The sequence below is a fragment of the Pipra filicauda genome, unplaced genomic scaffold (genome assembly GCF_003945595.2).
Source record: "Pipra filicauda isolate LSUMZ 115617 unplaced genomic scaffold, ASM394559v2 scaffold129_size2064235_pilon, whole genome shotgun sequence".
Classification (NCBI taxonomy): domain Eukaryota; kingdom Metazoa; phylum Chordata; class Aves; order Passeriformes; family Pipridae; genus Pipra; species Pipra filicauda.
In genome coordinates, this window is record NW_024103762.1 from 16,974 (window position 1) to 133,038 (window position 116,065).

General features: G+C 49.7%; 5 protein-coding genes and 3 long non-coding RNA genes across 16 annotated transcripts; 5 read left to right on the plus strand and 3 right to left on the minus strand.

The window, feature by feature from the left end:
• The first annotated feature begins 6,850 nt into the window (after positions 1–6,850).
• Positions 6,851–9,208, plus strand: LOC113990649. The gene is made up of 3 exons (XR_005567236.1): positions 6,851–6,992; positions 8,526–8,593; positions 8,973–9,208. It is a non-coding gene; the product is annotated as an uncharacterized LOC113990649 (long non-coding RNA).
• Positions 9,209–11,390: 2,182 nt separating this feature from the next.
• On the minus strand, positions 11,391–18,692 carry LOC120325309. The gene is made up of 4 exons (XR_005567240.1): positions 17,607–18,692; positions 16,745–17,002; positions 16,030–16,225; positions 11,391–11,484 (listed from the first exon to the last, which is right to left on the minus strand). It is a non-coding gene; the product is annotated as an uncharacterized LOC120325309 (long non-coding RNA).
• A 4,406-nt stretch (positions 18,693–23,098) lies between these two features.
• On the minus strand, positions 23,099–35,657 carry LOC113990648. Of its 3 annotated transcripts, none has more exons than XR_003541687.2 (3): positions 35,299–35,657; positions 32,101–32,234; positions 23,099–28,249 (listed from the first exon to the last, which is right to left on the minus strand). It is a non-coding gene; the product is annotated as an uncharacterized LOC113990648 (long non-coding RNA). The 3 variants fall into 3 exon arrangements; XR_003541688.2 differs by lacking the exon at positions 35,299–35,657 and adding an exon at positions 34,638–34,842; XR_003541689.2 differs by lacking the exon at positions 35,299–35,657 and adding an exon at positions 33,570–34,176.
• PSMG3 (proteasome assembly chaperone 3) lies at positions 34,682–38,191 on the plus strand. 3 transcript variants are annotated; one of them, XM_027726245.2, is made up of 3 exons: positions 34,682–34,752; positions 35,446–35,663; positions 37,642–38,191. In XM_027726245.2, exons 2-3 carry the CDS (start codon positions 35,448–35,450, stop codon positions 37,792–37,794), a joined length of 369 nt encoding a protein of 122 aa, XP_027582046.1. In that variant the 5' UTR covers positions 34,682–34,752; positions 35,446–35,447; the 3' UTR covers positions 37,795–38,191. The 3 variants fall into 3 exon arrangements, with proteins under 3 accessions (XP_027582046.1, XP_027582047.1, XP_027582045.1); XM_027726246.2 differs by lacking the exon at positions 34,682–34,752 and adding an exon at positions 34,864–34,880; XM_027726244.2 differs by lacking the exon at positions 34,682–34,752 and adding an exon at positions 34,946–35,051.
• Positions 38,192–40,692: 2,501 nt separating this feature from the next.
• On the plus strand, positions 40,693–49,063 carry TMEM184A (transmembrane protein 184A). Its single transcript, XM_027726334.2, has 9 exons — positions 40,693–40,843; positions 43,310–43,534; positions 44,187–44,352; positions 45,166–45,256; positions 45,348–45,423; positions 46,036–46,127; positions 46,506–46,675; positions 46,775–46,972; positions 47,412–49,063. Exons 2-9 carry the CDS (start codon positions 43,310–43,312, stop codon positions 47,660–47,662), a joined length of 1,269 nt encoding a protein of 422 aa, XP_027582135.1. The 5' UTR covers positions 40,693–40,843; the 3' UTR covers positions 47,663–49,063.
• Positions 49,064–52,012: 2,949 nt separating this feature from the next.
• On the minus strand, positions 52,013–66,203 carry MAFK (MAF bZIP transcription factor K). 3 transcript variants are annotated; one of them, XM_027726186.2, is made up of 3 exons: positions 66,058–66,203; positions 58,033–58,112; positions 52,013–56,885 (listed from the first exon to the last, which is right to left on the minus strand). In XM_027726186.2, exons 2-3 carry the CDS (start codon positions 58,066–58,068, stop codon positions 56,451–56,453), a joined length of 471 nt encoding a protein of 156 aa, XP_027581987.1. In that variant the 5' UTR covers positions 58,069–58,112; positions 66,058–66,203; the 3' UTR covers positions 52,013–56,450. The 3 variants fall into 3 exon arrangements, with proteins under 3 accessions (XP_027581987.1, XP_039246927.1, XP_039246924.1); XM_039390993.1 differs by lacking the exon at positions 66,058–66,203 and adding an exon at positions 62,178–62,247; XM_039390990.1 differs by lacking the exon at positions 66,058–66,203 and adding an exon at positions 59,006–59,139.
• Positions 64,350–80,178, plus strand: LOC113990618 (lysosomal alpha-glucosidase-like). 2 transcript variants are annotated; one of them, XM_027726184.2, is made up of 20 exons: positions 64,350–64,431; positions 70,766–71,297; positions 71,483–71,628; positions 72,600–72,765; positions 73,261–73,357; positions 74,334–74,453; positions 74,702–74,820; positions 74,890–75,021; positions 75,788–75,898; positions 76,708–76,821; positions 76,979–77,063; positions 77,408–77,525; positions 77,870–78,003; positions 78,123–78,274; positions 78,421–78,569; positions 78,659–78,800; positions 79,000–79,098; positions 79,208–79,372; positions 79,453–79,599; positions 79,847–80,178. In XM_027726184.2, exons 2-20 carry the CDS (start codon positions 70,776–70,778, stop codon positions 79,907–79,909), a joined length of 2,781 nt encoding a protein of 926 aa, XP_027581985.2. In that variant the 5' UTR covers positions 64,350–64,431; positions 70,766–70,775; the 3' UTR covers positions 79,910–80,178. The 2 variants fall into 2 exon arrangements, with proteins under 2 accessions (XP_027581985.2, XP_027581986.2); XM_027726185.2 differs by lacking the exon at positions 64,350–64,431 and adding an exon at positions 69,554–69,591.
• An 885-nt stretch (positions 80,179–81,063) lies between these two features.
• Positions 81,064–108,139, plus strand: INTS1 (integrator complex subunit 1). Of its 2 annotated transcripts, none has more exons than XM_027726240.2 (47): positions 81,064–81,173; positions 81,256–81,546; positions 82,061–82,257; positions 82,483–82,620; positions 82,934–83,093; positions 83,393–83,498; positions 83,763–83,949; positions 84,079–84,224; positions 84,497–84,638; positions 84,968–85,144; positions 85,376–85,484; positions 86,166–86,286; positions 86,953–87,030; positions 87,548–87,705; positions 88,730–88,826; positions 89,234–89,325; positions 89,650–89,710; positions 90,110–90,307; positions 90,705–90,834; positions 90,981–91,160; positions 91,252–91,401; positions 91,990–92,169; positions 92,355–92,459; positions 93,295–93,462; positions 93,812–93,923; positions 94,251–94,412; positions 95,167–95,313; positions 95,715–95,813; positions 96,173–96,297; positions 96,997–97,251; positions 97,540–97,699; positions 98,320–98,460; positions 98,843–99,023; positions 99,107–99,230; positions 99,774–99,892; positions 100,912–100,999; positions 101,623–101,849; positions 102,844–102,967; positions 103,438–103,571; positions 103,972–104,164; positions 104,430–104,557; positions 105,032–105,144; positions 105,262–105,375; positions 106,266–106,336; positions 106,850–106,941; positions 107,017–107,126; positions 107,524–108,139. In XM_027726240.2, exons 1-47 carry the CDS (start codon positions 81,116–81,118, stop codon positions 107,637–107,639), a joined length of 6,564 nt encoding a protein of 2,187 aa, XP_027582041.1. In that variant the 5' UTR covers positions 81,064–81,115; the 3' UTR covers positions 107,640–108,139. The 2 variants fall into 2 exon arrangements, with proteins under 2 accessions (XP_027582041.1, XP_027582042.1); XM_027726241.2 differs by having other exon boundaries at positions 94,254–94,412.
• The last annotated feature ends 7,926 nt before the right edge of the window (positions 108,140–116,065 follow it).

Below are 116,065 nucleotides of genomic sequence, written 5' to 3' on the forward strand. Positions count from 1 at the left end.
AGTTAGATTAGAAAACACAGTGTGACCTTGGGTGAGTGATGTGTCTTCTTCCTGCTCAGGGAAGGGACTTAGTTGTTCCTGTGTGGTGCCCACAGCAGCAGAGATTGACTCTGGATTCTCCTTCTGTTGCACTGACTGGGATAACCTGGTGTCCTCTGAGAGAGGAAAGCACTCACCAAAATAGGGGAGTTCAGAGGAAAGGTGGCAATGTGACAACCATGTGACTGCCTCTGTGCAGAGCCTGGGGGAGAGTCAGAGGTTTCCACCCTGCCTGCGTGGGACCCCATGTGAGCAAGGAATGGAAGTCTGGTGTCCTTTGCTTAGTTATACTATTCCTCTCCCCTCAAAAGCAATGGCTTCAAGTGTCTTAAAAATCACAAGCACCTGAACCCTTTCAATGAGACCCACAACAGCAACAACCAACCATGCACAGAGGGCGAACATCCTACCAGCCTGGCTCCACCCGGGGCTCCCACCAGGGCTCTGCCTCCAGCTCCCCTCTGTGCCATGGGCATGTGCAAAATGCGCTGTGACAGGGAGCTCTCACCAGCAAAAAGGGAGGATGATCCTTGCGGGAAGGGCATGATCTCCCCCTTCACATCCCTACAAGGCTGGCTAGTGTCCCCTTGCTCGGTGCAGGAGGAGATCTGCCCCACCATGTGTCCCCATCCAGCAGGACGAGGGGATGCTGCTGTGCGGTTCCCAGTGATGCACCAGAATGGCTGTGGGTGACTTGCCATCCAAGGGATAATTTTTTTCAGCCTGAGATGCTTCTTCACTGTTGTTGTCAAATCCAATCTAAAAATCATCAGACTAATTAGAAAACAAAAAATGACATTTTACGGGCTGTTAGTGCTGTAAGTGGACTAAGGCCTTATGGTATTTAAAGAATGTTTGGAAAACAACAGCGATATTTACATCTGGGAAAGTTACCAGGCAGAAGCTTCATTTCAGAACATTTTTGTTTAACATATTCAGCCTTGGTGATGACAAATATTACTGCACATCATTACCCCAATTTTTCAGGGTGTTAATACCTCATCCATTGCAAATTGTATCTGCTGTAGACTTGGCAGCTTGGATGAGTTTTTATAGGTTCCCATTTGTTCTGAGTTTCTTTCTCATTTTTGACTTTGAAACTCTGAAAGTCAGTGAAAGGTGACAGGGGTAGGGACAGGGGACTCCTGCCAGCCCACAGCCCAGGTGCAGGGTGGTTGTGCATCATTAATCGCTCTGCTCACCACCTGGAGCTCGTGGAGACATCCAAGACTGGTTTGATCTTTAGTTCTACCTCTGCTTGCTGGGTCTGGCAGATAAGGGGATGTCCATGAGGGTGGTGGAGTTGTCATGTCATTGTATTGACCACTGAAATCTCAAAATGGGCTTCATTTGGTCCCATTCATCCTTGATGATGCTGATCACTGTCTCCCTACCGTGCTTGCATCCCTGTGGAGCGTAAGGGGTCCTACATGTATGATTTTGAATTCAGTACAGCACAGGCTGGATGTCCTTTCCCAAGGCCCCAGGGGACATATCCCACTGTTGATGGTTTCTTTTGGCCCCTCTGGATACTTTGACATGCTACTGTAGTGCAGATTACATAGCACCTTCCTCTTGGGACCTCCAAGAAAGTAAACAGAGTGAATAATTCACAATGAGCTATTTCTTTAAAGATTTTTGTCTGTCTTTTTTTTCCCCCTCTCGTATGCACATTGTCCATGAAGAAAATTAAATTCTCCAGTGCAGTTTTTTGGTGTTATTCACAAAACTCTTTGAGGAATAACTCTTGGCTCGTGCGTGCTTTCAAACCAAAGAGTCTGCCACCAGATCTTCAAATTGCAATTTGCAAAACACACAGTTCGAACCATGCATGCAGGGCAAAATCCACCCTGCTTGCTTAGCCACGTCCAAACACCAGTGGATGGAGAGGAAAGCCTTGTCTCTGCCCTCCTTGTCACTGCACAGATCCAAGCAGAGACATCACGATCCCCATATTTACAAGTGGTCACTGATGTGGGGGCCTCATTTCAGACACCAAAGCTGTGCCGTGGGTACCTGAGGTTTAGTCTCCTTTGGGGTGGTGACAGAGGCAAATCAGTCTGGATCTAAAGGTCTTCAGAGCAAAACTTTTCCTTTGCTGCTGTGCCTTCAATTCTCCTACACCCCTGATGTCCTAGAGGATATCTTCAGTGACCCTTTGCTTGGTGAGCCTCACCTTGTCACTCATGAGGGACATCATCTGTCCCTCAAAAGGCAGAGCTAGTCCAAGGCTTGTCGGTGGCACTGGCCAAAACAAGTGACGCTATTCCAGGGCTGTCATTAAAATGAAGCTATTGTGCTTTGCCAAAGCCATCCCTGAAGCTGATCCCAGCAAGAAAGGTTGACAGAGAGCACATGCCTGCCTTGGAGACATGTAGATGCAGCACGACTTACTTTTTATTTACAGAGCATCAGATTGCACATTCCCTAAGAGCTCTGATTCATCCCTCTCAAACCCTAGAACAAATATTCTGAAATCAGTCTACGGCATGGGGACAGGCTTTGTTCAGTGCTTTGAAAGAGAGCAGGTAAAGTCATTACCCTCACTTTGCATAGCAAAAAATGATATGCATAAAGCTGCATAGAACAACCCTGCAAAGCTCAAAGGAAACAAATGGGCGACTTGCACCATGAATTTCAATGGGACTTTGTGCCGCCAGGATAATAGCCAGCGAGACAGTGAAATATTGCATGGAGAGACATCGGGCAGTAAAAACATGTTCAACTTGCTAATGTTGTGGAATATCCCACAATATCACACGGGGGAAGATTGCAGAGCAATTGGATGGGGACAGGTGGATCAGCCTGAGAGAGAATGGAGCACACATGGGCACAGGACAGAAATCATTTGGGATGGTGACTGCACGGGTCTTTATAACACAGGGAATTACCCTGTGGCTTCTCCCTGGAGCTGTCCCCCTGGCTTGAAGGACTATTTATCCAGTTGTCTTGGAAGCAGCACCTGGTTTACAGGAAGGTCTCCAGCCAGTTTTTCACATGGGTTAGCTACAGTGCTTGGAGCACCCGACCTGAGATGGAGATCTGTAGCCAAGTTTCTTACTACTATTCCCAGAAATTGCCTTCACACTGATCCCTGGCTGCTGAACACAGCCTACCTCAGGTTCCCACTGTTCTGTGATTCCAAGCAGGAGAGACAAGGCAGTTTTCAGGAAAAGGGGCTGGCACCAGACAGATCCTGGCCAGGGCTTCAGCATCCATGGCGGCATCCCAGCTCTATGGGGATGCCAAAGTGTCTCTGCCTCCTGTGAGCTTCCTTGTAGGATGCCCTATGGGCCATGGGCTCAGCAAAGTCTCTAAATATGGACTGAGAAAAATCACCCTCCTATTTGACACCCAGAGAAAAGGAGGCTTCCACATAGCTGGATAACTCGCCCGAGGATGGAGTGAATTAGCATTCTTTAAATTAAAGAGCTTTAAACAGCGTCTTTCCCCCAAATTGCCACTATATCCATTCCAATAGTTATAGCAAGTAGACCCAGAGGAAGAGGAAGGAGGAGGGAGAAAGCCAAGACAGAGGATGGGCGATGCTCTGACATGGCAGGGAGGGGCCAGGAGATGCCTGTTTGCACCAGGAGCAGCTGCACTGTTACCAAGGCAAAGGAGTTAAAGCAAGCGATTCCCTAAGGCACCCTACACTTTTATGGATTGCTGATGGTGAAAGCAGTAACTGAAAGGACACCTCTGAGTGAGCACTCATGTATTAAGCAGATTTGGACGTTGTCCCCATGCAAAACAGAGTGTGCCTTTCAAGGCTGCGCAACTCCACAGGTGAGGGGTGAGAAATCTGAACAGGGAAAGCTTTATCAGGACCTTCAAGCTGCATTTTCAAGATGTCCACGACAAGGGGAAATGGCAGTAACATGTTCAACTGCCACCATGGAGACTGGCTACTGGTTCCTGTGTGTGGCCACCTGGTTATTTAAGGGTCATTTGTGTTTTGGGCCAAAGAGAGATGGGGAAAAAGGACAAACAGCCAAGATGTGTAGGTGAAGCTACAAGACAGGACTGTGGACATCTTAAGTCTTCAGCTCTGAAAAGAAGTAAAAACTGAAGATGGGTGACAGTGGTGAACAAATCAGAAATTCAGATGGGAATCCAACTATTCAATCCACCAAATTTGGGATTAATGACACCATCTCAGCTTCTTCTCTTATTTTAAGACTGACCAGAGATCCAGAACAAAAATGCATTCGGGAAGAGAATGGAAATGGGTTCAAAACATCTCCTTTTCCCCAGGATCCCGTGAGCAGAGACCTCCAAGTCCTTCATTTTCTTTAGCTGGCTCCAGGCAGGCTGAGTGCATCCTTTAAATAAGAGTGTAGGGAGCAACTCTCCTCCATCCACACCAGCCCAGCGCCAGGACTCCGAAGGCAGCGCTCTGGTAATGTCCCTTTCATTGGCACGACATTCAAAACGGCACAGCACCGGGGCTGCTGACTCGCAGGTCCCCAGGTAAGGAAGGAGCCGCCAGGGAGGCTCCAAAGCTGCAAGCGGATCCTGCGACGAGACCCGGCCGTGCAGCGACTGCAGCCATCCAAAATAATATTTGTCTCCACCGAGACTCACAAGCCCCTTGGGAAGGGAAGGACCAGCTATTCAGCAACGCCGTCAGATCCCAGGGGGAACGTTTTGCTCAGAGAATGGGAGTTCGGAGGATTTCTGCAGCTTCCCCTCCCAGTCTCAATTTACCTCACCGAATTAAAAGCAGTGTGGGCTGGAAACGACGTTAAAAGGAAAAAGATGACAGAAAAATCACACTGAGCGTATTGTTCTGGATAAATAAGACACAGGCGTGTTGCAGAAGGTAGCTAAACCCATCCCACAAACGGTCTTCTCCTGCCAGGAAGATGTGACAAAAATAATTACTTGGTCTATACATAATTATTGTGCTGCTTTGAGCAGCTGCCTGCCCTTGGCACAGTTAAGGGAGCTTTTGCCTGATATTGGTTAATGACATTAACCATTAGCCCCTTAATGTCCTGACCTGCTAAACAGGCTGGAATGTCTCCAATGATGGTGCTGGGCACCCACCTACGTGTCTGTCCATGCTGATGGGGGAGCACCACGTGCCTGTTGCAAGAGAAATGCTCCCAGGTGCCATTCCCAGTTGCACCAGTGCCTGGAGATGGATGGAACCCAGTGCAATCCTGCATCAAGATCTTCACCCAGGAGATACTGGTTGTCACTGGCAGGACCATGTTGGCCACACAGATGCCAGCAGTGGTTTGTGGTACTCATGAGAGGTAGGATCAATGCTGGAAAAGACAGAATTGTTTTGATGATGAAAAAAAGAAAGGGAAGAGGTAATGAAATCACGTTTTTTTTTTTCTCCCCTGGGTGGAGAAAGTTCCAAATCTCTCCAGTTTTGGCCCAGCTGCCAGAAAGTGACCTGTTTCATGGGTCACTTGGGGAATCCTCCATGGAATAAATTAAATGCTCTTCATTTAATTCTCTCAAAGGAGAAATAAGAGTTTTACAACCAGCTGTCAAATGCTCAGCAGCTAAAATATCAACAAAGTATGACAGATGCAAGACCAAAAAAGCCTCTGAGGTTTCCTTTTATTGACTGGAAAGTCTCTGGTTTCTATCTTATTATCTTTCAAACTAAACTGATATGAGCTGAACAATCAGGAAATTGAATAGCATCATTGGCAAAGACAGTCCTCTCCCAAAATAGCTGACAGTGATGAATACCCGAGAAGACCGACCCATTGCTTGGGCATGGTGGGATCTAACAAAACAGCATTTGATCTTATCCCACACAACCCATTTGGCCAGAGCTGATGGAGAGCCAAACATCCTGCTTCTCCTTTATCTGGGAATAATCTAATGTTTGGGTCACGTGGAGCTGGGTTGCAGATTGATAATCGCATACTTGAAGATCACAGGCTATGAAAATTATTGCTGTGCTGGCTGGAATAAATTATGCAAAGCAATGCGTTATCTGGGAGCCTGCAACGCGCAGGCACACGCGCACACGCACACTTCGGTGATCTATCGCTCTCCATGCAGATGTTCTGCTGCAAAGACACTTTAATTAATACATTGAAAATACGTTTCCTGCCTTGTCTGAGCCGGAGATGAGCAGGGAAATGACGCTGAGTGGGGTAAAGCCCCCACTGCAGAAGAAATGAGGAAGGGAAACGCAGTGATTTAAACCCAGTCAGAACTAAGAGGTGTCTGAGCTGGGGCCCGGTCGTGCATTGAGCTGGTGTTGGCAGGAGAGTGAGTGGCAAGAACTGGAGATGCCCTCCTGGAGGCACTATGGGGCTATAGCTGTAGCACAACCCCTCAATCCTTACTATTCCTTCTGCTGAGAACATCCCTTCACCCACTCTTCATCCCTGGCATTCCCACTGCCTTCCTGTGCATCACCAGGAAGGACCTAGGTTAAGGCTCAGTGAGTCACTGTTCAAAGCGGAAACCAAACCTAACGCTTGAAAACTTGGCTCTTCCAGAAGGGCCACTGAAATGGAAAAGCCCAGTCAAGACACCAACCACACCAGCAACATTTGGATATAAATACCTTTCCAGCCAGAGAAATAACCTGAGAAAGCAATTTCCACCCCTCAATGCAAACTGAAAGGGTGGGACATCTGGCTTAATTAGGAAAAGGATTTTTGCCTTTCATGCTTTTCTCCTTTTCTATTTTGTTTTTACTGACTCTCCTGCATCACCTATGAGACTCTTCCTGTTCAGATCAGTGAGGGAATGCAGTGGCAGCAATAAATACAAAGGGGCAATGATGTCACAGCTGTCCTCAGCGCCTGCCCCGGTAGGTGCAGCCCAGTGCTCCCATAAGTTATCCCTCCCCTGTGCCACTGCGGGCATTAGTGGTGGTCTCACCCACCATATCACAAGAGGAATCTTAAATCATCCCACCAGAAGGTGAAGAGACCCACAAAAGGATGGGAGAGGAGACTGGGAGGCAGGTCAGCAGGGCATAAACCAAACAGCAGTGTTAATTCAAGTTTGCATCCTGATGGATCGGGAGAAAATCCCATGGGGAAGAGAGGGCAGAGGGAGGTGGGGCACTGGGGCAGGAGGAAGGATGAGCCAGATAGCAGCCAGACTCCCCAGAGGGGGCACATTTGCGGGGACACTACTCAGCAAGCATGTCCTGCCCAGCTCACAGCTGATTTGGTGACATTGGGATTGTTGCAACCATCCCACACGTTCTTCTTGTAAAGTGATTCTTGGCCATAGCCCAGGATTAATCCTGGGTGGGAGAGTGGGAGACTGGAACTGTTTTCCTGCGAGGAGTAGCTTGTGCCTGGAGGTGAGTGGGGTCTGATGAAAGAAAACAATTTACCACTCCAGGGTCTGTCCTCACCAAGGGGATGCACCAGCAGGTGGGGTGTGGGATGCAGCCCAGCTGGGCACCTCTGTCATGTTCCATCAGGACTCAAGAAGAGTGATAATCAAAACCCCTGCATGAATCTAATCAGCATGGAGGGCTCTGGCCTCAAGCAGGGAGAAACCCAGATATATTCCCTGGAGAAAAAAGATGTGAAATTAGCCTTGCCAGGCTAGGGAGTGCTTTTAAATTGCAGCAGAAGTGTTTGAGAGATAGCTCTGCTCTCCACAGGAGCTTCTCCCCATCCTTGGGATTTAAGCCTGTTAAATAGTGGAGTATGATGATATTATCTGTTTGTATTGCACTTTTTATCATAAACAGTTCCCAAAGTGATTTGTTATCATGTCCTTTGAGAGCTGCTGAAACACAGGCCCCTGGTGGGAAGCAGGAGCAGAGCAGCCACCACCCCACTTACAAGGGAGAGGAAGGGGGAATTTGGACCAAAAAAAATCACATCCTCGGTTCCTCAGACCCTCACAAACCAGCAAGGATGTGGGATTTTTGGTCCTACCCAAAAGATCTGTGTACAAGAGAGGCCACTCTGTCTATCTGATGATAGAGAGGTGGGATGACAGAGAAAATTCTGACCTTGGCCAGGTTGGGACTAGAGGCTTCTGGGAAAAGCGTTATCTCCAGCCTCAAGCCCAACCCATCCCTCACTGCTCTGCACTGGACCCACATTCCCCCCAGAGAACACAGCCTGTGTTCACCCCAACTGCCAGGCTTGAGCCACCATCCCTGGGCCTCGCTCAAGAAAGAACACATGGAAATGCATTTCTCCAACCCTCCTTGTGGAAAGACAGTCACGCAGCACAACCTGGGGTTATTTCTGTAACCTCTGCTCAAAAATTGCCTGACCCACCAATATTAGAGCATGGACAGGGGGAAGGTGGTGTTAGAGGGAAAATGAAATGAAAAGTGGAGGGTCAAAAGAATGGAAGTAGAGAAGGAGTGAAACTAGGAGAGGAAAAGCAAAGGGAAGATTTACCTGGCAACAGCCAGGAAGGGTGGGAGAAGGAGAGATTCGTTGCAGCCATGCAGTCCCTGCTGCTGTGCAGTCCCAGAGGATGCATGCTGTGTCTCTCTCTGAGGATTCCTCTCCCTGCAGAAGTTGCAGATGAGATCCCAGCAGCTGACAGTGGCAGCAGAAGAAAATGAAGCAAAAACCTTTTCCAGGTGAGGAAATAGCTGCGTTTCTCACCCTCCCATTGACTCCAAGAGGTTCAGGGGTTGGCATCTGCTCTCCAGCTCCCAGCCTAGAAAAGGGAGGATCGATGGGGTTACGAACTCCAGTGGAAAGCAGAATCTCACTACTGTGTTTAGACATAAAATTGAGCAGTTTTTTCCCAAAGTAACTGCTGGAAGAGCCCAAACTCTGCAGCCTCCAGGCCAAAACTCAAATAATCTGCTTCACCCGCTGGGGTCTAGAGACCCCAGCTGCAGAATTAACCTGGCTGCCCTGACCTCCCCTCTGGCCCTTGCGTGGGGATGCCAGGAGCCACTGGCCAGCTGCATAATTAGGACAAGTATTTCTGTGTGTTTTCCTTTGATATAGGAAGATGGACAGATACTTTGCAGAATCATTTCCTTCCCCAAAAGCCAAGCGCAGTTGCTGTGCCCAATTCTCCTTCCTATGGCCACCTTTTAATCAGACAAACTGGGCACAGGCACACAGACCTTCAGAAGCATCGTGGAGCCTGCAGCTCTGTGCTGGGAATATCAGTGGAGAGATGCAAAGTGATTTCACTCACAGCCACATTGTTGCTTGACTGACACCCTGTAATAAAGAGATTCGCCACATAATTACTGTGCATTTGGGATGCAGCACCGGAGATTATTTTAACCCAGTGACAGCCTTAAACAGTAGTTAAAGTATATGTTTATATTAATGTTATTAGTTATTTTTGTGTCTTTTACACAAAAGGCTTTTCTTTGAAATGGCAATACAGTAAACAATGGCTCAAGCGTCTTCCAGAGAAATCTCTACCTCTACTTTTGGGTGAACTGTTGAAGGATCTGAGCTGAGATTAAACAAGTAACAGCTTGACTTGAGGGTAACAAGGGGTGCAGGATCAGATGCCACTGTCAGGAGCTTTTTATCTCTCACTGCTACATGGTAAACACAGGAGCCTGAAAAAAATCTCTTCCATACTTTGTGTCCTGCTGTGGCAGCATGTGACATGCTGCTGGTGACTGAGACCTGACCTATGTTAGCACACCTACAGCTGGGCACAGCCAGGATGGGGCACAAGTGCTGTCATATTCAGGTATCTATCCCAACCTTGCCAGAAAAGATGTTAATCTAGACTTATAACAAATGAGAGAAGGAGCTGGGCATTTACTGGTAGAGAATAACAATAATAAATGATGGGTTTTATTAAGAAATATTACCTAGAAAGTTTATTTCTATTCAAGGGCCTCCAACAGCCAGCAATATAATAAAGAGGAAAAAGAAGATGGAAAGGGGAAAATTAGAAAAATGAAGGTGATCAAATAAAAACTCACGCCTGTATATGCCTTAAGTCAATTATACCTAGGTGTTGCGGTTGGGTTTGTGTTTTCTTGCAATGAAGGAAAAGCCTCATTTCATAAACTGATACAAATTATCCTGGAATCAAAATGAAAACGGGTGCAAAAGAGGTGGTGAAATATTATCAGTCAGCAATGGGAACACCGGTCGTTCCATCACTGTCAGAGGGAAGTTGTGGCTCCAGCAGATGCGCAGAGCCTGGTACAGCTCCTGGTGGTGCCCCTACGTGCCACGGGGGTAACACACCACCTGGGAATGCTCCTCTTCTCCTGTATTTGACTTATATCCACTTCTTGCTGTGACACTGAGATGGACACAACAGACCCGTCCTGGGGCTCGGTTGCATCTCTGCAGTGTGGTCACCCACCATTAACTATGTGACTCAGGCATTTTTCCCAAACTGCTGCTCAGTTCCCAGTCGGTAGCAGAAGTTCTCCTCATTTGCCCTTATGTCTGCGACCTTGCACTGCTGGCACTCTTAGATTTAATCACTTCTACTCATGTCGAGATCACCCAGGTCTTCTGGTATGACATTACGTGCCTCTTATTGAGGATATTTCTCAGCATTGCATCTCCAGAGCATTTCATTAGCATAAGACTAATTTTTATACCAAGGTCATTAATTAAAACATTATATGATGAAAACATTGGTATTCCTGAGACCTGCCCTTGAGAAAGTTGCTGAACTGTCAGCCCTTCACTCAGTACTTCCCTACTCCCCATTGCCCTACCTTTTATTCCACTAATTCCCACCTCCTCTGGTTTAATTAACAGGACACGAGACAGGTGAGGCAGCCAGGCTGTGAAACTGCCCAGGAAGCTCCACAGCAGGACCCTCAGCCCGCTCCTGGAGCACCATAAACCTTACATGAAAGGAACAGCCTTACAGCATTGCCACATCCCGGAGGGATGTCACTGTTAGCACTCGCTGCATGTGGATCACCAAAGTTACTGTCTGTGTGTACCACAAAAAGGAGGCTGGCAGGGAGGACACTGAAGTGCAAGGTACAAGAAAGAGAAGGTCCCCAATGGATGGAGGAAGCCACAGTGCCCACGAAGAGCCATTCTGGAGCTCAGACAATGCCCACATCCTCATAGCCCAAAGTCTTTTTAACTCTTCTCTCTGTCTGAGTGGCAGGCAAGAAGTAACCTCAATGATTGCATTTCTTTGTGTGACCCCATCTAAAACTTTCTGCATCAGATAAACAACTCCCAAGGGTCAATTAACATGTCTTGAGATGATTAGAGTCTGACACTGATGAAACCCAGCAGTAATTAGCAAATTAAAAAAAAAAAAAACCCTTTTGATTAGTACTCAGCATAATTCCCTCCAATTATTCAAAGTTCATGACTACAGGGGGTGGAATATCTCCAGGAATATTTATTTATATCCCTATTTTTTTCCAATCAACTTTGTGAATCTAGTTAATCATCAGCACTTGAACTTGTTAACTTGGAGAGTTTCAGAGCTGTCACTCTCTCTGATTGCTGGAGACAGCCCAGGGAAGAGTTTGGGGAGCACAGAGAATCCAAATTCCTGTCTCAGGCAAAGAAAAGAAAAGAAAAATAAACAATAAAAAACAAGAAGAAAGAAAAAAACCAACTCTCTGCAGCAGCAGAGAAAATAAAAATACAGTGCTTTCCCTCTCTTTGTTTAGAGTCACAGCTTGGTGCTGGCATGTTTTGCATCAGGCTGTCAGACAGTGCTTTGCAAAGGCAGGCAATACGTCTCCTTCTGCACATGGACAAAATCCTCCCTGAAAAGGTGCTCATGCCTGCACAGTCCAAATATCTGGGCAGGAGCAGCCCAGGCAGCCAAGCTTCCCTGAAAATGTGCTCCATGGTAATGCAGGCAAAGAATGGCCTTAAGCTATGAAGCTCCTCGTCTGCAGGTGCAGTAAATCAGCTCCCCAGCCAGCCCCCCGCTGCGGCTGGGGCAGGGCTGACCTGCCCACCATTCACAGGAAGCGAGGGCAAGCCACAAAAAAGCTGGAATTGCTCTGGAAGTCGCTGTTGCCTGCAGGGAAGCTTTGCTAAAGCATTTCATGCCTGCCTTCAGATGGTATGAGAACAGTTTTTCTGCCCTAAATCCTCCCACATCCTTTCCAGCAGGAGAGAAGGGACCAGGAATCACAAAACCTCTCCTTCACTATCCCTGTCCAAAGCTGCTCCAGCGGCCACTGCTCCTGGGCTGGCTGAACGCAGAGATGGGGCGGGGACCAGCATCCCCACAGTGCTGTCAGAGGATGGATGTGTGACCACATCCCACAGCCCCATCTGCTCTAGAACTACTGCTGTGTCCTTGCTCTCATAGGTGCCTCCAGATCTAAGGGAAAGGCAGATGAACAGGGAGTTATGACATGCCACCACCTCAGAGGTGGAGCAGCACAGGGCTTTACTGGGAAACTGCTCCAATGGAGTCAGATTAAAGCAAAACTTTGATCTGACAAGCACCCTCTCATCTCCTGACACAGGCTCTCAGCATCCCCATCTCTGCTGGCCCTTGCCTTCCACAAGCCATGTTGCTTGGGCAGAGACACTGTCCACCCTGGACTGCCCTTGCTGACCTACATGAGCAAGTGCCAAGAGCATGGGGATGTGACCACTTGGAGAGTGGGCTTGCCAGGCTCTGAGCTGCAAGTCCTCCATCCTCTGCTTCGTTAAAAACTTCTTCCCTGCCTGAGTGAGCCCTGAGGGAGGGAGAAGTCTAGTCCCAGATAGGAAGACATAACTTAAACCTTTCAAAGCCACTTTTCATTGGACTTTTCTATATTCATCACTGCAGACTAACAGAGATTTTCTGTCTAGTTTAGATGATTTTTTTTTTAATTTAATCCTATCCAGTGAGAGCCCTCTAGGGAGCTCCTAACCCTGCTTTAATAACATGCTCATTAGTGAGGTTATTCAGGGAGTGGTTTCTATTTGACACTCCAGCATCTTTCCAATTAATGTTGCTTTAAAACAAGCAAACCTTAAAAAAGAGAGAATATCAAACAGCTCAGAGTTAGCACTGCGGGAAGCCAGCAATTTCCTCTGGATTTTCATCTCCCTTCTCTCCAAAATTTGGTTCTTAGTACCGCAGCCATTTGCTGAGACAGGAGTAAATTAAAAGAGTACAAGGCCCTGCCATCCTGGTAGCTCAGGGGTGTCAAACCAGAAGCCAGAACACCGAGTGGGACACCAAGGGTTGTTTTGTTGAGCTGGATTAGGTCCCACATGCTGCATGCTCTGGGTCATTCAAATGCAAGGTTGTACCAACGCACACAGGCATTCCCATGAGCCAAGGGACAACAGAGTGACATTTTCTGCCATCTCTGCAACTGGAAATCCCTTCATCAGCTCAATAGCTCCCAGCAGAGGAGGTCTTTCTTTCCCTTGGTCCCTCCCTTGAGCATGTCCCTTGAGCACACACATTTGTGTGCAGCAGTGTGGGCTGCTGCAGCTGCCGGCAGGATCCCAGGTGGAGGGGCTGTGTGAGCGAAGGGATGTTGCCACAGCTGCTGGAGCAGGGACACAAAACTCCTCTGACATCTCTCTAGATGACTTGGCTCACCCATGTATTTACAGACTGACTTTTCCCCTTGGCTTAGTTATTCCATAATGGGATGGTCCAAGGGCTGAAACAGCTCAGCCTGATCTCTGAGCTCATTTCCACGCAGTGACATTGTATTTGCCAGGAGTGTGCCTTGGTTTCCCTTGGATGAAGGTGAGCTCTGGACACATGTCCCATCACCAGGTGACCAAGAAGAGGGAGAGAGCACAACAGGTGCTACAGAAAGTGAGGCATTGCATTATCTGGACATGAGTAACATGAGTTTCAAAACATGCTCACTTTGCCCAAGATAAACAGGACTGAAGTGTTTCCTTTGCTGCCCACCACTTTCCCTACTGCAGTAACAGGACCTATTAATTTTAGGTGTAGAAAATTGAAATCTGGGTCAGAAGTGTGGAAAGCAGAGGCACACACAGTACACAGCCCACTGCAAAGAAATACCACCCTTGGTAAGTCAGCAGCTGCAAAGGGAGCAGGACAGGGACAAATTCTGCACTGTTGGAGGGCCAGCACTGCTCCACCGACCAAAGAGAGCTGCAGCCATTTGTACCCAGCTGAGCTGGGCCCTGGAGGGCTGAGGGCAAGTGCTGCCTGGGCCAGGAAGGAAATCAGTGGTGAAACAGCAAGAGAAAAGAGACTGTGAGTTCCTAGAGCTGGTAACAGTACCGAGAAGTGACTTGTGTAGGGCTTCCCTCTGTGTTGTCCTGAAGTAATTCCCCATGATTTGGACTGAAATAAGTGCATAATCGTGTTGCCTACCACAGCTTGCTGAGCACATGTCACTGCCTGTGACACATGGAATAATGTCGGCGTTACCTGATTTGGGGAACAGCTAAACTCTAAGTCTGCAGGCATCCTCCACTTTCTATTATCCCAAGTCCCCCTTAGGCTCCTCTCTTTGCCTTCCCCAGTCTTACACAGAATTTTGGCTCTTTCCTTGTTAATTAAATGACAGCCGTCTGCAGCCAGAGCTTGAATTACACCTGCCTAAAGCGATCAACAATGATTGGAATTGTCGTATCATTTTGATTGCAAAGATTCCCACGCAAGTCAAAACAAGCAGGGAGTGCAGGCATATGCTGAGAGCTATTACCAGGCTGTGAGACGGCTTCCCTTCTGCCAACATGCACCCAAGGCCTATCCCAAGCTCTTCTCTGCAAGAGTGTAAGAGCGAGGCTAAGCAGAACGATTTTTTTCCCTTGGCCTGTGGCTCCTTGCAGTGGTTTGCAATGGGAGCTGAAGATGCTGCTGCTGGCCAGAGGTGTCTGTGGGACCCGAGGTAGTGCTAGAGATGAGGCACAGCCCACGAACATCCTGATCTGCTGTTTCAGGATTATTTCTTTACACCAGGCTTGCAGCAGTTGGTGTTTTCCTGGCTTATTTTATGGCTGTGTTGGAAGAAGAAAAGCCAATGAAAGGGATATAAGTGAAATAGGGCAAATTAGAAGTAGGCACATAAAGATGAAAGAGTACAGATCAGTGAGGCTACATGGAAGCTCTCCCCAGCAAGCACTGTGCCTGGATTTCCCCGGGGATTATCAATTCCTCTCCGTGCTGCACTGTGGTGCAAACACAGTCCTCCTCTGCAGTTGTTCTCCACTCCCCCTAAAGTCCTGACCATGCAAGCAGCAAATGGGATGCCCAAGACTTCCCAGTATATTGGGAAAAGTCTGTCCCAGAGTTTACGGGCAGCTGTGATGGCACAGTTACGCTGGGAATGCTGGGAGAGGACTTGCAAGCAGCTCAGGGGGAGGAGGGTCAGGCACCAGGTGAACCCCTGATCAGCTCTCAAATCGAACCAGGCACAATGTTTTCAGTAAATATCAAACCACCCAATAAATGGGCAATCCAAGAATCTAAAATCGCTGGTGAAATCAGGCTGAATTTGGGAAAACTGCAATGAAAATCCCTGGGGGAAGGAGGCAGAGGGAGGATGTTGCCCTCTGTAAATGAAACTTCCCACTATGGTTTCAAAGCGCGGTTTGCTTTAAGACCAGATCTCATTTTTAAAGTGAAGCAGGGAGAAGGCAGAAAAAGTGTTTGTCAGGTCAAATAACCTAAAGCAAAATATTTCAGTTCAGGTCTATTGAGACAGATGGGGTCCCCAGCTGAAATATGAAGTGGGGAGAAACTGAATCAATTTTTTTCCTCCTGATTTCTTGGGTCAGCTACCAGCCAAAAGCCTTCTGACTTGCCAGCTCTGCTCTCCAGCCCAGGGCCATGCCAGGGGCACTGCCGGGGTGGGGGAACATCTCCCTCCTGCTCAATCCCACTCAGGAATTGCAGTGCCCCTTTCTGTTGCTACAGAAACAGCCATGATGTCATCCCCACAGATGAGGAGGTAGCGCAGGAGCTCCCGGGAAGGGCAGAAAGGTCACACAGGATTGAGTCCTCCCTGTGCCAAACCCCAGGCACCCTGTCCCCCAGCATGCAAAGGTGTGCTGGGGAAGACAAGAGCTGCAGGACAAGAGGTGAAAGGATTTGCGTCCTCAGGAAGCACATTTTAAGCTTTCTATACTGAAAACTCACATATTTTTGGAGGTCTGGAATAGATTCTTCAGTGTACTGGTTTGGAGCAATAATGACATCCAGTGGCTGGTTAGCTTAGTTCTCAAGGGGAATCATGCACAAGCATCCCCCATCCTGTTGCTGCTGAAGGGTGTTAAAGTGGGACAGGCTGGAGCAGATGGACGTGTTTGCAGGTCACTCCATACTCCTGTCACACCTGGAAAAAACAGCACTAGGATGAGCCCTATGGCTCCTCCACCAGCTCAAGAACCTGCTCCCAGGACATGCTCCTGCTGAATCCTCCCCAGCACGCCCCAAGCCTGCTTCTTTTGAAGTTAAAAGTCTCTTGATTTCAGAGAGGGAGCAGAATGAGAGCCAAGAACTCTACTTCTGGCTGCTCCAGGCATACCCCAGGCATACCCCAGGCTTGCTGGAGAAGCACACATGGTGAACACCAACCTCCAGGAGCCAGTCAGGCAGTGTGGGCACTGTACACTGACACAGTTTGTGGCACAGAGTGACAAAAGCCGAGATACCTGAGCCCAGGCTGAGCTCTTTCTGTGCTCAGGGAAACCAGGGAATCCTGAAACACTGGGACACCATGTCAGGATACATGGGCCACAGGTTGCCAAAACAGAGCAACATCATTGGATGTTGCCATGCGAAGGGTGACACTGACTCCTGTGTCCCACAGCTTTCACAGCAATTGCCCTGAAAGAGGTCCCCAGGCACTTACATTATGGGGAAGGGGCCAAGGCCTGGGGCACATCATAACCTCAGCATAGGAGAGGCACTTTTGTCTGCATGGTGGGCAGGAGCACATCTCTGCGGTGTCAGAGGGATGGTCTGGATTCAGTATCTCCCCCCAGCCATGCTGTCCCTCCTTCAGTCCCAGACAGGCTGTATGTGCGCCATTTGGAGAAGCAGTGGCTGGAGATCCTCTTGGCAGACCTCCTCCTGCAAGGTCAGGCTCCCAAGCAGGCACAAAGCCAACCTAAAAAAAAAACAAGCAGCATCTCTGGGCCTTTGGCAAGAAGCAGAGTTGTGTCCCTTTTGCCCAAGCCAGGGACCAGGACAGCACCACCTGGGGGTCTGAGGCACAGAATATCAGCAGATTTATGTGGGATGAAACAAGACTCAGTATCTGGGCCTCAGCCACCACAGTGGGTTCGTCACATTGACAGCAAAGGCAGGAGAATGATTTATTTGAAGCCAGAGCCCAGCTGTTGGGGTTTTAAGGTCTCTGAATGCATCCCTTGCAAAAAGGCAGGTTGGCAAGGCCTGTCAGGAGCGGTTCCTCTACTCATCCCTGCCAACGATTACTGGGTCAGGCAGAGGCTTCACTCTGGAGCTGATGGCTTTACATGCATGGATGTTCCCAGTTCCCCTCAAGGCTCCAGCAGCAAATGCAGCTCAGCTCACGTGTGCCTGCCCAGACCCCAACCAAGCCACTGAGACGTGAAGGATGCAGTTATGCAAGCGGAGAGAGCACCAGTGCCTCTGCCCCTGCAGCTCACTGAGCTGGCACAGGGGCTGGCACAGCCCGGGCTGTCGGCACTGCTGGACACAGCTGAGCATCACACGGGGGCTGCACTCACCATGCAGGCTCTGGCACTCCACGTCTGGCACCTCACATCACTGCCAGAGTGGACTGGATAACTGGGATCAGTGTGGATCCAGGCCACGGCCATGGCACGGACTCAGGAGTCTCTCACCCCTTGACAGCAGCCATGAAGTTCTCCCTCATATGTGCTGTGCTAGGAGTGTGAGGTTTGCCTCATGTCTGCTTCTCATCTCAGCTGTAGCTGAATCTCAGGAAGAGACACTTTGTCCAGGACGAGCAGATGGAGATTCATCTCAAAGGAACCTGGGAGAATGTTAAAGTCGATTAAGCCAGGGGTACTAATTGCAGAGAGTCAACAGGCATCTCTTGCTGCCCTGGAAGATGTGCAAAGACCCATGAACAGTCAGGGACACAGATGATGAGCTGATTTAAGGAATCACCTCTTTAAAAAGCCACTTTAACAGTAAGGTCATCACCTTGTTGAATGATCCCACGTGACTTACATTTTCCCAGCACTGATCACAGCAGTTTCTATCACAGCCTATAAGCACACATACACCTTCATTTCAGTGAGGCAGCTGCTGTGATGGCCTTGCTCACACTCCTCACTCCTCAGAGAGGATTGCTGTGTGTGCCCAGCACCCAAACACAACTGCAGGGGGAAAGTGCCTCCTGGCATTGCTGTTAGCAGGGCAAGTGTATGGTTTAACAGCTGTAATGGGCCTCAGAACTGCCTGTCTCCAGCTCACAGGGGAAAGGGTTTCTGCCAACACGGTGCTTCTCCATGGGATGTTTCACCCAGGTGATGAACGAACAGGCTTCTTGTTCTTTTCTGCTCTTAAAATTAATAGCAAGTGCTCAGAGTCACATCTGCATGGGAGAGGCACTCTAGAGTCCGCTGTGCCTCTCTCCTGCTGTTCCTGACAGGCCACCAGTACTTCAGCAGTTCCAGGAGAGGAGAAGCCCTGAGGCTCTCCCCTTGAAGTGCCGTGTGCTGCCTTTACAAGGAAGTCTCTGCTGAAGTGAGGGAGAGATCAGCCACAGCTGGTCCAGGTGTAACCCTGGCCAACACATCATCTGGCTGGGACACCTTCATCTTTGCAGAGCCTTGGCAAGACCCTGCCTGATGCCAGGAGCCTGGTGGTCTCAACCAGCTCTTCTTGACCAGCTGCTGGTGCACAGAGCCAAGATCACAGAGAGCAGGAAGCAATTCAGGACCAGTCCTGCTGTGGAGGTTTCTCAAGCAAAAAGCAGAAGAAAGAGACTGTTGCACAAGTGCAGGAAAAGCTCCTCAAACACTTGGTAGGGATTTTTCCTGGGGAGGCATGAGGGACAGCCAGCATTTGAGAGAGCAGGGAGGCAGGATGCAGGTCCGACCCCAGCAGTAAGTGGACGCATAGCCACAGGCAATGCTGCCAGTGGTTTGCAATCTCCTTTCATATAGATGCTGTCTCCCTCACCTTCATTTCATTGCTATTGCTCATTTCTGGTCTGTAGGGAAAGGAAGAAAGGAGAAAGAAAAGGAAAGGAAGGGGGAAAAGGGAGAAAGAAAAAAGAAAGAAAGAGAAGAAAGAAACAGGAAAGGGAAATGGAAAAAGGAAAGAAAAAGAGAAAAGCTATTGCAGACCCAAAGGACCCTTCCAGCCCAACATTTAATAGGTTTTCTCCTGTTATATTAGCACTAGACAATCAAACTGTTCAGCACAAGGTTATTTCCCTCTAGGTTAGAGTGGTGACTTGGCGAATGCTTAAGGAGATCTAACAGACATGTTATTGTGTTCGTGAAGGCTGAGGGATCACCAAAAGCTCGTGCTGGTCTCTAATGGCCTCGTGCTGCTGGGCATGCTGGGTTTGGAATGGGACAAACCAGAGGTCTCAGCTGAGGGACCTCACACCAAGCTCTGCCTTTGTCCTGGGAGGAAGGGACCCCATTCCCCGGCCACCCGCAGACATTTGGCAGTTGTCTCCCAGTTCACCTGTGCAGACATGTGGCTATGCTGGGCTTCCCAATGTGCAGTTGCCAGCTGCCATTGAACAGCTGCCACTTGGCCTCCTGAGAGGGCTGTTTCCTAATGCCAGCATCAAATCCTCCATCACTTCTCAAAATGCTGTGGGAACAAATACATGTTGTACCAACATGTTACTGCTGCAACCCCTCCTGCCCGCACCCGTGCTGTGCACTGAGTAATCTGCTGCCCAGTTCCACTGTGGGTCCCAATCCACAGCCAGTCCCACTGCTAAAAAGTGGGTTTCAGTTATAGAAATGGATTTTTTTTCCCTCTTCCAGCTAGTGCCCACAAGGTACAATTTTGTCAGTCATTAATTAAGCAAAATCATGTATTTCCTTCCTTCAGGCAGGGCTCCTTACACCCTTATATCTTAGCCTCAATATCCTCTACTTTCCTCCACAGACTTAATTTCCTTCATCTTTTGTCCTGTAACTCCTCCCTGCAACTTCCCATGCTCGTGCCTCTCTCCCTCCTTCCCTCCTTTCCTCCCTCCTTCCCTCCCTCCCTTCCTTCTTTCCCTCCTTCCTTCTCCTTTAATTGTTTTCTTCTGTGTTTTTTTTCTCTTTTCTGTTTTTTCTCTTCTCTTCTCTTCTCTTCTCTTCTCTTCTCTTCTCTTCTCTTCTCTTCTCTTCTCTTCTCTTCTCTTCTCTTCTCTTCTCTTCTCTTCTCTTCTCTTCTCTTCTCTTCTCTTCTCTTTCTCTTCTCTTCTCTTCTCTTCTCTTCTCTTCTCTTCTCTTCTCTTCTCTTCTCTTCTCTTCTCTTCTCTTCTCTTCTCTCTTCTTTTCTCTTCCTCCTCCCCCCTCTTCCTCTTCCCTTTCTTCTTCTCTCTTTCTTTCATACTTCATTTTCTTTGAATGCTCTGATTTCAACCCAGAGTCACCATTTGTGTCCTATTCCCCCCCCCCCCCCCCCATTTCATTTTAGGCCTCTAATTTACCAGGATTGAGTTTTATTATAAAGAATAGAAATGTCCATGTAGTTAAAGCTCTGGGGCTGAGATATGGGTTTAACTCCCATCCCTGCCACACTCTGTTTGTACAGTAGGGTGCTTAGATATGACAGCTGTGAGACCCACAGAAAATCCCTCTGAGGCTTATTTATGGAGGATGGTACAGTGCATTTGAACATCTAGTCCCTACAGGTGCAGAGTTGTTCAATCTCACATTTTCCTAGTCCATGTGACTCTTCTGTGGAGTTTAGAAACCTCAATATCTCCCCAGCCTGGCATTGCTCTGTTGCTAGCATAAATCCCAGCTCCCCTGTGCTGCAGCAAGCCTTTTAGAGCTCTTTTAAATGACATTACCTTTTCCTTGTACATTTTTGATCCAAAGCACAGAAGAAAGCTAACAGAGGGAAATCAGCACTTTAGCTTGGTGATGTGGCAGTTCATAAGAAAGTCAGCTTATGTGGGTTTGGATGATACAGAAATTGGCTAGTGGGAAGAATATTTACAGGAGTCTTTTCTCAGCTTTGGAATTAGAGAAAATAATCCTACTAAATTAAACAAAAGTGATAATAATATAAAAGAGTGCTCCTTAAACGTAACAGCTTCCTTCCTTGCCAGCAACATAGAACTCAATGTTTTCAACACATGTATAATGCATTTTTAATGTAAACAGCGTGAGGCAAAATTCCAGCATAGGATGTGAAAGAGAAATTGTTCAGGAAGGGAGCTGGGGAAATTGCTAACGCTGCAACAGAATGGAACTTTCTCTAAATCCCAAGCTCTGTCTGTGGGGCATTACAGCATCAATACCATTATCGCTGCACACCATGGGCCGCTTATTGCCTTTAATTATGTTAGTAAAATAAAGGATCCTTTCTGGCCGGACTGGATGGACAATGTTAAGCCATGCTGGAAAAGCTGGATAAACCTCATTAAGGAGAATTTGGCACAGGGAGAGATAAGGCTGTGTGCTCACCAAGTTCAGGATACTTCAAAGGGAAAAAAGGCTTTTGATAATGGATTTCTCAGAAGTCGGGACATGACTGGGCACCTTACTCATCCTACAGCCAACTGCTCACAGAGGAGGGGAGGTCTTCCTGGAAAGGGCCCTCTGCTCATATTGCCACTTCCACAGACATGTGCTGTAATGGTGCTGCATCATAACTATAATTTTAGGGTTACAAGACTCTGCCCCTTTGTTTCAGTGCTCCTGAAACCACAGAGCATGCAGTGAAAGGGCCGTGGCCCCAGGCACGCACACAATGGGATGGCAGATCCCTGTGGATCTGCTGCATCCAATGGTTCCCAGACTGTATGGGCAGCTGGGCTGCACGTTCTCCTGTGCTCCATCTTGTGTTTGCATTGAAGACACGGTGAGGGAGGAAGGAGCAGGGTTATTATGCATGCAGACAAGAGTGATCAGGGAGGGATGGCAAGGACACTTTGGGGACAAGGTTAGAATTCAAAATGATTTAGACAAGTTGGATGAAATGGCCCCAAATACCGAGGTGAAATGCAAACTGGGGACAACAGCAAGCCCTGCTGGAGGCACAGACTGCTCATATCCAGGGTGTGAATGACTGAAGGCATGCTCTTTATTCCAGAAAGGAGCTGGGATAACAGCAGTCACAGGGCAGGGGTCTGTCCTGCAGCTCTGTTCTGAATGAGGAATGGTCCCTCTCGCTGTGTAGCCTAACAAGTGGCAGAGGAGGATTTTAGTCTCGTCTCTCCCTCAGCTCAACTACTCAGTCCTTAAGGCCTTTAAAAGATAACCTCCATGAGGAAGGGAATGGTCTGTCTTCTGCAGCTGCAGCAGACAGGACAAGATGACACAGGTTTGAATTGCAGTGAGAGCAAATCAGGTTAGACACAGAGGACTGTTTACAGGGTCTGGAGCAGATAACTTTGGCATGCTGGGGAGTCTCCATGCCGACAGCTGTAAACTCTCCTGTTAGTGTACGAGTCTAAAATGCCATCTGTGTGGCAAGAGGAATTTGGGAATTTTACGCATCCTCAAGGAGAGGAGGTGGTCTGGGTTCCCCTGAAGCATTTTCCCTAGCACAGGGGAGGCAAGGCCGGTTCATTGTCCTATGTACTAACACTGCTCTGAATATTGGGAAAAGATAGAAGCGATGCTATTTTTGAAGGCAATATTGAACATAAATAGACATGGCAAGGTGCCAGCTTCAAACCAGAACTGTTTCCAATAGAGCTGGGTGAGGCACTCAAAGAGTCTTTTGAAAAATCCATTAAGGCTCCATCAAAACAAGGAGCTTTTCAGAATGACAGACACATAGGTGCCTTCTTCATCTCATTCATTGAAATAAAAAAATCAGGCACGTTTTCTCCTTATTTCCTTTCACACAGACTCAGCCCCTCCAGAGGAAAAAAAAAATAAATTCAAGTTTCTGTTGTGGAGAAGAAGGCAGCACCATTTCAAGTTTTAACAGATCTTCTATTGATCAGGCTTAAATTGGCTGCGTGCTGCCTGCAGTTGAGCTCCGCTGCACTGCTGCTGACATGGAAAGGACTTAGCAGGCAAGCAGAGAGCTCACCAGCCTGCAACCCTCATCCAGTGCTCAAAGCTTCAATATGCAGAAGCTTTCAAGGCTGAAAAGCCCAGGCTTTTGCCTTTCCACCAGTAGGTCTTTGAACACCTCTGGGTCTTTGTAATAGCAGCATTTGCTTCATCATTTCAGTTTCTGCATGAGTCACAGTTCCCCTCATGTACTACTTTTCCTTTCCCACTCTGCCTCAGAGATAAGAATTCAGTGTCCCAGAGCAGAGATTTGAGAAACCTCAGGCAATGGATTCATGTCCAGAAAAAAAATGAATCTTATCTACGACAAAGAGGGAAAAGGAAGGGGGCGAAATATGTTTGTAGTAAAATTGTTAAGAGACCAAATCGGTGCCTCCTTAGGAAGTTCCTGGGATGTAAAGCACCAATTAACGTGCACATGATGTGAAATATGAATAGGCCAGGGCTTTGACTCATCCCCCAGTACAAACCAAGTGAAGAGTTTGAGTTGGCAACACAAGTAGCAATTTGAAGAGGGAAAAGGAAAGCCTTTCATTCTATCTGGATGTGCCTCCAGCCATAGCAGAGGGACAGAGGAAGTCAAACAAGTTCGGAAATGCCAAGACATGGAGATGTGACCTGAGGGTGCCTGTGGTCTGCCTTGGCCACATGCCAGAGCACGGCCCCAGGTCCATGCAATTATTTCCATTGTGAATTCAATAACCATTGCAAACTTGCACACACGAGCAAGGACCTCAGACTAGAAAGGAACAATACACACTTCAGCTGTGGACCCCCAAGCACTGGGTCATGCTAATCAATCAACCCACTCAGTGCCTCTGGCAGAGAAATGTTTTTAAAATATTTTAGGAGACAGGAAAACGATCAAATTGTTGAGAAAGCCACCAGAACTGGTCATTCGATTCTTTAGAAGATGCTAGTTCTACCTGTTTGTAAGGGAGCTGAACGCTGGGGACATGGAGAGGTAGATGAGTGATAAGTCCTTGGCTGTGACCTCCAACTGACCCAGGTAAGACAGCACCAATGCCCCGTCCTGCCTGGCTGATTGATATTTGGGACCCAGCAGGGTTGGTGTTCAGGCACTGAGGACAAACCAAAGCCATTTTTGGTGCTCTCTCTATTTACAGCTGCAGCACAACCAAATCCATCAAGCAGGAAGAGGAGTTGTCACTGTCACATCCCGGAGGAAGACTGGGCTGACTCAATTAGGAGACGTACACGAGTATTGATTATTGCCAAGTACAAATTCTCTCTCCCTCTCAACTATGTGGTACTGTTAGTTTATTTTCCTCCTCCAGGTTATTCTTAATTTCAAAATAACACAATTGTTGTTGTTCCCAATGTACAATACAAATTGACAATATAATATAGCTTGTATTACCACAGTCCCTACTGGCCTCTGATGAGTTAGTAATTCAACCATCTGATTTCCTCATTTTTTTTTTTTTCCTTTTTGCTTGTGGATTCCAAGCTCTCTGAAAATGTATTTCTTGTTTACATTCAAAGCAAAGCCACCTCACAGCCATAGGATGTCTGAAAGATTTTTCTTGCCCTTCAACTCTACTATAGAGGAGGCTGGATCTGTTCCAAAGATCTTCTCCTGTAATCGCAGCCATCAGTGACTTATCCCCAGGGAAATTTATGCCAACCTCTCTCTGTATGCTGGGACAACTGTTTTGGAGGGGGCAGTAGAGCCTGTGAGCTTCCTGCCTCAGCTTACAGGTTGGCACTAAGCAGGGAATGGATGTAGCAAGCTATGGTGTGCCAGGACCAAATGCATCTCCCTACAGACCTGTTTCTCCAGGTGGGAATCCATCATCCCTGCCTCTGGAAATAAAGCCATTGGAGGATCTTGCTATAAACTTATGAGCCTAAAAAAGGGCCTCCTGGATCTGAAAATGGAGATCTCACGGTCCTGCACTCGGTCAGAGCAAATAGAAAGGTTGAACTTCCTACGCAAGCATCATCACTCTCCTGCCCTTGTAGTGCAATTTGGGAGCCCAACTTCTCCCACACCTGCAGTTTCTTGCATGGAACTGGCAAAATGCACCGACTGCTTTGAATAAGCCTAGGGACTCAGAGGTCCCATGATCTCACCAGAAGATATTAAAATTCTTCATCTTCCTCTCGCCTGATGGAAGAGGTATGAACTGTGCTTGGGCCAGTTAGAAATTAAACCATTTCCAGTGTATAACATCTATTGCTCTCCTTGGGGATGACTCAGGATGTGAGTTACACATTTATGGTGGAATGGTACTGGAGAGGACAGCAGGGCCAGCACTTCAGTTCTGTATTTATGGATATCATCAGAAAAGTTTTATTGGATACATATTTTGCATCCCTCTCTCTGGAGGACTTTCACAGTATTTTTGTTCTCTTGCTTTCAGTAACTGATTTTATACATGTATGTACACAGAGGGGATGTGGGCAAGAATTCCTCAAAGTATGGAGAAACAGTGATTGTTTCCCACTTGACATAGGGAGGGAAAGCACTGAGCATCTCAGGTGCTGGTTAACCTATAAATGAAAAATAAGGAAGACAAGGAAAAGGAATATTAAATTATGTAAATGCTTAGGGGAATCATATCTTGGCTCATATACAAGTCTAAGCTGCTGCAGGAAAGAAATGGGAAGACTGGGCTGGAGGAAATGCGACAATTGGTGTCTTCCCATGGAAAGCAAGGGAAAACCTTCAGCTTCCATAGAATGGAAAACAGCTCCACTTATAAAACAGTTTAGGTCAGATTAACACTACATAAAAACAGTGATGGGTTTTGCCCTCAAAACCAAATAGCAAAGCAAGTCCCATGGTCAAATATAGTTTATCCACACATGCAGCTGACACACAGCCCTGTAAGGGTTGTTCCCATTGCATGAAGCTCCTGCTTTATTGTGAAGAAGGAGCTGTAGTATGGGGAGAGCATCCACAGAGATGGAGCTTGCACACTGGTCTTTCTCCTTCAGACAGGAATCAAGTCTCTTGGGAACACGTATTGGATTTTTGCAGGTACAGCCTCCTTCATAATTTATGGCAGGCTGCCTCAAAACCTCCCTGGATGCTTTCCTTTTCCCCATGCAGACATGTAGGACCCAGGACCAGTGCAAGAAACGTCAAATCCCACAGCAGCTCACTTGTCTGATGGCAAGGATGGGTACTGACACATTTTTCTCTAGTCCTGCTGTCTCCAGCTTCTCTGTGGGAGCTGATGCTGCAGGACTCATCTTGCACTGTTATGTAGATAAGTAGAAACTCCTCTCCAAAGCTCTAACGTGCCTTCCAAGTCAACAGGAAATAAACTTCTGCAAAGAATGCTGAGTTGTAAGGCTGGTCCCAGCTGGTTTTGGGAACACTGTTCTGTTGGAAACCATATTTCACGGTGTTTAACTGTGACAGGATTTTCTGAAGAAGGCCAAGCATGTGGGAACATTTCTCACTCCCTGGAAGCTAATGGTTGGTCCTCAGCACAGATTTACAATTTAATTGAAAAAAATGAGAGAAAGAGAAGAAATTTTGATTAACACTGCTCTTAATCATCAAAGCTTTGGCTGGGCATCCCCTGGTTTTGCCAGCCCAAGTCATAACATGTATTACAGGACTACAGTAGAAACATCCAGAGAGGAGAATAAAGCAAGAATGAGGCAAAGGACAGTCTCACTTACTCAGGAGTAACTCCACGACATAAATAGCTACTTCACATTTATGAAGATGTGGAAACTCAGCTTGTCCCAGTGCCTTCTCGACACTGAACATTTTTCCTTCCTTCTAATCTTTAGGACCTTCCCCAGCAAGCCTCCCTTCAGGCTCCTATTTGTAATATTTGCATGATATATCAGGAAACATCTCTAAAAAGAGACATCAGTCTATGGCATGGAATTCTCTCTGGGAAATTATCTGCTGTGCTGCAGGCTGTGAAGGGGAGATCTGTTACCATTCAAGAGCTGTCCCATTCAAAAACTGCTGAAGCAAAGAGCAAAAATTCTCTGAGTCAACGCTGAACCAAAGTCCCAGCCAACATCAGGGAGCCCTTCCTGTTAGAAGAGCCTCTTTTCAGATAAGACTTTCATCCAAGGTTATCTGAACATTTGCAATCAAATGGCATTTTGTGCTAACATTAATCCTGGTGTCCTGGCCACATTCCAGTTCGAGTAACAACCTTCTGCCAACTTAAATTCCTCCAGAGGTTTCAGTAGGATGCAATTTTTTCCCTCTTTTCTGTATTCTATTTCTGGATAGTTAATTCTGGACAGTGCAAAAGACTGACCACATTCTAACCCAGCACCGGTAGCACTTCACTTGTGAGAAAAGTGGACCTTGAAGTGAGAAGGACCAAAATGCTGCATGAAAGCACATTATTAATAATAAATGGCTTTTACAATGCATTTCTACTTTTCTTTTAAGTTCTGGTATCAATGGAAAATGTAGAGCTGGAATACTATTGAGATCCCTGAGAAAGTTTATTGGCAATCCCAGCAATCGGAACAGAGGAGTGCATTTTAAGTTGTAATCAATACACTTGTGACACAAATGAAAGGGAGATGTTATATAAGGAGTTTTTTCCACTGGAGAGAGCCCTGACAGCCAGTTATTGCACTGAGGAAAGGAAGTGATCCAGATGGACTCTCCGTCACACTAATGAAGCCATCTCATAACTGTAACAGAGACCTCGTGTATCTGCTGTGACACTTAGCAAATCCGGGCATGAATAAATAACCAAAGTCCAATTGAATTAACCTCCAGCTGATCAGCCCTACTAAACAAATTATCCTAAACTCTGAACAAGATTAAAAGGACTGGCACAGGCCAGAATCATGTGGCAGGAGTGTTAATTCAGTTTAACAAGTTTAAACCTAATCCCTCGGTGTTCTCTGATTTCAGGGTTTCAGGGCAAACAGGTTCTAAAATGCTCTTGGAAGGGTTAGAAAGGGAGGCTCGCATGAAGTTGAGAATAAAAACATGATCTCAGCCTGGAGTCACCTAAAGAAACAGAAGAGGAATTGCCAGTGCAGAGCAGAGAAGGACTTAGGCAGAGCATTTCTTACAGAGACAGAAGAGGGTAGGAAAATGACTTTGATTTCCTTATGGAATATTCCAACCTCATTTCCAGGATGAAACTTAAAAGGTTGATAGTACATCTGCTTTTCTTGATTTTCATGTTTCTTGTGCAGAAATAGAAGATAAGCACCTACGAAATAAGAGACAATGCTTCATTTTAATGCCATTTTCTCCAGTATATAATTGTATTTTTCTCCTAAGAGTACATTTATACTGTCCATCAAAAGCACAATTCAATTATCACAAACTTCAGTTCATTACTTAGAATGGCACTAACAAAGAAACAAAGTACTTGTTTTTTTCTATGTTGATTCATAAAAGAATTTATGTGGTCAGTTAAAATTAACTTTAAACTTCAACTTTAATAGACTCAACATTTTGCAGGGTTTTGAAATGTTAAACCTGCTTCCAAGAGAAACTATTTATTTGATTAATTTCTAGACAGAGGAGGAGATGTAGTAAACTCTACAAGTTTTCTGAAACGGAGATAACCACGATTTGAAACTCTTCTAAATACAAGTTCCTGCAGTATATGCACGTGCCTAACAAAATCTTTCCAATCAAAAACTTCCTCATACTTGTATTTCCAATTTTCTGTCTTAGGTAAGTCCTTCAATACAGCTCCCAGCTCCCAGCTTCCTATAATCTCACACTTCTTCAGTGAGTCTGGTTAGTATATGTACAGAAATCTGTCTCTCTACAGCCCACAGAAGAGCACCTGCTTGCATTCTTTTGCCTTGCCATGGAATGTCTTTATGCAGGTCTGGCTTGGATTCTTTATTGTCATCTACAGCATAACTGTAGCTTTATGTGCTAAACTTCAGCACCAGATAGGATGTTCATTTTGACTAGATGGTAAAGAAATTTAATGTACCAGGAAAGAGGAAGCATTCAGACATCAGGTATTTTCACCATCTCCATCTTCAACATCCAGAAAGAACTTAAAAATCAGATAGAGCCAATCTTCATCTAATATTCAAGAGTAATTCATTATACCCAGGAATCATTTTGGTACTGTTTCATTGGCAAGGCACAGAGTTGTCCACTTTGTTGGGAAATGCCTGAATGCTTCCACATATTTAAGTTTTGCAAAATGAATACCTCCTGTAATTCTGAAACTTCTGTTACACAACCCTCGAAATGGAATCATGACCTATCACTGTGTACTTTGCTATTATTTATGCAGTATATAAATGCAAGGTAAATATTTATTCTCATTTTCCACTGTGTGCACTGACTGATATCTCCCAAAGTTAACAGCAGCATTATGAACTGCAAATGATGACACATTGTCAAAGTTGGAACCATTTGGTTAGATGCCTCTTACATTTTCAAATATTCCCAATGCAATTTCATAACTGTCTTGAACATAATGAGGCAATGGATTTTTCCTCTTTCAACAGTGTAACAATGAACAACTATTAGAACCACTTTATTATTTCCTGAGTTTGAAGGATCAGTGGCCACAGAGAAAATATGCCCTTTTCAACCAAGTTTTTAATTGTTTTCTCACTTGAAAGAGGAGCTAATTTATTACTGGCAGCGCAGAAGGCATTTGTCTCATCAAGATATATCGTTCTAACTATGGGTGAATTCTAGACAACAACACTATTTAATTTGCTGTCACAATTAAGTGATTTATAGAACTGACTATACTATTAGTATCATACTAATACTCTCACATTCTCTTGTTGCTTCTGCAAGAGCCACGGTGTTATTTGCCGTGCTTTCGCACTTCTCGGGAACAGAGGGGTACGAGTTTTGTTCTTAGAAGCTATGCCACAATTATTTTTGCAACCCACTCCATTTGCATGTTGTCTTTCATCTGACAGACCCCCGCGAGCACCTAAAAAACTCCTACATAAACTATAGTGAGCTTTATGGTAATTACTGCTGTCTTTACTGATCCATGGAAATAATTCCTTCAGCCACTGCAGCAGTACGAAACTTCTGCTGTTCGCAGGGTAGATCTGCTGATGGATGATACCATCCACAGGCGCTGTCATGGTCGTGATCTATGTAGGGCTGTTACTTGACAAATGAAAATTATGTAAACAGTACTCAAACTCAATCTTGCCTCATGATGACTCTGTCTGTTCCATACCCCCTGCCTATAGTGTCCAGTACAGCCAGCTGTTATCTCATGATAAATACCGGAGATAAAATTATCATCAGACAGCACCAGGTTGGCTGCATGATGTAATCCTGACTCTTTTAGGTAGCTGGAGCTCTTTTAGCTCTCTTAGGTAGTCTGGAGTGATGCTGGAGATGTATTTCACACATTTCCAGAATGTCATTTTAATTTCAGTCGTTCTTGAAAGTAATTTCTGGATAATTTTTGCAAAGAAATGTAGGATGTGCTGGTTTTAAAGGCACTGAATATATGAAAACTACTGCTGTTTGAGATCAAGTACCCAAGAAACTGCTTTCAGCAATGTCCTTCTGCAGGTGTGACTTGCCTCATCTTGCCAGGCTCTGCAATCTCAGCAGTAGCCCCCTCCTGAAACTCTCCCCCAGCACCAAGGTTGCTCCTTCCTCCTTTCTCCTCCCTGCCCCATGGATCTGTAATCCTCCTTTCCCAGCCTGCACAGCAGCTCAGAAAACACCAATGACACAGCATAACAAAGTCCTACAAGGGCTGGAGTACTCCTCTATTTATAGGTCGCTAAATCTGACTAAAAAAAACTTCCAGAGCTCCAGTCACATTGCTACCTAGATGTTTCCAGGCCCAGCCAGAGCGTGCTGGATCACTGCCATGTTTTTAAATCCTACCCCGTACACTGAGCTTTCGCAGGAAAATCTGCTAGTGCTCATATGTGGGCACTTACTATTGACACAAATATTAATGAACATTCCCATATTGTTTCCTTACTAAGTTGTAAGTGCAAGAAACAAAAACAACAGCATGACCTGACAGTCTCAGGCATGTAAAGACATCCAGCATTTCTATTTCAGATGGGCAGCTGAGTGCAGCTCACACAGAAAAGAAACAATTGGATGTGTTATGTGTGGGGTTTTTTATTAAAAGACGGTTGTTTTGCCGGCTGAATTCTACAACTGGGGAAAAAAAAAAGGTTTAATCAAAAACAAAATAGCTTGGAGCTGTTTTGCAATGCCTAATGGATTGGCTGAACCTTCCCCTTACTCACACAATCAATGAAATAAGAGAAGTCCCACACAGTAAGAGCTGTGTAGACAACTTCAAAACAAGCCAAACCCTTAGACTTGTCTCTCGGAATAAGAATTGATACTCTCATTATCCCAGGGAGCACAGAAAAGGGACCAATGCACAAAACAGCCAGAATCCCCTCACCTCCCTTCAAAATATGAGCACAAACAGAGCCTCAGAGCTTTAACCCTGAGAATGCTGTTCAGGTATCACCTAATTCTGGACACGTCTGAACTCCTCAGCTGCTCACACTCCAACTTCAGGCTTCCCTGCACACATGATGTCCCATTTCTACTCATGTGCAGAGGCAGCTGGGCTGTGGTTATGTTTGGCAGGCCCATACCTATGTCAGGCTAAGCTCTAGAAAGCAGGAGATAAACCAGCCAACGTCAGCCACAGCACGTGTGACTCCTGACTGAGGAGAGCCAGGTTCTAAGCCACGTTTCCAGCGACTGCAGAGAGAGCCAGGCGGGGAGACACAGTTGTTGGGGCTAAGGCTGGTCTCTGAGAACAGCCCCGGGTGTGCTCCTCTCCCTGCCTCCCCCAGGGCCTCAATCCAGTAGTATTTTCTGAACAACACTCTGCTAGACTATCAAAATGCAGTGAGGATGGCTTGAAAGGAGAAATCCAGGGTATGGATTTCTGCCATCCCTCCTACTCCTTTGACACAACAGCTCCATGGAAAGAGTTGCTCACACAACCCTGCACCACCCACGCCCCCGACCTTGCTGTGACAGCAATAAGGGGAGCAGGAACATTCTGATATCGTCTGGCCCGAGGAATGTACTCGCAGGCAGCTCTGCTTCACGTACCTGATTTATAACAAGGGTCAGAATAATTCCCAAGCAGCTCCTGCATCAGGGAGCAAACTAATTCCTTTCCTCTCTCCTTGGCTGCGCAGCCCAGGGCCCAGCTGCACCCGAGGTTCCAGCTCACAGTCTATATTCTGCATCATAAAAGATACAAGAGAGAAATCTAAACTAGAGAAGTAATAACCTGTAAACTAATAAACCAACCCAGCACTTTGATAGTGAGGCCCTCCCCAGAGCAGGGATTATTAATGGATGTTCTGAAACACTGTGTGTCTAGTTTTCGAGAGAAGTGGGAAACATTTCTGATGCTCTAAGGATCTTATGCATTTGTTCTTATAAAATCAGTTCAGATAAATGCAAAGACTAATATAAAAGCAGCCTCCTTCCAGTCTACACACACAGAGGCGCTGAGGCAGTTTAAAAAGAAGAGTAATACAAAACTGCTCAAATAAATAATAATAAAGGTATAAAGCGGCAACATTAAGAATAGCTTTTCTTGTCAACGTATGGGGCTGCACAGTCATTGATTTTGTCTCATAATTGAGATAGTGATATGCACAACTTATGTTTCTTCAACAGTGAGTGCATGGGAATGGAAGAAGGGATCCTGAAATTCTGCAGAATCTCCAGCTGAGAATTTGATGGCTCTGACCTGCTGTCTCGATTCTTTATTTTCCCTGAACTGTAAAATGGGGTATATTAATAATGTGTTATGTCAAAAGACAGCTTATGAAGCTAAGTGTAATAATGTTTGCAATGTGATTAGGGATCTTTGGAGGAATAGTGCTGTAGAAACCAGGAGTGTAAGTGTGCATCCAGGTCTCTCTCAGCCACAAAATGCTGGGAAGCAGATGGCAGGCAGACAGACCCCTCAGGAAAGGTCCCATTACCTGCCACAGTGTGTATTCTCAAATCTCAATCCCCTATATGTCACACAGACAATAGGACTCTTCTCTTTAGTTCATTTTTTTTAATGTATTTACTGCCAGTGATGAAGATTCAGTGCTTAGTTACTTCAGTTTACTATATCCCACCTCAGCTACATGCCAAAATGAGACATCCAATTTAAAGAAACTGTTAAAGACAACTTTTTCATCCCAAACTAATGCAAAACAGCGAAGAATGGTGAATCCCTGTAAATCTGAACAACAGCTTTTTGTCCTCCTGACATGTAAAAAATAAAATGGAGTCTGGTGAGGATGGCAGGAAGAACTGGGTCCTTTGTGTTTCCTGAAGTAAAGTTACTCTCTGGAGAAGGCAGAGCAGGAATAAACTTCTTTATGAGTCAGGAGGTTTTACTGACAATAGCTGCTATTATCTCTGTCAAACAGGCAAAGTCTCGAGTGATTGTGGTAAGCAAGAAAGAGGAATGCTGTTTATTCACAGTGCTGGAAAACAGACTATTTGCCAGACTGCAAAGAGTACCGAAAAGGTATCGAGCCTCTGTTTGAATTAACCACAAAAATAACCTGCTGAATTAAAAGCTTTTCCGTGGACCTCTGCTGCTCTCTAACGGTGCCTTCCAGGATTCTCATCACAAAGTCTATGCGCTCTTCCTGTAGTCAAGTTTTGGTAAAACTTTTAATGCAAAACAAAAGGAATATTCATGAGGTTCTTAAGATATGTTGCCTGAACTGATAACCCACAACTCAGGCAGCTATTGCTGCAGCCACAACTGGGATATTTAGTGTGTGGCGGGAATGCCAGTAAAGGAGAGCTAAAACATAGCAATGAAGGCTTCGAGCATACATTAGATGCAGCAATTGCAAGAGTCTGGAAGGTTGCAAACCTCTGAGAAATCCCAATTTTCAGGGCTATGTATAAATTAGAATACAAAACTATTATTCACGAGTACTAGTATTACAAAGAAAAACGTTAGCACCAGATCAATTGTGTGTAATTAACAGAAACTAATGTCTGCACCCGGGACAGTCATGTTTGGTTTTGCTCTCTTCACAAAAGTGTCCTTATTTTATCCCCCACAACAGCTCCACTGGGCAGCTGCCATCACTCACTCAACCACGGGCAAGGCTATGGGAGCCATAGCCCAAAAACAGCCTTATTTTCACAGAATCACAAAACAGTTTGGGTTGGAAGCGACCTTAAAGCTCATCTTGTTCCAACCCCCTGCCATGGCCAGGGACACCTTCCACTATCCCAGGTTGCTCCAAGCCCCGTCCAACCTGGCCTTGGGCACTTCCAGGGGCGGGGAATCCACAGCTTCTCTGGGCAACCTGTGCCAGGACCTCACAACCCTCGTAGTGAAGTTCTTCGCAATATCTAATCCAAATTTCTCTGCATTTAGTTTAAAAACATTCTCCTTCGTCCTATCCCTGTCTTCCCGTGTAAAAAGTCGCTCTCCCTCTATTTTTATCAGCCTGCTTTACAAGCCACTTTTTTTTTATTTAGATGGGAAAGCACGCTCAGGGGATTAAAGTGTGACCCAACAGCGCCCAGTGGGTGGGTGCAACCACATCCCCTGAGGAAAAATCAGAACATGCAAATATTTGCAGCCCCGCTGCGGCCCTCAGGGTCACCTGTCCCCTCACGGGCCTGAGGAGGGGGAAACGCCACCCCCTCACGGCGCTGCGGGGTCCTGCCCCGGGACTGCCCCAGCCGCGCTGGGAAGCGGCATAGAACGAGGAGAAAACGGTGGAGGAGACGGCGTTGGGGGAAAGGGCTCCTCCCCGGATCCGGGGCAGGGCCGTTGAGGGACCACGGCCATGAGCAGACGGGGGGGGGGGCTGGAGATGGCGCCTTCCTGCGCGCGAGCGCGGCGGGTAATGGCGGCGGCGGCGCTGAGGGGAGGGGAGGGGACGGGCCGTTGAGGGCAGCGGCCGCCCTGCGCCATCGCCCCGCGCCGGCTGAGGGAGGGAGGAAGGAAAGGAGGGAAGGGAAAGGCGCCGCTTCCGCCGCGGCGGGGCGGGCCTGGGCGGAGAACGGCGGCACGGGTAGGGGCGGCGGGGCCGCGGCCCGGCGGGAGGGGTGATGGTGGCTGTATCTCTGTTTCCCTCAAGAAGAGTCTGGCCCTGCGGGGCCCGGGGTGGAAAGCGGGGCTCGGGGTCCCCTCCCTGGTGCATTGTTCGGACGGAGCCTGTCAGAGCCAGTTCGGCCATGCCGGGGGAGCGATGCCATCGCTGCGAGGCTGCCAAATATCCCCCCCTAATCAGGGGTGCGCTGTCCCGCACTAACACGCACCTCCGGATGCTCCTGTGCTCTGAAACTAACTCAACCCAGGGTGTTTCAAATGATGGGGAAGGATTTGGGCTTTTTACAGCCCGTAGAGACCACGTTCGTAATCTAACGTTGTGTTACTGTTCTTGCCGCTCCGTTCCCTTCCGGCAGCGATGGAAGCGGGTCCCATCGTGACGTCCAAGCAGCGGGAGGAGGTGGTGCACGGCGTCCCCACCGAGGTGGTGTGCACGGCCTTCTCCAACTCCGTGCTCGTGGTGGTCACCCAGTACGGCAAGATGGGCACCATCGTCTACGTGGACCCCAACACCATCGGCGACAACGTGGGCAGGCCCTCGCTCACCACCAAGGTGCTGCTGGGCAAGGATGAGGTGAGAGCGAGCGGATGTGCAGCAAGGATAAGGGGGAAATGTAGTAGGTGGAGCCGTGCGAGTTGCCAGGGAGTTGATGAATCACAGCAGTTAGAGCAGTGTTTGAACAGTGATAAGATTAATTTTAAAATATCTTCTGAGGCAAGAGGGGTTCATCACAGAAGTATGTGCGCTCGTCTGCTGTTTGACATAAAACTTTAACTAACCGTCAGTGGTTTGGGGATCTGTTGTTTTGTGTCCTGCAGGATATGGATTGCTTCTCTGTGTTTATGCAAGGTTTGATAAAGCTTTGTTGATTTAAGGGTTGCAAGATCAAATGTGCAGCCATTGATAACCTTTTGGGTTTCTGTTCCAGTGAGTTTGTTTTTCTTTTCAGGTCTGTTTTGTCACCCCCATCCCCCCACCCAGTGTATGCCAGCCCCATGATGGACTTTAGTTGCCCTCACTTAAGTGTGCCTGCCAGCACTTTCCCTTGATAAAGTTTAATTTGTTTTGCTTCAGCAAAATGAGTTTTTATCAACCATTTCATAAGGCTGGAGAGAAAGCAGAAGAAAATGTGTTTCGCAAAGCATCAACTGGTCAAGAATTAAAACAGAAAGTTACAGAGCTACCTGCTTATGAGGCTTTCCATCAGGGTTGAAGCTATTAAATATTACTTGCTAGCTTTAACTAGAAAAACTGTAGCAACACAAGTTCCTGATTCTATCCACAGCTTCCCCTTGTGGAGTTCTTTTTCTTCAGTAATAGCCTTCCCTTTCTGAATAGGAGATGTTTTGTTTTTCTTTTGTTGGTATGATATGTGCTAATTCTGACCACCTCCACCCCCAAGCTGCTTCTGTGTTTTATTTGGAAATGAATGGGAAGTGTTATGTTTACTTCATTAAATTCTATTTTTAAATCATTTTAACCAACTAAACCGATCTAAACTTTAAGAAAAGGCTTTCACTAGTTTGCTCCTTTCCTGCTTGTCACTGTTAACATCCCTGTTTGGGATGGTGCACACTTCCAAAAAAGACTGGTATTTAAAATCAATCACACTCATCCTTCTGACAGATACACAACTGTGGGTGTCAATGAAACCTAGACAAGCTGAGTGGTTCAAAGCTGTGCTGGATGAGGTTCGGACTGGACATTAGGAAGTACTTTACTGAGAGGGTGGTCAGACACTGAAACAGGCTTGAGGGGGTCGATGCTCTGAGCCTGTCAGTGTTCAAGAGCCATTTGGACAATGCCCTGAATAATGTTTTAACTTGAGTTGGTCAGGCAGTTGGACTAGATATCCTTGTAGGTCCCTTCCAGCTGAAATAGTCATTGCTGTTCTAGTCTATTCTTGTTAAGGAAACCTTACAAGGATGGTTATATCTCTTCTCTTCTTCAGCCTCACTACTTATTTCTGGTTTTCATTATTCTAGTAAAATAAGCAATATGCCTGTTACACAGGAATTCTCTAGGAATTGCAAAAATAGCAGGGTTTTTTCCAGAGTTTGTCAGCAGAACATCCCCTCTTCAGAACAAGTTTTTAAACAAAAGGTTGTACTTGCAGACCTCTTTAGAAGTCTGGCTCTGATGGAAATAAAGACATTTGGATCCACGGCATTTCATATAATTGGATATTGGTGTCATAGTTTGCGTGGGAGGATTAATGGAAGGAAAAATTCTCCACACTGACTTTCCAGTTTTTCCTGACAGTGCTAAAACTCAATTCCAGTGCAGCAGTTAAGTTGCTTCAGGGTGGTTTGGGTGGCTGTCATTCATGGGTCCAAACTCTTCCCTTTTAAGCTGGTTGAGTTTCTAAAGTTTCCTGTCCTATGGCTTGGCTTTGCTGACCATATTGGAACCACACAGCAAATGCCATGCTCAGTCCAAGTCCAGGATCAACAGGTTATTGACATCATTCCTTGACTCTTCCTCTCCCAGCTTGTGTGGGAGGGCTCTCCCATCTGTAGGAATGTACATCTCTGTCCCCTTTGCTTTTCAGCCCCTCGTTCATGTTTGTGCCAAAAACCTGGTGGCGTTCGTGTCACAGGAAGCTGGGAACAAACCTGTTCTTCTCGCCATGGCTTTAAAGGACAAGACCATGGAAGGAATACAGGCTCTACGGGAAGTGATCCGAAGTTGCCAAGTGTGGTGAAGTTGTGCCATCTGGATTCAAGGAAACGATCTCGAGTCCATGACTCATCACCACCTATTTAAAAGGACAAGAAATGAAAATGATGAAATGTCTTTGTGGTGGTTCTGGACGTACTGAGGAATTTGATGAATTTTTCTCTACTGTGTAGAATATTTGTGAGTTTTGTTACTGGGACAGGTTTGCAGTCCATATAGTCAGTGACGGGACAAGAACAATTGTCTCAATACACAAGAGAAGTGTTATTTTTACTGTGTTGGGTGGGTCATATATTTTGGAAAGGGCTCAGCTCTGCACTTGTGTCCTCAGGAGCTGTAGATGCCAAGCTCTGTAGCTGCACTGTACCACAAAGGGGGAACACCCAGTGCAGAGGGAATAAAAGAAACACTGACAAATCTAATTTTACCTGTTTTCTTTTTTCTCTGTGAAAATCACTTCAATTGAAATACAAGCTTTCGTAAAAAGTCAACAATTGCATAATGGGAAAGATTTTCTTGCCTGTTTTTAAGGAAATGAGTCCTATATGACTGCTTTTGTCCTTATGTCAGTTCCTGATGTAGTCTGAATCCATTTTCCACTTTCACTGTGATTTTAAAGAGAAGCAGATAATTATGCTCTGCAAATTTCATGAAAGCTGATGTGAGAGTGGAAGACAGGAACCCAAAATAGTGGTGAGAAGAAGACAAAATAATCTCTGCCAATGGATTACATGGCATCAGCACATGAAAGAGGCAGAACATCCATAGGTTGGACCACCTGCAATGAGCAGCTGTCACAGGAGACTTGGGGACAGACGGTTTGGGCGAGGGTTACACCAAGGTGTTTCTGCTGAGTCATTGACAAAAAGTGTCAGATGAAGTTGTATGAGTTGATGCAAAGCTTAATAGCCAAACTTTTGCCATTTGCTTGGAAAGCACATTTGTTTTTACCTCTCCTACAAGAAGAAGTAGTAAATTTTTAAGTGAGCTGTTACACACTATTGTCACTTATGAACCTGACAGCACAGATGGAGGCCAGGTCTTGGATTCTGGGAAGGGAGGAGCTGTGCTAAGACCTGTTGGTACAACAGAATCAGCACAGAGCCTGTGCCTGCCCCGTGTTGATCCAGCTGCTGGGTCATTTCTGTTGCTAAAAAATCCCCTAGAAGTAGAAAAGCAGAAAATGGATTTCGAAAGGAGTCTTCTCTGAAACAAGGGTTATTTACAGCATTTAAGAGATTATGAGAAATGAAACTTTTTTAAAAAATACATTCAAACACTGCAGGCTTCCGGCTGCCCTTGACAAGAAACTTCATCTAAAAATAATTTTCCAAACTGTGCTTCCAAGAATCAAAGATTTGCATCTGTCATAACTATAAATTTTCCCTCTTCTACATTTCTCCTTTTTTTGTCTAGGAAGGCTGAGAGAGCCATGTGGAATTTGTTATTGTCGATCTGGTTTGCTAGTAGGGATTCTTTTCCAACACAAAATTCAATGTCTATTCCAAATTGTGGTGCTCTTAGTCTGTCCGTATGTCCTGCAACTTTTGGAAAGCATACATTAATTAGCAAATTGGATGGAAATTGCATCTTCCACTGTGGTGATATAGTGGCATACCAGCACTGAGCCCCCAAGACCTGAGTGTCACTACCTAAAAGCCAAGTACAAGTTAACCACCTTAATTTCCTGCTGTGTGCGCCACCAGGTCTGCACAGGGTGGTGGGTGACAAAAGGACGTGGGGATCTCTCCAATGTGATGCTTGGAGCCAGGACAAACTTACCTTGGTGCCTTTCCATGGGCGATAAATTGGAGCACAAGCAATTGGTCCTTCAACTTTGCTCCTCTCTGCTCAGCAGCAAACCAGGGGGAAGGCCTGCCCCAAACGACAGGCACAAGGTGCCACCAGCTCCCTGCCTTTTAGTCATCGCTCTCCTCCGAGTAGGGATTAATTCCAATTTCAAGGAGAGCTGCCTCTGCTGCTCCTGCCCGCGGCCACAGGACGTGTGCCGGGCAGGGGTCAGCGGCGTTGGGCTGCACCGTGGCTTTCCATCCGTGTTTGCTTTCCGGGCGTGGGTGCCGAGTGCGGCAGACCGGAAAGGTAAGTTGGGTGGCTTTTCTGCAGGAGACAAAGCCCAACCTGCTGCTCCAGCTCCCGAGGGGCCCGGGGCACAGCGAGGGCAAGTGGGGCGTTGGCAGGGTGAGCAGGGCCCAGCGAGGGCAAGGGGTGTGCCGGTAAGGTAAGTGGGGTGCTGGCAGGGCCCGGGGCACTACAAGGATAGTTGGGGTGCTGGCAGGGACAGTGGGGTGCTGGTGGGATGAGTGGGGAGCTGGCAGGACGCGGGGAGCTGCAAAGGTAACTGGGGCACTGTCAGGGCCCGCTGCCAGCAGGCGGGCAGGGCTGGGCAGGGCTGGGCAGGGCTGGGAGGGTGTCCGGAGGAGGAGTCTCCCGCGGGTGCAGGTGGAGGAGGGCACGGGGGATGCAGAGGCAGGGGCACGGCAGCCAGACCCACTCCCGGAGGAGCCCCACAGGGTGAGTGGGGCCCTGGGGGGTGCGCAGCGGCTGGGGACACCCCCCACAGACCAGAGGTTGGCCCAGCCACTGGTTCTAAGCACCTGTAGGAGCTGCTGGGGCGGCAGAGCCTGCTGTAAGAGCTCCATGCCTGCGTCATCCAGTCCTCCAGACGGGCTTTAAGCAGGGCTCCATGCTGCCCTGCCTCGATTCATTGCTGTGTGCTTGCTGTAGGTCCTTCCTCCTGGGTGGCCTGGGAGTGGTGTGAAGAGCCTGGTAGGGTAAATAACCCTGAAAAGCAATTGTCTGAAAGCAATCAGGATAAAAGGCATGTCTCCTGTGCTGGTGGGGTTAAGCTTGGATGCTCCCCTTCCCGGGATGTGGGTCAGGGATCTGAGAGGCGCTGGTGGGGGGCTGCAAGGGCTCATCTTTCCTTTCTGACTGCTTCACCTCACAGGGGCTGCTGCCGAGATGGAGATTTGTCCCAGCTGTTTCAGGACACAGGGAGGGATGTGAGCTGGGAGTCCAGGCTCTGACAACCTGCGGATAGAGGGGAATCCCTGGTGAGGTGAAAAGCCTATTTGCAGGTGGCCTGCCTGAACACAGGCTTCACTGCTCAGTTTATCTTCTCAGTGCTCACCTGGCATCTCTAATATCCCAGGGAGCGAGTGTAACAGGTAGATGCTGCATGGCAGGTACCTGCAAGGTGTCTGAAAACAGACAGATTGGATGTGGCACTGGCGCAGTCCCGTCCAGGAACTGAGTTTTGCAGCTGATATTATTCCCGGTGTCTCCTTGCTGCCTTTGTTTTGGAAGTAAATGGCTCTCTAACTGCATTGAATTGCCCGACTACCTTGCATGGCCGGGATCTAATTACCTCTGGAGCTGGGAGCCCTATCTCCAAGCGGCACTGAGGCTTTTGCTTTTAATGACTTGCTCTGCCACGTTCAGAGTGTGACAATGTCGGGGAGGCTGCCAGGACCGGCTGCTGGTGCCACCGTGCTCATACTGAGATGGCTGGGAAAGCTAATAAAAGTTGGGATGTCTCAGGCCAAGCGTCTGTGGCACAGCACTGGGTTGAAAACAGAGTAAATGGGTCTAGTGATGAGTGCAGCTCTCTGCCGTGTCTTGGGGAGTGGGCTGGATCACTGGAAAAGTGACTAGAAAAACAGCTAGAAACAATGAGCTTTCGTACAGCTCTATCACGATGCTCTGGTAGAGGGAAAGAGTGGCCAAATCCAGCCATATAGCCCCAGCAGCAGCAGGGTAGCCCCCCAAAAGAGTGAGAAGTGACTGGGAAATGGGGCACAACCAGGCTCTTGTCTCCCTCTTTGTGCCACGAGCTATCTCTGTCCTCCTGTTAATGTTTACAAGGCAGGTCTGGTGTCATTGTGGTCTGTCCAAAGACCAGATCCCTCCCCAGCTTTCCCGGGATCCTTCTTCCTGCTGGCTGGGGCAGGGCCACAGGACAGTCACGGGGAAGAAAAGCCGGCTCCTTGCTGTCTCCATAACACTATTGGCCCCATATCCAGCCATCCCCACTTGTGGGCACAGGTACGCTGGGTGAGCTCCTGGGGCCTGGCCAGCACTCTGCCGCCCCGGCATCTCCGCTTACAGGCAACTCCTGCCAGGAGGAGGCGGGGGGGGGAAAAGGTATTTTTAGGGCTGTTGATCTGACACCAGCTGAGTTTCCTCGCCTGTGAGGTTGGGGTTTGGGGAGAGGGCAGAAGAGGAAGCCGCAGGGTGAGCTCTTGCTTTGGTTTGTTTTCAGTTTTTAATTGGACCGAGGTCATTCCCTACCACTCTTATCTGTGGCAGATATTTTCATGCTTCTCTCCAGTTCATGCTTACAGTTTTACCCCAGGCGATAGTTACCCAGCAGCCAAAATATTTGTTTATTAACAATGCACTGAAAAGCATCTATATTGTTGGAGCTCTGCTCACAGATTGTTGTTGTATTTTTAAAACTGCTATTGTTATGCTTGGAAAAAAGCAGCTTTCCATAGATTAGCAGAAAGAGAACCCAAACATGGCAGTTTATGCATCTGTTGGCCTTGAGATATGAAGCTGCCCTATAAATAATTGCTTATTATTAGGTTGGTCCTTGCTGACTGGAGCCACAGGGTACACGGTGCTCATATGCCCTGGCCACCCTCTGCACCAGGAATGCTCAGTGCCTTGGGGCAACCAGCTTCCAGGAGCACAGGCTGACCAGGGAGATGCTGGAGTGCTCCAGCATCCCTAAGGGGCAGCAGGTTTGCCTGTGGCGTGGCAGGCTTGCTCCCCTGCGCTTAATTTGGGTGCAGGAGGGACCACTGGCTGCCCTTCAGATCTTGGGGTTGGCACTGCTTGGCACAGTGACACTCCCACAGTCCTGAAATAGCTGTATTAAGAACCTGGGTGATGCCAAACATCTAGCTCCTTGGGCAGCCCCGGGCTTTGCCCACAGCAGGCTACACATGACGGACGGAGCCAAATTTGTGGGGGACCACAGGGATCCAGGTGTTTTCTGGGCTCCCAAGGAGGACATCGGTGTCCTGATGGCTTGTTGGTAAGGGACTCATTATTATTATCTTGGGTGAGGGATGGGTTTAACCCTTAAGTCTCTGGTTTATGATGGAAAAGGGTCCTGAGCCACAGGTGTGAACTCACGTGGGCACAAATGTAAGCAGGTTATTCCTTTTCAAGCTGGATAGTTATTCCTGAGAAAACAAGGAGCAAGGCTGGGAAGGAAAAGCATGTGTTTTGGGAGACATGGGGACTGCATAGACCTTCTCAGGGAAAAGAGGGTCTACTCTTGAAGGACGTTTGCATTTCCCTTCTGAGAGGAGCAGAGAAGCAGACCCAACCATGGCAAACGGGTTGGTTTGGCTGAGGGACACGCTGGAAAAACCCTGAGGAGGAGATAACCCTCACAGGAGATTTGTACACTCTGTGTGGGCTGGGAAACCTGCTGGGACCTTCCCTGTCACCAGCTTACCTTGCTCCTGCCTTCCTGCACCACTCCCTTTCCCTCTCCCTCCCTGCAGATGAGTAATGCCACACGTGCTGTGTCCTCTCCTGTGGCACCTGGCACCCTGGGGCCTGGCACTGTGGCCCAGCTGGCCTCAGCCCTCCCATCCCCAGCCTTTTCCCTGCGGATGGCTGCCCACAACAACTCCCAGGATGGCCAGCAGCTCTTCCTGACCACGACAACGGCGCAGGCCATCTCTGGCATCTTCGTGTGGTCGGCACTCATCGTCACCTTCCACCAGGTACGGGCTGGAGTGGAGATGGGGCTCAGCGCTGGGGTTGACACGAGGGCAAAACTATTGATTGCCCCCAAGTTCGTTGCAAATCACTCAGCTCTGGATAAGTATTTCTTCCTGCTGCTGCCCACAGGAGATATCTCCGCTGTCAGGAGCCTGGTGCTGGCAGCTTGGGAGGATGGACTTTGTCCACACTCTCCCCGAGTGGTTGCCAGAGCCAGGAGAGGCTGCAGGACATTGATACTGCCTGGAGGCAACACCCAGCAGGGTGTTCAGGGTGCACAGCACCAGCTGCCCTGAGCCACACTGCCAGTGGGCATGGTTTAGGGTACTGTGCAGATCTGTGCTGCTGAAGGCAGCCCTGGGGCAAGTTGGTGCCTCCAAGCACTGGGATGGAGCTGCCCAGGAGAAGGCACACTCCTTGCACAGCCCCAAGGAATGAACCCGATTTCCACATGTTTTCATGCAAGGGATTGCCACAGGGACTGGGATGGAGCCCATCTCATGTCTGTTCCCTGCGGTGGGTCTGTGGTAGGAAGCTGGCAGAGCTCTCATCCCCGGGAGGAAGGCTGACAGGGCACCCCTGTGGGATGGGGGTATCTTTGGTTCCCATCCTGACCTTTGGTAGCCACAACTCTGCATTCTGGGCACTTTGCAGATCTACACACACCTGAGGAATTACACCATGCCCAAGGAGCAGCGCTACATCATCCGCATCCTCTTCATCGTGCCCATCTATGCCTTCGACTCCTGGCTCAGCCTCCTCCTCCTCGGCAGCCACCAGTACTATGTCTACTTTGACTCGGTTCGTGACTGCTATGAAGGTGAGCACAGCCTCTCCTCAGCAGGGAAGCTGATGGCAAAGCAGGGCTCTCATCCTGCTGACCAAACTCTGGAGCATCCTGATTGCACAAAGTGGCAAATATCCATCACTTTCACTTCCCACTCCCCTCCCTGTAGAGGTTTTCCCCTTCCTTCTCCATCAGCAGCAGGGAGAGGGTGCCCCACAGACAATGAGCTGGTGCCTTTCAGACACCTGGCTGCAGGCTCAGAGGGACCCCAGTACCATGCTCCTGGGGAAGGAGGTTTTCTGGCTCCCTGTAGGGTAGAAATGCAGCTTCTCCAAAGCGGAAAGCAGACATACCCAAGAAACCGGGGACTTGGGGTGTTTTAAGGTGCTAGATTAATTTTGCTTTTTTGTCTTGTTGCTCTACTCCTGGGGAACTAAGTGGTGTGAGTGTTTGTATTACTTCAGGTTTGGAGCATATGAAACATAAGTGATAGGGATGTCCAGAAAAAGTGTTCAGGACCTGCTCCTTGTTGGCCACCAGCCATTTGTGCTGTCCCTTGGCAATTTTGAGGTCCTTCCATGCAGAGGGTCCCTGAGTGGACTGTGTGTGCCCAGAGGAGCTGCTGCACCTGCAATGAATTCTGTGCACATAGTGCAGTGTGTCTGACTCTGCTGGGAAGTCAGATGGATTTGACCTGCTGCTCCTCTTGCTGGGACCCCACCTGCCAGTATCCCAAATCCTGGTGCAGTGCCAGGTTAGATGAGAAAACACATGAGCAGGAAGGAATGGGAATTCATCCTGAATTTCCATCAATCCTGCTGATTGTGTCTGCCCTTGCCTTGGCAGCTTTTGTGATTTACAGCTTCCTGAGCCTATGCTTTGAGTATCTTGGAGGGGAGAGCAACATCATGACAGAGATCCGAGGGAAGCCCATTGCGTAAGTCCCAGCATCCCATGAGCTCCTTGGCCCTTCACCCACTTTCCCCATCCAGCAGCCCCAATGGCATCTCCTTGGCTTCTGCTTCCAGATCCAGCTGCTTTTATGGGACCTGCTGCCTTCAGGGTATGTCTTACTCCATCGGGTTCCTGCGCTTCTGCAAGCAGGTGGGTACTCGATGGGGAGCATCAGCTCCACTCCCCTTGGACAAGGGCTCTCTGGGTGGCAGGTCTCTTCCCCACTGCCCTGCCAAGGGGGCTCTGCTTCATCATTCTCCAAAAATGCTGGTTTGAGGTTTTTTTTCCTCTAAGGGAGGCAGCTCACCCAGCTTGCCGGCATCTGGCCAGCAGCAGGGCTGCACACTCGCTGTCCTTGCCTCTGACTCACTGCTGAGTCAGGGTCTCCTCCCACTGCAGAACTCAGATTGCCATCTCTGTCCAGTCCCAGGTTAGCCTGGACACTGTAACTCTCCAGTGCTGTGCTGTGCTGTGGGCTGAATCCTGCCACCCATCTGTCCCCAAGCCACCTGGTCCCCCACCTCTGAGTGGCTCTGCTGCCTTTCAGGAGATGCCTTCTGGAAGCCCTGCTCCCTCTCATCTGCAGACCTTGTGCTGGTTTTTATTTCACCCCTCAGTCACTCCTGTGATGAGAACTGCTCTCTCCTCTGTGTCTTTGTCCCGGGAGCATAGGGGTTGGCTCGTGGGGAGGGGCTGGGGGTGGGATGTAGGGTGTGGGATGTCCCTGCGGCTCAGGACACATCATGTCTCTCCCCTGTGCAGGCCACACTGCAGTTCTGCATCGTGAAACCCCTCATGGCAATCGTCACCATCATCCTGCAGGCGTTCGGGAAGTACCACGATGGAGACTTCAAGTGAGGATGCGGGTTGGGCTGGGGAGGGTGAATGGGAGAGGATGGATCCTTGCTCCATCACAAGTGTCCTGTCAATCTCCCTGGGGAGCTGCTCTGTGGGTGGTGAGAGCACTGCGAGCCCAAAGTGCCAAGAATGGAGACTCACTACCCCCAAACAATAAAGGGACAAAACTCCTGTGAGCCATAATAAAAGAGGTCCCACCAACAGAGGAAAAGCTGAGAGTGTCCCCCTGCTTTCTCTGCCCCTTCTTCCCCACCTGGGCTGTGTTCTCCCTTACGGCAAAGCCTGCACTTTCCCACTCCCCATTTGATCCCTCTTTGCCCCCAGCTTGCTTCGATCCCCGCAGCCCAGGGCAGCAGCTCTCTCTCTCCCTGCAGTGTCCATAGTGGATACCTCTACATCACCATCATCTACAACTTCTCCGTCAGCCTGGCACTTTACGCACTCTTCCTCTTCTACTTCGCCACCATGGACCTGCTGCGCCCGTTTGACCCGGTCCTCAAGTTCATCACCATCAAGGCAGTCATCTTCCTCTCCTTCTGGCAAGGTGGGTCCCACCATGGATGCCCAGTGCTTCTCCTCCCGTAGCCCCACTTGGCTCAGGGATGCAGGAGCACAGCTGATCTCTCTCCCTTCCCCTGCACAGGGACGCTGCTGGCAATCCTGGAGAAATGCGGGGTGATCCCTGAAGTTCAGATCATCGATGGGAAGGAGGTGGGAGCTGGGACAGTGGCTGCTGGCTACCAGAACTTCATCATCTGCATTGAGATGCTGTTTGCTTCCATTGCCCTGCGCTACGCGTTCACCTGCCGAGTGTACAGGGAGAAGAAAGAGAACTCGACAGGTAATCCTTCCTCACTTCTTCCTTCCTTCCTTCATCAATGACTAAGAGGAAACCCCCCTTACTTTATTAGTATCCCATTACCAATGGGATGCTAAAAACTACAAGAGAAGTTTCCTTATCCTATGCTCAATGGGTTCCTTCTCCCTGTTCCCTAATGATACCACAAACCATAGCAAGGGGATGGGAAGAGAGACCTTGGTGTGAATGGGCAGAATTAGGGGATACATGATACCCACATGCTGTAGGAGAGGATCCATCCTCTTTGAAACGTGGAGGTGGAGTTGCCTTCCTTCTTGGAACTTGCCACTGCAAGCTGATGTGGCCCACAATGAGCCTCTAATCTTGAATTTCTAAGGAAAAGTGTCATCCCAGTCTTGAAGTGCTTGGGCTCATTGACTGACTGATGTCCCATCACCCTCCTGCTCTCCCTCTTTTGCAGCAAACCTTGCCCCGATGCAGAGCATCTCGAGTGGGCTGAAGGAGACCATCAGCCCCCAGGACATCGTGCAGGATGCCATCCACAACTTCTCGCCCACGTACCAGCAGTACACTCAGCAGTCAATGCAGGAAGCAGAGTGCAAGGCACCAGGGCAGAACGGGCACGTGGCCTCCAAAATGGATGGCCAGAGCAGCAGGAAGAGCAAAAACATTGAGAAGAGAGTGCTGATCCTGTCAGATGAGGAACTGTAGGAGATATCAGAAGGAACAGTGACACTGGAAAGATTTAAACCCATGCAAATGGGAGGTGCCTCGAGGCTGAGACAACCTGGTCTAATCAGAGCACTGGGAAGCCAGGAACTCTACCCAAAAAGCCAGTCTCTCGAAGGGAAGATGCAATAACCCAAGGAAAGGTTAAATCAAACAGTGCCAGCTTCTGCTGTCCCATCTCTCCTGCTGTTACGGATGAGGCTGTGTTTGACCCTGCATTGCTGCCCCACTGCTGGTGCCTCTGTGCCAGCCCCGTGCCAACACTGGGGGATGCCAGGCAGGCAGGGGAGCCAGGGTGCAGGACAGACCAGCTGCCCTCACTCTCCTCTTACCTCTAAGCAGTGCTGAGGCCTGAGAGAAATGCTTTTCTCAGCACAGTTCTGTTCTAGTTTCTCCCAATTTGAGTAAAAAATGATCTCCAAGGGCCCCGTGGAGAAAACTAGCCCAGGAAGGTGACTTCGCTTCACCTCAAAACCCGGTAATGGTTGAAAGACGTCATTCCTTATTTTTACATCTTTTCCCCTCTCCTTCTCCCAGAAAAGCCTACAGAGTTGAGCAAAAGACCTTTACCATGGAAGAAGAGCAAGTAATCTTCTTCTTCTCCCTCCAGATGTGGATGCAGCTGTCTGAGTAACTCCCCCGGGAGCTCAGGCAGGACCTCACTGGGGCTAATCAGAGGTCTGCAGCTGCATTTCTGAGATCTGCAAGTGACAGAAGTGCTTGTTTATGTCTAAAGCAGCTTATCTCTGAATGGATCAGAAGTTAAAAGGGATTCCAGCTTCCTTATCAGAGTCTTTATTAGGGAACTGGACTGTGACTGGTGGTGGTAGGAATTCATTTACTGGGAACTGTCTGTTCCTCCTCATCCTTCACTATTCCTGGTCCCTGGGCATTGCCTGACCTGTGGGAAGGCAGGTGGGAGCTGAGCCCAGTTGGGTGACCATCGTGGGGATAGAGAGGTGCTGGGGGATGTCACCACTCAGGGCAGGACCACTGGTAGGGGAAGAGCCTGAAAGGAGAGATTTTCCCTGTATCAGTGATGGAGAGTGCACATCCTTCTGTTAAATTTCCTCTCTGTTTTTTCCCCCCCCAGTTTTCAGTCTGATTTCTATTCCCTTGTAATCAGATGATCTCTGTGAACTTACCTAGGCACTGGTTGGGCTGTTGTCTGGGGTGGGAGCTGGGTAGTGGAAGGACGAGGGCAAGTCTGCAGCCTCAGATTTGCAGTCATGTGGCAAACAAACCGATAGGTAAGGCCTGGAGCCCTGTTACACACAACTCCAAGCGTTTGGGTCCTTTTTACCCCCCCGCTCTTAAACTGCAAAATGTAAATCATAACATGAAATTATTTTATTTATTTCTTTTTTCTAATAAACAGCAATTTCTAGCACGGAGCAAGCATTTTCACTGAGCTCAGCAAGCAGAGCCCTCGATCTGCTTGTTCCTGCTATAATGCTGATGCTCTTAAGCTTAACGTCCTCCCTGCCCCTCAATGCTGGCCCAGCAGAAATACCTGCACACGCAGCATCCTGCACATTTTGGCATTCCTGGGGGATTTGTGCTCATCTTTTTCACTCCACAAAGAATGTGCATGTCCCCTGCTTCCTCTCCTTGCGCAGCACGTCTTCCAACCCTCGCCTAAGATGTGGGTGCAGTGGTTCAGAGGTGCTAGATCTGGTTTAGCTAAGATCTGGTAAGCCCAGCTAGATCTGGTAAGCCCAGACTCCAGCACCAACAAGACAACCAGTTGATGATTTTTGGAGAAATCTTACCATGCCAAAGCCCAGATTCCACACAAGCATCCTATAGCTCAGCCAGTCTCACGAGTCCCCGTGGTCCAAAGCTGCTCATACCTGCTCAGCAGGTGAGACAGCTGCCACTTATCCTGCAAGGAGGTCCATAAACAAGAGCCATATGGTCTGCGCATCCAGGCATTCATCCAGGAACCTGTGCATCCTGGGAGCAGGACTGTCCTGCCCACAAAGTGCAGCCTCCGTGCTCAGGGACGAGGCTGCTTGGCTTTGTAACACAGCCAGCACCGAAATAGGGACATCTCAGCTGAGCATCTTCATCTTCACCCCTCTGGGAGAGGATGGCCACAGCTGCAGGAGCAGAGGCTGCTCCGGCTCCCGGGGCGAGGACAGACTGCAAAGGTGATGATGGCACATCTGTCGACGCACTCGCAGCCGCTGAGATAAAGACTTGCACAAGAACACAGCAAGAACTGTGGTTGTACTTCACTGCACAAATGATCGTCTCCGGTGCATAATGGGCTGCCTCCATTGCTCTGCCAGCAGGTGCAATTCCCACCGCAGACAATAACATTTGCCTATTTATGTCAAGCCCTGATTACTGTATTATATGTAAAACAGATCTTTCTTGCAAGCCAAACAAGGGGGGGAAGAAAAAAAAGTCAGCTGTGACTCATGCAAGTCAGCAGTGTGATACCAGCCTGAAGGAGCCGTGCTGGGCTGGACACCAGCTGGCTGCCGCGACAGCAGCAGCAGGCACCCTCCCTGCTCCCTCCCTGCTCCAGCCGGTGCGAGCTGGGCCTCCTGCTCGTCCTTTTTCTTGGAGAGGGGAGAGAGGCAAGAGCTGACGGCTCAGGCTGGGCGCTGTCACGGCCCTCCAACCCTTACGCTGTCAAAGCGCATCCACAGGGAACAGAAATGCCAGCGGTGGTGTGGGCTGGATGTGGTCCCACGCTCCTCTGCTAATGCGTCTCCTCCACCTCCTCAACAAGGACGCGGGGAAAGCTGGCGGCGAGCACCCGGGTGACCTACACAGGAGCCTGCTGAGCCTGGAGCCACGCCAGCAGGCAGCCCGGGAGGAACAGGCGTCTCTCACTGCCAGCAGCAGGCTCTGGTGGTCGGCAGATTTGTTTTCCAGTTGTCACCTGTCCTCGGGCTTCCCCCAAGGGCAAGGCTGAGCTGCAGCCCTGCCATTGCACCTGCAGGAGCTAGGGCTGACCACCCTACAAGCAGAGGGGAAGGAAGGTGGCCACTGGCACCACAGCAGAGCCAGCTCTCACACATGGCTGCTCACCATGCAGCACCCAGTCAGAGACAGACACTTCTTTTTTTGGGTGCTAACACCTACCAGTGAGTCCCTGGGCCCAGCTGCTGACAGGCAACAGGCTGCCAGACCTGCACCAGAGAGCAGGATTTGTGCTTTTGCCACCCTGTTCACAAAGACCCTTCCCTAAGACTTCTCCCCTAAGCATGGTGAAGGTTGAGTTTCCTTTCACTGCTGAACCTCCACCTGGACCCTTCCTCATGCCCTTTTCCTCCTGAAATAATGTTCCTCCATGCTTCCAACAGTCACAACTGGCCCACCTCCCTCTCCTCTCCCTTGTCACTGGCTCCTTGCTGCCATCTCTTCAGGCAGGAGCTGAAGCAGCTGATGATGCTTTTTTTGCTCAGCAGGGAGACTGCAATCACCCCCCAGGCTTCACCCACTGCCTGCTCAGCCAAGCCTGCCTGGCCCCACCTAATGACCATCCATTACCTGCTGACACACAAAGCCTTTCAGCCCTGCTCCTCTCCACTTTGCCCTACCTCTAATTCCAGCTTTGGCCAACACACCCATCTGCCTCCAACCTACTGCGTCAATATGGCCAAGTGTTTTCCCCCTTCAGCTGCCCCCTAAAGAAAAACAACCGCTTGGAATAGGAGTTCAAAGCCAACACAACCCCTGGGAGCTCACTGGCACAAGGTACCACCCCTTTAAAGCCCCAACAGGGACAAGCAAAAAGATGAAGTGTTGATGTAAGGGTTTATTCACAGGCAGTTGCACGGGGAAACAGTGAAGGGATATTTCACAACCCAAAGAAAGAAAGAGGAGTGTCTCTCTGCAGCACTGCAAGACAGGTCACAGTGTCTCCAAGCCACAAGTGGCCTTGCTCAGCATCACGACTGCAGGCAGGTGCCTGCTGAGCTGTCAGTCCTGCTTGTGCTAACACAGACACCCACTGATTGTGCACAAAGGCACAGCCAGGGTTAGGAACAGGTACACGTGGTCTGAGCATGGGATCAACCTGACAAACAGCTCGGACAAGAGCCATCCCTTAAGCACATTCCAAATAGCCCAAGAAAGCACCACAGAAAGGCTGAGATGGGCTCCGCCTGCCTGGGTCAGACAATTGCAACAGCCCAAGCTGCCATCCCACTTGCCTTAGCCCAGCCTGCCTCCAAAAAACACACTGCTCACCGCAGCGCCACAACCAGCAACCAGCTGCGTGCTGCACTGGGGACAGGCAGCAAAAAACCCAAGGAAAACACTCCACTGAAGATCAATTCAGGCTCCAAAATGCTGACCATAGACCAGGGCAAGTCTGAAACCAGAAAATGCTTTATTGGAAAGGTACAAAAAAACCAGTCACTGCAGCTAAATTTACAGCAATAAATTACGTTGTGGCTGTCAAGAGAAGTAATGGACACATACACAGGGCTATTCGCCTTACAAACAGGAATCCACATTGCTTGGTATATCAATAATTTATTTTATAATAAAAAAGCAGCACAAAAATAAATATTGAAATGAAATTACTGAGTAACCACAGAGGATAGAATGAGCTGGTGATAAAAAACAACTTAAAACAGAAGACTTCTATCATTAAAAAAATGAAAGCAAGTATCCACCATCTACGGAAACACCCCAGCAGACTGAAATACAGACGAAGGAAAACAAATCCACATTACAAAAGTTTTTCGGTTTTGTTTTGTTTCCTTTTTTTTTCCTATTTTTTTTTCTTTTTTTTTTCTTTTTTTTTTTTTTACTTTTTAAATAAAAACAATCATGACAATGAAGTTTAAATGATTCGAGAGAGAAAAAACTGCCACCTTCTCCTCCTCCTCCCCGGGGTCTTGAGCCATCCCTCATGCTCCCGTGGCATCGCGCCTGGCCCTGCCACAGCTCATCTCCGCACCCGCCCCGTCCCTCCCCGGCCGTCCCAGCGCTGCCGTGTCACCCAGGTCTCTGCCCTTTGTAGTAGAGTTGGGCAAGAGCAGAGACTTGTTTCTAAGGGATCTGGAGCTGCCCTGGAGGGAAAGGTTCCCCACTCCCAACAGAGAGCACAGCAAACATGTCTACGAGAACAGAGATGCCCCTCCCGGTCCCTGCACGACGCTTTTCGTCTTCTCCTGCCTCCCACCCAGCCCTCGGTTCCCACGTCACGCTGTGGATGGGGAGCAACCAAAGAAAGGCCAGGCCCAGGGGAGAGGATCCCAGCACTCACAAAGCAGAGCCCCCGCTCCTCAGCGGGGTCGGGGGAACAAACTAAGAGGGGCAGAGAAGGGAGCCCCGGCATCCAAACTACTGCAGCAAAGAGACAAGCGAGAGGCGCGGCTGCGGGGGAACGCGCCCCAACGCCGCCAGCGCCACGCGCCGCACTCGCCCTGGGTGTCAGGTTAGCAAGTGCAGGACGGAGAGGGAAAAAAAAAAAAGCCAAACAAAACAAAACAAAAACCAAAAAAAAAAAAAAAATAAAACACAACAGAAACAAACCGAACCCCAGAGGAATGCAACGCGACAACCCCAAGCTGGAGGGCCCTCCAGGGAGGAGGGTGGAGGAGCTGGGTCTCCAACGCGGTCAACAGCTTTCGGGTCATTCCTCCCTCCACGTTACCTTGCAATTCTGATCCCTCTGTGGAAGTTTAGCCAGGACATTTCATTCCCCTCCAGGTCACCACCCAGGGAGCCCTGGACTGGCAATTTCTTTTAATAAAGATTTACAGTATCAAACTTGGAAAAAAAATTATTTTTTTTCTTTTTTACGAAAAATCTGTACGATAAAATGTATATAATTATATATTTATATATATATTTCTCTCTCTTTAAATATTTCCACGTGGTCCTTATGGATATCCAATATGGATTACCTACCATGGCTATGGTATCAACAGCTTTAACAACACCCAGGCCTCTTGTTCTTTATCGAGTGACCAGAGATTTAAGTGCCTACCAGCACTAAACTAGCAATCACTTGGACAAGCCTTTGGCACCCTTCCAAGAACTGGAAAAAAAAGAAATACTTGGCCACAAGGGAAGTGCCACGTAAAGATATGTTTCTCAACTCATTCCAACAGCAAGAAGACCCCACGGAACAAAGTTGGACCTCCATCTCCCTTGGTGAGACTGGTCTGATTTCCCCGGAGGGGTGTCAAGGGCAGCCAGAGGGTGTTCCTATCTAGCCAGGAATGTTATGGAGCTCTGGAGCTGTTTTAAAGACTGGAAGCATTTGGGCATTTTCAAGTCAACTGGCCTTTTTCAATAAAGTTTTCATTTAAAGCCCCAACAGTGCCAGGAGTCTCCATTTGCCTGTTTTTGGAGGCACCTGTAAGGTCTGGGAAAGTTTCCAATGTCTGTGAGCTGGAGAACATGAGAGGACCAGGAAATGACAGTAACATCTTTCTCTTCCTCAGCTTCTGCTGTGGGAGTCAATAACTGGTACTGATACACAGGACATCGATCTGCCTGTTTGGAGATAGGGAGGGAGTGGAGGAGAAATGAGGTAACACTAAGTGTCATCCAAACTCTACGTGTTGGAAAATCACTTGAAGGAAACTCCCTGCTCCCCTCCATAACACGTGGATCTGGCAGGGGGAATGAGCCTTCAGGAAGCATTTCACTGACACCCTTTCTGGCTCAGTAAGGTCACGGATGTCGATGTTGAGGACTGAATGAGAACCAAGTCTGAGGTTTTTCTTTTCATTAACCTATTTCACAAGGGATCCTCCTGGGAAATCCAGAGACTCCGATGACAAGGTGAAAAAAAAAGAAAAAGCAAGCTAACGACTTCTTCCAAAGACAAGTAGGGCTTCACTAACTTACTGCCATCCAAGGCAAGACAAAGCCTCAAACAACAAATTATACTGGGTGTCAGATGCCAGCTCACTGTCCCCTTTGCAACAACGGTGGCACTTGCTTATTCTCTTTCAGTCCAAAACACTCGTGAATTCTCCGTGATCTTTGTTTTCTGTTCTGGAGCCCAAATTCTCTAAGCTCTTCTCCTCATCTTGAACTTCAGCAATCTCATTCTCTTCTCACCTGCGTGACAACAGGCATCGTCCATTCCACAAGTCTCTGACCTGCCCTACAAAACTCACAGTCCCTTTTCTTTCCTACTTTAAAAAGAAAATAAAAACAACAACAAAACACACAAACACCAACATAGCTATTTTTTTTTTTTACAGTGACCTGGAAACGTTCATCTTTTCAGCACTGCTGCACTACAGCAGAATCCCTCCTTTCAGCTTCCCACCTCCTGCCCATTGCCAAGCCAGAAATCCCTCTCCCAAACCACTGCTCAGAGCCATACAAACGACTTCTCGATCCCAATTCTTCCGTCCCCTACACACACATTTTCCATCCTGCCTTCTGTGCACCTCTCAGGATAATTCACCCATTGGCAAGAAAAAGCATCAAGTTTCAGGGTCACATTCACACAGGTTGTCTGAACACTGAGGGTTGTTCACTGTACTCTTTGGATCCCAAATTCAGCATCCGATGTGCTATGGAGAGGAAAAGACTCTTCCAGCTCCCATCTGACCTCCCCATAGCCCTTCTCTGGTCAAGGACTGGCAAGCACAGCTCTCCAGCTGGGATGCTCGTTGCTAACCTACCAATGCTTCTGTCAAAGAGGAGACTCTAAAACTTCTCTCCTCCTGTCTGAATACTATTGCCCTCTAGATACACTTCAGTGCTTTAAAAACATCCTTCTGAAATACGCTGCACAAACCCCTTCTCGTAGTGCTGATCCCAGCAGAACTGTCCCACCTTCTCTACAGCCAGTTCTGCCTCCACCAGTAATACTTGCAGCATTTTTCCTCCTCATCTCCCCTTCTCCTCCCCATCACACTGCTCTTCATTCACAGCATTTACTGTGCCTCCCTCCTCTAAGCTTCAGGGAATCCAGGAAAAAAAAGCTGCTACTTCAAGACCGTGGATCATTTGGAAGAAATAAACTGCATAAATATACCCAATTCACAGGCACACCTTTGGGAAGGAGCTATTGGGAAACTTGGGCTTGGAATAAACGAGGCTGCAATGTAGTTTTTACAGGCCACACAGGTAATGGGGCATATTAAAATATGTAAAATATATATTTTTCCATAATTTAACAGCATGGATCAAAACCAAAAGGTTATTCCTAATGGGTGTGGTCAGACCCAAGCATTAGTCTCCATTGTCCTCCCACTCCCATCCACTCATACCACGATGAAATCAAATCCAAAAAGCCTATATCCCTGCCCTCGTAATATCAGATGGAAGTGGGGAAGGTAGGGGAGACCCTTCTTACAAGGAGTAGGAGGCCACTAAAGGAAACTCTTTTTCCCATACATTCATCTCACATGATGATTTCTACAGTCCATCTGTTTCCTGGCTCTTGAGCATCATTCACGAAGACTCCGGAGGCTCCTCAGGTATCTTCTCCCAGCTGGAAAGCTCCCCACGGCTGAGAGGGGTTTGTGGACACAGGGGGAAGGAGGAAGCAGATCTTGCAATTTGTACTGCATACAGAGCTCAAATCCTGGACACAAGAGGTTGATGGAGCCACTGAGTCCAGACAGAAGCAGCCAGTTAAGTTCCCTTTGTAGGAACCCTTTGGGTTTGTTCTTCTCGTTTTCTTTTTTTTTTCTTCTATTTTTTGCACTTTTGGAAGAGAATTCTTAAAATGCCAATTCTTGACATGACCAAGGACTCCGGAACAATGCATAAGAGCCTTATCCCCTCCCCTCTGAAAGGCTGCTAGTTCCCCCCACCGAGGGCACTAGGACGCTGCTGAAAACGGCACAGAACTGGATGAGATTTCGGCTGATTTCACGATGGTGATGACACTGGTGGTGGCAACTTTGGTCGGGGTAATAGGCCCTCGCGCCACGGTACGAGCAAAGGTCTGGAGTGCTTCGTACTTGGAGCGCAAGGCATCCAGCTCTAGCTTCATGCTGCTGTTTTCTCTGGCCAGCTTCTCCACCTCTTGCTGCAGCTCAACCCGCTGCCTCTCGAGCTCCTCTTTCTGAGTCACGCGTTTGATGCGGCAGCTGGCAGCGTAGCCCCGGTTCTTCAGCGTGCGTCTCCGCTGCTTCAGACGGATGACCTCCTCTTTGGTGAGACCCCTCAGGTGCTGGTTCAGCTCCCGTACGGACATTGACACGAGTTCATCATCACTCAGCACTGGGGCATTCTCTCCTGACTCCTCCTTTACCTGCAAATACCAACAGCACAGGGGTAGCAGCAACCCTACGCGAACGGATGTTCTGGACAGCAGAAAGGGACAAGGCCACCCCTCGGCAATGTGACAGCCCTACCTGGAAAACACCCCTGCAGCGCTGTAAAGAGCACAAGCTCCACTAAAACATCCGGGTTAAACATTGCAGAGATCTGAGTGCTGCTGTCATCTGAATTTGGGTAACCCTCTTAGGTCAGAGAAAGTGGTGTGAACCCAACAGCAAGATTTTCAAGGAGATAAACGTAAAGCCAGATGAAGCCTTTTGTTTGTGAAGCCCTTGGTCGGGACCCAAAATTCACACTGAATGCTAAAGATGACACCTTTTCGCAGCATTATGTTGGGATACTAGTGCAGCATCTCAAAAGCAGAATAGCTGCTTGCGTGCAGGGCTTAATTCAGCATTTTATGGCTTTTCGTTTTGCTCATTTGAGCAGTGAACAAAACCAACCCTGCTTGGCTTCAAGGACACAGCCTGATTTGGTTATGCTGGGGCACAGGCCAGAGTGAAGTTACATGAGGAAACCACACTAAGGCCTTGTGCCTTTTGTCAAGCAGGTTTGCCACCACCATTATTTTCAGAATTGTAGAATCGAGAAGACCTTTAATATCACTGAATCCTGAACTTTTAAGACACCATCCTTTTGTCTTTTCAGAGACTGAAGTACATATGGAATGAAGAGCTAAAACACTGGAAAGAAATTTCAACAATGCATGCACAGCCCATGCACAGACCACCACCATGCTGGCATGTCCGAGGCATTTACTTTCTCATAGATATCAGAGATACCAGCTGAATACATCTCTTCCCCAGTGCCTCCCAGTCCTGAGAGTAAAAGTACTTCAAGCCTGGGAGCAGTGGTTTCAGGATGCTGCCAATACCTGCTATACTCAGAAGTTTCTTGGATAGGCAACTGGAATACACCAGCCTCCACGCCATCCCAGAGACTTCAGACCTCTTTCTGGGTATCGTTGGTATTCTTCTACCCTAACCTTTCCTTTAGATAGTGGGAAATTGTATCAGCACTCATTTGTAAGACTCTCTTGGAATGAAAAAGAATACTTGCACAGTTCTACAACAGCCTCCCTGGCCACCCAGCCCCACTCACCCAGCCTTCCTGCCTACCTTTAATGCCTTGTTCGGTTTGGGATTAGTCGTCATAACCTGAGCACAGTCTTCCGGACAAAACTGCTCAGAAATTGCAACTGGGAAAACAAAACAAGATTTATAGGTTAATCTCAGAGACAAAGGCAGGAAGAAGATACCAAACACGGTGGCCCAAACTCCCAACTCGACCACCACTGGAAGAAATAACTACACAGTTGTTTGAAGCACTGTGATGGATTCAGACATTTGTGTTGACAAGCGCATTGCTTCCCAACACTTAAGACCTTATATTTTGCTATTAACTACAGAACCAGCAGGGAAGACAGGGCAGGGAGGAGGGGGAAGGACACCCATAAACAACAGTCACATTAAGCACCACACACCGCCTTGCCATGTGCCACCCCTTCCCAAGGGGAGCACAGAGCGTGGCCTCTCAGGCCCCGCCACCTCCCTCCGGAGGAATCCCAGACGCTCCAAATGGTCTATTAGGGACTGAATTAAGAGTTACCTCCGCTCATAAAAGGCACTGAAAAGCCACAAGACAACAACTCCCTTCATTCTTATTTTGATGATTATTAACCCAGCTCGAAATTGAAACAGCAACCCAGAAAGAAGCTGCCTGGTTTGTAACCTGCTTCCAGCGCTGTCCCCACCCAAAGGAGACGCCACCAGAAAACCTGAACAACAGAAACAAAAGCCCCCGATAACAAAGCCAGGCAGGAGTTTGCCTCTCCCAACACACCAAGACTGTTGCTTCCCGATCCTCCAGCCCCGGGCTGCGAGAGCCGACCTGCTTGATATATCTAGTGACGTGGAGGCATGTCCATCGACAGGCAGACTGTCCCCTGCCGCGACGCTGCCCTTCACTCTCACCTTAGCTGGCGACTACACCCCTTCGACCAGCGCCTTGCCAAAAATTCACCTGCCCGCACCTCCACCCAAACCCTTCGCCCTGCGGTGATGGCAGCACGACGCTCCGACGGGTACCTACCGCGAGCGAGGCGACCACAACCGCGCCACCATCACAGCCTCTGCCTATGGCTCCCCAGCGGGGAGGGGGCGAGGCGCCGGGCCCCCCCGACGCAGGGCGGCTTCGAGGGCTGCACACCCGCAGCACCGCAGAGTGCAGCCTGTCTGGCGGGAGTCCTCTCTCTCCCCCCACCTTCTCCAGCCCAGCCCAAACCCTCCCCATTTCCACGTCTGCATCGTGTCACACATCCTAATCATTCATGAAAAATCCAGCCAAAGCATCCCAAGCATGATTCCCTTCTGATAGTTGCCATGGTGACCTTGGGAAAGTAGCCAACCCGGAGACAGTCACCATGGAAACAGAGAAGCCCAAAAGCAATAATGACTTCAGGTCATGTCTGTGCAAAGACATCACGAGGTCGTCGGAGAGTAAACAAACTCATTCATATCTGCAAACAGGGGTAGCGGGATTTGGGGGGTGCAAAGGTGGGGCGTGAGGACTGGTTGGGAGCTGGGTGGGTGAAGGTGCTGGCTCAGCCCGTGCTGCTGTCACTTGAATTTTATCAGTCAAGACACCTCATCATCACACGACTTACGTAAAGATCAAGATGAAGAGCAGGAGAGGAAAAAAATAATCCTGTAAGTGCAGAGCTGCAAGATACTATCCTAGATATTAGGGAGTGTATTTAGGCGCCTCCTCTATTTTTAAGCCCGAGACAGCACAGCTCTCCATGTCTGGAGGAGGGACAAGGACAGCCGCACAGCGCACAAGCCAAGATGCTCCGTGATGAATGGACCACTTACAGCAACTGGTGTGCACTGCATTTTCTAGAGCATCACCGAGTCCTTCCCTGCTCTCTTCCAGCACTGAACCCCACCCCGGGCAGACCTCAAATTGCAGCCCCTGCCTCACTGGGCTGGTCACAGGGGCAAGTCTCAGCCCCCTGCAGCTGCCTCCAAAGGATGGGGGAGCACCTGCCACACTTTGTGCTCTTCAGAAGGGCAGGATCCCCTGCGAGCACAGGCACTTCTTCAGATCGCAGCACTGCCCTTTTGCCGTCCATCCATCGCTTCCCCGCCGCACCAGGCATTTGCTGCCCACCCCTACCTCCCGGCCGGAGGTGCAGACGTAGGCCCTAGGAGTCGGGAGGAAGGAAAAAGCTCCTTGTCTTGGCCAGGAGGACTCGTCTCAGAGTTGAGGAGCGCAGAGGCGCTGCCAGTGCGCAGAGGAAAGGGCCGGCAGCCCCCTCCCTGCAGAGGCGCAGCGCCGGGCCGCAGGCAGTTGGTGCCATAGTTATGCAGTGAGTCACCAGCTGTTTACAGAGTTTGAGCGCTCACATTCCCACAGCATCAGAAACTCTTCCTTCCCTCAGCGGCATCCCCCCTCCCTCGCCACCCCCATCCCTACAAGGGAAGGGGCACGCTGGGCGCGCTGGCCGCACGCCGCGCTGCTAACGCCGGAAAAGGAAAGGCAAAAAGGAGGGGGAGGCCAACGACAGCCCCGTGTCACACCCACCAACTGCACAAAAAGCCTTTTGATCCTCACCCAGCGCGTCTTCAAAGCGTTTTCTACGCCAGCCGATGGAAAAACTGAACGGGGCCACTTGGCTGCGCAGAGATGGAAAGAATTGTAAAGTACCATGGAAAACACGAGCCGAGGGGGGAGGTTTCCTCCAGAGGGGGTCAGCATGTGGGCTCACCTGCCACCCCAAGCAGTGCTCCAGCTCTGCATGATGAAATCCCTTCTGGTCACCTGTTGCTCCATGTCACCAAAGCAACAGCTCCTTACCCTGCACATTCCTCAGAGGACAGACAGCACAGATGCTCGGTACAGGGTCTTCTGCTGCACACCTGTCTCCCCCTGCACACCAAGGCACCCCCCCAAGATAGGCGGGGAACCATCCTACTGCACCAGGGGTGATGGGCCAGAGCCACTGCTGGCACAGAAATGAATGAGAAGGTTCAGGGCACCATAAGGAATAGTGATACCAGACCCTCTTGAAGGGTGGGAGACTGGGGGCTGCCCCGACCCAAAGGGCAGGGTTCCATAACACAAGTAGAAATACTCAAACGGGCTCAAGCCTCACGCTCAAGACTCCAGTGCCAGGAAGAGTCTTATCTCTGCACTAGGTGAAGGCACAGATGTGGTCCAGGCTCTGCTCGAAACCAATACAACTACGCTCACAACCCTCACCAGCAGCCCTCCAGGGCCTCAGGCTCCATCTCCTCATCTACTAACTCCTTCCCATCAGAACTATTTGGGACTATTCAGCTACTAACAAGCTACTAAAATCAGCATGGCATCTCCCACAGATAGGAAGCAAAATCCACAACAAAATCATAAACCATTCCGCAAACAAGTCATACCCAGCAACATTCCCTAAACATGCTGCACAGGGGTCTTCTGGGAACCTGCCTGCAATTTGATTATTAGAACCCTTTTAGTCTTTACCCTACTCCTGCCCTTCTTTCCTTAATTGCGTTTGCTGCATCACATCTAAAATTAGGAGCTCAGCTTTTTGGAACAAGGACCGTGTTACATCCTGCTCTGTAAGCAGTACGACACACTTTGAACGCTACATCAATAAAGCAGTGAGTAGTAATACACCAACTGTGAGGGGAAAAGGCTTTTCCAGAGCAGCTTCACGCTCGTATTTACAGCAAGTGTTTTGACTGTGGGTTACATAAAGAGCCCTTGTAATTCTGCAATAAAGTTACCCATTGACAGCCTTGCCAACGCCCTCTCCCTCTCTCAGACCACTCCTATGCCTCTTGCAGCATCCTCCCAAAAACCTGGAGGCCTCCAGCTGACATCCTAAGCCTGGCAGTCTCAGCTTAGACCACCGAGAGATCTGCAGTTCCTTTGCTTTGAAAGGGAAAGACAGCAGAAAGCCTGACTCAGGCAGAAGCAGGACACAGCTTTCCACACAAGGCTTGCAATTAAGAAAGAAAACATGCCAGAGTGAGATTTCAGACTTTCCACGCTACAGGGCTTTCCAAGAGCGTTACACATTAAGGAATTACTATAAAGTCGCTGCCGACACCCAACAACTGGAGATGAACTCGAATTTTAAAACTCTTTCTACGCTGAAAGACAACCCTGGCCAGAACATGAGCACCTGGCAGGCAGCCCTGCTGGTGTTTAGCTTCCATTCTCACACACATACAGCAAACTGAAAACATGCAACCCTCACCTTCCGCCAAGCCAGCGACAACTTCCCGAGGGCAGAAAAACAGCGCAAGGTTCAAGCAGCGACGGGGATCTCTGCCATCACGTCTCAATACAGCACCAACAGCTATGCAGGGAACACTCTACTCATTCCCAAATGCAGCCATTTAATTCCTAGGCAGCTGTTTAAATTTCTCATTTATCCGCAAGTTATTCCCAGTTCCAGAGCAGCAGCCAAACGGACGTGCCTACCAAGAATATCTGAGCTGATAGGTGAAGGGAACTACAGATGCTTCAATCTTCATCGCAGTGCCTCTGTCACTCGGAGGCACAACATGGATTTCCAGCACATTGCAGCATGGTAGGCAGAGCACCATCCTTCTCCCCATCATTCAAAAATCCATTCTCCTGCTCTGACAACCTTCACACATCCTGTAAGGCAGACTGACGCTTGTCACTCATTTGTAATGAGAGCGGGGAGGGACAGGCTGGTGGTGTGAATCAGAGAGTAGAGAAGCATATGCGAGGCAATATATTTGACATGAAGAGAGAGAAGACACAAGGAGGGGGTGAGTCACTGTTTACTGTTCTAGAGGAGCTCCACGCAGCCCTCGCCCAGCTGGCCAGCTTTCCATTTCCCTTATGGATCGGAACCAGCATCCAGCAGCAAAGAGGAGATTCAGGAACCTTCAGAGCACATTTAAGAGCTGCCAGGACACAGCTCTCTGAGGCACTCTCTGGGGAAGCCTGGACACGGATCAGATAATCTTCAGTGGTTTGGTAAACAACCTAGTCAGATGCTGCAGAGAGCCTGTGGTTAGGGAGCAGGGATATGGAGTACCAGGCGGGTACGCCTGTGTGTCACCTCTGAAACTTCATGGAGGAGGTGGCTGAAGGGGAAAGGTATGTGACAGCCAGCCCTGGTACTGACAAGCTTACAGCACTTCTTCCATCACACACTTATAAAATGTGGTGACAGAGATATACTGGAATTACACCTCAGCAATCACTAGCCCAGAGATGCATCTCCCCCAGCCACACAAGATGAGCCACCAAGCAACAAATAACTTGCTTGGACGCACAGCCAGATCCTGGGGCACAGCTGGGACTGGGGTTCCTGACTTTGCTGCTCCTGACCCCACGTGCCAGCCATCAAGTCAGACACCTTCACCGACTGCTAATAGTAGAACACAGTGGCATCACTATTTGGCGTCCTGCAATATTGCAAAGCAGTGGCATCCACGATGCAAACTGTCCCTCTGCTTGGGAGCACAGTGGCAGGGCAATCGCTCTCATTACTGCCTTTCCCCCCCAGTCCTTGGGTTGATGGTCACAGAGCATTGCATCGCTTGTGCTTGCTTCATGCTTGGAAGACTCTCTGCCGAAGTTTGAAGATAGCCTCAAACAATAGCTGAGACAGAAGTGGAAACTGCATGTTCATCTCTACAGGGTGCTGAGCCTGAAACTTCCTGATAATTGAAAGTGCTCGCACCGCTCAAGTATTTCACAGCTGGATGTTTACAAAAATGATCAGCGAGCAAGCTTATCCCACAAACCCCGACTGCCGCAGGGGCCAGCGCTCCCAGCTGTCCTTTCTTCGCTTCCCAAACATCTCACACAGCTAGAGATTTTCAATACCAAGTCCTGCAGCACATTCCACGCCATTAATCATCTCCCAATGCTGATGGAAATCAGAGTGTATCAAGCTGATCTGTATTTTTCCCTTTCAGGAGGCACACAGCAGTACTGAACTCTGTGCCGCAACAGATTGCCGAGACGGGCGACGGCGCAGAAATGACATAAAACATGACAAAGCACGCTGTCCTTGACAGGCAAGCAAAAAAAAAAACCAACCAAATTGCCAACAAATTTCTGTCTCTGGTTCAGAAACACTTCTGAAGCAAGGCACGAGCCTGGCGTAATACAGCCGGGGAACATTTAAGAGGGCTCAGGTTCCAAGCCCTGACAGGCTCAGAGCCTGCAGTGTCCTGACGGCGGGAGTCACGGTGTGCCCAACCCTGCGGCAGCAGCCCCGTCGCCGCCAGCCCGACGTCCGGCACCTCGGCCGGGCAGGAGCAGAGTTAACTCCGGTGCCGCGCAGCCCTGCGCGCTGCCATTGGGCAGCCGCGGCGTCCATCACCCCTAGGAAGTGACTGCACGAGGAAGGCTCGAGGAAGGGTTCTCCGCAGGCAGCACCGGGAGGACACACGGAAGGAGAGGGGGGAAAAGCGGAGGGACGCGCGCGCCTTTCATCAGTGGGAAAAAAAAAAAATCACAAGGTAAAACTCATTCGCTCCTAAAACCCCCGACAGCACCACGGCACGACACGCTGGGCTGGGGCGCAGAGCTGAGCTTATCCGCCACAGGGCTTATAAAAACTGAAAGTGCAAGAAAAGGGCGTGCAGCTTTTCAGGGAAACACTTTGCTCTCACTGGCTCTCTCCGCCCTCCGCAGTCCCAGCTCAGCTTTAGGTGCGCTGGCAAAGGAGGGGGCGGCCAGGTGAAAGCGAAAATGGAGGCCTTTCCCTTTTCTGTAACAACTTTGCCCAAAGGGGGCTCGTTCCTAATTTGAGACCTCATGGCCTGCTTTCAGCAGAATCCGTAAAATAAATCCTCCACGGAGCAGCCCACGAGGGAAAGGAGCGGGCTCTCAGCCTGAGGAAGAGGAGGAAGCAAACAGACCCTGGCACACTGAGAATTTGGAGATTTCGGTTCCCCTCACTCGTGGCCTGGATGTTTTCCCATCTCATGCCACTGCCGTCACGGGGAGCTTGAAGAGGTTCCCCCACCCACCCCACTTCTGATTATATCCCCAAACCGTCCTGCACCCACCAGAGAGTCACGCGGCCGTGCCCGCTCCCAGAATGTCACCGTCCCCTTTCCTCCCACTGCCAGTCCCTGGGCGGCCGCAGAGAGCCCCGTTTTCGGGGCGGCCCCATGCACACGCATCCCTCCCCGCAGGCTCCGGGACCAGCCTGAACACACTACGCACCTCTCGCTCTTTCGACCCAAAAAGCAGCTGTGCTCAGCAGAGATAAGCCCTGACCCCCAGCCCATCCGACGGGCAGCGAGGCTCCCGCCTGGCGTTTCCCGCCGGCGGCTGCTCCTGCCCGATAACCCGGGGCCAGAGAGCGGCTCCCGGAGCTGCCACCACGCCCGGCCACCGCCGCGGCCACGCTGCCCGTCCCCGGCTGCGCCCCGGCTCCCTCCGTACTACAAAAGCTGCTATTTTTAGTCAGCGGAGCGCGCGGCGTCACAACAGGTTTCCTCACATGTATTTTAAGAGCCATTCAAAGGCAGAAGCAGGCAGCGCGCTCATCCTCGGGGGCGGCAGGGGGAGAAAAATAACAACAAGAGACGGGAAAGCATCACCCCGGCGCACACCCGGGGGACCCCTGGCCGCGCGTCCCCGGGGGTGCGGGGGTGCCGCCGGCCCCGTCCCGCGGGCGCTGAGCGCTGCCGGCCCCGCGCCGGTGCGAGGGGACGGGGAAGGTGTGACCGCGGGGCCGCCGCGCCCCCGCCCCCCCGGAGGTTTCGGGGGCCACTCGGCGGGCGCGGGCAGCGCTCCCCGACCCCCCTCCCTCCCCGCTCCCCCCACGGCGGGGCCGCCGCCCCTCGCCCCCCGCCGGGCCCCACGTGCGCGCCCGGCCCGGCCCGGTGCGAGGGGCGGCGGCACCACGTGCCCGGCGCGGTGGTGACTCAGCACTTTTACCTCGCCCGCCCCGCCCGCCCGCGCCCAACCGGACCCGACCGGACCGAGCGGGGACCGGGCCGGACCGGGCCGAGCCGCCCCTTTCCCCCCCCTCCCCCGCCGCGATCGGCGGGCAACGCGCGGCCACCCCCCCGCTCCCGACTCCGACCCACCCGCCTCGCCCCCGCCGCGCCGCGCCCCGGGCGGCTCCTCACCTGCGTGCCGGCGGGAGCGCCCCGTGGCGGGGGCGGCGGCGGGGGCGAGGGGGGCGCGGGGGCGGCGGCGGGGGCGCTGCGCGGCTCCCTCCTCCCTCGCTGCCAGCGAGTCCCGCGGACAACAACAAGCGCGGGGCGGCCGCCTCCCCCCCGCCGCGCCGCCGACCAACCAGCGCCCCCGCCGCTTCCGGCATGGCGCGTCACGGCCGCGTCACCGCCCGGCCCGGCCCCGCGGCCGCGTCACCGCCGGCACCGCCCGCGCCGTTCATTCATGGGGAAGGGCGCGGGGCGGGGCGCGGCGCTGCCTTCGGCACGTAGCCGATCCCCGTCCCTGCCCTCGTTCCGATGTACATCGCCATCCTCATCCCTGTCTGCATCCTCGTTCCCATCCTCATTCCCATCCCATCCTCATCCCGATCTCCATCTCCATCCCCATCCTCATTTCCATTCTCATTCCCATTCCCATCCTCGTTCCCCACACCCATCCCGATCCACATCTCCATCCTCATCTCTATCCTCATCTTCACCCCCATCCTCATCCCCCCTCATCCAGATCCACATCCCAATCCACATCCTCATTCCTGTCTCCTCCACAGTGCACAGGGCCCAGCACCGCACCCCACCCCACCACGGGGCTCACCCTTCTCTAACAGCTCCAGCCTGTTTGGATCATCCCCGATGGAAAGGGCGCGGGGTAGCCATGAGATTTTGCACCCTCACACATTTCATAGAGTCATAGAATGGACTGGGTTGGAAGGGACCTTAAAGCTCATCATGTTCCAACCCTCCCTGCCATGGGCAGGGGCACCTTCCACTAGACCAGAGTGTACCAAGCCCTGTCCAACCTGGCCTTGAACACTTCCACAGATGGGAAAGCTTCTCTGGGCAACCTGTGCCAGTGCCCCAGTATCCTCATAAGGAAGAATTTTTTCCTGACATCTAATCTAAACCTGCCCTCTGTCAGTGTGAAGCCATTACCCCTTGTCCTGTCACCATACGCCCTTTTCAAGTCCCTCTATAACTTTCTTGCAGGCTCCCTTCAGACTGGGAAAGGAAGCAATAAGTTCTCCCCGGAGCCTTCTCTTCTCCAGGTTGAATAATTGCAATTATCTCAGCCTTTTGTCGTAGGAGAGCTGTTCCATCCCTCTAATCAACTTGGTGGCCTCCTCTGGGCTCACTGCAACAGGTCGCTGTCCTTCCTGTGCTGAGGACCCCAGAGCTGGACACAGCACTCCAGGTGGGTTCTCACCAGAACAGACCAGAGGAGCAGAATCACCCACCTCAACCTGCTGGCCACAATGCTTTTGTTGGCTCATGTCTAGCCTCTCACCCACCAGCACCCCCAAGTCCTTGGCAGGGCTGCTCTCGATCAGTTCATCCCCCAGCCTATACTGACCCCAACCCAGGTGCAGCATTTTGTACTTGGCCTTGATGTGGGACAGACGGAGGTGGGGAAATATGTCTCGGGCACTGTGAGGCTCTCAGGGGTGATCAGGGCCTGGTTTGGCCCCCGAGCTCCTTGAGGCAGCTGCTGGCAGGGCTTGTCCTCTTTCGCCAGCTGTGGACCAGCCTTCGCCCAGCACTGCCTGTTCTGGAGCCCCCCAAGCCCTTCAGCAGAGCCAAATCCTGCCCCGGGGCTGGATCCTGAACACAATCCTTGCACTTTCCTTGTGTAGTTGTGTGAGCTGCTAACACAGCACCCTGACCCCTGAGGTGTGAGCGGCATTTCAGATCCCGGGAGCATCCAACATTGATGGTAATGCATCAAAAAATGTAATAACACGGGTGGTTGATCAAACCCAAGTGCCTCCATCACAACTGAGCTCCTTTTGATTTTTTTTGTGTCCGTAACTATATTAGAAAGTCTGTGCAATTTGTGCTTTCCAGCCTTGGGGCCAGATATCCTTATTGGAGCAGCTCTAAGGGTCATAGTTGAGGCTTTGAATAAGATCCCATCTTTTGCTGCTCCCTTTGAACAACACGAGCTGGAAAACACGGAGAGCCCCATTTCTGGCACAGCCCCACAGATCTGGGCAGCTGGAGCAAGATTTAGGCGAATGCACCACCCTGACGTTAAGAAATCCCTGTTTACTATTGGAACTGACTAATGAGGTTGGCTAAAGCTCCTGGGCAGTGGCATGAAGTGTTGGCTTCCACCTCTCCCAGATTTGCACTCTGAAATCTTGCCCTGGGTGCTGGGATGAGTTGAGTTCAGGGTTGGAAGGCAGATTTCAGCCATCCCTGTGGTCCCCACTGATGCCTCTGAGGTTTGTCTCCAGATCTCCTTTACATCCAGGAGGGTTCTGGTGGCTCAGAGAGCCAAGACAAGCAAGGAGAGGGGTGCTGGTGGTGGGAGCCTTGGGGCCTCTGATGTCCCCAACACAGCCACCTGCCCCTGTGCTCTCTCTGAGTGATGATAATCAAGAGTGGCCAGAGCCATCCTGTATTATCCAAGGTTTTTCCCTGAGGCATCCATGAGAGGGTGGAGGCAGGAGGCAGGAGGGATGGACTGGCTGCATCCTGAGTGGGGGATCTCATCCTCTGTGGTGACAGCCCCACGCATGGGGCTCGCCAGAATTGGGGTATTTTCCCCTGTCTTCGCAACAACATGGTTTTGGCAGACTGCTTATGGCAGGAGGGAAGCGGCCTTGTCACCTGAAATTCTGTTTCTGGGTGAATCGTCCTGTTCACAACAGGTTACTTTTTCTTTTCATTCCCTGAGGAAAGCAACTCTGTTCCAAAGGTGTGTTGTCATTTGCTGCTGACCTTTAGACTGCAGTGGCCTTCAATAGTAAACAAGGAGAAGCTCTCCAGTCCCTCAAAAAGTGGGAAAGCCTGTGCAGTTCTATACATTTGTTAAGCAGGTGAAGAGAAGTGCGTGGGAGACAGGAACTCTGGTGAAAACCTGGATGGAAAAAGGGTTTTATTCTGGGATGTGGGTGTTTTGGGGGTCTGGTCCACCCTTTGTGTGCTCAAAACACATCCTGAAGCCACAGTGATTCCCTGAAGCCACAACACACGATTCAGCACAGGGACCTCTTTCACTCTGCTTTGGGTAAGGTGCTCTCAACCTACAAGGGTGACAGACGCATTTGTACTCTGGGTTTAGAGACCTTGTGTGCATTCAGACTGGGGAAAATCTAAAAAAACCGCTGATCCCCCATATTCCCCACCTTGTCGCTTTTGAGCAGCGTTGAGTTTAGATACAAATATTAAAAATAAATTGAAAATAAAATTAAAAAAAAGCACTCAAAGCGCACAAAGGAGAGGAGCGAGCGGACGATCAGACAGCGGAGAGGCGTTATGTGTGCAGATGCGCTGCTACTAGAGAGGCGCGGTAATAGCGGGGCGGCTTCTCGGGTGTTTACGGCGGAGCAGGCAGAGCTGCAGCGCCGGGAGCGCTGCCCGCCCGCTGCCCGCTGCCCGCCCGCTGCCCGCCCGCTGCCCGCCCGCTGCCCGCCCGCTGCCCGCCCGCTGCCCGCCCGCTGCCCGCTGCCCGCCCGCAGCCACAATGTCAAGAGGAGACACGTGTATGTAAGCGCCGGCACGGCCGGAGCGGGGCCCGCAGGCGGGCAGGGGCTCCCGGGGCGCGGCGATCCCCGTGCCCGGCTGGCGCTGTGTGTCCCCCCGCAGTGTCCCCGCGGCGGGGCGGCCGGGCAGGAGCCTGGGGAGCTTGGGCTGGTGGCACGCCGAGGTGCCACCTCGGGGGTTCGTGTGGCCGCGGCGGGTGGGCGCTGCCACCCCGGGGCCGCCACCCACGCGTGGGGAAGCGGCGGGCGGTTGCACAGGGCGGAGGCGCTGCCGCTCGCGGGGGTTTCGCAGCCGGGCCCCGGCAGGTTGTGCCGCGGTGGTGGCCGAGCCTGGGGAGGGCTGCCGGGGAATAAACCTGTTTGTGGTGGGGATGGAGCCGTTTGCTGAGCCGTTGCAGGTCGTAGGGTGGAGGAAGGCAGCGTCTGAGCGCCAGTGATAGGAGATGGAGAGAAGAAAGTTGTGTCTCTTGTTGTGTCTCTTATTTAAGGTGCTGAGATTGCTCCCTGCACTCACCCGGAGCATGAGGGTGTCCTTTGCTTACAGTCCAGGAGCTGTTTGTCTGAGAGGTTGTTAGAATCAGGTTTTATCAGTGGGAGGCAAGGACTGATGGTATACTCCCAGCCATCCCTTGTCCAGCCCTGCCCGCAGCTAAAACCTCTGACTCAGGGCTTTGGGCGATGATAAGAGGATGCTCAAAGAGGATGCTCAGAGCAGAAAATACTCTGAGCAGAGGATGCTCCCTACCTTGGAGCCGTGGCTCCCACCTCTGTTCCCACAGGCAGAGCAAGCTCGATTTTACTTGCAGCTTCCAGAAATGCTGCAGTCCATAAATTCAGACCTGGGAAAAACTCCTTGAGGGGCTGCTCTGCCACTCCCTGAGAGCAGGTGGGGTTCAGGTGGGTGGTGCTTTGTCCCTTAGGGCTGGTGAAGAGCTGTTTGTCAGCATCTCCCCGCACTCAGCAGGATCAGGACCACCTGACCTTGGCAAAGCCTTCCATTGCCGAGTTTGCCATGTGCATCTTAGCCGAAGGCGCAGATGTGATGATGCAGGGTGCTGAGGTGGGCAGGCTCTGCCTGAACCAGAGGCATCAGGAGAGAGTGAAGCTGTCCTTGAGGCTTGGGCGAGCTCTCCCCCTCTGTGTCTTTCACACCTGCCTCCATCTCCCTTTCGATCCAGCACCAGGACGATGAAGTCGTACCAGAAGCTGACAACGCCGCAGCCGGCAGGATGCCAGGTGGAGGAGGAAGGGGCTGCCCCGATGCCCCCCGCCCGTGGGAGGATGGCCCCGTGCTGGGTGGGCAGCGGGCTGCTGGTGGCCGCCGTGCTGCTGAGCACCATCACCGTCTGGGTGCTGCGGCAAGTGTCGGGGGGCTGGCTCGGACCCACCCCACCCCCCAAATGTCTCCTCGTGCCTGAAAGCCATCGCTTCGACTGCTACCCAGAGCGGCAGGTGGTGGTGACCCAGGAGCTCTGTGAAAGCCGAGGGTGCTGCTTCATCCAGAGCCCTCTGCCGGCAGAGGGCAAGCAGGGGGTGCCCTGGTGCTTCTATCCCCCTGACTTCCCCAGCTATACCTTGGAGAGTCTCAACCAGACAGCGCTGAGCATGGTGGGGTTGCTGGTGCGAAGGGAGAAGGCCTATTACCCCCGGGACATTGAGATGCTGAGACTGGACGTGGAGTTCGAGACAGACACACGGCTACACATCAAGGTGAGGTTCCTGATGGCTGCCCTCCTAACCCTTGAACCTGTCATCTCACAGGTAACTGTCCCCTGCTGTGACCGAGTGTGGAAGCTACTGTGCTCCAGGCATGGCTGTGTGGGGCCAACGAGTGTCTCCAGCCCTTTGTCTTCTTGCTTTGTTGGTCTTTAAAGCACTTTTTCTCCCTTTTGCAGATAACGGATGCGGCCAACCCACGGTATGAGGTTCCCCTTGATGTTCCCCGGGCGATGAAGAGGGCAGAAAACCCCATCTACAGTCTGAACTTCTCCTGGGATCCCTTTGGGGTGCTGCTGCGGCGCACAGCAACGGGGACAGTGCTGTAAGATCCCACCTTCTCCTCATCCTGTGGCAGGTGGGGAGAAACTTATCCAACCCTAGGCGGGCTCCAGCACACTTTCCAGTGTTTTTTCAGAGGGAAAACCCATGCTTGCAAGATCTCCAGCCAGTTATTGCTTTTTGTCTTGCATCTTTTTAGCAGTGCTCACATGGGGATGCAGCAGCACGTGGCTTCCTGGCCCCTTGGGCTGGCCATGTGCTTGCTATGGCCGTGGCAGGACTGGGTGGGATCAGCACCTCTCCAAAAACCTCCCAGTGCCCTGATTCCTCCCGAGGTCCTACACCAGCCAAACATTGTGCAGGTCCCTGGCACATCACCAATGAGCAGCATGGTGGCTCAGGAAAAGGGCCAACAAAGGGTTGTGACTTTGCCCATTTCACGCTTCTTTCAGGTTTCCCTGGCTGTTGAAACTATAGGGACATTCACAGTTACAGGCTTTTTGTGGAAAAGGACTGCTGGTGACTTTGCTGTACTGCTCTCTGTCACCTCCACAGCTTTGCCCACACTAAGCTGTTGACAAGCACTGACAGCTGGGCGATGTATGGTCAGGGTGTTTTGGGATCCCATCTTTTTGTCCTCCTTCCCATTTGCTGGTGACTGTGGTCTGTCCTGTATTTGGGAGCTGCTTATCAGTGACAGCAGGCTGAGAAGCCCCACTGCCATATCGCCTCGGTGGTTAATAATAACCTGGGTGGAAACTTCTGGTATCAAAGGGAAGGCTGTGCCGCACTGGGCCAGGCTAGTTTAGGCTCAGGCTGTGCCTTGCCTCCAGCCAGACCCAAATTTACTCCTGGCCTAAGGTGTTAGGGTGGGATGTGGGGTGGGACGTGCTGCTTCACTGGCCCTTGGGATGTTTTGAGAGTGAAGAGATCAGTTTTTGATAGGCAAATGGATCCCAGTGGGTCCCAGCATCCCCTCTTGACCCCCTCTTTTCCTCAATGTAACCTTGGCAGGCTCAACACCACTGTGGCCCCCTTGATCTTCGCTGACCAGTTTCTCCAGATATCCACATCGCTCCCATCCAGGTTCCTCTATGGGCTGGGGGAGCACCGTGGCAGCCTCCTGCACAGCCTGGACTGGAATACCCTCACTCTGTGGGCACGCGACGTCGCTCCCACGGTACATCTGTCCTGTCCCCAGAGGGGTGCAGGGGGTGAGGGCAGGAGTGCTGCTCTCCTGTGCTTTGACAAGCCCTGGGAAAACATGGCAGGGGTGGGCAGCAGCACTGGGAGGGGCAGGGGATGATCAAGGCTGACAGGCAGGTATGTGCCAGGGAGAATTTCAGAGCAATTGCAAAATGCTCTTGGCACTCCGAGGGCACCGGGTGTTTTCCGCTCCACCCTGCTGCTCGTGCAATGTGTTGTGGTGAGGCTTTCCCTCTCACCCAGCCCAGCTCAGTAGCCCCTGAACGGCAAGGAAGAAGCAGCCTCTCATGGCCTTCAGCACCAGCCCTGAAACCATCCTCGTCCCTTGCCTTGTCCTCCACGGGGGTGACAGGTTCCTGGTTAGGTGGTGGAAGCATATGCAGCTCGGGGCCTTTTATTCACCCCCAGTGACATGGGGCTCTCCTGCTTTGCCCTCTCTGCTGTCTTACCTGGCACCTCTTCCTTGCAGGAATCATTCAACCTCTACGGCGCTCACCCCTTCTACCTGCTGATGGAGGAGGGCGGAGATGCTCATGGGGTTTTCCTTCTCAACAGCAACGCGATGGGTAGGTGTGTTAGGGGACCCCAGGCCAGCTGGTCCCTGGTGGAGGACCTGGGGTAAGAGGAAGCCATAAAAGGGAAAGATGTGGTTTGATGGCTCCGTTATTGAGCGCAGCCATCTGTTTCCTGGCTACAGCGAGGCTCTTTAGCAACTGCCGAGCAGTTTAACCACACGCCCAGCTGCTGAGTTGCCATCAGGAAAGCAAGTGCCTTGCATGCAGGTCCATGCCTATTCCCCCCTCCACTGAAACATCCTTGCCCCCAGGCCCGGCGGCGTGGCATGGCTGGGGTGCAGCCGAGGATGCCGTCTGCTGCCCGTGTTTCCCCAGCTGTGCCGCGCCAGCTGCGGCCGTGGGATCTGCCCGTGTGTGCCAGCTGGTAACACAGCAGCTCCTGCGGGCTCCCCGGTGTCGGGGACGGCACCGGTGACCACCCAACCCTCCCAGCAGCTGCTGCTTGCAGCCAGCTGGGGCGATGCTGTGCACACCGGGGCTCTGGCAGCTCCAGCTGTGCTGGGATCTGTTGCAGCCATGCTGCTGAAGAGGAGCTCGTGTGAGATGCAGCCACCCGAGCTGAGGTTCGAGGGTTCATTCATGTGGAAAGCCCTTCCCAGGAAAGGCCTTGCTCCCGCACACTCTCTTGTACGAGTAGCTCTAGATTCACTTAGGAGGGGGCTTTGGGGGAGAACATGAAGGAAAGCACTGCACTGCACGTGCTTGATCTTGGTCTAGCAGTGGAAGCTGGTGCAGCTTTGAGCTTAAAGAGCAGATTTTTAAGATAGCATAAACCACTGATCTCCCATGGGCTGTGATAATTTAAGCTTCCAGACACCCATTTAGCATCCACTGAGTGCAAGGCAGGGATTTGTCTATTCCCCTGAGCATTGCCTGTGGTGCTGCCTGGTCCCCATCATGTGGGCTGAGGTCTGGAGGTTGCTCCCCAGTTGTCACTGTCTTTTTCCCTTCTCCTTCCCCCTCAAAGAGGTGGCCCTGCAGCCTGCTCCAGGCCTGACCTGGAGGACCATTGGAGGGGTGCTGGATTTTTACGTCTTCCTGGGGCCCGATCCCAACATGGTCATCCAACAGTACCAGCAGGTGATAGGTAAGTGCCCGCACCCCACCATGGCTATCTGCAGGCACCTTCCCCATGCTCACATCCCCGTCTCACCCCAGCTTCACCACATCCCCAGCCCTCCCAGCTGGGGAGGGATCAGCCTCCCCCAGCCCTCCCAGCACATCAGGGGGCAGCGATCACCTCCTTTTCCCACCTCTCCCCTTACCTTCCTATCCTTTTGAGATGCTGCTGTCATCTTGGGACACCCCAGCCATGCTTCCATTCTCCCACTGCAGGTTTCCCAGCCATGCCACCCCTCTGGGCTCTCGGCTTCCACCTCTGCCGCTGGGGCTACGGATCCAGCAACGGGACCTGGCAGACCGTGAGAGCCATGAGGAACTACCAGATCCCCCAGGTAATCCCTCAGACCCGTGGAGTGGGGGGTCCAGGCTCCATCCTTCCTCCCTGAGCCTCTGTCCCGCAGGATGCACAGTGGAATGACATCGATTACATGGATGGGTACCGGGACTTCACCTTCGATTCCCAGAAATTTGCCTCCCTCCCCTCGCTGGTGGAAGACCTCCACAAACATGGGCAGCGCTACGTTATGATCTTGGTACTCCCCCTCCTCTCCCCCTGTGCCGTCTTTGCTGCAGAGCTGGAATGTGAGGTGTAAGACAGAGGTGTAAGGGATGCTCACAATTCCAGCTGATCAACCCCAGCCCCAAGAATTTTTGTGGGAGGCTGGTCCCCACAGTGCTGGATGGGCAGCTGTAAACTGCCACTGGAAATCCCCCTAATGCAGGGACCACGGACACACAGGCCGGGTTCTCATGATATGCTCCTGTCTGCTGCAGGGGTACAAGGGTGCCTCTGACCTCCATGGGTGGAGGAATGGAGGAACTGTAGGTCAGGCAGTTTAACTCGTGGGTGCTCAGCTCGGGTGCTCCCACATCCCCATGAGTGCCAGGATCTTGTGACCTGGCTGGGATCTCCCTTCTTCCCTCTACAAAGAATGGGGGCATGGGTTCTGCTTGCTGGGGTCCTTGCAGGGGAAGGTTGGATTCCTCCCCTTTGAACTCCCCTTAGTAGCCAAGCCTGTCCATGACCTGACATTTCTTGCATAAGTGCAAGATTTCATGTATTTGTCCGCCCCCTCCCCAAAACATCCTAATGTGTCCTGGGGACTTACAGAAGTGGCATTTTAGAAAACATGCCTGGAAGCATCCAAGCAAGTTTCTGTTCCCCTTGGGGCAAACAGCCTCTGTGTCTGGGCTCTGGCTGACCCTGTCTGGGTTGTCTTCTGTGAATCACTCCGGTCTGGCCAGGGGAAGGAGCCATGGTCTGCCTGGAATGGCACTAACCTTCTGCTCTGTCCTTAGGATCCTGGCATCAGCAGCACCAACCCTCACGGCTCCTACTGGCCTTTTGATGAAGGCTTGAGACGGGGCTTGTTCCTCAACACCACCCAAGGGCAGCCGCTAATCGGGAAGGTGAGGAGCTCCAGGGGGAAATCTCAGCCCTGTGGGTTATGCAATAGCAGGGTTGGGATTTCATCCCTTACTGTAGAGGGAAAGACAAGTGACCAAGAGACTTCTCTGGGATAATTGCCAGAGCCTGGCTCAGCCCTTGTAATCATGTGTCACCTTCTGGTGTCTTCACCAACCCCAGGAGCCAGCCCCTGTCCAACAGAGGAGCCTGTGGAAGTCATATGAGCTTAACAGAGTCAGCAGTGCTGCCCAAGGCTGGTCATCTGATTTCTCTCCCTTCCTCTTTTTGGTGTGAGGGGAGGTTGCCTGGGATGAACAGTGCATCTCCGGATCTGCTCCGCAGTGGTTCCCTCCCAGTTCGACCCCTCTAACTCTTTGCTCCCACCGTCTCTCCCTCGCCATCTCCAAGGAGGGGGTTTTATTGTAGCCTGAAAACGTGGGGGAAAATTAATTGGCTAAAATTCCTGAAATGAGGCAAAGCATGGAGAAATCATGGCTTTTCCCTGACATGCCCTGGGCAAGGTGGTGTCAGGGCTCATGCAAGTGAAGGGAGAGCAACCGCTCCTTCAGCTGTCACTGCCCACGCACTGTGGGGAGTCCTCAGCACCACAATACTCCTGGTACCGTGGAGGAAGAAGGGGTATGCTGTGTATGTAGCATCCAGGACTCAAAGCATTGGCCTGGATTTAATTTCTGGGTTATTGCCTGTTTCACCCCTTGGTACTTCACCATGCTGTGGTACTCTGTTCCCGGTGGCAGCTCCCCAAAAATCACCTGCTTGATGAACCCGTGGTTTTGTGGTGTCCCTGCAGGTCTGGCCTGGTTATACTGCCTTTGCAGACTTCTCCAACCCAGACACGCACCAGTGGTGGCTGGAGAACTTGCAGCACTTCCATGCCCATGTGCCCTTCGATGGCCTCTGGATCGTAAGTCCCTCCTTGCCCCTGGGTCGCCTCCTGCCGCACCTCAGCTCACACCCAGTGTGTGCCCTGGCTGCAGGGGACTGTCTGCAGCTTTTCCAGGTCTATCCACAAATGCCCAAAACCACATGCTTGAAATTGCTCCACGATTTTCTTTGCTTAGGACATGAATGAGCCATCCAACTTCATGGATGGGTCTGAAGACGGCTGCCCCCCAGGAGAGCTCGACAGCCCACCCTACACTCCAGGTAAGGAGGAAAATGAGATACAAGGCTGTGCTGGCATGTACTGCGTGCTTTGAAATCTCTGCCGAGTGTGATGGGGGAAAACCATTTCTAAAAGACATTCTGTCTGTTTTACACCCTGAATGTCTCCATCTCTACTTGCATGTGCCAGTATCGGTGTCTAAGCCTTACACACTTGTTGGGGCCATGTCAGGGTGCAGGGTGGGACCATCTGTGTGAGCTTTTGGCACTGGGCTGGCAGTGATGGCTCCTGTGAGAGGGCTGACCCAGAGCCAGCAAGTGTGGGGGGCCCACATGCCCTGAACCCCACCACCACCGGGTGCCAACTGGGCTCTCTCTGCTGGCAGCCGTGCTGGGCGATTCCCTCTCCTCCAAGACGGTGTGTGCCTCAGCAAAGCAGAAAGCCTCGGTGCACTACAATCTCCACAACCTCTACGGGCTGATGGAAGCCAAAGCCACAGCGAGGTACCTGAGCATCCTGCTTCCTGACAGCCTGAGGATGGGGTGGAGCAAAATCCTGCTCAGATGGGGATGGGAGTTTGAGTGCCTGACTTCAAGGGGACATAGTCTGGCTGCTTGCAGCCTTCAGGGTGAGAATGACCCAGGAAAAGAGGGGAGCTAACTGCTCTGGGAGGGACGGGTGGGTGAGGCTGGTCCTGGAGCCAAGCCTTTGCTCAGGCCAACTCTCCAGCACTGCAGGGCTGCCACAGGGCTGAACCTGGACCTCTCCCTCAACTGTTGTGGGATAAGGCAAATGCCTGGGGGGCTGCTCTCACCTCCTGCCCCTTCCTCTCCCTCTTGTTTTCCAGTGCCTTGATCCAGATCCGGGGGAAGCGTCCCTTCATCATCTCCCGCTCCACCTTCCCCAGCCAGGGCCGCTACTCAGGGCACTGGCTGGGAGACAACCGGAGCCAGTGGAAGGACATGTATTACTCCATCCCAGGTGGGTGGCACAGAACGCACTCAGGTGCCCTACCAGCACTCCCAGCTCCATTGAGCTTTCTGCTTGTTCGGAGACACCTCCGAAACTCCCTGCGCTCTGTTGACTGTCCCTGCCCTCAGGGCTGCTGAGCTTCAGCCTCTTTGGCATCCCACTGGTGGGGGCGGACATCTGCGGCTTCTCTGGCAGCACCTCGGAGGAGCTCTGCACCCGCTGGATGCAGCTCGGTGCCTTCTACCCCTTCGCTCGCAACCACAACACCCAGAACGAGAAGGTCAAGGGCAGCGTGCCCGGTGGGAGGCGTCCTAGGGGTGGGATGGGGGATATGAGACACGAGATGGAGGATGCAGGATGGGGGATGCAGGGTGTGGGAGGTGGGGTTGGGGTGGGATGGCTGCTGACTCCCTGCATCTCCCCCAGGCCCAGGACCCGACGGTGTTCAGCCCTGCGGCCAGGACGGCCATGAAGGACGTGCTGCTGACCCGATACTCCCTCCTGCCCTTCCTCTACACCCTTTTCCACCATGCCCACCTGCAAGGGGACACTGTCGCTCGGCCCTTGTTCTTTGAGTAAGACCATCCCCACCAGTAGCTAGGGAGACGCTTGGACTGAATCGCAGAGAAGTGGCTGATCGAGCAGTGTCTTCATCCTGCCACAGGTTCCCCCAGGATGTGGCCACCCTGGGTTTGGACAGGCAATTTCTATGGGGCCGGAGCCTGCTGGTGACGCCGGTGCTGGAGCCCGGGGTGGACTCGGTCACAGGCTATGTCCCCCAAGGCACGTGGTACGACTTCTACACGGTGAGGAACACCATGGCACTTGGCCAGGGACTGGGTCATCCCTGCTTAACCATCTCGGGACTGCGGGTGGGAAACCATGGCTGAGCCCAGCGAGCCCTGATGGAGGAAGGGGTGGGGATGGCTGCTCCCCAGACCCATGCCTGAGAACCCTGTTGTGCCCCTGACTCCCTCACACCTGTATCTCTCACCACCTGCCCAGGGCTCCTCAGTGAACAGCAGTGGGGAGATGTTGAAGATGTCAGCCCCCCTGGAGCACCTCAACCTGCATATCCGGGAGGGTTCCATCCTGCCCACCCAGGTGAGTGCCCACCCGTCACCTCCCTGAGTGCTGTCCCCCAGCACCTCAGCTCCCAGACCCCCATCCCCAGTGCTCATAGCCCTACAGAACCCATGTCTTTGAACCCCAGAAACCAGGGACCACCAGCGAGGAGACTCGAGGCAACCCCCTGCGCCTCATCGTGGCTTTGTCCTCGAGTGCCACTGCCTGGGGGGACCTTTTCTGGGATGATGGGGAGAGCCTGGACACCTTCGAGCGGGGCAGCTACTCCTACCTGGTGTTCAATGTCACGCAGGTGGGATGTGGTGGGGAGGGCAGGAGTGGGGGGTCCGGTGGCATCTGGCCACCTTGAGCTCATGGTGTCCCCTCCTGCAGAACATCTTCACCTCCACCGTCCTCCATGGCAGCACTGAGGCCACCAATGTCACCATTGGCACACTGAGCATCTTTGGGGTGCAGAAGCTGCCCAGCAAGGTCCTTCTGAATGGCCAGGAGAAGCCCTTCTCCTACCTGGACAACCAGGTACAGCCTCGTCTTGGGGTGCCCTGTCCTGGGTGGAAGTCTCCATCTTGAGGGGCTCCACCCTGCCTCCTCTAGCCCTAAGGGTCACAAGGTTGGTGACCAAAGAGGTGGGTGAGGACATAGTGTGGCTCTTCTGCCACGCCAGGGTTCAGGGGCAGTGAAGCTCAGCCAGGCTGGGTAGGGGAAGGCATTCTCCACTTCCCTCCAGCCAAGGCTGTACCCCAAAATGTCTCCTCTCCCTCCCCAGGTTCTCACTGTGAGTGACCTCGGCATCAGCCTCAGCCAGGGCTTCTCCCTGCAGTGGCTGTGAGCAGGGGGCCATGGGGTCACCCACCCTTGCCAAGACCACCCGTCCAGGAGATGCTTGGTGCTCCAGCCCCTGAAGCTGGGATGCTGCTGTGGAGGAGGCGTTGGGGACTGTCACCTGCTGCTGTGTGTCCCCCCCCCAGGCTGGGGACAGGGGCTGTGGGATGGGGGCTTGGCCCTCAGGTGCCTCCCGCGTGGCCCCAGGTGGGTAGTGTGGGTGGAGGTGTGGGCACCCACGGTCCCTGCTGCAATAAAGGCACGTGGAGAGCTTGTCATGGGCGTATGATGTGGGGACAGAAGGGGTGGCATGAGGGAGAGAGGGTGGGCAGCCAGCTGCCGTGGAAACCCCAAACTTACGTCCGTGACCTCAGTTCTCCTGATTCCATCCCCCTGATTCTGGCTGTTCAATTTCAGCCCAAATCCAACCCCTCTAATGCAAGTGCCACATCCCAGACCCCAAATTTCAGCCACTACTCTCAGCTCCCCAATTTCAGCCCTTGACTCCAGCCCCCACCCCACTCCTTTGACTCTCTGATCCCAGACCGCACAGTCAGAGATTCACAGAATCGATTAGGTTTGAAAAGACCTCAGAGAGCATCAGGTCCAACCTGTGACCCATCACCACCTTGTCAACCAGACCACGGCACCAAGTACCACATCCAGTCATTTCTTCGATGACTCCACCACCTCCCTGGGCAGACCATTCCAATGTTTGATCACCCTTTCTGTGAAGAAATTCCCCCTTATGTCCAACCTAAACCTAAACCTCCCCGGTGCAGCTTGAGGCTCTGTCCTCTTGCCTGTGAGAGGGGACCCAGCCCAGCATCACCCAACAGCCCCTAATTTCAACCCCTAAATCCAGCGCCCGATCCCAGCCCCTTGACTCCCCTCTCTGATTCCCAGACCCCCGCAATCAGCACCACCAAACAGCCCCCAGTCTCAATCCCCCCAGTCCCAGCCCCTCCCTGGCCTCAGCATCCCCAAATCCCCCCAAGACTCTCCCGACCGCGCCCGCCGGGGGTGCAGTTCCCCCTCCGGCCCGGCAGACGGCGCTGCCCGGCGGGGCGGGGCGGGGCGGGCGGTGCCGCCCTGGAGCGGCAGAGCGGCGCTTCCGCTTCCGTGTAGCGGCCGTCGGTCCGTCCGTCCGTCCGTCGCTCGGTCCCGGGTGTCCGTCGCTCGGTCTGTCCCGGGGCCGGTGCTCTGCGGCGCCATGAACCGGCCGAAGGCGGCGGCCGTGCGGCGGCCCAGCGCCGTGCCCAAGCCCTCCGGTGAGTCCCGCGGGGCCGGGCGGGGAGCTGCTCTCTCTGTCACTGTCACTGTCCCTCACTGTCCCCGTGTCTCCCCTCGCAGCGCACCCGCCGCCCGGAGACTTCATCGCGCTGGGCTCCAAGGGGCAGAGCGGCGAGGGCAAGGCGGCCGTGGCGCTGCTGAAGCCGGCGCCGCCCGGGCTGCCCTCGGAGCGCAAGCGGGACGCGGCCGCCTCCCTGGCGGGCCCGGCGGGGCTGCCCGGGCTCACCAAGCGCCCCAAGCTCTCCTCCACGCCGCCCCTCAGCGCCCTGGGCCGCCTGGCAGAGGCGGCCGTGGCGGAGAAAAGAGCCATCTCACCCTCCATCAAGGAGCCGTCTGTCATCCCCATCGAAGGTGAGGCCTCGCTGTGCTCCTGCCCTCGCAGGAAGCCTGGGAGAAACTTCTGTTCTTCTTTCCCTGGAGCCTTTCTTGAAGCCCCTACGCTGTATTTCCTCTGCTGTATATAGGGCTGAAATCAGTTTTCTCCTCTGTTTGCATTGGGTTGCGGTCATTCTGTCTGAGAGCTGTTTAATAGCAGCATCTGAAATAATCCCTGAGGAAATCTCTGAGTCTGGATTGTGGTATTTTATTCACATATTTCTTTAGCAGAATCCAGGTCTGAATGTTGCCTTCTGAATTGTCATTCCATTTCTGGTGTTTGATACATTTGCAGAGGAGTCTGCTAGCATGAAAAGATAATCAAGGGGCATTGTCAGGTGTGAAACAAAACTTTTAGTGGCAGTTGAGTAGGAAAAAGCTGTGGCAGGGGCTGTAGGTGAGCTGGTCCATGCTTTGCTGTCCTGCAGCATCTCAGGGCAGGTTGTTTCACATGAGGGTAATGCTGATGCCTGTGTGTTGGTGCTTGCAGTTGTCCCCACGGTGCTGTTGGATGAGATTGAGGCAGCAGAAGCAGAAGGCAACGATGACCGTATTGAGGGGGTGCTGTGTGGAGCTGTGAAGCAGCTGAAGATGAACAGAGCCAAACCTGACACCACGCTGTACCTGAGCCTCATGTACCTGGCAAAAATCAAACCAAACATATTTGCCACCGAAGGGGTTATTGAGGTGAGGACTTGTGAACTTACTGATGCATCCCTGCTGCCAGCTTGTGAGTAGAGTTGCTCTCTCAGGTCAGAGCATGGCTTTGTAAATAATAGACCTCTGATATCTTTGTAAATGCCAGAACTCTGTTGCAAGCTGCTGCAATTTGTATTTCTCTTTCTACAGCTTCTCTGTATGCTTTCTTGCCAGATGAGTTGTTTATTTTATTTTTTGTGGATGACATTCCAGGCGCTGTGCAGCCTCCTCCGAAGAGATGCCTCCATCAACTTCAAAGCCAAAGGGAATAGCCTCGTGTCAGTCTTGGCCTGCAACCTTCTCATGGCAGCTTATGAAGAGGATGAGAACTGGCCAGAGATCTTTGTCAAGGTTGTTGAACCATGGAGGCTTCTGTGTGGTGGGCAGTCTGGGTGAAATCAGCCAGAGTTGGGAGGTGTGTGTGTGTTGGGATAGGAGAACAGCAGTGGATTTATTCCTGCTATAGGGAAGGGGGTAGCCAGTGTCCTGTGGGGTTTTGCTCTTATGTGACTTGCCTGCAGTTATCTGGTCTGTTTTTCATCTGTGGTCATGCTAGTTTCCTACTTTGCATTTGCATATTGGAAATCCTTAAAAACTCACAAATATTCCCTCGATTAATCAGTTAAAAAAGAAGCATGAACATGGATTGTGTTCCCTTCTGCAGGTGTACATTGAGGACTCCCTTGGGGAGCGCATCTGGGTGGACAGCCCTCACTGCAAGACATTTGTGGATAACATCCAAACAGCTTTTAACACAAAGATGCCTCCTAAGACCATGCTCTTGCATGGAGAAGTTGGACGTAGCGGAGGGGACCTTAGTGCTGGTAAGAAGATGTTTGGGAACCAGGAACAAAGGTTCAGGGAGAGGATGGAGCCTGCTGCACTTAGTGACTTGTGAGAATAGTTTTTTATTGAATGGAGTCATGTAGACCAGACTTTGAGTTCCAGCCACTGCATTTCCTCTCTTTAAGGCTCTTTCACATCCAGGGGATGTTCGAGGGTAGTGAAAAGTGGGCCTGTGTATGTGCTGCGGTGTGAGGACATGACTGACTGTGGCCTCCTTCAGTGTGATTGATCTCTGGAAAGGGGTGTTGTCTCATGAAGTGTGCTGTGTCTCTCTCAGGGAGTAGCCCACACCCTTCCATGACAGAGGAGGAAGATAGCCAGAGTGAGCTGCTGATTGCAGAGGAGAAGATGAGCCCAGAGCAGGCGGGCCAGCTCATGCCCAGGTACAGTGCCTTGTCCTCTCCTGACACAGCCGTGTGGCAGATGTGTCTGCACTCACCCACCCTGCAGAGCTGTGGCAGAGAGCTCCCTCTCTGCACTACCTGTCCTGTGGCACCTGCTGGGGGATGTTGAGCATCGGATAAAACTGGTTCCAGAAGAAAAGAGTAGATTTTATTTGTTCATAATGTATACCACAAACAAGAAAGAATGCTGATCTTTGCACTAGCTTGTGTGGAAATGAATAAAGTGCAGTTTGTGTGGTCCAGGTATGAAGACCTTGCAGAGAGTGTGGAGGAATATGTCCTAGACATGCTGCGGGACCAGCTCAACCGGCGCCAGCCCATGGACAATGTCTCCAGGAACCTTCTTCGACTGCTGACAGCAACCTGTGGCTACAAAGAGGTGCGTCAGATGGCTGTGCAGAGGCTGGAGATGTGGCTGCAGAACCCAAAGGTAAGGATAGGAGCTGCTGAAACACAACTCTGGTGTGAAATCCAGGCAGGAGGGCTGCATACTGTATCCCACTTAAGTTTCTGATCTGTAATGGCAAGTGACTGGAGCCTTTCTGCTCTTCCTCTGCAGTTGACCAAGCCAGCTCAGGACTTGCTGATGTCAGTCTGCATGAACTGCAACACCCACAGCTCAGAGGACATGGAAGTTATCTCCAACCTGATCAAGATTCGTCTCAAGCCAAAAGTCCTTCTCAACCACTACATGCTGTGTGTCAGGTGAGTGACTGGGTCTGTCAGAGAAAGCACTGTGGAAGATGTGTCTGGCCTTGATTGGTTTTAAATACCAGCTTGGACTAAGGGGTGTCCTGTGTTCATTTATATGAATTTCATTGTCCTGGAAGTCTTTCAATAGTCCTTTGATATTGTTGGACATATGTGCTGTTTCATCCTTTTCACTTTTGTGTGCTAAATAGTTCAAAGAGAAGTAAGAACAGTGTGTCCAGCTGCAATGAAATGTCAGTTCAGGTATCTCTGGTCTTCCCTTGCAGAGAACTGCTGAATGCACACAGGGATAACCTAGGCACCACCATTAAGTTTGTGATTTTCAATGAACTATCAAATGCAAGAAATCCCAACAACATGCAGATCCTGTATACTGTGCTTCAGCACAGCTCAGAGCAAGCTCCAAAGGTAGGTGCAGTGTCCTGTGTGACTGATGGTGACCCCAGAACCCCACAGATATAGTTGAGTTGAGGCTCAGATGAATCTTTTCACAGACAGCTGTCTGATCTGTACCATACTATTATATTATTATTACTTTTGGTAGAAATAAACATACATGGGCATTTTCTAACTCCCACATTCTGGGTGACCAATCTTGTGGTAATACAGTTTCATGAGAGAAGCTTATTACAGTTTGGAGGACAGGACACCACCAGCGAGGTTTCCTTGTGTCTTCATTTTGTGGATGCAGATTCATTACAGTGCACTGAAGGTTTTCTCTTTCTGTGTGGCCCCAGTACTTGGCAATGGTGTTCCAGGACCTCTTGACCACCAAGGACGATTACCTGCGGGCCTCGCGGGCTCTGCTGCGAGAGATCATCAAACAGACAAAGCATGAGATCAACTTCCAGGCCTTCTGTCTGGGTCTTATGCAGGAACGCAAGGAGGCCCTGTATGCAGAAATGGAATTCAAGGTACCACTTTTTGACTCTTGTCATGTACTGGGCTGTTCTTGTATCTGCTTTTCTGAACGTTCTTTCTTTTGCTCTTTGGTATCTGAGTGAGTCACTATTTGTGTGTCTCATAGCAGCACTCTCGTATTTCATTTCCAAACATCCATGATCATCATTTTTTATGAGAAAACACTTCCAGAAGGCAGCTTTGGATATTGCTGATTCAACTCACTTTTCTTTTTCTATTTTAAGGAGCGTTTTGTCATCCATATAACTGATCTGCTAGCTGTCTCCATGATGCTTGGTATCACAGCCCAGGTGAAGGAGGCTGGAATTGCTTGGGATAAAGGAGAGAAAAAGAGTAAGCAGAAGAACCTAGATTCCCTCTGAAGATGGGCAGCTTGGCAGATATCTGCCTCTGATGTTGGGGGAACATTGCAGCTGGGGCTGGGAAAGGGTGTAAGCCTCCATTCTGAATAGAGGCATGGGGGAACCTGCTATCATCCTGAGACTGACAGAGACAAGAGATGTGGCATTTGTGTGGCTGGGTGTTTCTTGTATCTATGGAAGCAGTGGTTGAGAGGCTGGGGAAAGGGAGCTCTGTATGGGGGAACCTTAATCTTGAAGGGGCAGCTGTAAGGATTACCAAGTACCTGTGAGTTGAGAACACAGGCCTTTGGGATGGCACTGAAGTGACTGCCCAGATGCCTTCTCCTCACAAAGCTAATTCACCTGTGCTACATGCTGGGGGTTTTGCTGCAGCATATGTCAGAAAGCAAAATACATGTGCTGTCGGTGCTGGGGTGCTCAAGGCTCTCTGATATACTACTCCCCTTCTCTGGTTCTCCTTCTCTAGTGGAAGGTATCCCTGCCTATGTTGCAGGGCTTGAAATGAGATGATCTTTAAGGTTCCTTCCAACCCAAACCATTCTGTGATGCCTCAGAGCCCTGGTACCTGTCTGCTCTTGAAACTGCTAACTACTGCTTGGCTCCTGATGGGGCTCTTGGTATGTGTGTACTTTGTGACCTGACTGTTTTTCAGACCTGGAAGTGCTGCGCTCTTTCCAAAACCAAATCGCTGCTATCCAACGTGATGCTGTCTGGTGGCTTCATACAGTTGTTCCATCTATCAGCAAGCTGGCTCCAAAGGACTATGTGCACTGGTGAGAGTCAACCTGGTCATCTCTGTCCCTTCCCCAACAGTGTGATATATTAGGAAAAATCAGGCATATGACAGGGCTTGGTTAGATTTCTCTGCCCTTATCAGACAAGTAGCAGAAACAGTTTTAGTAGGATTCAGGCTGAGACTGTCTCCCTCTCTGAAATTCCTTCAGATGCATCCTCTTACCAGAAATACATGACAGTGGAAAATCTTTCCGATTTGTATTATTTGTGTCCACTCAATAGGGGATTTCTAATTATCTGACCAAACACAATCCCTGTGGACCCCTTGTTTTTTTGTCTGACATCCTTTTTTAGGCTGTAGGGTTGAGGGCTCCGCAGATAGTTCTGTCTTCTCTGCTTGCCTCTTGTCCTCTGTCCAGGACAGACTCCTGTCCTGGAGTCTTGGTACAAGACATTACTGAGGCATGTTAAGCCAGAATTAATAGTAAGCAGGATATGTTACTGAAGGTATAAAAGCCCAGGGCCCATACTGTATAGTCCTCTCTGTTCTGATTCACGTTGTTACCTTTGCTAGACTCACTTATCTGAGGAGGCTCCTTCACGTGTGGGGTGGGAACATTAGCAGGAGTCTGGGGAGACTGAACTGTTGTATGTGTTCTTGAGCCTCACTTAGATGGTGTTTACTGTCCTCTTCATCTCTACAGCCTGCACAAGGTGCTCTTCACAGAACAGCCGGAAACCTACTACAAATGGGACAACTGGCCCCCTGAGAGTGACCGCAAGTGAGTGCCCCTCCCGTAACGGGTGCAGGTGGGGAGCTGCTGTAGCTGGAGGCAGAGGAATGGGTGTTTTCTGGTGATCCTTATATAGCTCTGTGTTGGAAATGCTTGGAACTGTGCTTAGATTTTCTTCATCTGTCACATTGCTGTGAAATTGAGGGGTGTTGTTCCACTCTCCATCTGTTCTTTCTCCTTCATTCCTGTTCCCTGTGCCAAGCTGTTCTGTATCTTGATGCTGTAGTTGTAAGGAGGACAGCCCTGCACTGTGTGGGTTACTGGGGTAACGTTAGGGAGCTCAGACTCAAGCAAGCTGAAGTGTGGAGGTACAAGGCAATGCAACTGATATTCCAATAATAATTTATTTCACATAGTTGCATTTGGATCTGGAGACCAGGGAAGATATTGTAAACTAAACTGTGATGTATCTTGTGCTCAGAAGGGTTCTAGGGTTTGTGAAGGGTTCAGGAGCCCTCACACTACTGTCCAGAGAAGTGTGACTGATGTCTCGTGCCTCCTGCAGCTTCTTCCTTCGCCTGTGCTCCGAGGTGCCCATCCTGGAGGACACACTGATGCGGATCCTGGTGATCGGTTTGTCGCGGGACCTGCCCCTGGGCCCCGCGGATGCCATGGAGCTCGCTGACCACTTGGTGAAGCGGGCTGCAGCTGTGCAGGCAGATGGTGAGGCTGCACAAAGCTCCAGCCAGCAAGTGGTTGCTTCTCTCTATGTCCTCTTATTGCCACCCAGGGCTGAGACAGCTCCTACCGCCTACAAGAGCCTTTGCGTCACTTAAAGCATATTTTAGTCATGATGGCCAAGCATTTGGCTCAAAGCCAGACATGTACTGCTGTTGCTTTCTCACTAGAGAAGCTTCTTATTTGCTCTTACTGTTTCTCACTGTTACTAATTTTGTAGCGTGGAGTGTTTGGGAAATTATTGGTTGTGTTGAGGATGAAGGGCTGTGAACAACCACCCAGAGTTTTGAGTCAGCGTTTTTAAATTCAATTTAATCCTTTATACATACTGTAAAATGAAATTTTAAGGCTATGCAAAAATGGAATGGTTGGAAATCAAACTAATTAACCAATATATTGTGTGCTCTTCCCAAGTCCATAATTCAAACACTTACAGAATAGCAGTTACAAAAGCAGTCTTTACTCTTATGCTTTTATGAATCCATTTAGCATTTGTCTAAATTCCTGCATCACTGAGGAATATGTCCATTCAGCTGAGCTGTGCATGTTTGTGGTAGATTTGAGGGGAAATGCTGCACCATTTCAAATGCTGGAAGACTCAGAGTTAAGTTAAAGGGAGTCTAAAAACTTGCAACGAAGTTGAAATGCATTTTTAGTTCCTCTGAGCCCCAGAAGTTCTGAGCAGATTCGCTCCTCAGCTGAAGGAGTGTATTCGAGTTCTGAAAAAGTTACAAGTATATTGGATACATTTGGGGAAAAAACTACCCTAAAGAATTTAAACCGAATTGCAGCTGAAAAGCTTGATATCCTTATATATTGACTTGGAGCTTTTTTTAAGTGTTGTTGCTCTCTAAATGTTGTTGTTTTTTGTTTCTGTAATATCATGAGCAAGCCCACAATAATATAGTTGCTTGAAGTAAAATTTTTCTTATACTGTGATGCTTTTCTTGAAGGACTTTCAGGTAAGTAGACAGGTCAATAACTTGTTCAGTCTTTTCTTCTCCTCCAGATGTCGAGGTCCTGAGGGTAGAAAGAATCCAGCTGATCGATGCAGTCTTAAATCTGTGCACTTATCACCATCCAGAGAATATCCAGCTACCCCCAGGGTAAGACATCACACAGATAATCTTGCTGTGATCTGGCTCATTTTCACCTTGACTAACACTACCTGCTCATAGATTTTAAGACGCTTTTCTCTACTACAATTTGTAATAACAGAATGACAAGGAGACTTTTTTCAGGGTCATGTTTAGGTGGGAATTTCTCTAGAGCAATCAAGACCCGAGTTATGGAATGAACTTTGCTCTGCAAGGACTCTGACCTTTCTGCCCTAGAAATCTTCAGCTGAACCTTCAGCTGTCCCTCTTGAGGGTTTTTTTTTTTTGTGTTTGTTTGTTGGGAAAACCACTGAGCTGACAGAATCTAAACAGTGCATGATTAAGGAGAAAAGCAGACTTGAGATGGGCTTAAGGAACCAAATTTGACCACTTCTATCTGTTGATGGCTTTTGCAGGTACCAGCCTCCAAATCTAGCTATTTCTACTCTCTACTGGAAAGCCTGGCCTCTCCTGCTTGTAGTGGCTGCATTCAATCCTGAAAACATTGGTGAGTGTAGACATTTCTCAGGATACTAGTTCTGCTGCAAAACTTGGCCCAGGTGCTTTCTGCTGGAGTCCGGTTGCTTGTGTGCAAGGCCTGTGCTGGGTTGGTGAGGTAACTGCAGTTAAATAACTGTGTATTACCTGTGGGTGCAAAAATACACAGAGGTGGGATTTGGACTAGCATGTGGCTGGAATTATCTTGTTTGTGTTCTAAATGTTATGAACTGTTCTCAATTGAGTTTGTGTTTCCCCACCTTGGAATGCATTAGAATATATATAAAGGCCCTGATTTTTTTCCTGTATTCCTGATTGTCCTTCTCTGCTGCAGGTCTGGCTGCGTGGGAGGAGTACCCTTCTCTAAAGATGCTCATGGAAATGGTCATGACCAAGTTAGTATGGTTAAATCCCTACATAAATCAAATAGACCACTGAAAACACATATTTCTGATTTACGTTTGTGCCATGTGGCTCCTTCCTTTCCAGTGGGACTGGTGTAAAATAAGCTGTCTTAATAAGCTTAAAATAAGCAGCAGCACTGCAGTTGGAGTGAGAAAAGTGCCTTCTCTCAACAGAAATATTATAAGTAAGGGAATAAAACTGAGAAAAAGGGGAGGTTGACTGTGATGTGCTTAGCGGAAAAGGTCTCAGTCTCCTGGCTCCATTGGGAAACTGCCTTATTTTTTCTATGTTGTCTGTCAGAGCCAATGTCCTGGGTTCTTTCTGACTATGGTTCATGACTTTTGCATAGAACAAGATAACTATTTCCTTTTTTTCACTTATTTTCTCAGTAATTATTCCTATCCTCAATGTACCTTGACGGATGAGGAGACGCGCACGGAGATGATTAATCGTGAACTTCAAATCTCCCAGAGAGAAAAACAGGAGATTCTTGCATTTGAGGGCCATCTGGCTGCTGCATCCACAAAACAAACAATTACAGAGAGCAGCAGCCTCTTGCTGTCCCAGCTGACGAGTCTGGACCCTCAGTAAGTAACCTTTTGCATTCTGATGCCATCATAAAATTCTATATAGCACTAGTCAGGAAACCCTACTGCTCTACAGGGTAGTTGATGTGGGCAAGAAGAACCCTGAAGTTTGGTAGCCCACGGGATCATAAAATCACAAAATGGTTTGTGTTGGAAAGGACCTTAAAGACTGTCAAGTTCCAATCCCCCTGCCATGGGCAGGGACACCTTCCACTAGACCAGGTTTCTTGGGGCCCTGTCCAACCTGGCCTTGCACACGTCGATATGTGTCACACTTGGTTCTTGTCCTTCTCTTGCTACCTGCATGTGTCCCTTGTGCACTGCTGAACTGACTGATCCTCATCATACTAGAGTGAAAGTCTGTCAGCCTGTGGATAACTTCTTGTTTCTCTGGCAGGGGCCCCCCTCGCAGACCTCCACCACATGTCCTGGAACAAGTGAAAAGCCTGAACCAGTCACTTCGCTTGGGCCACCTTCTCTGTCGCAGTCGTCATCCTGACTTTCTCCTCAACATCATTCAAAGACAGGTGGGCTGTGTTGGGATCTGATCCCCTGCCTCTGAAACTTGAGTGAGGGGCAAAAGAGATGCAGGGGAAGGTGGTATATTGCTCAGGAATTAAATGATCAGTGTGATGCATCCATGTTCTGATATTGTCACTCTTCTTTTCCCTAGGCCTCCTCGCAGTCAATGCCATGGCTGGCAGATCTGGTTCAGTCCAGCGAGGGCTCCTTGGACGTCCTACCCGTGCAGTGCCTTTGTGAGTTCCTGCTTCACGATGCTGCTGATGAATCAACCTCAGGTGAAGAAGAAGAGGAGGGTGAGAGTAAGGACCAGCGTGCCAAGAAACGCCAGGTGAGTAGTCTCTTGGGAATCCCTTCTGTTACCTACTTTCTGTGCATCCCAGATTTGATTTCACTGAACAGGCCAACTTCTTTCTCCGCAGAGACAACAGAAACAGAGGCAGTTGCTTGGACGCTTGCAAGACTTGCTGTTGGGTCCCAAAGCAGATGAACAGACAACCTGCGAGGTGCTTGACTACTTCCTGCGACGCCTGAGTTCCTCCCAAGTGGCCTCACGGGTCCTGGCCATGAAGGTGAGCAGAATGAAAATCTTCTTGACTGGGGTGTGTTAGAAGCCAAGGCCAGAGCCCTGGATTATCCTGAGTTCAGAGCCAGCAAAATGAAATTGTTTCATGTCATCCTCCTTCACTGGAGATTGACTTGTCTCAATCTCCAAACCCCATCAAATGCACTTCTGCTCCCTGCTGCTCACAAGTTTTTGTTCAACAGCCAAGTTGTACTTTTTCTCAAGACAGAGCTGGATTTTGCTCTGTTTCCTGTGAAGTTCAGGTGTAGACTCAGCAGATCGTGTGCTACAGGGAGTAATTGGCAGAGGCTGTTGTCTGTGGGGAGTGTAAATGAGTGAGTGTCTGGTGCTCTAGAGCATAGTCAAGACAAAGAGAATTGCAGGGAGCTCAGAAAGGTTATGCTCAGAGAAGACTGAAACTTCAAGCAGAGTATCTGTCAAGAGAACACATTATATGAGAGATGCAACCTGTTGTGTGCTGCATCTGGATCGTTCCATGGAGTTTGAAGCTTGTTTCTATTATATTCACTAGTATGAAACTAGCAGTCCAGCAGTGGCTTCAAATGCAACAGCTGTGTTTGTGTGACTTCTGCAGGGCCTTTCCTTGGTGCTGTCAGAAGGAGGAATGCGTGATGGAGAGGAGAAAGATCACCCCATGGAAGAAGACTCTGGTGATTCCGAGCTGCTGCAGGGATATCAGTGGCTGCTGAGGGACCTCCCGAGGCTGCCACTGTTCGACAGTGTGAGAGCAACAACAGCTCTGGCTTTGCAGCAGGTGGGTGTTGGCAGCTGAAGGCATGAGTGTCCAGCTTATTCTTTTTCTACTCATGCTAAAACAAATCTGAACAAACCATCTGGGTGTGTCATCAATGTGTTTATATACTTGCAGAAGAATTTTTCTTATGCTGATGCTTGTTTTCATTAAATCTGTATTTCTGATGAAAGGAAGTTTTATTCTAGGCCATCCACATGGAGACAGATCCCCAGACCATCAGTGCTTACCTGGTGTACCTCTCCCAGCACGCCCCAGTGGAGGAGCAGGGACAGCACAACGACCTTGCTCTGGTGAGAGGAGGGATTGTGTGGGGGACACGTGGCATGTCCCAAGACAGTGGTAGGCATGGGACTTGCTATACCAGCAGGATGAGTTTTTTGGGAGCATGTGACTCTGATAACTGCATGTTTGTGTCTCTGTGTATGTGTTGAAAGGCAACCTGTGTCTATAGGTCATATCATGAAATGATAGCAGAGCAATAACCTCCAATCCAGCAGCCTGTGAGGTGCAATGGGGAATGCAAGGGTGGACAGTGGTTTGAAGGAAATCCCACTACCTGGCAATGTTTTATAAGCAAGGAGGTGCTAAACCTGCAGTCACATGTATCTGGGGAGAGAATGGGAAGTCAGGAATGTTAGTGGTGGGACATGCACTCGCCTATGACCAAAGCTAGATTTCTGGGTTTGTTTTTTTAATTTTTTTAAAAAGCTTTTGGTAGTTGTTTGTTTGTTTGTTTTTTAACAATGATTTTTCTTTCATTGTTCTATCTCTAGGTGCTTTTTTTCATTACTTTTAAGGCTCATATACTGGTCCTGCCTCCATAGGTCTGTTTAGACACGTGGAGGTTAAACTATAAGAGTCGGTAGATTTTTTTCTTCAGAGAAATGCAGATTTTTACTATGTAGATGCTTACTTTGTAGTGGGATGCATCAGAATGCAGCTGTGCTCAGCTGGGGATACTGTAAGGTGCCTGCAAAGCACTGGCCTTTTCCCTGTTGTGTCAGTTCTACTCTTGACTTCACATGTTGATCTCCAGAGTGGTGTTAACTGGGCTGGTGGTGGAAACCATAGAATGCGATGCAACAAAACAGGAGTAAAGACCTCATGGGTCTTTTTCCCTTGCAGGATGTAGCCCGACTGATAGTGGAGCGCTCCACCATCATGTCCCACCTCTTCTCCAAGCTCTCCTACAGTGCTGAATCAGATGCAGTGCTCGTGGCTCTTCTCTCCATCTTCTCTCGCTACATCAAGCGCATGCGGCAGAGCAAGGAGGGCGAGGAGGTGTACAGCTGGGTGAGTGCTCCCTGCCCCTCTTGAGCAAGTAACAGAAACTGGACATGTTAACAAAGGAGAAGCCCTTTGTGGGTTACTGACTATGTATAAACCAGTTTTGGTTCAAGAGTTCCCTGATCTGAAAATAATTGGATGCCAAGATAATTATCAGAGCCAAGCGTATGTGTTTATAAAAAGCTTTTTTAACTTTTCCTCAAGAATCTTTTATGGCCACTGTTGAACATATTGGGAACTTTGATCTGACTAAATTTGTCCATCCTTATGTTCTCCTTTCGTCTGTAGCTCAAAGATTTCATTCTTCTTTCTCTCCCCACCTTTGCTCATCCTGTCTTTTTCTGCCTTTTTGCAGTCGGAGTCCCAGGATCAGGTGTTCCTTCGTTGGACTAGTGGGGAAACAGCTACTATGCATATCCTTGTGGTTCATGCCATGGTTATTCTCCTGACACTGGGGCCACCTCAAGGTTAGTGAAGTATGCTCAGATTTTTTCAGGGGCTTATGGGCAATATAGAGAGCCTTTTCTTTATCTGCCATCTCCTAACAGGTCAGACTGATGTTAATCCTTCTACTCACAGCCTTGTCCCTTGCAGTACTTGTTTGCAGCTGTAAGACTTATCAGAATATTGCTGCGGAGAGTGAAGGATTTGCAGGCTGATTTTTTTTTTTGCCTTCTGCAGACAGCAGGAAATATTAAAACGATGGTGTGTTCTGGTGTATTGATTTGCTAGAGAAGGGCAGGGTGGTCTAGGTGTTTGTGAACATGGGAAATAATTTTGTATCCACTCTTAAGCAGGGGATGGTGATTTTTATACCTTACTGGATATATGGTTCCCGGAGAAAAAGCCCCTTCCTACTGCTTTCCTGGTTGACACCTCAGAGGAGGCTCTGCTGCTCCCTGACTGGCTGAAGCTGCGCATGATCCGCTCTGAGGTCCCGCGGCTTGTGGATGCAGGTGAGCCTGTGGCCTCTTTGTTGGTGTTTCAGACCCTCCTGAAAGGAAAGGGAGAGTGCTCAAGTGTGCCCAGCCCATCCTACTTGGATGCCTTTCGGTGGGTCAATCAGTCACTATTACTTCTAAAGTAGGGGAGCGAGTCTATATGGATATTGTGCTTTCTGTGTATTTTAAAGGAAAGGGGGGACTCTGAATTGGAGCCCCATCTCTTTTACAGCAATTCAGATGGAACTAAGCTATGCAGTCACCAGACAGGAAGCACAGCGCTGCTTCCCTAGGGCATGCAGTGCTTGCAGTGTAGAAATCCCTAGACCTGTAGTTGCTTTGGTCCTTGCACCTCTTGTCTGTGCTCTCTTCTTGGTATTCAGAGCTTTTGTCCCATTTTACTAATTAAATGACAGCTGTCTATAGCCAGTGATTGAATTATTCAGTAATTCCTGCCTGCAGCCATCAACCGATAGGGTGGAAGTTATTTTTTAATACAAATGATTGTGTTACTGAGGTTCTAATAAAATTAAACAAAGGATCAAATTAGCCAGTGAGTGAATTAACTGGAAGATGCAATAAGGTGGCAATGATTTGCAGAGGGAAGAAAACATAGTAGGCAGCTGTCTGACTTCTAGCTTTAGGCTCTCTGCAGCCCTATCATTAATGTGTCACTGCTGGTCCAGCCAGAAGCACAAAGATCAGGTAATAAAGATGACCCTCCGTGGGCAATTTGGAGGTCTGAGGACTCGGTGTTGGTGTATTTCAGCCCTGCAGGACCTGGAGCCACAGCAGCTGCTTCTCTTTGTTCAGTCCTTTGGAATCCCAGTTTCCAGCATGAGCAAACTTCTGCAGTACCTGGATCAGGCAGTGTCTCATGACCCACAGACGCTGGAGCAGAACATCATGGACAAGAGTAAGAGCTTCAGATGAGGCTGACTAGGTTTTTTACTTGAACAGTTTTTATGACTATCTCCTGTGGCTGCCTTGGAAAAATGCAAGCAAGTTCAGCAAACTCTGTGCACAGGCTGCTTTGGCAGCTTGTTGTCACTGTAGACACCTCCCTAGTGCTTGTCTGAATGGCCCTTGGCTGTATTTTCTCAAATAGAGAAAGATTTTGTAGATTGAAGTGTGCAGAGACTAAAAAATACTTTGGAAGGTACTTTGTGAAAGAAACAAAGTTTTCAAGGCATCATGTGTACAAAGTCCCCAGGAAGAGCAGATTCCCTTATCTGTGGGAGCTGTACAAACAGCCAATTCCGTCCTTCTTTACTAAAGAGGATGAGATGATGATGTATTCTTATATTTTTTTTTCAGACTACATGGCTCATCTTGTGGAGGTTCAACATGAGAGAGGGGCAACAGGAGGCCAGACTTTCCATTCCCTGCTCAGTGCCTCCTTACCAGCCCGCCGAGGTAAATTTCTAAGTCATCTTCCAAACTTCCCTCCTTTTTTACTCTTGAGAGGGATGGGGGGAGCTGTCTTCAAAAACGGTTTTGCTGCAATATACCAGCAAGCTACAGTTAGACACCAGGCCTTGCTAGAGTTTTTTGCTCCTGGCAAAGGGAGAAATTCCAATATTTTTGGAGTTTACTACAATGAGTTTTTCTGAGTGATATGGAAAAATAAATAGGTCTTGCTTGGACTCAAGAGATTAGCTGCTGAATTCCTCAGTAGCTGGAGACTGTAAAGCTGAAGGTGATCCAGTGTTGGGGCTCCAGGTGCTAGCTACCATAAAAGCATTTTCCTTTCTTTCCTTTTATTTCTTTTGCAGACAGTGCTGAGACTGCAAGGTCAAAATCTAGTCCTGAAAACTCTCAAAGTCAGAGCCGGATCCGGGCCTTGAGCCAGGTCCGTGTTCTGGGCCCAGAAGATGATCTGGCAGGCATCTTTCTGCAGGTACTGTTATAACCTCCAGCTGATTAGCTGCTTCCCTGCAGCAGCTTTACAAAACCCATTTCTCTTTTACTTGCATCTTCTGACCCCTTCCTCCTGCAGTGTTTGCAGGCCATAAGTATGAAAGCCCTGATGCAATGAGGCTGTGCCATTACAGCCTCATGGAATTGATAGTGGCAGGACTTTTTTGTTTTAGTTGGAACATGATGTGGCTTTTGATAGTGCCTGGTACTGTCAGTGCCTACTAGCATGTTACTGTCTCTGCACCTTGTTTGTTCTGTGTATAGTGCCTTTCCTCTCAGCAGTGGAAGGAGGATTTGTGAAATGCTCACAGGGCCTTGGCAGCAAAGCTGTGTGCAAACAGCATTTGTACTCTGGCATGTCTGCTTACAGAGCCTCCCTCCCTCCATTGACTCCAGAAGGAGCCTACAGGGAATTAATTGGCCAAGTTGGTTGTCTGTATTTGGGTAGTATGGTTCCCCTGCAGTGTCAGTGTTGATAGTCATGTTGGGGCTGCAGAGATGCTGCTTATGTTCATGTACCAGGCATTAAAATACTGAGAAAGCTGTATCAGAAGGTTCCCATTAACCCACAGTCACTATAATTGTACAAGGTGAATCAGTCGTCTGCCTCAGGATGTTTATGGTGCACCAAGTCCTTTCATTTGCTGTCATAAGTTTACTCCCTTTTGTATCCCACCAGCTTTTCCCACTAAACCCGGACCCACGGTGGCAGAATTCAAACCTGCGCCCGCTGGCCCTGGCGTTGCAGCAGGCCCTGGGGCAGGAGCTGGCTCGGATCCGCCAGGGGAACACGCAGGTTCCCGGGATCACGGCACGGCTGCTGCAGGCGGTGGCTGCGCTGCTGAACTCCCCCCACAGCGGTGCCCTGGTCATGGCCATGCACCGCCACCACTTCATCTCCTGCCCGCTGATGCGACAGCTCTACCAGTACCAGGTTAGTGATCTTTGGAGTGTTTAACAGAGAGGGGTGAGGAAGAAACAGAAAACCTGCAGTGCATCTGCTCTGCTGTGTGCAGACCCTCTCTCTATCTGTGTCATGCTGAGCATGACACACAGGGGCTCAGGTTGCCCGGCCATAGGCATCTGGATGCAGGCTGGCAGGTGTAGGTGTGCTCTGTGTATTCTTGGCAGAGTAGAGTGTGCCACTGTCTGCATCTTTCCTGACATCTTTGTTGTATCGTTGATGTGTGTACAAGCAAGTCTCTTTTACTGCACTCCCCAGCGCTGCATGCCACAGGACACTGCCTTCTCCTCGCTCTTCTTCAAAGTGCTCATGCAGATGCTGCAGTGGTTGGAGAACCCCGCAGTGGAAGAGGGTCCCCTGCGTGCTCAGCTGAAGGCCTTTGCTGTGCAGTACTCCTCAAGGCACAGGATCAATGATGGTACTGGCATTGGGCAGCTTATGGAACTCAGAGGGGATAAAGTGGGCCGAGAAGAGGACAGAAACAAAACTGCACCCAGAGCAGGAGGTGTGGTGGGCAGCCTTTTAGAGAGGTGTCCTAAGGAATAGCAAAAATAGTATACTGTGCTATAGAAACACCACAAGGATGAGAAAAAGTGACTTGGCACTGGGGTTTTGCAGCAGACACCTGGTAGTATCACACCAAGTACAGCAGATCTCTCAGAAAAATTTTCCAATTTCTCAGACCAGGAGTTCTGTGTGAGCTGTAGTCCTGGTAGGTGAGCATGAAGGAATGTCTCTGGAACAAGGTCACATCATGACTTGTAGAGTTGTTTATCATCTGCTGGGAGGAAGGGTCTGTAATCCAGAGGTTAGACATGGCAATGGGTTTGTGATTACAGAGCTTTCTCTTAGCCACATGTCCCTGTAACGTGCAGAAGGGCTGTCAAGGATTTTGGTGGGAGTAAATGGCAGCAGAATCCAGTGTGTTTCTATGTTTGAGCAGTTGTGTCCTGGAGCCACATGGGGCATCTGTAGAAGAGAAGTCTGATGTGGGGACTGGCTTGTTCCTGTGATGCCAATGCTGTGATTTCTTTGCAGTTCGAGGTGGCTTCTTGCACCTGACAGAAGCTCTGACTTTCCATCACGATGCTGACATGATCAGCTCCACGGTACGTGCCATCATTGCCACCCTGAAATCGGGAGAGAAGTGCAATGTGGAGCCAGAGCTCATCAGCAAAGGTATGGATGTCCTTCTGCTCTCCTTCCCCCTTGCAGCAGCTGGTTGAACTTCCAGCCCAGCAAGGGAGGGCCTACTGTGCAGGCTGTGGGAATATGCCTTCTCCCTGAATCAGAAAATGTGAAGTGATGTAAGCTTGGTCCTATGTTGTATTACCTCCTTCCCCCCTGCACTGCATGTGGGGTTATAAACTGTGATCTGGGGCTGGTCTCTCAGCATACTGTTGGATTCCACTAACAAAAAGGGAAATGGAAGCCTCCTATCCCAGCTAAAAAAGGCTTCCCTCTTCCTCACTGAGCCATGCTATCAGCAATAATACTGATAAGGTTCTGTACCTCTCACCACATCCTGAAGCTGATGAGTGAATCTTTCTCCCTCTGCTAGTCCTTCAAGGTCTGATTGAAACTCACTCTCCATACCTGGAGGAACTCTTGACTGTCCTCTTCTCAGCTACTGTTGAGACCACTGCCAGGTGTCCTGCCATGAAACCAATTGCTGTGGTGAGCTCCTTGTTGCTCCAGGACAAAGAAGAAACACCAGTGAAGAAGGAAGTGGACAGTTGCAGGTGAGCCTAGGGAATGATGGGAATTCCCTGGTACGTCTGGGTGCCTGATACCACCAGTGACACTGGCTTTGTTTCCTCCACAGTGCGGAATCAGCTTGGCCAGGGCCTGCCTCTGGCCTTCTCAATGACTGGCTGGAGATGTTAGACCCAGAGGTGATCAGCAGCTGCCCTGATCTCCAGCAGAAGCTGCTGTTCTCCTGGAACAAAGTAAGAGTTGTTGGATAGAGGGACTGCTGTGCTTGAAACCACCCTTCAGGGGTACTGACTTGTACCTGGAAATGGGGCAAGGGGTAGTTTTATGTTTTGCCACATGTTACTGTATGAGTTCCAAAGCAGTACAGGCTGACTAGGAGAGGAGTTCTGGTGCATTTTTCTCAGTGCAAGGTTAATATTTCATCTTATCCTTCTATCTCCTCAGCTGTGTTCTTTTCAGTACTTAAATGTATTGCAGACACAACGCAGTCCCATAACAGCCCAACCAGCTGTGTTTTCGTTGGTATTTTTGCAGACAGATCAATAGCTTGCCCAAAAGTGCTATGCCAAAGCTAAGACAGAAGCATCAACATCATGGTTGATGCCATGTTCTCTTAGAATGTACTTCAGTTCAAATCCTAAACCCTAAAAATAAAATTTGCTGTGCTGTCTGCCTCCCTGGATCATCATCCTTATGCAGTACACGCAGTAACTCCTACATCCAGCTCGTTGCAAGGATCTGTTTCATTACACCTCTTGCTCATTTGGTCCTTTCAGGCAGGGTCCCAGGTGCCCTCCTTCCGCCCCTACCTCTTGGCTCTGCTGACCCACCAGTCCAGCTGGACCACGCTGCACCAGTGCATCAGGCTTCTGCTTGGCAGAAACAGGGAGCAAAGGTGGGTCTTGTTTTTCAGGCCTAGCAAAGGGCTTTGAGTTGGGCCACTCGTTATGTCTGAGAGAGAACAAGAGCTGCCACGTTCCACGGTGAGTCTGCAAGGAGATGTAACTCAGCCAAAAACAGGCTTTGTGAGAAAGATGCTGATTTCAATCCTGCTGCTTTCTGTACCTTTATATAAATATTACCTGCTGTTTGATGGAAGCAGCACATAAAGATTGGGCTGTGTTCTAAACAGGAAGTGCTAATAGCGAATAATCCATCTTGCATTGCCCTTGTTGATAATCTTTATGAATACAGGGTTTGCAAGTTGGCTTGGACAGTGAACTGAGGGCTGTCTCTGGATCTGGGCAGGCTCTGCTGGATCTTTTGGTTGTACTAAACTCCATTGTCAGTCGTTCTCTAGCCCTTTCCTGATGTCAGACTCCGAGTTCTGATCTCTGGAGCAGCCCTGGCTCTCAGCTTCTATACACAGCTCTCAAATAATGAAGAGCCACTGTAGTAGTATTGTGCTTAAACTTGTTATACTTATGGACCAGGAAATGCTGACACCTAATAACAGCAATACTTCTAAAGCTGGTAGTATTTCAGTTTGCTTTTTATTTTACCGTTGACCTCTTGCTCAAAATTACACGAATTTCTGCAATCCAAGATAACAGCTGTGATAGAATGTTCTAGACACTGGGACAGTAAGGTCACTGGTCTGATTGTACCAACTGTCTGTGTTGATGACCAACTCCTGGCCTTGTGGTGCAAGGCTCCATGTAGTCCCCCCACTTGCTGGATGCCATTTGTTCTGCTCCCTACCCTGTGCTGTGCTTATTGCAACAAATATTTAGTCCTAATCTGGGAACAGAACCAAACCCCTTCTCGGGACTTAATGGATCCTATTTTTACATTTGCAGATGTTTCTTTCTTCACAGCACTCATCATATTTAGTGATGCTTCCATGTGTTTGTGTGCTGCCCCAGGGCTGCCTTGACTCTAATTGCAAATCTGTCTTCTTTTGTCTTCTGGCAGGTTTGACCCAACTGCATCCTTGGATTTCTTGTGGGCCTGTATTCACATTCCTCGGATCTGGCAGGGAAGGGACCAGAGAACTCCTCAGGTTCTGATTCAGTTCTTCCAAGATTCCTCTCTAGATGGAGTGAGAGGCAATGTTTTCACAGTGCCTGATCTTTCCATGGCCAAGAGGTGGCTTGGATTGATTCAGGTGCAGCGTGCCAAGTTTGCTGCCTGTACCTCAGCTGGTTACTTAGCTGCTCTGCTATGTTACATATTACAGTGGCAGTTTTGGAGTCCAAAAAGCTGATAGGAACACACAAAGTTTGCCCACTTGGCATTTCCCCTGCAGCAATTGCCACAATATCTGTTAAAGGCACAAGGCTAGAGTGGTGAGCAAGCTAAAACCCAGCGTGGGATAATTCCCATTTTACAAAGAAAAGGAAGTTGTCTCTCTTCTCCACAGAATTGCTTTGTTATGGTGACTGAACTATGATTTTTGACCCATCACACATGCTGGGATAGAAGTAAATGAATTTAGAAAGTGGAGGAGGGGTAAAGAGGTTTCATTTGGGACTGTAATGCTTTCAGAGCTCAAGATATGGGGCAGTTCTTAAGTCTAGTTAAGTCTAGAGGTGTTCCATTCCAGCTGGGGAAGGTGTGTCTAGAAGGAACTAAGGGTCTTGGAATTTGGTGTGGAATCATTTGGAGTGTTCTCTTGCATTACAGAAGCGCCGTGAGGAATTTGTGCTCCACCTGAAGGCATCAGAATTGATCAGCATGGTGGAGCTGATCCTGGCTGAAGCAGAGACCAGGTACCAGAACGCTGACGAGGCCTCCTGCACACTCATCCAGTCTCGGCTGCCTTTGTTGCTCAGTTGTTCTCATGGGGACCTTGAGAACATCAAAAAAGTGACAGAGTATCTGACCAGCTGCATCCAGCAGTGGGGAAGCAGGTGAGGCTGCAAATGGGGAGCACTGTCTGCTGTAATTGTAGTTCTAGAGCACAGGCAGTCAGGTAATGGTGAGACTTGCCAGCATGTCTTCATTAAGAACATCATGTTCCAGAGCCCGTACTAAAAGTGCATGCTGTCCTTCCAGAGATTTGGGGGAATAATAGGTCATTTTAAGGGGTCCTTGGACCAGGAAGGTGACTTCAAAAGTGAAGTTAAGGGCCCTTCTGCTTTTAGGGCTTCAGAATGAAGTGCTTGCCACATTTTTTTTCTTTTCTTTCTTTCTTTAAGGCAATGCTTATTTTTAATTGCTAGTTCCTAACGTGGGATGTCTTGTCTACTCATCCCTTGAGTCACTGTCCATAATACTTCCTGCTTCTGGCTGTTATGATTGCTCTCAAAGATGAATGGAGACCAGATTGTTTCCTAACAGCTATTTTAGTGCTGTGGAAAGAACAGGAAGATGATGTTTTTGTGGCAGTGAAAGGAACTGACCTAATTCCAACCTCACTTATGGTGATACTGAGTAATCTCAGTTGCTATTGCATTGACCTGCCTCCCAGTACAGACTATGCCAGGAATCTACAGGGATTTCAGGTGTGTAGAGAACATGTTGGCTAGTCTTAATAGTTGTGCTTTGGACTGTCTTCCAATTGGGATGGGGATGACCATGAGTACCACGTGCAAGGACTCTTCACTGGAGATGTAAGCAGAGCTTTCTTGTCCTGTGCTGCTTTGTAACTGCAGTTTTCTAACTCCAAATGGCCTAATTTGGGTAATGATGGATCCCCGTAGACTGTGGATGGAAAGTGAATCATCTGAGTAGTTCAAAAGAAGCAAAGACTTAAAAACACTTGTTGAGATTAGTGGTGGCTGCCCTTTTTACAGGGTCTGTTTGCCATGTGCAGGAAGGCTGTTACTAATCTGATGGGTCTGGGATGTTTGCTGGTTGAACTAATATAGTAACCAGTGGCTGACCTCTCCCTTTTTCCTTTAGCTCTGTGGGAAAATGTTGCCAGGACCTTCTGCTGCAGATATACCTGCAGCTGCCTGAGCTCCTTGTGCCTATGCCTGAGATGATTCTTACCAGTGAAGGAGCCAGAGACAGCAGCACTTGCAAGGTAAAGTTAGAGGCATTGGAAAGCCCCTTTCCAATTGTGTATGCAGAGCAGATGCTACCTTGATGCCCAGTTTAGAAGGTGAGGATGGGCAAAAGCTTCCTGGATGACTTTGGTTTCTTTACCTTGCTCTTCTGTTACCCCTTCCCTGCCTGCACTCTGAGGAGCAGAGAGTTTTGGTGTGGTTTATTTTGCAGTGTCCTTCTATAAAATAGTATAAGCTCCACAAGCTTCTGTGTGCCAAAGGCTTCTGTAAAACGCAAGTGTGCAGATGTCTGATCCTGCTTTGATGTCTGTGGGGACTGTGGGCTTCAGATCCTGTGCCAGCTGGAACGTTGCATTTTCTCGCAGATTCTACCTGAAAATAATTTCTGTTAACCCCCCTCTGTAGCTGGAAAGGAATTGGGAAACACTGCTGAAGAGCCACGGGCTGGATTGTAATTTAAACTTCTTACTCATTATTTTTCTTCTAGCTTGATGCCCTTGTTCACAGATTCATTAACCTCCTCGCAGACACCAGTGACTCCAAGTCATCCGAAAGCCGCGTGTGGGATGCCAATATGGCCTGCAGGAAGCTGGCTGTAGCTCATCCCATCCTCCTCCTTAGGTACCTCTCTCCCCTTTCTCCCTCTGTGTGGCTGGGGTTCATTGCAAAGCATCCACCCTTGTCCTGGAAGGGGAACAAACTTGCAGCAGTCATGATGATGGTGAGGGAATTCACCTTCATGTACAGAGGTCAAGAGAAAGGGCAGCAAAGTCTTATCTCTTACAATGAGGCAGCATCTCTTTTTGGTTCCATGTCTGTCAGGAGATAATATTCTTGGAACTGGAGACTAGAGAACAGAATATGGGTGGGAAATGGGGCTTGCTGAGTCTATAGATACAGAGATCAAGTCCAGAACCCTGAGTGAGGATAAAGGATGCTTCCTTCCAGCACCTGAGGTGTAGCAACATGTAACTGTTTCTAGGAAGGGGCTAGATCTGGATTTTCTTTTTTGGTGTTTCAGGCACTTGCCAATGATTGCAGCGCTGCTGCACGGCCGCGTTCACCTCAATTTCCAGGAGTTCAGGCAGCAGAACCACTTGACTTTCTTCATCCACGTCCTGGGGATCCTGGAGTTGCTCCAGCCGCAGGTCTTCCAGAACGAGCACCAGGCGGCACTCTGGGACTGTCTCCTGTCCTTCATCCGTCTGCTGCTGGTAGGAAAATCCCTGATTGCCTCTGTATGCCATCGTCCGGCCACTAGATGGGGAAGCTCGTGTAACACAGGGCCAGCCCAGCTCTCCCATTTGAAGGGAAAACCTTCACATGCCTAAGAACAAAAAAGTGTATTAAGTACCTTGGAGAGCTTGAAGAGGAGGCAGGAGATCAAGAAACTGCTCCCTGGTACCCAGAGGTGCAGAACAGGGCAGTGCATTGCTGCATTTTTTTTCGTTAACTCTCATCTTGTTGATCCTTTCCCAGAACTACAGAAAATCCTCACGGCACCTGGCTGCCTTCATCAGCAAGTTTGTCCAGTTTATCCACAAGTACATCACTTGCAATGCCCAGGCAGCTGTCTCCTTCTTGCAGAAGCACTCGGATCCACTCCAGTAAGTTTCCTTATGCTGGTTAACCCATGCACAGTCAGACTGCCAGGAGCTAATCAGACAGGAGACAGCAGGAGGATGTGAGAAAATAGCTGTTAATATGGCACTTTTTCACCCTTAGCTCCCTTAATTCTCTGTTGAGGTGAGTAGCATATCCCTTTTTTATAGGTGAAAACTGAACCCAAGGAAGTCAGATAGTGATTCTAACTTATGTAATGGCCGAAATGTCCTGTTGAGGTGTTATAATGCCCTGCAACCTTTTCTAGAGGGGCAGCTGGAGGGTCTTTCCCTGGAGTGATGGCTGCAGGGTCCCACTTGCAGATATGTGGGGAAAATGCATTTGAGTTCCAGTTATGATGAAAGGAAAAACCTTTTTTCTGCTTCTGAAAACTTGTTTGGTTTAGTGTACATATCTGTGCTGTTACTTGTGTCATGTCATTGCTATTGAAAGCCAAACATGCTACCTTTCTCCCTCAGTGACCTGTCGTCAGACAACAGTGACCTAGCAATGCTAAAGTCCCTCCTGGCTGGGCTGAGTCTGCCTAGTAAGAGTGGCACCTTGGACAGGGGCTCTGATGAAGAGAAAGATGGTGAGTCTGTGTGGGGGAAGAGTTATTCCAGCTGGTGAACCTGCAGTATGTTTTGGAGCTAAGTCCAAAATGTGCTGTGCTCATTCTTCTTGTATGCTCTCTCTCTCTCCCCCCCAGATGAAGCAGCAGCTGGCTCTCTCCCTCTTGTCAGTGTGTCTCTCTTCACTCCTCTCACACCAGCTGAAATGGCCCCGTATATGAAGAGGCTCTCCAGGGGCCAAACGGTGGAGGGTAAGTGAGGACCTGCAGAGCTGTGCAAAGACACAGGGCAAATTAAGACATTTTCCAACCCTGTTACTTATCTGTCAGCTACAGGCTAGTTTCCTGTTTCAGTCTTGTGTTTGGAAGTCTCCAGCAGTTAGGATGTTGTTTCACTTTTGGATTAACTTGTCCATTACCTTCTGTGATTCTGTGACAGAGGCTTCCTGTGATGCTGTTAGCGCTTAGCTTTGCAGTACTTCAACTGCCTCTGCTTTGGGGCTCTTCAAGGATCTTTTAAGTGTTTTGGGAGATGGTGTGAGTAATTCAAGGAGTACTGCAGTTCATGTCAAGCCAGGTCTAGAGTGCTGAAAGAAATGCCATGTTTTTAATGATAAAAAAATACCAAACTGATGAGAAACAAGATTTTGTTAGGAATCCCTTTCATGGAAGAAAATCATGTTAACCTGGCATATGGGAGCAATAATGTTCTCCAAAAGTTTTCTGAAATTACAAGTGTCCAGTGTTCAAACCTAGTTGTGTTCAAAACCAAGTTGTGGTATTGGGGTGACAGTTTTCCTTCCAAGGAAGAATATGAGGGAAGAGCCCTGCCTGGACAGGTTTTAAAAAGACACTTTCAGTTGCAGAAGAGAGTGTTCTGGAATGCAAACCTCACACCCCACTCCACTCTTTTCCCTGCCCATGGCATGAAGTGCTGGTCACATCTGCCTGGGCATGTTGGGATGTGCTGATCTGGCACATCTCTGTGTTCTTTTTTTGAAGAACTGCCTTAATTACACTAACTCTGTGTGCAGGTGGGAAAACTTGACTGCTTGGGAGATTGGATTTGTAGGGAAAAAGGAAAAGATCCTTTGCTGGATCAGTGAATTTCAGTCACCCTTTCAACCTGTGTCTTCCCCCAGACATCCTGGAAGTGCTGACAGACATCGATGAAATGTCCAGACGGAGGCCAGAAATTCTCTCCTTTTTTGCTGTGAGTGTTGGTGTCTCAAACTACCTCTGGAAGGAAGAGATTTTTTTTCACCAGGGTCTGTGTTGCACAGCCAGCTTAAGCACTGCCCTTCCTCTGCTTTTTGGGTGGTTGTTGCAGAATCTTAGAAAAAATATATCTTCGATTAGGCCTTCTGAGAGTAGGCAGTATTTCCCTCCATTGCACATTGGGTCTGTCATCATCCATTTTATGTCAGAGGGAGAATTAATGCTCTGTTTTCTTCCCAGTATTGGGGCAAGTAGAGAACAGAACAGCTCTGTTGAAAAAACTGGAACCTGGGGAAAGCTCAGCTGTCCCACATGGAGTAAGATTACAGAAGGGTACTCCAAAGTGCTCAAAACCAGGATAGTCCTTCTTACAAAGAGGGATTTCCAGGGTCAGCCAGTACCTGCTGGATTTGTGTTGGGCTGGATTGGCGTGGAGGGGTAGTATTGCCAGTCTGAGAAGTTTGTGCTCCTTGGATGGCCTCGTGATCCAGATTTGTCCACTTTTCAGACAAACCTCCAGAAGCTGATGAGTTCATCAGAGGATTCCTGCCGAAACCTGGCCTTTAGCCTGGCTCTGCGCTCCATTCAGAACAACCCCAGGTGAGGACCCTTGGAACTTAGGCTGTCCTGACTGGTGATCTGGGCTGTACTGACACTATCATGTTTTACTCCCAGCATTGCTGCAGATTTCCTTCCCACCTACATGTACTGCCTTGGCAGCCGAGACTTTGAGGTGGTGCAGACAGCGCTGAGGAACCTGCCTGAATACACCCTCCTTTGCCAAGGTAAGTTGAGATCTGCTGCCTTTGGGGCATGGTTGGCCTCACAAGGGTCAAAGCTGAGGTCCTGTGCTGGGAACAGCATCCCTGGGAAGTTACCAAGGGTCAGTGTTGCCTAGACCAGGCCATCAAACAGACACCTATACCAATAGTTGCTTTGGTCTGAGCATCACAGGGACACAGAGCCAAGGGAGGCTTCCTCGGAGCAGATTTGCTCCCTTACAAATTTTCTCTGAGTTGTGATCCCTCACGTGATCATATACCCACAGACCTGTTAGAGGGTGGATTGTGCCATGCTCTCGTGGAAGGAGAGGATTTCTTGTGCAGTTGCAAACATTCACCCCAGTGTCTGTTGGCAGGTTGCTCTTGCTTTGCAGTCTCATGCTGTCCATCCCTTCCACAGAGCACGCAGCAGTGTTGCTGCACAGGGCCTTCCTGGTGGGCATGTACGGCCAGATCGACACCAGCTCTCAGATTTCAGAGGCCTTGAAGATTCTGCACATGGAGGCCACGATATGAAGATGTGGTTCTGAGAGTTCCAATTCCAGAGGAGTTAATTTAATGGACTCATCAGCTGCATTAAAGCCCTGTAAGAAGACAGTGTATGGGAACCCATGTGCTGAAGGATCAAAGAGAAGATGTGGCCAGCCAGACTGTGCTGGAAAAGGAGAGTGTGCTGACTGAAGATCAGAAAAGGGCAAGCATCAACCTGCCTGGCTAAGATGCCATTATTGTAGGAGAAAAATATCCTGAACATTGTGCCAAACAGGGACCACTTCCTTCATGGGGCCTTGGAGCAGTGGGTATCAGTTTGTTTTTTGGGTTTTCTTGACTCTCCAAGAGGGCAGAGCTCCTGGGAGAGCAGAAGGGAGTGATGGCCCTTGCATTTGAAGTGTCTGCACCCTCTGTGTTAGAGGGAACATGCAGATCTGTGCAAGGGGAGAGACCACTTTGGTTTCTGGGAGTGGGTGTTCGGGGACTTTTTTATTTTATAATTAAAATTCTCTTTGTTTCCATTATGCCTTTTTCTGCTCTCTTGGCTGTAGCTTGACATCCCTCTCTCCCCGTTCTTCAGTCTTGTTATTCTAGACAAAGGATCTCTGGCAGACCTGTCTCCATGGCCAAGAGCTGACGGAGCTGTCTTGGCCTTTTATAGGATATGCAGGAAGTGGAGGAGGTTTGGAAGGGTCGGTGGGGTATCATGGATGAGATTGGTCAGCACCAACTGCTGACAGGACAACTTTTAAGAGGTTCCTTGGAAAACTTGTTTAAAAATAAGTAAAACAAACTTCTTGGTACATCTGCAAACATCCCAGCAGCTGGCCACTGTCACAGTGGAGTCTTTGAACAAACAGCTGGGTTTCCTCTTCGGGATCTGCCAGTTCCTCCCTGTGACTCTGACCGCTCCTGTCTGGTCCTTGCCTGCTGATAAGGGTGATGGCTTATTTGCCAGCTGTCATTTGAGGGCAGAAAAGGAGGCGTCTTCCTTCCCCCTGCTCCAGAGGAATTGCTGCTGTGCATGTTTGCTCTCCAGTCACCAGTTTGTTCTCACATCATTTGTCTCTATTCCTCTGGCACTCCACTTGTTAGCAGAGAAACTGTAGTACTCTCATGACAAAGGTCCGGGGGGAATTTTATAGGTAGCTGTAAATAAGTCTGTATCTCCCTGCTGGTGGCAGGGACAGTTGTGACCTCATGGGTGGCAGGGTGGAGAAATATCGTCTGTTCTTGCACATGAGGAATACCACAGCTGAGCACTTCTGTTGGTGTGTCAAAACATGAATGAATGTCCAGCTGGCTTTACAGAGAGACAGAGAAGAAAGGGGGAGATCTTAACCCCCCATCAACTGTAAGTAGCCTTGCCTTTAAACAGAGATTAGAACCATCAGTTATGGATGCAACATGCTCTTTTCCTCAGCAGCATCTGCTTCGCATCCGGAGCCACTACTGTGGCAATTAGCCACATATAAATTATGTGGAGGAACAGCTGAAGGAGATCAAGTCAGTGGAACGGGTTTCCTGAGGGGCTCAGTGACAGCAGGATTAACGCCTGTCCAAGGGGAGCCAGTAATCTCACTGGGAGCCCTTACCTTAGTCCCTTATCAGACATCATTAAGACACTGCTCAGTTTGTCAGAGCAGGGAGATAGCTGGTGCTGCTGTGGGCCTAAAGCAGCTGGGAACTTGTGGGACTGGCTGGAAAAGGGCTTTTCACAGGACTTTGAATCAAGGAGCAAGGAAAATATCTCAAGACTGTTACTGCACAGAGGCAGCGAGTCAAATGCAGTGGTGGTGCTTTGGGGAAGATCCTCCCTGCTACTGGGGCTTTCCAGAAATCCTGCTTCGGGGCTGCAACTGGAAATATTTGCAGGCAAAACCAAACAGCACGGTAGGACCCAAATTCGACTGTGTCTGTTTGGCAGTGCCTGTGGTGAGCAGACCTGCTCTGGAATGCCTATTTCAGAAGAGCAGGGCGCGCTTGGATGTTGGCAGAACAACTTCATGTGCCCTCGGACCAGGACGGCCGGGTTTTGCAAGCAGTGTGGAAAGAGATGTGCCTGTGAAGGTGGAAGGATCTCTTTAGCAGCAATCATCTTTTGGGAGAGAACATGGGTGGAAGTTACTCTGCAGAGTTAAACCTTCCCATAAATCTCCCAGTACAAAAAGCATCATCTGTGATTTCTTGATCTCTCTGCTTTTTTGCTGTATTGAAGGTTCCCACGATGCATTTGCTCTGCTGCCACCCTCTGCTTTGACCCAGTGGAGCTAAGCAGGTTGCCCCGGCTTGAAGCACGTCACCAAAACCAGATCAGGGCTGAGAACAGGGCTGTCAGGGGGTGCCTGGCTGTGCAAAGACAGCTCAGGGCAGGAGCCCATCGCTGCTGTCAGGGAAGGCAGCCGTGACAGCTCTCAAATGGTTGGTGACAGCGGCACTGATGGCCTGACACTCACCCGCCTTTTAATCTGTGCTCTGTAACTTTCATCTCTGCCTGGCTGAGCACCTTCTCTCCTCCCATCCTGGCTGAGCTGACAGTGTCACCCTTCATGGGTCTGCTGGGCTCCTCCTGGGGGCTGGGGCCATCTCCTCTGTCTTGAGCTGGTGCCTTGCTGAGAAGAGGAGCGGTGAGGAGGTTTGCAGAGCCTTTCCTGGCCAAACCCGGAGGCCCCCATGACTCACCCAGTGCAAGTCACTGCTCCCATCTGCCTTTCAGGCAGCACATCCCAAAATGGTGCAAAATCCCTGCTTAGACAGTTTTCTGCCATGTCAAGAAGCTTCCTTAGCAGAACTGGGCTGCCAGGGCTGGTGTCTGGGGCTGGGGAATGGGATTTCATGGTTAAAGGCACCAATGTTGGGCCAGCCATTGAAAACAAGAAAGGATAAAGAGATGCCTCATTTTGCAAGGAACAGCATGCAAGGAGTCTTGTGCAAAATAAAAACGGAGAGGAAAACTCTAACTCCATTACCTGGCATCTGTGAGTAAATGTGGGCTGTGGAGTCTATTCCTGGGACTGCTCCCCAGGGTCTTGCCATCCTCTTCCTCCAGCCAGCCTCATCTGTGACCTCCATCAGTGACAAAACACAATCCCACCCCTGCCTGCCCTCAATTAACTTCCTTCTGGCCATACCACCATTCAGGACAGTATGATTCACACTTAACTCACAGAGTAGTTCACTAAAAGCTAAAAATGGTAAGACTTTTGTTAGCTTTGGGAACATCAAAGCCAGCCCCACACCAGCTAAATAGCCTGGCTGCTACAGGGGTAGCATTTGCCTAAGGTGGACTGATCTCTGTGTTGTCTCTCCTTGTATTTAGATAATTTGGCCCTACAGCAGCAGAATTTAGAGCTTGCAATTTCCCATCCTTTTAAAATCAGACCTCTGTAATGACAAATCTGCCTGTCCTGTGCAGCTGGTGGTGTCCTGCCTTTGGCATTACCTTGTTTGCATGAACAGCATCTCTAACACAAGAAGATAGTGGGCAAAAAATGTCAAGACCCCCAGCAACAATTAAAAAATTCATTAAGCTACAATAGGCCAGTTATTACTGGGTAATTATTAAGCTGTAAGAATCACTAATTGTCTTATTAGCATTAAGCAATTATGCAAATAATGGAAAACATACCAGAAGAGTAATAATATTACCTCCCTTTCACTCTCTCTGTTTTGGTTGTTTTTTTTGAACCAATAATGAGATTCAAAATCTAAAGTGATGCTTACAGTTTTATTGGGAATGTCTTTGGAGAGGAGTGAGACCTCTAAGGGCACTCAGCACAGAGTGAAGGGGACAACCCAAACCACATCTATCACGAGTTGTCTCACAGAGCTTGTAGTGTCCCCCACACCAGGCAGCAACACAGGGACAAGCAGGTGCTGATGGCTTTGGAGGACACCAGTGGCTGCTAGGACAGGACTGGAGAGAGTCCAAATTTTGTACTATCATAGATATTCTGTGGGAGTCCCTGTTCTCCCCCGAATAAATCACATAGTGCTTCAGGTTTGGTCTGGGTGAAAACAAGGCAATTTGTACTTTGTCAGATCAATTCAGTGCAAAAGTGGAAAGTTCTGGCCTTTGGAGTTACTCTATCTCAAGGATTTTATTGCTATTAAGTTAGTAACCTGAGGTAAGAGCGAGCTTCTTTTCCAGATGAGGTTCCAGCTGGATTTCAGGGTTCAGCAGTAAGCTGAATGATGAGCAAGTGTCTTTGTGTTCCTGTGAAACAAGACCTCATTTACCCTCACCACCAGGAAAAGGAAGCTTCACTTATTCATGTCCACAAAGGGCCTGGAAAAGGCAGAGTGCTTTTTTGCTTCAGCACGTTCACACTGTTAATGACTAACAAATTGTATTGGTTTTAAACTCTGCTCCACTGATAAGACACGCATTTCCAAGTGCTCAAGCCAGCTCCTGCTCCGGGGTGGGTCCTGTTCCTGTGGTGAGGTCTTGATAAACATGGGGTCACCTCACCCAATCTCGTGATCCAAACAAATTTTGATCAGCAAAACACCTTTGCTTTTGCTTTATGATAAGAATGGTGACATTTGCAGCTCCCGGAGGATGGAGGGAGCGCTCTGCCATGGCAGTGCAAAGATTGGGGATCACCACCACCTGTCTCCCCTTCCTCGGAACAGAAGGGGAGATCACCTTCTGAAATAAATACCATCCCCAATACTATTGGAGACCTGCTTTTAGCTCCCTGGGACTGGTGACCCACCAAGCTGCTGTTTATGGCCTTTTTATTTTTCCTCTCACCTGGTGACTAGGATGCAGGATGTGATCAGTCTCTGGAAATAACTTTCTGAGCCTGTCCCTCACCTCACTGTTTCAGGGGACAGGAAAGCCAGCAAATCATCTGGATGGCAGGCAGGAGGGACAAAGGAGAGAGACTTTTTTCTGGTTTGATGTGACATTGTGTTATGCTCAATTGACAGACAGGACACACTTTGCTCTGATGCTCGCTGTTTTTTTTTCTTTGAGGTTTTAGGATAAAGGATTTACATTTATGAGCTTCTCAGGGGCATGTGTTGCAGAGAACTTTCCCGAAGTGCCTTTTGCTGTAACTTCACGTTTCACTTTCATCTTTTTTCAGTGGAAATTCTTGTTCAGACTTGAATTTGGTAATAACTTTTTTTCTGCTACTTTTGCAGGTCAAACTAGTCAGACTCAGAGGAGAGGCGGGTTACCACTCAGAAGCATTTCTGTGTGAGTAGCTGTGAAATTGTTGGGGCTTTCTTTTCCATGTTTTGGGCTTTTCCGTCTCTGTGGAGTCAGCCTGGCTGCCTTCTGGGAAGAGAGAGCTGATGAGGCATGTTACTGATGAGATGCATACTTTTTCCTTCTTGTTTTGAATCCCTCAATTTAATACAAGCCATTGGCACGGGAATGTATGAGAGCTCTTGGCTACAACACACACTTCCTATTGTTGGGAGTGAACAGCCCTGCACACAGCCTGCGGCAAAATTAGGAAGTAGCTCAGTTTGATCAGCTAATTTCTAACAATAGTTAAAAGATGTGATTTTTCTATGATGTTACTCTCTCTTATGAAAAAAAAAAAAAAAGACTCACTTGATTTTCAGCTTCATGAGGCCTCAGCATTGTTTGATACAAGGAATTGACCCTTCCAGTCCTCAAGCTAACAAATGTTGGTTGTTTTTCTTTGAGCTTTAAGGTGGTCCTAGTCACGTATTTAAGGTTTTTTCTCTGCTAATAGTGAAGTCCATGCTGCTGCATATGGGATCCAGGATAAATTTAAGAGGTGATGGCAGAGAGTGATCCTCACTAATCACAGTCATAACAACTGTCAGGAAGCACTCAGCATTTCTCCACTGCAGTTTGGTATCTAGGAAGAGAACTGGGAAGGAGTGAGAAAGAGAAAGAAAAGTGTCTGTAGGTAGAGAAGAATAAATCAGTCCATGTCTGTGGTATGCTGCTCCAACAAGCTTCCAAACATGCCTTGGGAAGAGATCTAGGGGAGCAGGCACTGTGCTCCCAGGATGTGCTTTGCTCCATGAGCCAGCTGTGCATTGCAGGTGGGAAACCTCACCCAGCAGCACTGGGAAAAGCTCAGTGAGCAGGGGCAAGGTCTGCAAAACAGGATAAGGACATGTAAGGCTCCTCAAAGGAAAAGTTGTAGAAAGGAAAAATACAATCCAGAGTCAGGATTTGTAACCATCATCCCATGAGGAACATCCTGGCAGCACAGCAGCTGTGGGTAATATGTAGGCAGCTGTGCAGGCAGCTCTGCTCCCTTCCTGCCCCCTTCCTCTCTCTAGTGCTGGTTAGTTTACCTGTTGGTGCATTAAAGACTCATCATAACTGTAAACTCCTACAGAGCTCTCCTTAATCACCAACTAAGAACACTGCACAAGGCTCTGATACCTGTACTTTGGAAAGCATTACTGGCCCAGCAGTAATACTCTTACTGCATTAGCAAACTCCTTCAGCGATGTCATTTTAATCACCTCAGTGTATAATGCCGACCTGCTTCTTCTGGTGCACCAAGGGCTGTACCTCCACCCTAACCCTCTCCTGGGATTCACACCTTGGAGCCAGCAACTCCAAGTTTCTTCTTCTGGTGTCTGCAAGCCTGGGTGCCTTTGTGGTACAACCGACTCGGTCAAAAACAGGGCTCAGCGGGAGGGAGGGACAAGGTGGAACATAGTGGCCTGTGATACACAGGAAATCACAACTGCTCTCCAAGTCCAGCCTGGCTTTCCGCTCCGTGGGTCTGCATCCCCTGCCACCCAGCCCCAGCTGCCCTTCCCAAAGCAGAGGTAATGAGAAGGGACTAACTGCATCGACTCATTAACCGGGTTCGTTAGAAGACAGATTGTCATGTTAAACAAATATATTTTTAAAAAACTAAGTCCCATTCCCTGCACCATGCCCCATCTGGGCCATTAAATCTGAAAGGGGTAAGTACAGCTGTGTCAAAGCTGTGCTCAGAAGCAGATTTTCACTGTTTGTATGAACAGCAACTGGCAACCACTCCGTTTTCAAACATCATTTCCTTCTCGTTCCCCAGTGCTGTACTACATCTATTGCAAACGTGGCAGGGGATGCACACTGCGAAACAGTCTTTGGGACTTACAGAAAGAAACCCCACAAATACATTTCCTAAACCCAGCACACCCTCTTTATTTCTCACCAAGCCCTACGTTACCTGAGGATGGGAAGGGCCGCCTGTTGTTAGCCAGGCTTTTCATAAATTATGCAAATTTTATTAATCTAATGAAAAGGTGGTGTGGAATTGTGGGACAGCTCAGCTTTCAGGGCTCCGGTGCTGCAAAGGCAAGTGTCTTTTTTGAGAGAGGGGTGAAAAAACTCGACTTTGAGTTAATCCAGCATTTCTTGTGATTGGTCCCTTGGTAGTCTGATTAATTTTGAGTGCAGATGTTTCTGTTTTCCTTCACAGAACACACCCAGGACTTGGGAGCAGGCTCACCGTGCCGTATTTCCTCCTCACCACACCACTCTTGCTATGGTCGTGCAGCAACATATGCTAAGGCCTTATTACAAGGGATTCCTATAAAAGGCATAAAGGATTAATAATGTATTTATAACACAACTTTGTTTTAGTATAAAGTGATCTATAAATTTGTAATAAATGTTTTATAATGTTTTTGTAGCCTGTTATAAATGATAAATGGGAGACTATAGATGCCACATCAAATATTCATGCTGCATTGTGTGCATTATTATGCCATTACTGTTCAGGAAACCATTAATAATAAAGTGAATGGAGATGTAAAAGTTGCTGACATGCCCAGCAAGCCATTTATAATGAAATGTATAATCCTTACCATAAAGTAAATACATTGGCCAGTGATTGTTGATGAAATGGAAACCCTCTGAATTATTCGTAAGGTATTTATATATTAATGTATATTATCCATATCATGTCACAGAAATGCTGTTAATATATTATATGTATTATTAATTATTTTTACCTAATTTATAGGCAGCTCTTTAAGTGTTACCTTGTCTCTTCTGCTGTTTTGGCAGCTGCATGAGGTCTGGTGAGTTATTTTATGGGATGTGTGTGTTGTGGGGCAGCTGTAATGAACTGGCCACCACAGTGCTGGCTGGAGTGAGCCCAGCAGGGCAGGACGGCAGCGGGAGCCACCTTCCCGCTCCCTCACCCACCACCCCAAGCTTCTCTGTGGGGATGGGGTGCAGAGGTACGTGGCTGTGGGTCTTTTCCAACCTAAACCACTCCATGATTCCATGACAGCTGCCAATGCCTGATGTGCTGCCCCAGGACGGACAGATCCTCTGGCCCTGGCTGGCCTCCCTCCCTCCCGGCCACCATGAGACCTCTGGGCAGCCCTGCTTCGTCCTCCCTCCTCCTCCTCCTCCTCGTTCTTTGGCCAGTGGTATCTCAGGAGGGTGGGAAAGGGGCTCGTGGTGGCTCCCCTGCAGCACTTGTACTTGGTTTCACACCAAC

Bases quoted from the DNA above. Each gene is read 5' to 3' on its own strand.
- PSMG3 (XM_027726245.2), top strand. From the start codon at position 35,448: ATGGAAGCGGGTCCCATCGTGACGTCCAAGCAGCGGGAGGAGGTGGTG. The intron at 35,664-37,641 runs GTGAGAGCGAGC...TTTGCTTTTCAG, and splicing joins TGCTGCTGGGCAAGGATGAG to CCCCTCGTTCATGTTTGTGC.
- TMEM184A (XM_027726334.2), top strand. From the start codon at position 43,310: ATGAGTAATGCCACACGTGCTGTGTCCTCTCCTGTGGCACCTGGCACC. The intron at 46,128-46,505 runs GTGAGGATGCGG...CTCTCCCTGCAG, and splicing joins TACCACGATGGAGACTTCAA to TGTCCATAGTGGATACCTCT. The intron at 46,676-46,774 runs GTGGGTCCCACC...TCCCCTGCACAG, and splicing joins CTTCCTCTCCTTCTGGCAAG to GGACGCTGCTGGCAATCCTG.
- MAFK (XM_027726186.2), bottom strand. From the start codon at position 58,068: ATGACGACTAATCCCAAACCGAACAAGGCATTAAAG. The intron at 56,886-58,032 runs GTAGGCAGGAAG...TGGTATTTGCAG, and splicing joins AACCGAACAAGGCATTAAAG to GTAAAGGAGGAGTCAGGAGA.
- LOC113990618 (XM_027726185.2), top strand. From the start codon at position 69,569: ATGTCAAGAGGAGACACGTGTAT. The intron at 74,821-74,889 runs GTAATCCCTCAG...TCTGTCCCGCAG, and splicing joins GGAACTACCAGATCCCCCAG to GATGCACAGTGGAATGACAT. The intron at 78,570-78,658 runs GTAAGACCATCC...ATCCTGCCACAG, and splicing joins GCTCGGCCCTTGTTCTTTGA to GTTCCCCCAGGATGTGGCCA.
- INTS1 (XM_027726240.2), top strand. From the start codon at position 81,116: ATGAACCGGCCGAAGGCGGCGGCCGTGCGGCGGCCCAGCGCCGTGCCC. The intron at 82,621-82,933 runs GTTGTTGAACCA...TCCCTTCTGCAG, and splicing joins GGCCAGAGATCTTTGTCAAG to GTGTACATTGAGGACTCCCT. The intron at 94,413-95,166 runs GTGAGCCTGTGG...GGTGTATTTCAG, and splicing joins CCCGCGGCTTGTGGATGCAG to CCCTGCAGGACCTGGAGCCA.